This window comes from Sminthopsis crassicaudata, chromosome 3 (genome assembly GCF_048593235.1).
Source record: "Sminthopsis crassicaudata isolate SCR6 chromosome 3, ASM4859323v1, whole genome shotgun sequence".
NCBI classification, from domain to species: domain Eukaryota; kingdom Metazoa; phylum Chordata; class Mammalia; order Dasyuromorphia; family Dasyuridae; genus Sminthopsis; species Sminthopsis crassicaudata.
This window is the reverse complement of record NC_133619.1, coordinates 366,699,103-366,843,281: the sequence shown is the minus strand read 5'-3', so window position 1 is coordinate 366,843,281 and position 144,179 is coordinate 366,699,103. Positions and strand designations below refer to the sequence as shown.

At 35.4% G+C, this 144,179-nt stretch overlaps 1 long non-coding RNA gene, 1 other non-coding gene and 1 pseudogene across 2 annotated transcripts; 1 reads left to right on the top strand and 2 right to left on the bottom strand.

Moving 5' to 3' along the window:
- Positions 1–58,891: 58,891 nt before the first annotated feature.
- LOC141561798 (uncharacterized) lies at positions 58,892–114,422 on the top strand. The gene is made up of 3 exons (XR_012488163.1): positions 58,892–59,020; positions 85,893–85,924; positions 113,949–114,422. It is a non-coding gene; the product is annotated as an uncharacterized LOC141561798 (long non-coding RNA).
- On the bottom strand, positions 65,752–67,179 carry LOC141559669 (arf-GAP domain and FG repeat-containing protein 2 pseudogene; annotated as a pseudogene).
- Positions 114,423–116,731: 2,309 nt separating the features above from the next.
- Positions 116,732–116,836, bottom strand: LOC141565215 (U6 spliceosomal RNA). Its single transcript, XR_012488897.1, has one exon. It is a non-coding gene; the product is annotated as a U6 spliceosomal RNA (small nuclear RNA).
- Positions 116,837–144,179: the final 27,343 nt, after the last annotated feature.

Below are 144,179 nucleotides of genomic sequence, written 5' to 3'. Positions count from 1 at the left end.
TTTCCTGGTCACATCAATAAAATGTGGGAGTTTAGACTAGCCAATCTTCTGAGTTGATTTCATCTATTAATCCAATGAATTAAACAGATCATCTAGCAAATTTGTTAGTAAAACAATTTCCCCATCATGATATCAGAATTTTAAACAAAGTGTCAAAGGGGCTTATATAAATAATGACCTCTTTTCAAGATAGCCCCCAGGACCTTTTTCTATAATCCTTCATGAAATGTTTTATACAAGTATAATTATTTCCATTTTATAGATTTCAAAATAGAAGCTAAGAGGAGAGAAATGACTTGTGTAAGGTCACATGAGGAGGCTTAAACTCAACTTCCTATAATGCTTGAGCATAAGGACCTAGCATAGGCTACAAAACCATTTTTTCCCCCTCTCTCACTGAATATAAGGTCCTATTGGGATGATATTAGTATTGTGCTTGGGATTAATGAAAAAATATCAGTAACCTTCTGAGAAGCTTATATCTTGGTCACTAAATTTGAGATGCTCATCTCTTGGAAGCCATAGCAAATCTACTCTTCCTTCGTGCTGACAAGCATTTCTGAGAGAAAAAAAAAAAAAAAAAGTAGAAATCTCATAGAATTCTTAATGGGGCTAACTAGCTTTGCACCCCGAAATCCACATTGCAGGCAGGATTGAAATCTATAGGAAGCTCCATCCTTTCTCCTAGCCAGGTCCTAGCAAAAACCCTGAATACAGCATGTCATTATGATTAATTGTGGGTAATGAGGTTTTTATGAACCCAAGAAAGAGAAGCGTTTGTTTCTCTGATAGTCCAGTCAGTCTCCTATTTGTTTTAAAGCGCTCTACTGAGGAAAGCCAAAATATAATAAGGAATGACTATTCTAGAGGTTCTTTTCTTCTACCAGAGACTTAGCAGCAAATTAATATGCAGCTCCCAGTTAGGAATTTTGTGTGCTGTTCAGAGGACACGATAAAGAAAAGGTTTCCAGGTTCAAAATAGCCAAGAAAAATCAGGCTCAGAAAGATGTCCTACAAGTGCCGGGTAAAGCAAGGTGGTGTTTGGATACAATTGAGCAAACGGCCAAAGAAGGGGGTGGGGCGGAGTGGTATTGGTAGAAAGGGGTGGGGTGAATTGGGGTGCCTTAGAATAATACATCTTTTATCGAAAAGCATTGGGTGTTTTCGTTATTCTTGGACCTGCCAGAAGGTGGCGCAAATTCACTACTGATTCTGCCAACCGAAACTCGGCTTTCTTTTCTCCTTTGCTACCCTGTTGAAGTACAGTTCAAACAGAAAAGGGAAAAAAAAAAAAATAAATAAACAAGGAGATTTAATCTTAATCGTTTTTCTCTTAAATGACACCCTTCATAAATTATAGCATCTGTCTACTTATTTCCTTCCTGAAGCAATTGATGAGGAGGCTAAGTAATGAGGGAGAAACAGTATAAGGATTTGAAAAGCAGAGTTTTGAATATCTTAATGCAAGAAAATGAATAGGATGAGGTTTCTAATGGCTTTAGACATCTACTGCGTTTAGCAAATGACCTCGGTTACACATTCTGACAAATAGTAAAGAAAGGAGCTAACCGAAAAACATTCCTTGCCATTTTAGTAGTTCCTTTAATTTATCTGTATTGCTACTTTTTGTTTATGAAATATAAGGGAAGCATTTTTATTTTTACCTAGACACATAAACATATATACACAAACGTTTGTGTACATGTACACATATCAAGTTGCCATTTTTATAATGAAAATTTAATTTTTACATGCAAGACACTTCCAAGAACCAGGAAAATTACCAGGAGTAATGGGAAGGGAAAGACGTGGGGGTGGGAATAACCGAGCTGGTGTGTGTATGTGTGGTGTGGTATCATGTACTGGCACAGAGCCATTCATCAAACGTTTTCACTTGGTTGCTGACTTTTTCAAATTTGCAAAAGCATTATTAGAGCATGGGAAATTTGACTTGAAGGGAGAAACTTTTTTGTAATATCAGTAGAGGCAAGCATTCGTGGTTTGCTCTTTCCTAAACCTTTAGAACTTCCTAGAAGACTTAGATGAAAGAGAAAAGTGTTCTTGAAAGATAGCTATTTATACAAAAACAAAATAAGCAAAGGCACACATCCAATTACATTCTCAACAAACTGAAAATATGGGTTTGCATTTGAAGCTTCATCAGACAATGGCTATTGAGTTCTGATTGTTACTGATTTTTAGTCAGGAATTTAACAAGATGTTTTAAAATTTATACTTAAACAACAATTATTTTCTAACTAAAATTTACCCTTTGGTAAATGTTTGTTCTATGTATTATTAGTGTATTTATTACATTTTCACTTACATTTCTACTGTTTATTATAATTTGTTTTCCTTGACATTTCTTTTAAAAAATGACAAAATAACTTGTAAATTTAACTTAAAATATTTTTATCTTATTGTGCTTTATGGAAAAAGAAATGAAAACATTTATTACAGGATGGCAAAAAACTGTCCATTTCCCACACCTAAAATCTTTCTTTGTAACGTTTTGGGGCTTTTTGTAAAGCTGGGGATATTTAGCTTTTTAAATATCTACTTGCATTTATTTTAGGGAAAGCAATGGTTCTTTTGGAGGGAAACCAAAGAACTTGCAATTAAGTACAGGTGGTTTCATTCAACAACTTATTCTAAGAGTTTTTTTTTTTTTCTTGGATTGACTGATAGTTTATATCTTTTCTAAATTTAATTTGAGAAATTTTCCTCCCTTGAAGAATCATCATTGTTTTGTTTTCCTCTAAAAGAGCCGTGTTGAAGTGTTGTCTCACAGTGAAGCAATTTTCATTTTAATGACATATTTTCCCCCTTATAGAATTCTGAATTTTGGGGGGGATAGGAACATAGTATGTATAAAGATTTTTAAAAAATGTTTTATTTTAAATCAAATACATGTCAGCATGATCAGCTTTTCTTTTTAGAGTACAGAGCATGTCTATATTTTCTATTTCAGTGATTTTTTTAGAAAGAAAACTTCTTTCCTTCCCTCTCTCTCTCCCTCCCTCTTTCTCTTCCTCCCTCTTTCCCTTCCTCCCTCTCTTCCTCCCTACCTCCTTTTCCTTCCTTCCTTCCTTCCTTCCTTCCTTCCTTCCTTCCTTCCTTCCTTCCTTCCTTCCTTCCTTCCTTCCTTCCTTCCTTCCTTCCTTCCTTCCTTCCTTCCTTCCTTCCTTCCTTCCTTCTTTCCTTCCTTCTTTCCTTCCTTCCTTCCTTCCTTCCTTCCTTCCTTCCTTCCTTCCTTCTTTCCTTCCTTCTTTCCTTCCTTCCTTCCTTCCTTCCTTCCTTCCTTCCTTCCTTCCTTCCTTCCTTCCTTCCTTCCTTCCTTCCTTCCTTCCTTCCTTCTTTCTTTTCTTCCTTCCTTCCTTCCTTCCTTCCTTCCTTCCTTCCTTCCTTCCTTCCTTCCTTCCTTCCTTCCTTCCTTCCTTCCTTCCTTCCTTCCTTCCTTCCTTCCTTCCTTCCTTCCTTCCTTCCTTCCTTCCTTCCTTCCTTCCTTCCCTCTCTCTTCCTCTTCTTCTCCCTCCCCCCTCTTCCTTTTTCCTTCTTCAGAACAAACTCTTCTATTTCCTTGGAAATAATCTTAAAACATTTACCATTTTAAATATTTGACAACTTGGAGTTTGAGGGAGATTTCTGTTATTTCTTTTGGGTAAAGTTGTTAACTAGGATTGATTGGGATTGGCTTGTTTAGCAGATGGAGAGCAAATTTTAAACCAAATTGTATTAATTTCCTCTTGGAAGATCTTCTGGGCAAAGTATTTTTAAATCAATTGGTTTTATGACTATGAGACAACAGATGCCAAATGTAATGCCTAGTGCAGACACAGGACTCAGTATGGGTTACCTTAATTGTAATTAAGAAAGGGAATATGGCCCTCCTTCCTATCTCTGTAAAAAAGAGATGATTTCTAATTTGTTTCTTTTCTTTTCTTTTGTAAATACCAACTAATGTGCCTGCAGTTCAAGCTGCAGCCTAGTCTGGCCAATGGCAATTACTTCTTTTGGAGTCTCTGTTCATGGGACATGTGGAAGACAGGAGAGTTATCCTTTTTAACCTCATTTTAATCTGACAGATAAAATCATTGCCATTTAAGGTGCTAAGGCTAATTGTACACATTTAAAAAACTCAATTGCAGAATCTTTGCAGTTAACTAAAGTTTTGTATTTTGGGAGAATCTCCTTGTCCCCTGCCTGTCCCCTTTCCTTCTCTGTTCCCTGTCCTCCTGGTTTCTTTTTTTTTTTTTTCCTTTTCGAAGAGAGTGAAGAAAGAGAATGAAAACATACTACATTTTGCACTTTTCACAACAGTCTCTGGAAATCAGTTCCAGCCACTTTAGCAGAAATCGAACAAATGGGAAGAGAAAGCCCCCAAAAGGAGGCCATTATTTATAGCCAGGGAGTTATAGTCTGGCACCATATGGTAGGATTTATCAAGATTCTTGCCTTTATTTTTTTCTCCTTCCACATCGGGCAAACAGTGGCTTCCCATACAATACACAGTCAGCTTCAGACTCATGCCTTTTCTGGGAACTCCTTTTATCTGGGCCCCCTCCTCCTTTCCCCCCACCACTGCCTCTATTTTCTCTCCAGATGAAGTTGATCAAAGAAGCTGTTGTAGCCTTCTGATCAATTTAAACAAAAATAATTAATGATAATGGAGGAAAGAAGATAATTTTGCTGTTCATATGTAGTGGCCAAAATTTTAGTTCTTTCCCTTGCTTTGGAAGCTTTGAGGGTGAAGGGCGACATTGACCAGGTGGAAGGTGGTGTAGGGTTAAGAAGCATCAAACCTATAAGAAGAGTCTGACTTCCTCTTCATTTTGTCTCCCTTTGTGTTACATACTGGGGCAAGCAAAGTCTGCCAATCACTATCATTTCTCTTTCTTGTTCTATAAAGACAGGGTCGTCACAGCAACAGGGACATGACAGGCTGGTATCTATCTAGAACTCCAGGGGGGCCCTAATAGGATTGAACCAAAAGATCAAGTGAATGGTTTCCTATTTTAGGCCTGTAATAACTCTGAACTGCTTGCATATACATGGACCTTACAGTATTATGAGGCGACTTTTAATCCGAGAAAAGATCTGTCTGTTTCCTAGAGGGCTTGACTTTAGAAAACCCTTCCAGGATCTCCCTCCCCCTACTTTCCTGCTCTGCCTTGAAAAACAAAACAAAACAAAACAAAACTCTCCCACCTCCCTCCTCCACTTACCCCCAGTGAAATTGAAGGTGTCATTTCCTTTCATTAATTCATTTTACCAGATCAAAGTAAATACTCTGTTTACAGGGAACAAAGACAACCCTTTTTGGTATTCAATGGATGTCTCTAGCAGTCAGAAGTTTGCTCATCTCTGAGATAAACTGGCCTTGGATATAACTGAGTCTGGAGTGTCTCCCCTCCCCAAAATAAACATGGAGTTTTCCCTCTCGAAGTTCTTCAATGACTGAAATAGAGTGAGAAGGAATGTGGGAACTAGGAGGTGTATGTGAGAGGATATAGACAGAGTTAGGAAAAAAAAAACTGGAGGGGGGGTGGGAATGAGGACACAGTGGGATGGGGGTGGGAATTGCTGCTCATGTTCACCACCAAGTCCAGGAAAAATCATGCATCAAACAAGATTGACGAGAGAGAGAGAGAGAGAGAGAGAGAGAGAGAGAGAGAGAGAGAGAGAGAGAGAGAGAGAGAGAGAGAGAGAGAGAGAGCTGAATGCAAACAAGAATGGAATAATCACTGTCGCCAACATCTGTCACCACAGCTGTTGAATTCCCTCCTTTCTTTCTGGTTGGTGAGGGAACCTTTCAGTCTCACGTGATCCAGAAATTTACTCAGCACTTGCCTGTATACTAAACCTGTTAGGAAAAAGAAATCCGTATAGAATTCCAGTTCTAACCTTTTGGGAGGAAATAGCTATTCAAGACTTAACAACTGCCTGATGAGTACATTCTAAATAGGTATCTGACAATAACAGAACGGGATTGAAAAAGAAATTTACCTATTTGCACACAGAGGGATTCACTTTCTCTCATCCAAGTGGGGTTCTTCTGCTGATGTCCATTTAAAAAAGGTGATTTTTTGGGTTTTGTTGTTGTTTTTATTTTTTTAATTACTACACATTCATGAGATGTAGTATGAAGTAGTTATTAGAAAGCCAGTCTTGGAATGCTGGGTACAAGTCTTACTTCTGCAATATACTGGCTACATAAGCCTGGGCAATGTCCAGGATAACTATGACAGGGTTTATTAACCTTTTTTTGTTCCTTAGACCCCTCTGGAAGTCTGGTGAAGTCTTTGGACCCCTTCTTAGGAGAATATTTTTAAGTGAACAAAATAAAATAAGCAATATTATAAAAGAAATTAATTACTTTGAAATTAAGATGTAATTATTTTTCATATTCAAGTTTCCAGACTCTTTGAAATCTATACAAGGGATTTTGGAAGACTCCAGGGTCCCCAGGTTCAGAACCCTACACTAAGACTATGTTGAATAGAGTGGTTCTACTATATTAATGGAGAAACTTTCCTTGATGGAAGTTCCTTCTAATGAAATATTAAGTCCAACATCCCTTCTTCTCTCCTACCTCCCAAATAGATTCATTCATGAGATTTTAAAGTTGAAAGATTATCTACTCCAACCTTAAATATTTTACAGAGCAAGAAAAGGTAGCCCATAGAGGGATAGCTTGCTCAAGTTGACCTAAGTATCAAGAGATATTATTTAGACTTAGGTCTTCCTGATGCAGTACTTTCCCTAATACTTCACAGTCTCTACTCAGTCAAGTGACATTAATGAGTTCTTACTCTGTATAAGGCAGTTGGTTGAAAGAGAGACAGAAACTTCCTCACAAAATATACAGTCCAGCAGGAGATGGAAAAACAAAACCAGATAATTACACTCTCAGGAATTTTGTGATAAGAGGCATAGAAGATGTCTAAAGTTATTCAGTGGGAAAAAAAAAAAAAGTTTAGTCCTGTCTGAGGAATCCTGGGAAGACTTTATGCAGGAGATGGATTTGATCTTGATCTAGAAGAACAGGTCATATTTTCTTGAACTGAAAATATGGGAGAGGTGGATAAGGAAGGACATTCTAGGTAGAGGGAATGATATGAAAGAAGGATAGAGAATATATGGACACTTTGAGGATCAACAAGTAGCATTTTGGATTTTATTCATTAGGATAAAGAATTCCCATGAGGAAATTTTCTCCATCAATATAATAGAAACGCTCTGCTCAACTTAAACTTACTGCAGGGCATCTGAACCTGGGTACCTTAGAGTCCTATCAAGTTTCTTGTATAGATTTCAAGGGGTTTGTGAAGTTGAATATGAAAAATAATTACATCTTAATTTCAAACTAATTGTTTCCTTTATAATATTTTTTTACTTTATTCACTTAAAAACATTCTTTTGAGAAGGGGTTCAAAGGCTTCATCAAACTTCCAGAGGGGTCTATGGAACAAAAACTGGTTAAGAGCTCCTGTTGTAGTTGTCTGGAACATTGGATATATGAAAAGAAGGGGATAAGAATTTGTGATTTAACGGTTATGGAAAATTCACAGCATCTTAGATAATTAGAGATTACCTAGAAAGGTGGTATCAAACTCAAATAAAAATGGAGTGGTAAACTATACATAAGTATCCCCTTGGCTATATATTGAATTAGTTTTAAAATTTAGTATTATCTATGTCTTATCGTATTTTTGTTTATTTTGTTACATTTCAAATTTGTTTAAGCCACACTCAGAAGAGTTGTGCTGACCCTTGGCCATGTGTTTGACATCTCTGTTAGGATACTGGAGGGTGGGAGATGGTAGAGGTAAAGGGATTTGCTCAGACTCACACTTCCTCTAATATGTCAGAGGCAGGCTTTGAACTCAAGTCTTTCTGGCTGGCTATCTGTCATATTTCCCTGCCAGGAATTAGTATGAAAGAAGGCTAGAAAAATAAACTTGGGCAGAAGACTTTGAATTTGAAGTCTAACTAGGACTTTTGTAAGTTATGGAAAACATAGATGGTTTTGAATAGGGTAGTGGCACCATGAAAAAAAATTAGGGTAATGAATGTATCTGGATTGGAAAAGTAAGGGGAGATAGGGAAATGAACCAATAGGAAACTTCATCTTTTTAAAGAAATGAGCTAATAAAGGCTTTAATTAGGATAGTTGGAGGGAAATGCAAAAAAAAAAGTGTGTGAAAGAGGAGATTGTGAATAAAATATTTACTAAACATTATGACAATATGTGCAATGGTAGAAGGAAAAAATTAAATGTAGCTGAAATGTTTGTCTTTAAATATTTAAAAATATAATGATTATATTTATGGGTCTATGTCTTATCTCCTCAAATAGATTTTAGGCTCTTGAGGTCAAGGACTATGTATAACATACATTTTTTTTTTTTTTTGTTTCAGCACCAAGGATAGTGCGCTGTACATAGTATGCACTTAATGTTTGTTAAATTCTGTTGAATGATAGTGATGGAGATGATTCTTTGAGATTGGAAGGGAAGGAAGAGATGCAACATGAGGAATTGTGTTAGGAGCTCTGGGCAGCCAAGGATATTATGAGGCCTCTAGGCTTCTGGGAGGAGAGGAAGATAAGAGTAGAAAGGGGAATTGGAAAGTGATCAAAAATAAATTTCACTTGGTTTTGTTAAAGGACAGTACTATTTGTAGCTATCTTTCCAAGTAATAATCCCACTTAGGGGAACTAGGGAGTTCCACCCAGCACATCTGAGGAGGAAGCATGTCTCAGAAGCTCTCCTGAAAGATTAATCAGAAAGTGAGCTTCTTTTTTGTTGTCTTTCCTGGGCTCTAGCCAAATACACATACAGCCCAGAGGACCATGGCTGGAATGGTAGAATGTTGGAAGAGATATGGAGACATCTGTAAACTCTGTGCTTTAGATATCTAATTCTTATTTCTCCTACTTTTTAACCTTATCTAGCTCAATGTATTAAGACTGGAGGGATGGGTTTGGAGAAGATATATGTAAAGAATCTCTTACTGGCCTTTTGTAACAGTTAGAGAATTGATCTTCCTGTTTCTAATCTTTCCTTTTTAAAAATCTCTATTCTTTGTTTTGGTATTTTGAGGAAATGTAATCTTACTTATACTTTCAAACTGATACAAATGATGATCTCTCTGTGTCTTCATTACATGACTTTTTGGATTGGTCAAAGGATATGAACAGATAATTTTCAGATGAAGAAATTAAAATGATTTCTAATGATTAAAGAAATGCTCTAAATCACTTATTTATTAGAGAAATGTAAATTAAGACAATCCAGAGCACCACCTAAAATCTCTTAGATTGGCTAAGATTACAGAAAAAGATAATAATAAATATAGGAAGGGATGTGGAAAAGCTGGAATATTAATACATTGTTGATGGAGTTGTGAAATGATCCAACAGTTCTGGAAAGAAATAAGAAATGATGAGCACTGATTTCAGAAAAGCCTGGAAAGACCTACATGAGCTAATGCTGAGGAAAGTGAGCAGGACCAGGAGAAAATTGTACACAGTAACAACAAGATTATGTGATTATCAACTATGATATACTTGACTCTTCTCAACAATGCAGTGATTCAAGGCAATTCCAATAGATTTGGGATGGAAAATGTCATTCACATCCAGAGAGAGAACTATGGAGTCTGAAAGTGGATCAAATCATAATATTTTCACCTTTTTGCTTGTTTGTTTGTTTGCTTTCTTTCTCATGATTTCCCCCTTTTGGTCCAAATTTGTTTTTGCACAGCATGACAAATATGAAAATATGTTTAAAAGGATCATACATATTTAATTTGTATGAGATTGTTTACTCTCTTGGGGACTGAGGGAGCTGAAGGAGGAGGGGAAAATCTAAAATAAAAATTTTATAAAAAATGAATGTTTAAAACTATTTTACATATATTTGGAAAAATAAAATACTATTGGAAAAAGAAAAGACTATTTAGATAAGAAAAATTCATTATTTTGTGTCCCTCCTCTCCCTCTCCCTCTCTTTCTTGCTGTAAATCTCCATCAGTTTAGATAGGCTGGTCTTTGAGTCCAATTTTAGTCATATTTCCAGGTTGATAAACCAGCCATTTGTTGCATTCTGTCAGCATTGCTTTTGATAACCTAGAGTCAATTCTGTTATTATTGTGCATCAGAGTAAGATTTTAGAAGAAGCTACTCTTCTTACACCAAAATAAATATTTCTAAAACAAGGGGTTGATTATGGTACTCTTTAGTCCAAATTAAAAATGGTTTCTCATTGTCTATAAGATAAAATACAAGATTCCTTACACTGAGGATGTCCCCATCTTATCCTTCATTCTTTTAAACAAAAGATGTCAATAAAAGTTATTTCAAACACATCTTCTTTATTTATAAATAAAGAAAGTTGAGCTCTGAGAGGTGTAATAATTTTACTAAAATCACTTTGGAAGTCAGGAATTTAATATTAGAAGAAGGACAAAGTATTGGAGTATCTTCATTGTGATCCAGCAAAAGTGAGAGGCCAGAAGAGAACTAAGAGAGAGGAATATTTTGAAAATCTTGAGAAAAGAGAATATGCAGGAGGAAGGACTGCTCAATAGTGTAAATGTAGAAATTAAATAAACAAACAAAAAAGATGAAAATTGAGAAAAGATTGTTGCATCTGGCAATGATAAGATCTTGGTAACTTTGGAGAAAGCATAGTACAGTGTAATGGATAGAGCATTGAATTTGAGAGACAAGTAGACTGGAATTTGAATCCTTCCTCAAGCACCTACTAGACATGTGACCCTGGACAACTTAATTAAAAATGGAGATGATAATATTTATAATATCTACTGTACCTCAAAGTGTTGTAATAAGGAAAACATTTTGTATATCTTAAAGTGACACGGAAATATGTTGATATTTCACACTATACAACTGTGGTACAGTGAAAATAATATTTTATTTGGAGTCAGAGGACTTGGGTTCAAAGCTCATCTTGATTACTCACTACCTATATGAACTTAGGTAAACCTTTCTTTGATAAGCCCTTTTTATCATCTATAAAATAAGAAGTTTGGATTAATTGGCCTCTAGTGTATCTTGTAGCCCTAAAATTATGATTCTGATAGCTATAGTATTCCCTTGCTTTATCTCAGAAAATTTAGCTGTTATCCCAAAAGCAGTGAGAACTTCAACATGCAACCAGAACCTCAGAAATCTAGGTTCCAGTAACTTTGTTCAGAGTGATCATGAAACCTTTTTATCTTCAGGAGAATGGAATTTCTTCTACCAGTCTTTTTTTTTGGGGGGGGGAGCTTAATCAATAGACCAAGCCTCCCAATTTGATTCAGACCCCCTTAGCTGCCAGCCTTTGAAATGTTAATAATGTTAAGATTCCTTCTGCTTCTCTTTCTTCAGTGCCCCTGAGCTCTTTAGGGATTCCAAATCATTTTGAGTCTACCTTGTAGATTAGAAATAAAAAAAGAAAACAAATAAATAAATGTCATTTAAAAACTATCACCTCTTTAAGCTCAAGAAAGTGCTATGTATAACCGCACAAAATATTTCCCTTTTAGGGATAAAAGATTTGCCTTTCCTTAACTGAGAAGGCTATCTAATGTTCCATGTAAGAAGGACCTCCTATTAACTGACACAGTGTGGAAATGGTGATCCAGGTTTCAATGCTTTGAGGATCAAATGTCTAATGAATTTTATTGGGAAGAGGGAAATAAAGGAGAAAAGGAATGAAACTTCATCTACTCAAATCCTCTTGAAAGGATATATTAGGAATTCCTGTATCTCCCCAGATAAGGTGGCTCTGGTAGTTACAAATCTTATTGCAAAATTATATTTTTTTCCTAAGAAGGCTGATCAAGTCAACTGTTGCTTATCCAGGATCCTGAGGGCGGGGGTGAGGAAGAGGCCAGCAGAAGAGGGATAATGTAAAAGGCTTCTGAGTGGAATCCAGATAATCCTCAAACCTCATTTCCCCCAGTAGTTACAAACTCCTCCCCTTTATTAGTTTTTTTTTTTTTTTAACCAAGGTTTTTCTGAAGAAGCTACAGGGCCAGCTTTGAGTTTAAGCTTCTTTTATCTTCCAGGCCCAAGAGGGTTATGGGTTAATGAGCAGTGAAGTAAAAGAAAAAGCCAAAAGGCTGATAAAATCCACAAATTGGATCATCAGCCCTTGAGTAATCAAGAACTGCTGGCCTTAAAATTTGGCTTGATTCTTTGATGTCATTACATTCAGAAGGTGCATACATAGGCCTCTTGTATTAGATCTTTTTAGAATGAAAGGTTCTTTCCATCCAACCAAGTAAAAGCTCATGGTGAATCCCTCAAATACACTAGTCTAATGTCCTCCCAGGATAACTGTTTTATTAACATATAAGTAATTGGTTTGGAATTTAGAATCTGAAGAAGGAACCTGAAAGGTATATATATTTTCAAGATCAGGATTAGAGCTAGAAAGGACCTTAAAGATTATCTAGTTCTAATGCAAATAAGAAAATAGACTCAGTGATGTGAAATGACTTACATGCCTATGTTGTATAGGCAGAGGCATAGTCATAATTTGAACAAAAATCTTTTTAACTGAAAACTTGCATATTCTGGCTTTATTAAAAAAAAAAAAAAAAAAAAAAAAGCATCTTCGAGGTGATATGGTCCAACAAATCATCCAGTTCAGAAGTTTTCTTAATGTCCTTTACAGATGGTCATACAACCTCTCTTCAAATACTTTTAGTATCAGGATACCTGTCATCTCTTAAGAGAGTCAATTTTATTTTCATACAATTTTAGATTATTCTTCCTTATGTTGGTCCAAAATCTACTTTCCTAAAACTTTCATCCATTGGTCTGACATTTGACCTGAAGTGATATAAAGAATAAAGTTAACCTTTTTTCTATCTGATAGCTCAGAAATTTGAGGATAATTATAAAGTTTGTCTTTTTTTTCCTTGGCTAATCATCCCTTACTATTGCTCATCTAACTTTGTAGCTGTCTACCTTCTATACACACTCCAGTTTCTTAATATCTCTCTTAAAAAGTGGCAGAATTGGAATTTAATACTAGAGGTGCAGAATGGTCAGTTAAGCATATAAGGGACTTTGTGCTTCTATGAACTTTTAGGAAATATCTAATTAAGAGGTGATTGTAGGGTAATGTATGTGTTTGTAAGGTGGGGTTAGAAGTGGATGGTATTAGGATATTTATAGTTAATATTTTGTTTTTCTTCATTGTGTGTAATAAAAACAATAGCTAGCATTATTGAAGAACTTTTATAAGGTTTGCAAAATGCTTTACCTATATTATCTCATTTGATCTTCACAACAACTCTGGGAGGTTTATGGCCTTTTTAGTAAGAGACTAAGGAACCAAATTTATTTTCAATGCCCCTTCATTTTCTCTCTTCCCATTTTTTGATATTGTCATATTGCCTAAAAAAAAGTTTCTTAAACTGTTGATCATGACCCCATGTGGGGTCATGAAAATGAATGTGGGGATTGTGAAATTATGATTTATCATCAGTAAATGTTTGATTTGTATGCCTATTTTATAATTCTTTATACCCAGGATTGCATAATAATTTCCTGGGCAAAAAGAGATCACAAGTTGAAAAAGTTGAAAAAATTCTGGCCTAGAACACCAATTAAAATGGTGTCATTTGGTTCTGCTCTTTCCAGATAGGTCATACCCCATTTTTGATGCTTCCTTCACTTCCTAAGCTGTTCTTTTTGTCCTGTTTTTGCATGGACTTTTCTACTCGAGAAAGAGCTAATCTGAAAATGAACTTAATGTGAGGTCATAGGCAAGCAACTTTGATTTCTATTATCTTTATATTAAAAAAAACAAGGCTAAGATCATGAGAAATATGACACAGTATACAAATCAGTATCTAGTGTTATATTACCTATGTTCAATTCTTATCTCTGTCACTTACTTTTTTGTGTGACTTTGGTCAAGACATTTAATCTTTTTTTAAAACTTTTTTCCCCTTCATTTATAAAACGAGAGGGATATACTAAATGATCTCTCAACTTCTTAGGAGTCTTATGAGTATTAATTGAAGCCTACATTAAAACCTTTCTAATCCCCTAGCCTAATGAGCTTTACTCTGGATTTTTTGGTTTGTGCCACTCATATTTATATTTATTTACATTTATATCTTATCTCCCACTCCATTCCCCATCCCCCACTATACACATTCAGTTGTAAACTTCCTTATAGGAGGGACAATCTTATTCCTTGTCACATCCTTTAGAGAGACCGTTTACCTCTTTTCCTCTTGAAATTTTCCTTAGAGTAGGAGCCCCTGAACTTTTCTATAATAGGAGATAAACTAGTTTGCTAATGAGTTTTATATCTTAGGATACCAAATAATTAGTATAAATGATTCATGAGAAATTTTCAGTGATGTTTAAAAAAATCAGAGAGAATTACTAGAGAACTAGAGATAGGCAAATATTCAGTTTTCCTCTTCTTGCTTCCTCAAAAAAAAAGTGTAAGGGGAAGCTATAGATTGGTGAACTTGGCAAAATTCTAGAACATGTTTTTAAAAGGATTGTTGAGTAGTATTTTAAAAGGGAGAAATGATCAATAGAAGGCCATATATCTTCATTAGAAAAATATCATGCCAGATTAACCTCATTTTCTTTTGTGAGAAGGAAATGTCATAAATGTACTATACCAAGATTTTAGCAAACCTTTTGACAAAGTTATGCTATCCTTGTGGGCCAAATGGAGATTTATATGCTAGATAATGAAACAGTTAGGAGTATTTGAAACTAGTTGAATGACTGGATGCAGAATAATCAGTAATGGATCCATATTTGCATGGAGGAATCTCTTAACTGAGCTGTCCTATGTCCAATACAACAAATATATAATATTAAAATAGGCCCTCCATGTTGACATCAATCCAATAATGATCATTCTTTGAGACATGTTGCTCAATCTGTTACCAAACCCACCTAACTATACCATAGTCAAATTTATATTCCTCCATTTTGTTCATAAGGATACTGTAAGAGATTTCATCAGTGGTTTGATGAAATCCAGGTATACTATGTCTATGAAACACCCTTGTCAAAAAAAAGGAAATGACATTAGTGTGACAAGAACTGTTTTTGATGAAGTCAGGTTGGTTCATGATGACAACTGCATCTCTTCTAAATGCTTAGCAAACATCCCTTCAATAATGTTTTGGAATTTTTCCAGGAGTCAAAGTCAAGTCCAGATGCCAATGATTTAAAGATTCCAACATCTCTTCCTTTTATGCAAATTTAGAAACCATCTGCACATCTTCAGTCTTGTGTTATCTGTCCTTTTCTCTGTGATTTTTCAAAGATCCAGCACTCAGCAACCACATTTGGCAATTCCTGGGGTTTATTTGGAATGGTAAGGGTTGTGGAGAGTGTGATGGTGTAGATTTTTTAGACCTGGAAATGAATCCATTAATGTACTCTCTTAGCATCTTTTGATTTATCTTCAATATTATTTCCCTATTAACTATTTTTATTTTATCTTTCCCACTTTGATGATTATTTACTTTGCTGGAAAGATCTGCAATAAAATAATAATATGTTTAATTGTTCAGACTTCTTTCTTTTGTTTTCATCATTTCATCTACTTCTACATATCAATCTATAACCAATTTTTAAAATTTTTAATTTTAATAGTTTTTACTTACCAGATATATGCATGGGTAATTTTACATCTATAACCATTTTTAAATTTTTTCATATTCTTCAATATACTTTTAAAAAGCCTTTTGTGTTAATCCTAACATCAGTCTCAGTTCATTCTGGCCTTTAGCACTCCAGACCCTTTTGTAGGATTGTACCATGATTTTTGTATTTGTCCTTAATTGTCTGCTTTTATTTCCATCCTCTTTACTTGTATTTTAAAAGCATACTTTCAGCAAATAGGTACTTCATTACACTACATCTTCACTCACCCTGATCTATATCTTACTACTGGACCCAAATGGCTGTGAAGAAAAGAGTGAAGCTGATGTTTCTGCACAGCCCTCCCTCTCTTAAATCTAATCATTTTCATGTCATGGCATTGCCTTCCATATATCCACAGTCCTCTTTAAGAAGGAAGGACAAACAACTTTATTGGTAAGGTACTTGTTCTCTTTAGATGGCTCACTTTTTTTTCTCCAATCACTGTTTTTGTCTTCAGAATTTCATTCTTGAGAGCTTATTTTACTTTTGGACTGATTTCCTGTGTAGAAATTAAGATAATTGAATCTTATTTTTTTCTGAACTTATTGAAATTTGCTTTCCTTAAATTTAGGCTGTGTGCCTGATTATGTTTGGCATCCATTGCTTTCACTATCTTGAGTTTCTAGATGAAGTGTTTACTTCTATATAGGTATCCTACTGCTTATTTTGTCCATCAATAAACAATTATTAGAAACTTACTATGTGCAAAACACTGTGTTGGAGATATAAAGAAAGCAAAAGACCATACCTAGGAGTAGGAGAGAAAAAAATACCCAGAGCTAAATGAGGATCTGGGAGAAGCTCTTCACGCTCATCTTCTCCAATCAAAGGGAGGGAGGACCTTAGGGGCTGAAGGTAAAAAAGTTTTTGCTCTTATATTTAATTTTCCACAATTTTATTGTATTTTCTGGCTGTGGAGCCCTCTGGTAGGTAGAGACTGAAAAAAATGTTTGTTAAATAACTGGGTGAATTAAAGATTATGGATTCAAGGTCTTTTACCACCATTCAGACAGAATGATTTACCACCAAAACCAGGCTAGGTAAATCTCTATAATACTAGGCTTAAGACTACATCATCTTTCTTCTCATGTCCCTACCTATCCTCTCTCCACTCAGAATGCCAAAAAGTGCAGGTTTACCTTTAGGTAAGTATGGAGACAATGCCTGGTTTTGGATTGTGATTATCTAAGACTGGAAGCACCAAATGCTATGGGCTCCCTCACTATGGCTTGTCCATCCTGATGTTGTTTCCTTCTCTAACAGGAGGCACATTATAAGATCCTGGAAGTTTATCTTAAAACCACTGTCTACTAGATGCTTCTTACCTTCTCTGTCTGCCTTTATCTGTCCTTAACCTTTGGGTCTCCCATTTCTTGACTTTTTGTCTTGCCTTTTGCTCACCCCTTTTGCTACCATTTAGCATTTCTACCCTCATGATTCTCTTCTGCTACCTATCCAGCTCCCACCATACCTTTGGTTATCACATGCACCGTGATTTTGGCTTCTCTATCTTGTTTTTGTCTCCTTACCTCATTCATCAAAGTGTGTGCTTATGGACTTCAGACCACTGGCTTTATTGCTGACTCAGTGCCTAGTCCCAGGCATGAATAATCAGACTCTGAGCCTGAATTTGTACAAAATGTCAATTATGCTCATATTTATCCTTTACCTCACAATATGAAACCTCAAGGGACAATACAGCCAAGCCACATGAGCTTTTGATTGACCACCTTTCCATCTGTACTACATATAAGACCATACACAATAGCAGCAAGTAAGAAAGTAACTTGAAAAATCCAAGACCATTTTAGCTAAAGTCAGAGCCTTACATGACATTTCTTAATCAAAATCCTGTCCTTACTTATTTACAATTTTCAATGTATAATTCTCAAATACCTACATAGATTTAATTAATCTGAGCTAGATGTACCAAGCATAGAAAGCTATGCAAAACTGGTGGTTACTTAAACCACTGGATCTGCTTATTGGTCTCATTTTTATTTTGATATTCATTCTTTTATGTACTTTTGTGGAAATATAAAATAAAAAACTTGATAAATATTGAATCTTGATAATTTCTATACAAAGTATCACATGTCAAATATTTGTCCTAAGTAATTTTTCAACAGTGTTGAACTCTTTGTGACTCTGTTTGGATTTTTTCTTGGCAGAGATATTGGACTGGTTTGTCATTTCCTTTTCCAGCTCATTTTATAGATGAGGAAACTGAGGCAAATAGGATTAACTGATTTGTCCAAGGTGAGACAGCCAGTAAATGTCTGAAGTAGGATTTTAACTCATGAAGATTATTATTCTTGACTCTAGGCCTAGCACTCTATCCACTGAGGCACCTAGCTATGAGAGAATTTAGGTCTGAATAGGAAGCATATGATACATGGCTAGGAACTTGAAAAAGAACACAAAGCCAAAGCTATTTACACTTTTGAAGATGCATTTTGAGAGTTATAGCTTTACATTGATGCCTCAAAGCAGGACTCTTGTAAGTCTGAGAAGCCCTGAGGTAAGATAGAGTCTGTGAGTTCACAGACTCAAAGAAGACTTTTCTACTTTGCCCTTCTTCTCCCATTTTCCAACCTACTAATTTGATGCTAAGCCTACCCCTTCTCTGAGTACTATAGTCTTTTCTGTGTTCATCTTGGTATAATCCTAGATAAAATTCCACATTGATCAATCCTATCTTATATTTCAACAAGCAATTATTCAGCATCTGTTATTTGTAGCACACTGTCCCAGACTCTTGGAAGGCATAAAGATTAAATAAGATATTATGTTTGCCTTTGTGGACTTAATTGCCTTAAATAGGATCCTAGGATTTATGACAGAGAGGAAATGGTAAAGATTCAATTCAGCAAACATTTAGCAAATGCTTGTGATATTAAAGGCATAGTGCCAGACACTGGAAAAATAAAGACAAAAATTAAATGGTCTCTGGATTCAAGGAGCTTACATTCTACTGGAAGGAGGATGGAGTAGGTGGGCAATAACATATGAATAAAGTTAAAGCAATTTGAAGATGGAAAGATCAATGACATCTGAAGATTCTTCTCTTCTTCTCTTCTTTCTTCTTCACATTAAATGATTGAACAAATCAGAAGCTTTATTGATGATTTCTCTAATGATTAACAACCTACTTTTCTTTTTTAAGGTCTTTAAATTTTTTGACTTATGAAATAGAACAAGCAATTCCACCACAAAATATGATAAAAAGATGATTGCACATGATACTGAAAATTGTTCCTTTAACAAGCGTAGTAAAGTTATCATGTAAATGTCTTTTTTTCCTTTTTTCTTCCCTGTTCTTTCCCCCATCCTATATATAAATTCATTTTTTTGTTTCTCTTTATCCATTTATTTTCTATTTCTCTATTTGTCAATTCTTTCTCTGGATGCAGATAGCATCTTTCTTTTAATATGTCCTTTATCATTAGTTTGAGTATTTAAAATGGTCAAAATGACTTTTTTGCTCATGACTTCTTCTTTATTAAAGTGGGACCTCACCTGAAGTTCCCAATTCCTAGGGCCCATTACAGGGTCCAATTGTAGTATAAAGTACACAAGATTTGAAGATATGGCTTCTTGTCCCAGATGAATCATTTATTGACTCTGAGCCAGGCAAATTGTTTTCCCTTCTCTGGGCTTTATTTTACTCATATATAAAATTAAGATAATTATGTATAATGTATGATAAATGAGGAAAATAGATGTGTATGTATATGAATGTATATATATATGTGATGATATATCTAACTGATGAGAAAATATGTTTAAATTTCTACATAAATATGAGATATTATTATTTAGAAAAAATATTAATCTAAGAGATGATATGTGTATTATTGATTCTCCAGGGAGAAGCAAGAAGAATTAATTATTTGGCTTGACCAGAAGGTATAAGAAAGAGATCACTAAGGTTTGCAAAGAAAGGAACAAAACATAAAAGGACTAATTCTTTTCTTTTGTTTTGTAATCATTTTAACCATACTTGGTACAAAGTAGTTACTTAGTAAATATTAAATGAATGAAAAATTTATTATATTGAATTAAATTTCTTCCTTCTTCCTAGTGTCTTTCCTTCCTCCAACATACACAGTGTTTAGTTATCAATGTATTATTACTGAATTGAACCAACTGGTCAATTTTGCTTTGGCAAAATTTCAGAGTCCATCTTTTGCTAGTTACATGAATCAACACTTCTCAGGGGACTTTGAACTCAGCTCCAAACTGATTTCTCCTTTGCTAAAATCTATTCCCATTAGTTCAGAACTCACCCAATTCTCATAGGACAGGAAGTTGTATTCTTGGCTATCCTGCCTGACATTTCTCCAAATCCAAATACTGATGTCAACATTCTTAAAAAAATTTTTGTTGTTGTTTTTAAAACAAATAAGCTACAGAGTATTTTGGTGCCCTGCTCTTTCCTTCTCTGTAGATGCTCTAACTATCTTCCTTCCCTCACAAGAGACTAACTAAGAGTGCTCAGGGAATAGCCCCTTGACTTAAAGTTCCCAGGGCAGGTGCATTTTTACCTTTACCAACAGCTCATTCATAGACAAGGTGGGTAAAATACATGACCTATTATCAGGTTGAACATTCATTTCATTTTGTCAGCAACTCCACCATGTCCAATTTGTTTCAGCAACATCATTAGTTGTGCTGGCCTTCGGGGCACATCAGTGCTTACATGGCAAACCCTTTGGGGACTCGTTGGTCTGAATAATTCACCCCCAAATCCCAAATGCAACTTGCCCTGATAGAAGCCAATGTTCCCAAGTATGAATAATAGTCAGACATTTAGTCAGCAAGAATTTAGGGAACATGTACCAGCTGCTACTCTGAGAGGGTGAGTGTGAGAAGCATGCAAAAGAAAAAACAAACTTCCAATTCAGTAAACATTTCTTAAGAGCCTACTATGGTCAAGGTATTGAGCAGACTGGGCATACAAAGTCAAAATGAAAAGCAGTGCCTGCCCTCAACTAGAATAAAAGCTACTGTGAGAGGAAGGAGGGAGATAAAATATAAGCAGAAGAATATATCTGTAGTAATTTGAGGAAGATGAAGAAAGCAATAATGACTAAAGTGATCAGGAAAGCCTTCCCTAAATGACACTCACTGAAGAGGACCTTGAAGGAAGCTAAAGGATTTTAAAGAGGAAGAAGTGAGAAGAGAACACTTTCATGACATGGGAAACAGCTTTGCAAATACACATGACATGACTCTGGCTTATAAAGTTTGCAATCTAGTTTAAGAAATGACACACTCACATGATAACAAAAAGGCCTTACAAAGCAATATGCATATGCAAAACAGAATATAACTTGGGTGACCTTGAAGAACTGTTTTGTCACCTCTAAAATGAAGATAATACTTGCCCTTACTGTTTCACAGGATTTTTGTGAGGATAAATAAGAGCATAAATGTGAAAGTATATAAAGAAAATAAAAGATACTATTAAGTAACATTAATTGAGCATCACCACCACTGTGATCACTATCACTACCCCTACCATCATTGACTGATTGACTATCACTATCACCATCATCACTCTATGGATTATATATGTATATGTATGTGTGTCTATATATATGCGTATTTACTATTTGTGACCAAACAATGCTAGATTCTTCCAAGCTCATACTTGTCTGATTATCCACAGTTGGACATGGTGTACCTTGACCCCACAGAATGATATCATTTTTCTCCTCCTTAAGAATGCTAACAAACCATCATCATCACCACTACTGCTATCACACTGGTACCACTAAATGATTACCACCGTCATCGTCATCATCAATCTTATCTCATATTTCACAAATTCCCCTTTACTAACTACAACTCAGTCAGAACAAGTATTTGCCATTTTATATGCCTACATTTTCTTGCTTCTATGCTTATTTTCACATGATTTGTTCTTTGTGCTTTAAGTGAGTGCCCTACATTCTTTTCTTATTAATATTCCCATCTTCTTCATATCCCAACTCAGGAGTTCCTTCTTATGTCATTGTTACCTGCCTTATTTCCTTCATTCCCAGGTGTATTTTCTCCCCATCTCTCATGTTATTTTATTTGCTTGGACCTTTGTTGTGCAGATATCATATTACAACTTGTATTGCATTTATTTATAACTAAAAATAAATGCTTGTGGAATTAAGTTGTATTGAAACTTGATCTTCAGTAATACCATTCTATGAAACTGACAGACTTTGTTGATAAGGTATCCCACGGTTGTTAATATGAGGAATTAAATGAAAGCCTGTGCCAAAATTTTGTACATATCATATATATCCTAAATTTTCCCTTGAATTCCTCTCTTTTCCCCACCCCAAAAACAATCTAATGTAAAAAAAGAAATTAAGAAAAGAGAAAGAAGAAAAAAATAATTAGCAAGATAGATCAATATTCCTTAAGGATTTTTAAAAATCTTACAATATAAGTGATGTTCCACTGATTCTTCCTCTCCCACTCTACTCTGCAAAGAATATTTCATTTTGCCACTGTTTGAGCAGTCTTCCTTCTGTAAGAGTCACCCAAGCCACTATGTTAACAAATTCAGTTTCTTATTATAGTTATCCATATTACTCCAGGTTATTTCTTTTCCTTTCTTAAGAAGTTCGGTCTTCTCCTTTAAAAAAAGATTAGCATTATTTATTTTTAACATTTACTTAAATTTTTTTTGAGTATTGAATTCTCTCCTTCCCTTTAGTTCCATCCCCACCTATTTAGAAGATAAATAATATGATATCAATTATACACGTGAAATCATGCAAAACACATTTCTATTAGCCATGTTGCAAAAAAGCAAGAAAAATAAAGTGAAAGAAATTGTGTTTTAATCTGTCCTGAGTTCATCAATTCTCTCTCTAGAGATGCATTTTTCTTCATGAGTCCTTTGGAACTGTCTTAGATCATTATATTGATCAGAGCAGTGAAGTCATTCAAAGTTGATCATCATTAAAATATTGCTGTTACTACACACTGTTCTTCCGGTTCTTATCACTTCACTTTCCATAAGTTTATGTAACTCTTACCAGGTTTTTCTGAAGCCATCCTGATTATCATTTCTTGCAGCCCAATACTATTTCATCACAATCATATAACAAAACTTGTTCACCTATTCTTCAATTGATGAACGTCCCTCAATTTCTAATTCTCTACCACCACAAAAAGAGCTGCTATAAATATTTTTGAATATATAGTTCAGCTTTCTCATAGAGGTCCTTAAGTCAAGAAGAGCTGAGTTCAAATCTATTCTCAGGCACATAATAAATACATGACTGGCTAAATCACTTAACCTCTGTGTGCCTCAGTTTCTCATTTATAAAATTAATAGTACCTTTGTCCAGGGAGACATAGAGATTTTATGGAGGGAGATAAAGATCTCTTAATTGCCAAATCCACTGGCTTTCCACCAAGTTCTCAGTCTTCTTGAAATTTGAAGTCTGCACTTTTCTTCCTTTGTGTCTTCTACATCAACACTTATATCCCACTTCTTAGTCAAGAAGCTTACTCCCTAATTTACTGAGAAACTTGAGACCATTATTTGGGAGCTCCTTTTTTCCTACTATTCCACATGTCAAATATCCTTTATGGTCCCTCATTCTTTCTTCCTTTATTCCCATCTCCAAAAAAGATATGATTCTTTCCTTTTCTAAGACTAATCTCATTGTTCGTTTATTTGACCTCATGTTCTTCTATTTTTTCTGCAAGCTTGCCACTTTTTTCATTCTCTCTTTGTCTTTCATTAATGTCTATAAACATGACTGGATCTTAAAACCAAAAGAAATGCAAGAAAAACTATTTAAACTTCTTATCCCCTCCAACTGTCATCCTATATATTTTCTCTCATTCACAGCCAAATTTGTGGGAAAAGTTATTTTAATTTATTACTCTTATTTTTGTGACAACTGGAGCATCTTCCTTAAACACTAATTGAACCAAACTGTCAAAAAGATAATCAATCTATAATTACAGGCAAAAAACAATAGAATAGAGCTCAAACTGAGAGCAGTAGAGAAAGCTACCTCATTGCCCTTCAGGTGTATCTCTAGAATCCCAAGAAGAGATGTGGCCAGCTTTGTTCTGTAGGAGTAAGTCAACAATATCTATAACTATATCTATATCTATCTATACATACACATACATATACATATAAAAATAAAGTACAACGTATATAGTATTTTGTAATATATATTATATACACAAAAAGCATACATATATATATAAAACATCAAATGCACATGCATATATATGCATGCATATACATATGGGCAGTGTATATATCTGTATTGGTGTACATGTGATTATACATATCTATGTATAATATTACATATCTTGTCATGTGTATGCTTCCCCCTTATAGAAAGCAAGTTTATAAAGAACAATTTCATTTCTTTCATTTGTATGTCCAAAGTCTAGAACAGTTTCTAGCATAAAGCAGAAAATTAAGAAATATTTATTGATATATTATGATTTTTTGATTCTTCTATTTCATTTTTATCTTTTTATTTATCCCTGGTTCCTAGCACAGGGCTTTACATAAAGTACTTAAGAAATGTTTGTTGAATAGAATCAAATTGTAAATAATAAAAAACTAAAGGTATTAAAGCTAAATTAGTGGAAACAAGGGATTTCACTATTTTTGAGGTAAGCCAAAGAAGTGGAAGCATGTAGAATAGGAAGTTTTGGAGACAAAATTATACAGCTGTCTGAAGCATTTTTCTTTTTTTCCTGTAACAAATACTCAAATAATTCTCTATTCACAGAGATTTCTAGAACATCTCCCTTGTGGATTTTGGTATGATTGAAACAGTCAACTCTTTAGATTGTTGGCAGTGATTGCTATAAGCAGTTTAGATGTGCATTGAATCTTGTCCTTGGTATGTTTGCTTGATAAAGTCCAAACTCCTCATCCTGGCATTTAAGGACCTCTATGACCTAACTTATCATATCTATATTTGCTGTAGCTCAATTGTTTCCCAAACATGCTTCACACTTTATTTTTGTCTCTGTTCTTCTTAGAATTCATTCATTTCCTCTGTGTGGAACTAAAAAAGACACGTTCAACTTTTGCCCTCCTTCCTTTCCCTGCCTGTCAAAGCCCTACACATTCTTCATGGTCCAACTCACATGCCACCTTCTCCATGAAGTCTTCCTTAATCCACTCATCTGGAAGTAATCTCCCCATTGCCTGAGTTCCCCTGGTGATGTGTAGTTATGCATCTTATGACATTTATCATATTTTACTTTGGTAAATATTTGTATACATATCTTCTCTCTGCTTATAGACCAGGTATACCCAAATTTCTTATTGGTGAATCATATGATCAGAAACCCATTTGTATATTAAACATATGAATGTCAATTTCCTGAATGAGTTTACATGTATAGAGCCATGTGTACTCAATCTTTCATTATTGATTTCCTTTCCCTAAAAGCATTTTATTCTTTGCCAAAGTGCAACCCTAGTTGGCTCTCATCAAGTATGTACCATTTCCCCTCCTTTCTGCTCTCAGCTGTACTAGTTGACTGAATCAATTACAAATTTGCTGTGTAATACCAATTGAGGGGCAGCTGGATGATACAGGGGATAAAGTGCTATGCCTGGAGTAAGGAGGACTCATCTTCCTGATTTCTGTTAAGAAATAATTGAGCAACAACAAACTCTTTAAGTCTCTACAAAAGCTCTGGAGTGAACATTTTCTTCATATATACTTACTTTCTTTATGAGATAATTATCTCCTATTGGAGGCAATACCATCTCTATACAGATAAGTTCCAAATTCATTTCCTTTTTCTCTCTTGAAATACAGTCCTGAATTCCCAACAAATGTTAGACATCCCTGGATTTCTCATCAATAGCTCAAATTCAGCAGGTATAAAATGGAACTCATTATTCTCTACATTAAACTCAACTATTTTCTAGATTTCTCCCTATTACCTATGTTCACAACTTCAAAGAATTACAGCTACATTCCTTTGGATTGTTCCTCCAGGAATCTTATCATTAGGAAATGCAACATCTTGCAAGGTTGCATAAATTTTGGTATTCACAGCTCATTAGTATCATCAGTATTCCCTATTTTTCTTATTGAAGGACTTGAGGTAAGACCAAAGACTTCTACTAAAAGCTTTTATTTAAAAAGATCTTCCAGGACAATTCTCTCTTAATTTCTTCATGACTGTACTCTTTTGGCTTGGGCTCTATCATATTTTTCCTCCTTGTCTTCCCTTCCTTTCTCACTTTCAAATTCATTTTGTGTTTTTCCCCCATTATATTATAAACTCCTTAAGGGAAGGTATCATCTTTCTTTTTCATATTTGTATCTCCAGTGCTTAGCAAAATACTTGGCACATAATAGGTATTTAATAAATATTTATTGACTGACTGATTCATTGAATATTTCTTTGTCCTAATCCAATCTACACCATTTTTTAGTATTCTATCTTTACCATCTCTTGTATCTATTCCCATCCCTCTATTCCTATGGTAACTAGGAATCCATAAAATATCTTACCAAAACTAGGTAAACCTAATTGACCTCTCTGCTTTTTATCTTCCTTTCTAAGCCAGGTCTAGTCTGGCCACTGTCTTGCTCAAAAAATTTCAGTTTTTACTTTTTGCTTCTGAAATAATATAAAAAGGCTTTATTCTTTATTTAAATTTTTTTATTTACAAGATTATATGCATGGGTAATCTTCGGCATTGACAGTTATAAAACCTTTTGTTCCAATTTTTCCCCTCCTTTCTCCCACCTCCTCCCCCAGATGGCAGGTAGATTAATACATGTTAAATAAATTAAAGAATATGTTAAATATAATATATGTATATATATCCATATAGTTATTTTGGTGCACAAGAAGAATTGGACTTTGAAATAGTATACAATTAACCTATGAAGGAAATCAAAAATAGAGGGATAGGGAATTCTATGTAGTGGTTCATAGTCATCTCCCAGAGTTCTTTTGCTGCGTATAGTTGGTTCAATTCATTACTGCTCTATTGGAACTGATTTGTTTCATCTCATTGTTGAAGAGGGCCACATCCATCAAAATTGATCACCATACAGTATTGTTGTTGAAATATATAGTGATTTCCTGGTCCTGTTCATTTCACTCAGCATCAGATCATGTAAGTCTCTCCAGGCCTTTCTGAAATCATCCTGCTGGTCATACCTTACAGAACAATAATATTCCATAATATTCATATAACACAATTTATTCAGCCATTCTCCAACATGGGCATCCACTCAGTTTCCAGTTTCTGGCCACTACACAGATGGCTGCCACAAACATTCTTGCACATACAGGTCCCTTTCCCTTCTTTAATATCTTTTGGGGATATAAGCCCAGTAGTAACACTGCTGGATCAAAGAGTGTTATGCCACAGTCTCCTTGAGCTGTTCTACTTCAGTTTCCCTGCACTAATTTCCCTTATTGTCCTGACTGAGTTTTCCTGAATTGTTTTATCTCAGTTTCCTTAACTGTTCTGCCTCAATCCCCTTAGTTGTAAAACCCCTCTGGTTCATTAAGACTGAGGACCATTTGTTCTAAGGTTATAAATTGTCAATGGGAGATGAGGAGCAGATCAGACACCCTGGCTCCTAGCTCCCTCTGCCTTCAAAGAATTTTTGACACTGTCCCTCTAAGAGATAAGATTATCCAGGATACTTCAATTGACATCCTTACTTCTGTTTATTCAAACATCCTGACTCTGGTTTTCAGTATGATTTTATTGCTTTCTCCATCCTGACAGAACCAAAAAGTTCTGTTAAGAACTTTTCCTGCTCTTGTTCTTTGTTTGAAAGGTACAAAATGGTTTGTCATTCCCCCATTCATCACTGGATACTTTGAGACAAGAGTCCTGTCCAGTCAATTAAACTCTCCAATTAATAAAATATTAAAGACTCTCTAATCTCTATCTTGCCTCAGTTTCTCCAGCATTACAAGAGTATTCACAGTTTGATAATTTTTGAGCATAGTTCCAAATAGCTCTCCAGAATAGCTGGATGTATTCACAATTCCATCAACAATGTATCAGTGTCCCAATTTTCCCACATCTCTTCCAACATTATGCATTATCTTTCCCTCTCATTCTAGCCAATCTGACAAGTGTGTAGTGGTATCTCAGAGTTGTCTTAATTTGCATTTCTCTGACTAATAATGACTTGGAGCATCTTTTCATATGGTTAGAAATAGTTTCAATTTCTTTGTCTGAGAATTGTCTGTTCATATCAAAAGGCTTTATTCTGTTATTTAAATTATACACAGCCCAACTTTCAACTGCCTTTCTAGACATGTCAAATTACTCTTATTCAAATTTGCTATGTTAAGGCCAAATTGAACTACTATCTGCTCCCTGAACTTGTCATTCCATCTCCCTCTTGTGTCTTTGCATATATACTTCTTAGGATCTTAACTTCCTTCATGCCTCTATTAAAATGACATGTCTATATGAATCCGACAGCCCTGTTCTTCATTAGACTACTTTTTATTCAATTATGTGGATGTTGTTTTTCTCCCACTCTTCCTCTCCCCCCTCACACCCAAGAACATAAGCTTCTAGAGGGCAGGAGCTTTTAAAATATATTTTGTATTCCCAACATGAAGCAGAGAGTCTTGAATGAGAGTAGATCTTCAATAATTGTTTGTTTAATTAATAAATGCTTTTGTTTAACTTTGAAAATGGATCAAATACACATTGTGAAAAGCTTTCCTCCAGGTGCTATGTTAAGCAATTTCAGGCAATTATATAATTTTTGTTTATTGACCTCTATAACTTTTTTCTTCAAAGAAACTAACAAATCAAACCAGAATTTAGGCCCCAAACCTCCCATGGTTTTTCTACTTTATTATATTTCTTTCTTTGAAGAAAAAAGTTATAATTGAATAAAATAGATGAAGATGAATAGGAATAAATGATATCATTATAGAAAGATAGAAAGTGCCTCCTTATTAGGGATACAAATACAATTCTATAAGAAAGTCTTATTTTCATGAAGCTTATATTAAATGGTGGTGGTGGGGGAACGGAGAAAGGAAAGAACACATTAAGGTGCTGAAAGGTTGTGGGAGTGAAACAAAATGACCTAAAGGTCTGGGCCCTGGCAAAATGAGGCAAATGCTCAGTTATCAGGGTTGTCGAGGTACTCAGGAATAGAGATCTAGGCTCTAATGAGAGGGAGATGAAAAGGATAGATCAAGAGCAAATATCTTAGTTGTTATTTACTCTATTAATAGAGGAATTGACAACGAAATATCATGAAGAAAAAATATATCCTCGTGAGAGAAAATGGTCCATTGATGTGATAAGGAAGAAGAATATAAGGTGAACGGCCTCTGTATTCCAGTAATATCTTCATAATAGAAGAAAATTTGGAAAGCAGACCTATTGGAGGTGGACTTTTAGAAAATAATGTATGAGAATCACCTAGGATGAGCAAGCACAGATGGGTTTCTATCTTTATCTTTAGGAACATGGAAATCTACGATAACACATTTGGAGCAACCTAGTTGCCTCTCTGCACTTTTTAACCATTGCCCCTGGTTCTGCTTTCTAACAAAACAACTCCAATAGAACCTCTTCCATATGACTGACCTTCAAATACTTGAAGCATTTATGATATCTTCTTTGAGTCTTTTCTTCTTCAGGCAACTTCCCAATGATTCATATATGCCATGAACTTAGAATCTTTCATCTTTCTAATTTTCCTAGGCTCTGCCTTATCAATGTCCTTTTTAAACTATTGAGCCTAAAATTAAACATATTATAGTTATGGTCTCACAAGGATAGTCAATGGGCCATCACTTCCTGATTCTTGGAAATCTGTAGTTTTCTTAGTGCAACTGAAGATCTCATTAGCTATTTTGTCTTCTTCATCTTGTACTGACTTAAAGTGACCTTAGCCCGTTAAAACTGCCAGATCTTTTGCAAATGAATTGCTACATAAATGTTTTCCATCTTGGATTTGTGAAGCTGAGTATTTTGACCCAAAGTATAACATTTTACCACTTATCCTTGATGCATTTTGTCTATGCTTTAGCTTGCTAGGATATTTCTGGATCCTGCTTCTGTCATCCAATCAATAAATCAATAAACATGTATTAAGTACTTAACTATATGCCAGACACCATGTTAAGCTTTGGAGTTACAAAAAGAGGCAAAATAAAGTCTCTCAAAAGACACACCTCAAGAAATTCACAATCTATTAGGAGATACAACAAACAAACATCTACAAATAAATTCTATACAGAATAAATAGAGAAGAAAGGCACGAGAATTAAGAAGGGGTGGGAAAGGCTTCCTGAAGAATTTGGGATTTTAGTTGGGACTTGAAGAAAGCTACAGAAGCTAGGGAAGCATCCAGTGTGTTTGCTATTCTTTCCAGCTTTGTATGACCTGAAAATCTGAAAAACATATCTTCTTAGTTAACTCAAATTTGAATCATTGGAACCAGTTCACATTTTCATAGTCTCTTTTTATTAATCAATGGGAAAGCAGATAGGAAATAGGACCTATCGTTGTAACTTTATAATGTTTATCTCTGAAAAGCTTTTGTCCCTTTATATGACTTTTTAAGGACATAATTCCCATCTTCTGTGTTTTCTTTTATTTATCTTTTGGTTAGATTAGTCTAACCCTCAAGCAAGATTATTATTTCCCTTAATTTTTATATTATCATTATATTTTTTCAGTCAATTAAACTTTTTCTTATGAATTTAGATATTATGCCATTTGTTATATATTTGATGATATTAATTCATTGTCTATGGTTCTTTTAAAAATGAGCTAATTGTCCTTTTTTGCCTCTACTGAGAATATGAGATAATTTTTACTTTGTGTGATAGAATGATTGCAATTCCTGCTTTTCTGGATTCTCCTGAGTCTGGAACAAAACAAAACTTTTCTTATTTTAAATGTACTTTATTATTCTGGAGAAGGAGCCCAAAGCCAAGATTGTTCTGTAAGAACATCATTTAGCTTCTTGTCTTGTAGTGACTTGACAGTAATGATAGAACAACTTCTTAAATTTGGAGTACCAAGAGACAACCTTTTCTTTTCAAAAAGTCAGAGAATACAACTCCCTTTCCTGATTTTGCTGTTATTCCTGGAATTTCCTCTCCTTTTCCTAGTAGTCATGGATTATAGTATGGAGGGGCTTTAAAAAAACCCACTTATAAACATTGTGGAATTTCTTTCCAGCAAATTCTTCTCCCTTCTCTAAGACTGATTTAAAGGCACACTTGTTAAATGAAACTTTCCCTTTCCTCTTGGAGGAAAGAATGTGGCAGCTTCCAAACTTTTAATGATACACAAATCTCTCCCCCCACCTCCTACTGAACAAGATGAATGACTGTTCACAGGTCAATTCAATGTGTTAATCCAATAAGGAATATACAGACATGTGGGAATAATTCGGTTTTAAATCTATTTCTCTCTGTGACTTTCAGCAAACCTATTCTCATTGTACATCAGTTTTCCTCAAATAGAGATAATGTCTACCTGCCTTCATGGCAATGCAGCAGAAAGGATAGTGACTGGTTTCAGAAGGTCATATCTTAGTTCTGAAATTTACTATATGGATGACACTAAGTAAGTTTCTCAATCTGTAAATGAAGAATTTTGCTCAGATGTCCCCTAAAAACCCTTGCAAAGACATTTTCTTTTTAGATGGAAGTCAAGTACCCATCATTTATGGTTTCTTTTTTTTAATCACCAAAGGTAGCTCCATATTGATGTTATTGGGCTGATTGCCCGATACTTTGCCAGATTTGTTGATGCAATATAACTTCACTACTTGAACATTGTGAAGTTGCCATCAAAATGTAAATTTCAGAGAAGATGAATAGAGAACATACAGATTTTGAAATTTGTCCTTCTAAAATCTCTTTTAGCTTTATATCAATGTTCCTCTGATTGCTAAGGAAACAGTCTGGGTTAATGAAAATAGTTCTAGATTAGAATTAAGAGTATATGGGTTTGAACTGTGGATATACTACTTATTCTGTCTGATTTTGTGTGTTACTTACCAACTCTGGGCCTCAAGGAGAAGGGAGACATAGAAGTTAGGACTAGGTGATTTCTAAGGTTTCTTTTAACTTCAAAATTATTTGATAAGTAATATAATAAATGTAAAATTACTTCACAAAGTAAAAATATAAATATTAAATTTCATCACAGAATTATTAAATGATTAAAGTGTTACCTTCTCTCTATATGCATATAGAAACACACAGAGAGTGCAAAGATATAGCACAGAAGCTTCTTAACCTGTTATATTTGGGAAAAAAAAAAACATTTCTGGTATAGAAGTATTCCCTTTGAACATTTTAAATTTTTTTTGTTTTACTTCTATAGATATAAGTATGAAGTTCAAAGCCAACCTCAAGCCAATTAGAATGAGGTTTGCATCCATGCTAACTGAGCATGGCGAATTGGATCTTTGGCTGATTAACTCAATGGGTTAGATGCCAATGCTAATGAGACCAAAGTCATGGGTTCATTCCCTCTGTGAGTCAGTTATCTTTTTTCTGTTCCATTTTCACAGACCCTCTAATTCTAGTCAGTTTATACAAACATGTGCTCTTCATCCATGGAGCCTGGGTTGAAAAACTGATTGATTTGATGCAGCATATTTTAACAGAAAAGGTTCTGGAACTCATCAAGTCTGAAGACTTGAGTTCAAATCTTCATATTGCCATGTATTAATTGTATAGCAATTATTAAATCAAATCCCTTCTCTAAACTCCAACTCTGAAAAATGAAGGACTTCAATTTAAGATTTCTTAAAACTCTAATATTAATGATCTATGAGCTCCATTCTCAACTGCTGAATATAGGATTAAAAGCATGCTTTTTCTTCAATAGTAGGTCAATAGCCTATGTTGACATGGTGGGTCAATAGTCTACATTGTCACATCTGAAGGACAACATATGTATGTGTCAGACCAGTCTGACAATGAAACAAAAAGACACTTTCCTCCATTCTTTAGATGCCTTATCTTGCATCTTCCTTTGTTCTCTGACCTAAACAGAAGTTTTCTTCCCTGTTGATTGCTGGAAATTGTATTCTTCTTGTCTGTTGCTGGCTGAACATCAATATAGAATGCTACATTTTACAGCTCCAGTGACTTAACTGAAAGTTTGCCCCTGCTCTGCTGGTCATTTCACTTCTGAGAACAGGCTTTGAAAGAATTTCTTCTTTGTAATAACATCAACACATCCCAAATGTTTCTGCAACTTTAAAGAGAATAAGTTTGTAAACACAGAATTATATGAATTTCAAAGTGTTGGAGGAGGTTCTGAAATTATCATTAACAAGCATTGTTCATTTCTTCTCTTTAATAAAACCTGAAGCAGTGACATCAAGAAAAAAATAACGACCCAATCTTTGTGTTTTGTAATGAATAATAAAGTATTTTAGCCTCTTTAGGGACTTAACACCACGTTAATCCTTTAATCCCTAGAAAAACCAATTTTGTTGACATGAAAAGGGGATATTTAACTTCATCCAATTAATTTTCTACCTTGGAGATACCATGATTATGAAGATTAGATTCAATAGATTCATTAGACTACCTTATTGTGTACAAAGTGATAGCTTTGCTATTAGATAATAGTTTCAGAAAATAAATTTTAATATCACAATTCTTCCAAATTTTATCCATTTTAAAATGCCAAGACTTTGAAGTCTGCCCATCCCTGAAACTGTTGCTTCCACTTAAATTTCCACATCTGTAACCATTCAGCTACCATACGGCCATTAACTGAGTAACTTCTCTAGCATTCCAACAATACCAAATCTCTTTCTACTTGAACTCCAAATTAGAACTGGTCTTGAACAAAGTCAGAACCTTTGACTAAAGCAACATTCCTAACAGTTAAAAGTTAGTAAAGTGTGAACTCAATTTTAATTTACAAAGGGGAAAAACATTGAAATCCTCTTCAGTATAATGGATGAGAATAAGTGATGGAAGATAAATGACAGATATTTAGGGGTTTTTTTCTTTACAAGCTTTAAAAATGAAATGCAGAAGTACACAGATTTTCTTAAAAATTTGTTTTAGTACTGAATTTACAAGGACAGTAGACAGAGAGAAATATGAATAATAGTAGTACCCCAAATGCTCAAATATTACATTTTAGCCTGAGGTCCCATTTTCTAGGAGTACATAGGAAATATTATAAATCAGGGTATTTTAGAACTGGAAGGAAACATAGAAATAATCTTGTTCATTCTCTTATTTTTTAAATGAAAAAAACGGAGGCACTAAGAAATGAAATCACATATCCAAACAAGGCCCCACTGATTGCAAGTAACAAAATATGGATTCTGACTTCAAATCCAAATGCTCTTTTTATTATATAATATGTCCCCCATCTACAATGTCCTCTCCCTTATCCCATGGGCCATTTTAATTGTCATTGTGATACATGAATTTATTATACTAGTGAAATTTTTGGTGGGAATACCAGAGAAATAGATGTGGTGCCTCTCCTGGGGTAATCAACAACTTGGTTGAAAAATAGAATATATATTTGTAATGTAAAAGGAGACAAGACTTTATATAGATCATTTTATCTGTCAAGGGAAGGGGATTAGCCACTTCCTGCTGAAAGTATCATAACTAGGGATTTTGGTTCCTGAGGCAATTTGAGTGGGAGTAGAGTAATCCTGAGATCCCAAAGTGGATCCACAGAGACTTGGAAAACCAATCCAGAAACTGCTATCATGTAGCTTCCAATTTTAGCTACTGAAATTTTAGTTTGATAGATAGGTGCAAAGCACAGTTTTTCTCTATGTTTCACAGGTTCTAGTGTGTTCAGTGTTCCCTAGATTTCAATGCTAAGCAAAATTCCAGTCCCCTCTCCCTAGTTTTAACTCTTCCTGTTGAGCTTCAGTGACTTCATTAATTAGTCAGAATGCAAGCTTCAGAATGATGCAACCCTACTGTTCAGCAAAAGGGACAAGCAGGTTCAAGTTACTACTCTGAAATTAGAATGAGGTGTTTAAAAAGGAAGTAGACACAGAAAACAAGTGCAATAGGGAATACCAACAAACAAAATAAAGTGGGGCAGCAGAAACCTCCTAGTGGAGACTCACTCTTAGAATAGATCAAGACTAGTCAGAGTGCTCACCATTGGAGAAAATAGAAATGGATGCAATAGGAGAAGAAAAGCAAACAAACATTAAGCACCTACTATGTGCCAGGCACTATGTTAAATGCTTTACAAATATCTCAATTGATCCTCACAGCTTTTTGGGAGGGAGGTATTATTATTATTATTATTCCTATTTTACAGCTGAGGAAACTGAGGTAAACAGAGAGTTAAGTGACTTGTCCAGAGTACACAGCTAGTCTGTGGTCTGAGGTCACATTTAAACTCAAGTGTATTTGATGGGAGAACAGACTTCAGTGCACTATCTACTTAACTCACAGAGATATAGAAGGGTAATTATTTCAGAACTAGAAAGCCACTTAGAACACTACTTGTCCAAGTCCTTTATTTTATAAATGTGGATACTAAGATTCAGAAAGATATGGTCAAGTGATCAGAACCCCATATGTCTGAGCTCTCAATTCTGCTATCTTTTACTGGGGGCCTTCAATTCATGGTTGCACTCTCAAGTATCTCCATCTCCTTCTTCCCCTAATCCTGTTTCACAGCTTCACTGCTTGCTGCTGAGCCAGGGTCTCCAAAGGGAACTGAAGATATTATCAAAATGCAAATTTATCCTAGGCAAAATGAGAGATAATAAAGAAACAGAGCAGGATGGAGTTAGTCAATGAGGAAAATTTTCTTGAAAGAAGGGAATCCAGCTAAGTCTGACAAGAAGCAAAAGATAAGAATTAAAGGAAAGAAAAAAAATATGTCATATAGCTTAGCAGAAAGTGCCAGATCTGAAGTCAAGAGATCTTGGTTCAAAATTCTTACATGCTAGCAGTATGACTTTGGACAGCTGTTCATTTCACTTATTTGAGTTCATTTTCCTCATCTGTAAGATTCAGACAATCCTACTCATATCACCTACCTCACAGGATCATTGTGGAAGAAATGGTTGATAAACTGTGAAGTACTGTATAAATGGGAGCTTTTGTTTTTGTGTGCATACACCTGGAGATGGGAATGAGCAGGTTGCATGTGAAAGAAGAGCAGGCTGATTAGTTTGGCTGGAGTAGAGGCCTCCAACCTAGGGTCAGGCTAGTTGATAGAGCATCTCAGATGTCTAGCCAAAAAGTTTAGGTTTGATATGACAGGCAATAGAAGAATGCCATGATAAAAATGGTGTTGGGAGAAAATTGTTCTGGCTGCTGAGTGCAGAATGGATTGGAATGGAAGATATAGACGGCTTAGAGCCAGCAGGGAGGCCTGCAGATTGCTCAGCAATGTATTAGCTTGATGAGGCATATTTTTCACTAAAAAGTGACCCTATTTTAAAGTTTTGCAGTGTATATGATTTTGATATAGAAATGCAGTTGCTTGGGTTTCTTCAGAACAAAAAAAAGGGGGCAGCTAGGTGGTGCAGTGGCTTTGTAAACCAGAAAGACCTGTGTTCAAATCTGGTCTCAGACACTTAACACTTCCTAGCAGTGTGACCCTGGGCAAGTCACTTAACCCCACTTGCCTTGTCAAAAAAATCAGACACAAAAACCAACAAAAAATAAGTTAATTGAGAAAGGGAAGCCATTCCAATCCATTCTGCACTCAGCAGCCAGAACAATTTTCTCCCAAAACCATTTTTATCATGGCATTCTTCTATTGCCTGTCATATCAAACCTAAACTTTTTGGCTAGACATCTGAGATGCTCCATCTAGGTTGGAGGCCTCTACTCCAGCCAAACTAATCAGCCTGCTCTTCTTTATAAAGTGCCTATTATATGCTGAGCACTTTTTACAAATGTTATTTTATTTTATCCTCAAAACAACCCTGGGAAGTAGGTGCCATTATTATTCCCATTTTATAGTTGAGGAAATAGAGGCAGAGAGATTAGATAGCTTCTCCAGGATCATGTCTGGGGATGGGTATGAGCTACCAGCTACTTCTAAACTGAGGAATTAGAAATCTTTCAGAAATGTTATGGTAGCCTATGGTCTGGCTGAAATACTGGTAGGAACATTCTAGCAGTTTCCTCTAAGTCCTATCCATTTTTTTTTCTTACCTGAAGTTGTGGGAATGGGTTAGACTTGATAATGTAGGGGCAATGGTGGGAGAGAGGATGAAGTGAGGGACTATTTTACCTTAGATTTCTGTGAAATCTACTACACCAATAACTTTAATTGCTAGGCAATTCTAGGTAACTCTTTTTCCTAGAAGGCAATCCAACTCAATCCAAAGAGTACTCTTAAGGAAGAAAGCAGATAAATGTTTCAGTGGACTTGCATTCAAGAGCTCAAATTTTGCTTCAGATACTGGTTGTATGACTCTAGGAAAGTCATTTCTGTTTGTCCTAATCTATTAAAGAAGGAAAAAGCAAACCATTCCAATGCCTTTGCCAAAAAAATCCCATGATGCATGGGGTCATGCAGAGTCAGACATGACTGAAAAACTATTTTTTAAAATCTCATATAAACAAGATGCAATTCTAGGCAGATACAAAAAATAGCTATGGGGATTGAACTTGAAATTTCATTAATATAGGAAACTTTCCAGGTTTGGATATATTTTCTACCATTGCAAGTCAGCATATTCTCTGCCAGTTAGAGATCCTCTAAGATTGGAATCTATTGCAAAGAGAAATGAATTTTTTTTTTTTTTTGGTGAGAAATCAGTCATTGGAAATCTTCAAATAGAATGCAGATAATAACTTGTCTGCATAAGACATCAGGTTGAACTAAATGATCTTATAGATTTCTTCTAGTTAAACGTTTCTATGATTCTATGTCAAAGATATAATGCAAGAACAATTTGAGGGGTACCTAGGATAATGGGTTTAGAACTGGGAGATATCTTAGAAGTTATAGAGTTCTAACCTTCTTACTTCACATATAAGGAAACTGGGGCATAAATGGGTTAATTGGTCTGGGGCCATGCAGCTAGATGTTTGAAACAGTAATTGAATCCAGGATTTTCTTAGTTTAAGTCTAATACCCTATCTATTATGTTATCTTGCCATCCCACCCATAATTTGCTACTACCATCAATTGCTTATAAGATTGAATTTGATCTATTTCCATTCTACTTTCATTGTAGTAGGTGTTTTTGTTTTTGTTTTTTGTTGTTTTGTCTCTCTCCTCTCACGAATCACTCTTAGCATTGCAGAACAGAGGTTGGCAACTGTGAGGTTGCCAATTTCTGAACAAGAGCCTGGTCTCAAATCAACTGTGCTCACAGCCTGCAGCTCTTTGCCAGCATCCACATCAAACCAAAAGTATTTATTCCTTATGTATTATTGAGTTCAGCATTTTGCTAGGTGGACAGATAAAAAGAGGAACTGGACCTGTGATTTCACTGGCATAGGAAACTCCTGAGTAAGGAAACTCCTTCTACCATTACAAGGAGAACTTTCACTGTGGTTTAGTTTAACTCAACAAGGGTCACAGAGTCAGTATATATCAGAGGCTGGGTCTTTTTGGATCTCAAGTCAGAGCTCTATCCATCATGCTAAGAACAGATGATATATACATTCTCTGCCTTTGGGTACTTAGAGAATAGCTCAAAACACAAGATTTATACACTTAAGTGAACTAGAAAATGCTGCTGGGAAGGATAGAGTTAAATGTTCAGTTGTGTGTTATTGGGCACAGGCAGTATAGGAGCTCAGAAAAAGGAGAGATCAGCATTGACTGAGATACTTGGATATGGCTTCATGAAAAAAAAAAGTGGAACATTGAAGAATGAATAGAATTTGAATGAGAAATGAGGTTAGACATAGGGAATACTTTCTGACGGTGCTCTCCTGGCCAGAGCACAATGCCAGATAATGACTTTGAAGGAACCTTTGCATACTATAGCCTCAATAATTTACAGAAGAAATCTCCTTAAATAGGCACCCATAGCACAGACTGTAGCCACTTTAAAGGAATCCTTCTTGTCAATAATCCATCAATTAAGGGACTCTAATAGTGCACATTGACACAGCAGATTATCTAGCCTCTCAAGGGCCAGTTGGACCTTGTCTTCAAGTCAATGACTGGCGGATTATAAATCCAGCCATTGACATGGTTTCATTCTTTCTTTTGCTGTCCCCTATGAGATAGCAGAGATAATTCTCTTCAAATCCATTTAGAAAAAAAAAACCTGCCCACAAAACAAAACACTACCAAACACTGCAATCAAAAGAAAAACAGCTGGAAAGGTTGAAAAGCACTTCACATCAAGAGAATTCAATGCAACCTTTTGCCTCCCCCTTTCTCCCTTGCCTTTCCCCTTTCATTGTGCTAAAACATGATCATTTGTGGCTAGATTGGCACAAAATACATGGATGTCAGAACCCTCTAATCCCCATAAACATAACTGACAAAGGGAAGAAGGGAAATCTCCTAGAAAATGTCCTTGTTTTCCAAGCATAAGTCAAACCCCTGATAGTTTAACATCATATTTCCCCCCTCTTGGTTAAGTAAACAAATGGTTGCAGATGTGGAGTAAAGGCAGATTATAAATCAGGACTTTGGACAGTAAGGGTTGGATCCTTAGCAGTCTGTGAGGATTGTAGGGAGAAGAGGAGTAGTTCTCCCTTTTGCTCTGTGCTTCTATCTGCCTTGAATATTTCTTGGGGGCAGGGAGATGGAGTGTTTTAAAGACTGCATCTGGTAACTATTTAAGCGTAACGGCCCACGGGGAAGGAATATGTGGTTCGATGGGCTGCAATGGCTGGGTTGGTGATGCAGATACCAGGTGATGGACCACAGGGCAACTGGATGCTGGAACAAAGACCCATATGAATCTGCTGGCTCAGCAAGCTAGTCTGAGTACTGGCCCATGCTTCAAAACAACAATGCACCAGGTTGTGAGCAGCTGTGTTGCCTTATTCAGTTCTAGCTAGGCACAGCAATCATACCAACTGTCCTCTTCTGGTCAGGGGCTGAGGGTACCCTGACTTGGAAACTGGAGTCATTAAGAAAGGTGAGGAGGGAATGAAGAAGGCCTGGCACCTGCCATGAGATGCTAAAAAAATCCTGAACCTCCCTTAAAATCATTTCTCTGAGGCTACCTGATTGGCTATTCCCTTTTCTTCACCTCAATTTTTATGCTTTCCTAATATTATTATATTCCCTTCCTTCCTTCCTCCCTCTCTCCCTCACTTCCTCCTTCCCTTCTTCCCTCCTTCTCTTCCTTCTTTCCTTCCTTCTTTCCTTCCTTCCATCCTTTCTTTGAAATTGTTGTCACATCCCAATGACTCCGACAATACCACTCGACCCCCAAATCAAAGCCTCTCACTTGACTAATACAAAATCCTTCTAATTAGACTCCTGGCTTCCAGTTTCCCTTCTCTCTAATCCTCCACAGAACAGCTCAAACAATCTTCCTAACAGAATAAGCCTGGCCATGAAACCACTTCAATGTCTCCCAATTGCAGTAGGAATAAAATATAAACTCCTTAGCTTGGTATTGAAAGCCTTTCACAGATTAGGTTTAGCTTACCTTTCCAGATTTACTGGTAATCACCCTGTTCATTGTTTTCCATATGTGACATTCTGTCTCCTGCTTCTGTGACTTTGCACAGCCTTTCCCCCCTATTGGAACACATTCCATCCTCACTTTTACTCATAGAATCTCTAACTTCTTTCTAGGCTCAATTTGTGTTTTACCTCCCATAGAAATCTTTTCTGATTTCCTTAATCAGTGGTTCTATCTGTCTTTTTCTCTTTTATCCAACTATCATGGATATAATTTATATGTGTTTATTTATATGCATATATATTTAGTATATATTTATATATTTTTTTCCCTAAGAAAATATCCTTGAGGGCTCCTTTTTTGCTTTTTTCTTTGTCTTTGATCCATAACAAAATTGGTATTTAGACATAATTTTTTTGATTAGATTGGATTGGAAGGAATCTTAGAGATCATCTAGATTAACACCATAATGAGGAAACTGAGATTAAGAGAAAGTTACTTGCTCAGTCAGAATGCAGGTGAAAAAAAAAGAGCTATGATAAAATTACTCATCATTTAGCAAGCTTGGGTTGCAAAGCACACCATGTGGAAGCATTATATATACATTTGTGATAATTGGCATTAGATGAATGGTGTGGACTATTAGGATACATAGCCCCAGTAGATTATTAGGGAATTTAGAGATTATCTAATTGAGCCCCCTCCTTTGACAAATATGGATACTGAGATAAAAATCTATATATAATATACATAATCTCTCTATATGTAAATCTATATAGATAGTCTATTATATTATATAATGTATAATCTATAAAAGTTCATGAAATCATTTATCTATAGTCACACATTAGCAAATCTAAGATTGGAACTCAGATTCTCTGACTCAAAATTGATCTTTCCCCCCCTCCATTCTGCAGCCAATATGAATTATTAGTCAAATTTCAAAGACATGTTTTAGATTGCTAATATTACTAAGAGATATTGAGGATGTTTGGAGGCATGTTTCTTACCTTTGAAATTGATGCTAAAGAAAACAGCTATGGCCTCCCCTCTCCAAAAGTCCCTTGGATTTTTATCTATGGCAGGGAGTCTAGTATGTCTTATGTAGGAAAGATTCCTTGGGAAAAATCTTTATGGGATGGACCAGAGAATGATCTAGTGTGACATATCTGATTCCTCATAGCTGAGAAATTCTATGGTACTGGTGTGAGAAAATGACCCTTATTTCTCAGTGTGGGTGTTCTGTCTGTTATCATATGTTTAAGGCATAAGGCATGGTAAAAGTTTTGCAAGAAGATTAAGAAAAACCATTTCTCTTTGAAGATAGGTTGGGTAGCACTGAAAGATGACTTATTAAAAATAATCTAGAGAAGGGATTAGATTTAATAACCTAAATAAAGAAATTCTTCATCATTCACTCAATTTAGAAGTAGGATAACAAATCATCTAAGAACTTGAAGTATTCTATAGAGAGTAAATAGGAATCTAGAAGAAAGGTACTTTTTTTTTTTGAAAATGGAAAAAAAGGAAATAGTTTCTTCTTTTGAAGGGACTTGCATAATGCATAATGCACAAAGATCTTGGGGAAATTTTGTGCCATTATCAAGGTGATATGGTCTCCTAGGGAGACTAAGCCCAGATATTCTCTTAGAATAGGAGAAGATCCTCTAAATAGTAGAACTAGCTTTAAAAATCTGCTTAGTGAATCAGCTTATGGCAAGTCAACTAGGATAGGGAGGAAATGTGTCATAAACGAGTGTCAGCATTGCAACTTGTAGCCTGGTCCAGTTCAAAATGGCTATGACATAATCAAATAGAACAATTTTATGGTTATGGGGTTTGTATTCAGAGAAATGGGGGATTTAGTCAATTATCAGGAACTTTAGTTTATGAAAGGGAAGAAGATTTAGATAATGAAACTGTTGAAAAATCTGAAGGTGTTTTTAGAAAATGGGTGAGGAGACAAGACAGAGAAAAGATAAGCAATAGCTATTAGGGAGAATATTGAGCTTGCAAAAAACCTGACAGAAATATAGGTAGGGAAAAGAATTATAACTGAAGTGCATTTGCATTTCTTCTACACTGTAAGTTTCATGAGGACAAGAATTTTTTTAAAAAATCTCATACATCATCAAATACTATTTGAATTGAATTCATAGGATCTCAAACTTAGGAAAGGGATCTTAGAGATCACTGAATCCAACCTCCCATTTTTCAGATGAGGAAATTGGGATCTAGAGAAGGCACAAAGACAGAGATGGAAGAACTAGAATTTCAACCCAGACCCTCTGACTACAAGAACTTCATGTTCTTTCTTTTATACCATGATGCTTCCCACATTCAGTGAAATCTGTGTAGTTCCTGGGCCTTTATTTCAGCAATCAAAGCAGCATCTTTAAATACAACTCTAACACCAATATTATTTTAGTTTAGATTTGGTGTTGCACTGAAATAAGACATTCACATATTCTTGAACAGTTAACCCAAGAAAATTTATTTTGCCTTAGCACAGTAAAGATATTCAATAAGTATACCTCTTCTTTTCAATATGAAAACATTTCTGGAAAGCAAGGCAAAGTAAGTTACAGGCTTTAGAAAACCACCAAATTTCAGGGACCTAGATTACATGTTTGCTGTTGTGTCTGACTCCTTGTGACACCTTTTAGGGTTTTCTCAGCAAAGATATGGGAGTGGTTTTCCATTTTCTTCTCCAGCTCATTTTATAGACAAGGAAACTGAGGCAAAAAAGGTTGAGCAACTTGCTCAGTAAGTGTCTGAAGACAAGTTTGAATTAAAGTCTCCTTGACTCCAGGCTGGTGCTCCTACCAGTGGATTTTTGTTTATTATTAATGCATGTACTCACTCCAAAAGAATAAACTCAGGCTCATGCATGTTCTATGTTCTATGTCCTATGTCCTATGCTGTCCAATACATGCTAGAAACCATGCACTAGGTCTGTTTATATCATGTGGGCACAAAAGTGAAATATAGGTTGCCCATTTGGTATCCCTCACTTAACTGAATTACCTGTTCACCTCTTTTCCTACCACATCTTTTTTATGATATCTCCATTGCTTTTTGGTATACATGAAATCGTGTTTCCTCAAAAACTGTTATATTAGAAGATTTGTAGTCATATAATATCATTAGAAAATATGATTGTTAATATGCTAGTTTTTGCTTTATGCAGGAGCTTGAGACCAATGGGAGTACTATATAATTTTTCAAATGCAATCAATCTTCAATTTTGGGCCTAGCTCCTTTTCCATATACAATGTGTAAACAAGCTACAATAACTTATAGACCAGCTCTTTGGCCCATCCATCTAACTACATTGTATGGTTTTCTCATGAACAATCATCATCCACTTATTTTTTTTTCCAATGTGAATCAACCTGTTAAGAATACATCAAGTATTTGGCATTGTGTAAAGCAAAAAGGGAGTGCATTCCGGGCTTGGGGCATGGCCAGTAAAAAAAAAGCAGAACTGGGAAATGGAGTGTCACATGTGAAGAATAGAGAGATTAGTTGGCTGAATTTTGGAGTGTAAGATGGAGAGTCACACACAGAGAAGGTGAAAAGATAGGTTGGGACCAGATTATGAAGCTAAACATTTTCGAAAGCTAAACAGGGGCATTTTTATTTTATCCTAGAGGCAATAGGGATCTTTATTGATGTGTGAGTAATAGGGGAGTGACATGATCAGATCTAGTCTTAAGGAGAATCGCTTTGGTAGAAGTGTGTACAGAATGTAGCAGTGGTGAGAGACCTCAATCAGAAAGACCAATTAGGAAACACTTGCAATTCAACAAATAATAAGTATTCTCCATATCTTTTATTTAATTGGGTAAATACCATGGAATATCATTTGCAAGATTGTTCTATAGTTTTATCTAATAAATACTTGAAATGGGGATAAGTTACTCTCATAAACATTTTGAAGAAGTCAGAAAATAGATTAGTAGGTTGATAGTTAAACTTCTGGAAAGTTTCTTCCTAGTAGTAATAACTTCCATGATCTTTTCCATTCATTAATTATTCCCCCCCTTTATAAATATTTTTAAAAATATGTTATTCAAAATTTCATTTCTTAAAGTTAGATGCTTTTCCGGTGACCCAGTTGAATAGTAGAAACTTAAATACTTGTTGGTTGAATAATTGATTAAAAAGGTGATAAAGTAGAAGAAAAACTGAATCATTAACATTAGCATCCTTGTTACAAAGGAAACTGGAAGATAAAAGAAAATTCAGTTAAGTGGCAAAATAACTCATGGGTTTTCCTTGTAAAGGATTTGGTGGAATTGTTTTTTTTTTTCATATCTAAAGGCAGTGACAACAACAACAAAAATATCATTTCATGATAAACATAATAAGCAGAAAGTCTACTGTAAGGGTAATTACAGTGTATATATCAGCTTCAGGAACTTATGTTAAATCACTGTATACTTAGTGATTTCATTGTATATATATGAGTGTAGGAAAGGATAGAGTATGTAACATGTAGCATATCTTTGTATCAGTTATTTATATACTTAACTAACTCTTTTACTAATAGGAAAAAAGAAGCAAAGAAGGAAGGAAGGGAGAGAGGAATGGAGGAAGGGGAGAGGAAGGAAAGAATGAAGGGAGGGAGGGAGGAAAGAAGGAAGGGAGGGAGGAAGAAAGGAAGGAAAGGGGATTGAGGGAAGGAAGAAGAGGGAGGTTGAGAGGAAGTAAAGAATAGTAGAGAGAATTAAGAGGGGAAGGGTGAAAATAAGGAAGGGAGGAAGGAAAGAAAGAAGGAAGGAAGGAAGGAAGAAGGGGAGGGAAGAGGGAAAATGTATTATTTTCTTATATTTTATAATTTTCCTCAGATTTAATCATAAATAGCAAAGGCAGCAAATTGGAGAAGGATTTAAGAAGGAATAATGAATTCCTTGTGGATCAGGATTAACTGACCTTTTTTGTTTCTTTGTTTTGTTTTGTACCCTCTGCACTTAATACTGGGGCTGACACATAGTAGGAACTCAATAAATATTCTTAACTGAGAAGTGAAAGTATCTATCTTCCATGATTCTATTTGGGGAGAGACGTTTTGACATTTGGCCTCAGTTTTCTTCTGTGTTTTTCTCCTCCAATTCTCAGGAACAAAACCCATATCATAGCTACGATCTTCATTATGAACCTTCTTAGGAGTATTGGAGCAAAGCCAGTGATTGCCTTCTATGAATTAGGTTGGGGGTTGGTATATCCAGTGAGAATTCTTAACTTGAAGATGTGTGTGAAATCCATACCCAGTGGGCTCAGTTATACCTGTTATCAGTCCAAACACCTTGACCTCAATTTCTCAAGAATTTCTAACAGTAGCTTCTTGGGAAAACAATGGCTGATTTTTTTCTGGATGGATTATTTTATAGGGAGCAAAAACTATTGTTAAATAATTGGGGCCTCAGGGAACCCTATGAAAAACATTTCTGGCCTAGATTTGGCCTAGGTGTAACCCAGATAGTTGTATATACATTTTTTTGGGGGTAGGGATAATGGTGGTATGATAAGACTATTTTAAACATAATTTGATGGAAAAGTAAGATAAATAGCTATCTCAGCTAATCATACCTTTGGCTAAATCCCAAGGTGCCCGGCATGTTATTTCCCTTCACACATTCTATATACTATCTAAACAGAGTTACTTGCTGTTCTTTATATACTCATTTCCTATTTCTTAGCTTTTGTATAGCCTGTTTCAATATTTGGAATATATTCCCTCATCACCTCCCTTATAAACCCTACCTCCCCTCAAGGCTTGATTCCCCCTTTCTATATGAGACATTTCCTCTTAGTGTTGAATGATCAGTAAATAAGCCACCATCTGCTAATTGGTAGTAGCTACCTTAATTGCAAAGTATTTTAGTGAAAATTTTGACTTTATCAATCTAAAATTTTAAACTGATGACAATAATGTCTTAGCCAGAAATAAACATTTCCAGAAAAATCTTGCTAATGGTCATGGCCATAGTGTCATATGCATGTAATTCAAGCTACCAAAAAGGCAGGAGCTGGTGTTTCTTTTGAATTGTTTCAATTGAATGTGTGCACTAAATTTGACATTGTCTAGTTTGGAAGTGGAGCAAGGCAAAAGCCCTGTGCTGATAAGAAGAAAGTTGGACATGTAAGTAATTTTTCACTTCCAGATATGACAAGACAGAGCAATTCAGTATTTTGTTAAAAAAAAAAGATAAAGAAAGGAAGGAGGAAAAGAAGGAAAAAAAGATTAAAAAGGAAAAAAGAAAGAAAGGAAAGAAAAGGAAAAGAACAAAAGAAAAAGATCTTGACAAATCCACAAAGTTAAGTTGCAGTAACTTAATGAAAACAATGATTAATTTTCATAACATATTTTCAAGTTAATTTTAAGACAAACATTTCTGCTTTACTATTTTCCAAAAATAAATCTTTCAATGATGGAATCATGGTACAGTGGAAAGAACTCAATTCTGGAAGTCAAAGGTCTTTGATTTCTATCTCAGACAGATATTTAAGTATCAAATTTTTGCACTTGAAGTAAGTTTCAGGAAAAGAATCTGAAACATGAAAGATATCTCCAAATTAATGTTTATAAAACTAAGTCTATTTCATCAAGGAGAGTCTTTAGGACAGAGCTCCTCTGAGCAGAGACTCATAGACAGTATTGCTACTGCTGGGGAGGTTGTTTGTTTGTTTTTTGTTTTTTGTCTTTTTTTTTTTTTTTTTTTTTTTTTTTTACTTTTTTTGGGGATGTCTTAAACATTTTTTCCAATTATTTTTCCCAATTTCATGTAAAAACTACTTTAAACATTTACTTCTTTAAAAATTTCCTTTCCTTCTCTTCCCAATTAGATATTGGTCATATATGTGCAATCATGCTAAACATTTCTATGTTTGGTTGTGAAAGAAAACATAGACTCCTGAAAAAAAAAAACCATGAAAAAATAAAGGAAGTGAGAAATAGGATGTTTTGATAGGCATGCAAACTCCATCAATTCTTTCTCTGGAGGTAGATTATGTTTTTCATTATGATTCCTTTGGAATTGTCTTGGATTACTGTATTGTTGAGAATGGCTAAGTCATTCACAGTTGATCATTGTATAATATTGTTGTTAACTGTGCACAATGTTCTAGTTCCTCTCACTTCACTTTGCATCAGTTTATGTCAATCTTTCCAAGTTTTTCTGAAATCATCCTGCTTATCATTTCTTAAACACAAAGTATCCCATTGTAATAATGTATTACAAGTTGTTCATTCATTTAGCAAGGCTTTTGGGTAGTAAGATAAGACAAGGCAAATTAGGAACATCTGGTAGCTTCTCATTTTAATTCATGGTTCTTGCTATGAATATTAAGCTCATCTGTTTGTATACTATTAAAGGTATATAAGTACTACTAAAATCTTTCATATATCAGAGCCCTGATTCAAAGATCCAATTTCTTAACTTAAAGATACTTTCTGTTATACTTAAATGAGTATAACAATATCTTTCCTGCCTTCATTGTAGAAATATTATATTGCATGTGAAAATTCTTTGAAAAGCATAAAGCGATACAAAGGTATAAAATAATACATAATCTATATTGGAAGGGAATAGCCTTTAGGATGTAAACAAAAAGAGATCAAGAGGGATTTTTTCTTTCTTTTAAAGAAAACAGGCTATGGGAAAAGAAAGGTGAGTTCTCTTCAATCTGAGTATGAAATTGTGAGATGTCCATAAATGTATTATTGAAACGGGAGAAGATAGAGAGATCTAGGATGGGAAATAATGAGCTACTAAATAATGGTCTACTGAAGGAGTGAATCTAATTCTTTTTACTGACATTTAGCTTCCTAAAGGTGCATTAAATTGGATAGAACATTTGATATTTCTTGGCCAGATTCCATTGTAACTACAGCACAGAACCAAGGAACACAAATTTGGGGATATGTGCAGGAAACCTGTTATTTTTTAAACAGTGATATGCTGGATTCTCACTGTAATGCAGTCCTTATTTCTGTGCTTTCAGATCATTTTATCTGATGAGTCAGCATTATCATAGGACTCCTTTGATAATTAGTTTAAAAAAAAAAAAAAAAACCTTCCAGGAATGGGGATGGGAAGTATTTAACATACACTTGCTTTTACTAGGTTTTGTTTGTTTTTTGCTAAAAAGAAGTTATTATGATATTCCAACAACAGGATTATAGGATTCTGTCAGAATTTTCACTTATAAAAGTGATGGAATAATTAAGATCATAGTTTATAGATCTGATTATCCTAGAGTATGGTCATATGTAGCTCTTCTTTAAAATCTATAGGTATTCCTGAGGATTTGAGGTATCTGTTCACTAATAATCTTATCAGCTCTATTCTCAATTCTAATATATACTCCTTCCTCACCCCACCCCCATTAGTCACTAGTTACTAGCTAATTAACATTAAATAACTTTTAGAAAGAGATTTTTTAAAAAAGAAACAGTACAATTCTTTCCACTCACTACATCTTCAGACACATTCTCTCGTATATTATATTGATTGTTGGGAAGACTGGAGTCAGTTTTTTTTTAAATTTAATTTTTATTTTATTTTATAATTATAACTTTTTTTTTGACAGTACATATGCATGGGTAATTTTTTATAACATTATCCCTTGCACTTACTTCTGTTCAGATTTTTTCCCTTCCTCCCCCAACCCCCTCCCCCAGATGGCAGGCAGTCTTATACATGTTAAATATATTACAATATATTCTAGATACAATATATGTGTGTAGAACCAAATTTCTTGTTGCACAGGATGAATTGGATTCAGAAGGTAAAAATAACAGTTTACACTCATTTCCCAGTGTTCTTTTTCTGGATGTAGCTGATTCTGTCCATCATTAATCCATTGGAATTGGATTAGCTCTTCTCTATGTTGAAGATATCCACTTCCATCAGAATACATCCTCATACAGTATCATTGTTAAAGTGTATAATGATCTTCTGGTTCTGCTCGTTTCACTCAGCATCAGTTGATGTAAGTCTCTCCAAGCCTCTCTGTATTCCTCCTGTTGGTCATTTCTTACAGAACAATAATATTCCATAACATTCATATACCATAATTTACCCAACCATTCTCCAATTGATGGACATCCATTCATCTTCCAGCTTCTAGCCACTATGAAAAGGGCTGCCACAAACATTTTGGCACATACAGGTCCCTTTCCCTTCTTTAGTATTTCCTTGGGATATAAGCCCAGTAGTAGTATGGCTGGGTCAAATGGTATGCACATTTTGATAACTTTTTGGGCATAATTCCAGATTGCTCCTGGAGTCAGTTTTAAATAAACTTTCACATAGCATTGATCCCACTAAGTTCAATACCATCCCAATGTGGTATTGATGCTGAGTAAGTCCTTGTCTTAGCCTCAGCTGGGTTTGATACTGGAAGTCACTTTTTGTTCCTCTGGGCCTCAAAGATGGACCAGTTGCCTGTAAACCTTGTCATGAACTTCCTTCCCTGATCTGCTGGTAGCTCACTCTCCTGACTCTTCTAAACTCATAAGGTCATAATCATCTTCAATCTACTTCATCTAAAACAAAACAACAAACATCAAGTTCTAATTCCCTTTATGGCGATGTCTTTTGCTAGAATGCCATCAGCCAAGAAAATGTCACACAGAAAAGAGAGGATAAGATCAACTTTTGAATTCCCCCCAGCACTGGCTAGACATTCATAGACAGTTAAAGAAGTTCATTTCACCATGTGGTTAGCAGCCAGAACCAGTCACAGAATGTCTGTGCTTGCTTCAGATCTCTCTAAGGCACTTCAATTGCATTTTATGATAACTCTCTCTAAAATGGACTTCTTAGATTCTTCCAACATGGTAGATTACCTCATTAAGAATCTGAGCATGTTCAAAAAGTACTGAGCTCCTTGTAATCTCTTGTTACATCCTCCAGATAGTGATTACTATCTGTTGGTTTTAGGTAGAGATTATCATTTTAAGAAAGGCTCCATTTGTTCCTTTTTCCAGTGTTTTTAATAGGATGGGTGTTATATGTTGGCAAAACCTTTTTAATAGAAATATTGATATAATCACGTGATTTTTATTGCTTTTATGAACAATTATGGCGATAGTTTTTCTAATCTTGAACCAAACATGGATTTCTGGTATAAATCTCCCCTGGTCATAATATATGATCTTTGTGATATATTGCAGTTTTTTGCTAGCATTTTATGTAAAATGTTTGCATTGATATTTACTAGGGAAATAGCTCTATAATTTTCTTTCTGTTTTTGTTATTCCTGGCTTAGGTATAAAAGCTGTATTTGTGTGATAATTACTTTTTGTAGAATTACTTTTTTACCTATTTTTCAAAAGGCTTAATATTGGGATTAATTCTTTTTAATTCATTAATTATTTATTAATATATTAATAAATACTATGAACAAATATATTATATGACAATCTATTGTTATTAATCTATTAGAAATATGATAATATATAATTTTGGTAATATATTAATAATTAATATCCAAAACAAGACAATAATACAATAAATATAATAAATAAACACAATTTATTGATTATATTTATTTATGTATTAGGATTAAATTTTCCTTAAATATTTGATAAAATTCACTTGTAAATCTTGGCCTGGGTTTTTTTCTTTAGGTAGATTATTGATGACTTGTTCAATGATTTTCTAAAATAAAATTATTTAAGTATTCTAGTTTAATTCCCATTGATCTGAGCAGTTTATAGTTTTGTAAATAATCATCCATTTCACATTGATTAGTAGTTTTACTGCTGCATAATTAAGCAAAATAATGTTTAGTAATTGCTTTAATTTCATCTTCATTGGTGCTGCATTCATTCTTTTCACTTTCGATACTAGTAATTTTATTTTCTTTCTTTTTTAATCAAATCAATCAATAGTTTATTCATTTTCCCATGTAACAAATTTCTACTTTCATTTATTCAATTTTTAAACTTTCTGTTTTGTTCATTTGTTTTTTGATTTTCAGGATTTACAATTTGGTGTTTGGGGATTTTTAATTTATTCTTTTTCCAGTTACTTTTAGTTGTATGTCCTATTCACTAATGTTTTCTTTTTCTCTTTTAATGATGTTCATGTTTAGAGATATAACTTTTCTCTTCAGTACTATTTTGGCTATATCCAATAAATTTTAGAATGTCTTATTGTTGTTATTCTTTTATATGAAATTATTGTTTCTATGATTATTCTTTGGCTTTCATTCTTTAACATTAGATTATTTAGTTTTTAATCTATGCTTTCATGGCTCTTTGTTGGATATAATTTTACACCATTATGGTATGAAAACATTGCATTTAATATTTCTGCTTTTCTGCATTTGGTTGTGATGTTTACACCCTAGTACATTATCAACTTTTGTGAATATGCTATGTATAGCTGAGAAAAAAGTATAATATTTCTATTTCCATTCAGTTTTTCCATACTTCTATGAGATTTAACTTTTCTAAAATTTTATTTATCTCTTTCATTTCCTTCTCACTTATCAAAATCTGTGAGCAAAAAATTGAAGTCCCCCACTATTTTCTCTTGTAATTCTTTCAACTTTACCTTTAGGACTTTCAATTCTATGGTGTTCAGTGCATATATCTGTAGTATTGGCATTTTTTAATTAGTGTTCCTTTTAGCAAGGTATAATTTCCTTGCTTATTGCTTTTAATTAGGTCTATTTTATTTTCTTTTGCTTTGTCCGAAATCATGATTGGTACCCCATCTTCTTTTACTTCAGCTGAAAAATATTAGCTTCTGCTCTAGCCCCCTTATTTTAACTCTGTATGTGTCTCTCTGTTTCAAGTATGTTTTTTGTAAACAACATATTGTTGTATTCTGGTTTCTAATGCATTCTGTAATCTGCTTCCATTTTATGAGTGAGTTCATTTTATTTCCATTTGCAGTTATAGTTAACTGTTCATTCCCCTTCATCTTATTTTCTATTGCTTATTCTTCTTTCTCTTTTTATTCTGTCCATCTAAAATCTCTTTTGCTTCTGACAACTGTCTTCTTTTATCCTTCCTTTTTTATGCCCCTCATCTTCTTTTCCTTTTTTCCTCTTCCCTTCCTACTTCCCATTTAGGTAAGACAGATTTAGATTCCCAATTGAATATGTTTTTGTGTATTTTTTCCTCTCTTTGAACTAATTTAAATGTGAGTGAGGCTCATGAATTGCCTACCCCCCCATTTCCCTCTTCACTGTTAAGCTTTTCCTTGTATACCCTTTTTATATGAGATAATTTTCCTCATTCTTTCTCTTCCCTCCCCATTCTTCCATGGTACCCTCTCTCTCATGTATCCATTTTTTTACATCATTACAAAACATTCAACTCATTCCCACCATCTTGCTATATAGATTCCTTTTAATTAATCTATTAATGTTAAAATTCATAAATGTTTATACATACATACATTATATATATGTATATATATGTATATATACATACATTATATATATGCATATATACATATGTATATATATATATCTATATATACCTTCTCATATGAAAAAAGTAAATAGTTTAACCTTATTGAATCCATGATAATTTCTCTTTCATGTTTCCTTTTTACGTTATACTTGAGTCTTTGGTCTGTCAATTTTTTTATTATCCTCAGGTATTTTTTATCAGGAATGCTTCAAAGTCCCCTATTTCATTAATATCCATTTATTCCTTTGAAGGATTATATTCAGTTTTTCTGAGTAGGTTATTCTTTGTTATAAACTTAGCCTTTTGTTTTCTGGAATATCATATTCCAAGGTCTTTACTCATTTGATGTGTCAACTGTTAATTTTTTTTATAATCCTGATGGTGATTCCATGGTATTTATTTGAATGGTTTCTTTTTGGCTAAAGTGTTGTTTCTCCTCCTCCTCCTGCTCCTCCTCCTGTTCCTCCTCCTCCTTCTCCTCCTCCTTCTTCTTCTTTCTTTGACGTGGAAGCTTTGGAATTTGGCTATAATATTCCTGGGAATTTTCATTTTGGAATCTCTTTCAAGTGATTGGTAGAATCTTTCAGTTTCTATTTTACCTGTTCTTCTACACCATCAGGGTAGTTTTCCTTCACAATTTCTTGAAATATGATGTTTAGGCTCTTTCTTTGATCATAAGTTTCAGGTAGTTTAATGATTCTTGATTTATCCCCCCTTATGAGAAGATTCTGGGAATATTTCAGAGTAGGTCAGAAAATTTTTGCTCTCCAAATTTTCTTCACAGAAAAAGAACATTGCCTCAGAGGGAATATAGAACATTGGGCAAAAAGTCAGAATAAAAGAGTTGTTCTACTAAGATAGCCTAAGAAAAACCCAGGAAAGACCTGATTTTCCAAGGCAGAGATTCCAAGGCAATCTGAAAAAAAAGTGAAAACAATTTCCAATCAACTCTATGGAATCATTAAACAATAAGCCCTGGAGGCAACTGGGGTTGGGAGGCAGCCTCAGCTTTAGACTGTTACATGTACAATATAGGGGTCTAATAGTTGAATAAGTTAGGATAGAAGGACCTTCCACTGCTGAGGACCAAGCACAGGTGTGCTTTCCAGACATATCCCAGGCTGTGACTAAAGAGAGAAGGAGCTAGTACATACCTGGTAAGTGCAGTAGTAGAGGGGTAGGGACCTTGATGGCTGTGAGCACTTGAAGGAGAGGGAAACCCTGTTTTCAGTTCTGGAGCTGACAGGACAGCTATAGTTTGTAGCTATTAGAGGAACTGCAAAGAACAAGATCATTTGCAGGACAGAATGACCAGGGGTTTTAGCCATGACTTAGGAATGGAGAGAAGAACCCAGCCCAAGATAGGTCCTCAGGATATATCTCAGAAAATATAGTAACAAGGACCTAAGACTTGTTGTATCATTCCTCATACTTTCAGACTAGAACTTTATACAAACATCTGCAAAAAACAAAGTAAGAATAAATAAAAATGAGTAAGCAAAGGAGAAAGAACACAACCATAAATAGTTACTATGGGGATAGAGAGAATCTGAGTTCATATTCAGAGGAAGACAACAGAGCTTTAAAAAGCTAATCCTTTTTCAATGAAAAATCCCAAATGGTCCCAAGTATAAAAAAGAGTTCTTGGAAGAACTCTAAAAAGAAATTATAAGGAAGTAGTCAGTAAGACAGGAACTTGCCCAATCTCTCTCTCAAACTGCTCCAAATTCCTTTAAATAATGACTCTAAGTTTAGAGCATTAGAACACCCCCCAAGATGGAGAACATTTTCCAAACAAAAGCAACTTAGAAGCCTACCAGAAAAGGTTTGTGACACTAGTGTGGGAGCTCAGTATGCAGCCCCAGCCCCAGACCCAGTACCAGCTCCTGACAGAACCACAGCATCAGCAAGCCAGGACCTTTGAATCAGCAGCAGTGCTGGAAGCTTTTGGACCTCTTAATCCAGGGACACCAGGGAGGACTTGGAAGGTCAGTGGAGAGGGTATATGGCAATAAGGTAGAAGTCTGGTGTGCCATCCCAGCACAGCTTTGGGCAGTGAAACCCCAGCCCAGTCAACACACTAGATCTTATAGCTACAGTAGTGACAATTCTAACAACTCCAGGGCAGAAAAGAGTGCTTGTGGTCAGATTACTAAAAAGATTTCCAAAAATACCTATATAAAATCTCTGAAGTTTGGAACAATGCATCCTCCATCCTAGAAACAAAGTCCTACTTTAGCAAAGAGTTAAAAGCAAAGTAATAGGCTAGGAAAGTGAGCAGAAAATAAAAAGTTTCTGACCATTGAAAGTTATTACAGTGACTAAGAGAATCAAAACACACATTTAAAAGATGATAACAATGTCGAAGCTCCTAAATCCAAAGCCTCCCAGAAAAATAAAAATTGGACTTAGGCCATGGAAGACCTCAAAAGGGGCTTTGAAAATAAAATAAGAAAGATGGAGGAAAAATTAAGGAAAGATTGAGAGAGGCACAAAAGGAAATACAAAAAGCTAGTGAGAAGAATGCCTTAAAAAGCAAAATTGGCCAATTGGGAAAGGAAGTATAAAAGCTCACTGAGGAAAATAATTCCTTAAAAAATAGAATTGAGGAAATGGAAGCTAATGATTTTATGAGAAATCAAGATACAATAAAGCAAAATTTAAAAAATGAAAAAATATGAAATATATCATTGGAAAAACAACTGACCTTGAAAATAGATCCAGGAGAGATAATTTAAAAATTATTGGTCTGCCTGAAAGTAATGATCAGAAAAAGAGCCTAGACATCATCTTTCTAGAAATTACCAAGGAAAACTACCCTGATCTTCTAAAACCAGAAGGCAAAATAGAAATTAAAAGAATTCATCAAATCTTCTAAAAGAGATTTCAAAATAAAAGCTCCCAGGAATATTATAGCCAAATCCCAGAACCTCCAGATCAAGTATTTTCCTCTTCATTGTAAAGCTCTTCCTTGTGTACCACTTTTATATGAGATATTTTTCCTCATTCTTTCTCTTGCCTCCTCATTCTTCCATGGTACCTTCTTTCTCATAGGACATAAGAGCTGGGATTACAACCAAGGAGAAATTGCTCAGCAAAGTTAAGTATAATCCTGACTGGGAAAAAAGATATTTACTGAATTAAAGGACATTTAGATATTTATGATAAAAGCAGTGGAAATTAAGGGAAAATGCAACATATAACACCCAGGAGAAATATAATGTAAATAAAATATCAGTTTTTTATGGCTATCATTTTTATTTGGGTTGCTTGAAAAAAGGCTTTGGCTGAGCTTAATATGATGGGGGTAGTTCTAAAAAATAAAACTATGTAGGGAGAGATAAAAAGGAATAATTTTCTCATTCAAATGATACATGAAATGAAAAACTGATGTAGGTCAATTATAGATTGATATAGTGGGGAAGTGGGTAATGCTGAAAACTTATTCTCATTGGGAATGGATTAAAAAGGAAACAAGTATCTATATCTATCTATCTATCTATCTATCTATCTATCTATCTATCTATCTATCTATCTATCATCTCTCTACCTGTCTACCTACCTATATATCTAAAAGGGTATGAAAATCTTTTAAACTCAGAAAGAAATAAGAGGACAAGGGGATAGGGTGAGAAGAGAGGATAAGGGAAAGACTTTTGGAGGTGTGGTGGGTAGGTTAAGATATAGGAGGGCAAGATAGCAACTAGAAATAAAGCAGAGGAGTGAGAGGGGAAAGGGATAGGGTGAAGAGGATAGTGTGTTAAATGGGAAAGAGGACAATATGATACAGGTAATTATACCTTAGAATGTGAATGAGATGAATATAAATTTACCCATAAAATGGAAACTGATAGCCAGAAGTTGTTTCTCCTTTTCTAAGGCAACTTAAGAGTGTAAAAGAAATTGACAAAAACCCTTGCGGTTCATTTCTCCTCCTTGCTTGATTGTGGTGACATTAGGCTGCTTAAACTATTTATTTAAGTCCAATTACTCAATTTACTTCAAAATACTTTATGAACTTTATGTGTGAATCATTGGAATAGATATTTGGGATTCAAATTGTACAAATAATTGGGTACAGAATTAAACAGACCAGGTTAAAGATAGGAGATTCAGACATCATAATTTCAAAGTGAGGAAAACATTTGTAAGCAGAAGCCTGATGTCCTGAGAAGAAGATCCCAATTTATTTGGGATCCAAAGATAGTACACAGGCTCTTAATCTCAAGGAATTTATAACCTAATGGAAGAAAGGACAAATAAAGAAATAACCATGACACAAATATGTAAACAAAAAGGGCACTATGAGAAAATTGAAGGGGATAGCTCTATATCAAAGCAAAAAGAACTTTTATACTATCATAATAATCTATATTAGTTTAACTTTATGTTCATTAGAGAGACCTATGAACACCTGGCTGTCTATGAACTTACGATGATACTGGTTTATCCTGGCTCTTTTGTAGGAAAATATAAGACATTCTACAATTTAGATACATTACTGCAAAGATACATTGTCTTAGCAAGGCAGCATAGCATGTCTTCTTATATAAATCAACAATTAGCTTGAAGGATGAAGATTATATATCAAAATGTAAACAGAAATAATTGTGAATTGTTTGCTTACTCTCTTTTGGTGGCTTATAGATATATAAGGTAGTCCTCAGCTGTACTATATTGGATATATGCATAAACTTATATTATAAGCCCTCTACCCAAAAGTTTAAACACTTCTACATTATTGATCAAAAGTATCATCTAGCAAGATTAGCCATTAAAAGTTTTTCACATCCCTTCTCCCAAACAGGTTTTTGAACATTTTCCTGAAAAAGAAATTGCAGAAGCAATGGTGTAGATATGTTATTGTTTGTTGGACTTTAAATAATATTGCCTCATGAAACCACTTTTCATCCTGTTCTCAGAGGGATTAAATTCAGAGCAGTGGGGATTAACTAATGTTAGGTTATAAAAATAGTCAAAACCAAGGCAGACCTGCCTGACAAGATTATCCCTCAAATAATGAATTTATAATCTGTTTTCAAAATATGTAACAATAACTTCCACTGAAATCTTTCAGTACCTAGAGAAGGAAAGCAAGGCTCTAAGACAAAGAGAACTATCTGGTTTACAAAAATGATAGTTGGAATGATACTTCCATTTTACGTCTTGATATAAGTTGTAGAAAAGATTATTGAAGAATAGAATATTATTATATAGAAAAATAAAATAGAATATAAAATAGTCTTTAATAGAAGACTATTGAGCTTAGAGTAGGACTTGAGATCTTTAAGAACTTCTTCTAGTTCTAAAATTATAAAAATTCATAATTCTGATAGGATATTTCTGAATAACTTTCCTTAGAAAGCAGGATATTATTTACAATTTACTTTGAAGGAATAAGGAGTATGGTTCATTTATTCATAAACATAAATTTGTCAGAGGAAATGCTCTCATATATGACCTAAAATTTTGTCTCCATATTTTTCTTAGCCATCCTTTCATTGATTCCAAAAAAAGGGCCTTCACCTGAATTGGTAGACAAGAATTTTCCTCAGGCTTGAAATTTTGGATTTCAGCATCACCTTAAGACTTTTGTGTAAAGACATCTCCCTTCAGTAAGGGCACATATTGAGCTCTACCCTTAATAACTTTCTTATCTCTTAATAGAACAAGAAGACTGGCTTTTCATATCACTGTGAAGCAGAATTCACCAAACGTTGGTGAAGTCTCTTTACATTATGTCCAATTCATCTAGTGCTATCTTATCCTACATCTATCACTAGCCTGGAAGTTGTCAGTTGGATTGCAACTGGCCTCTAAACTGTGGCTGGACAGAATTAAACAGAGCAGGTTAAAGACAGGAGATTCAAGGATCATAATTTCAAAGTGAGGAAAACAATTGCAAATAGAAGCCTCCCTTACTAAGAGCTTAACATGCTAAGGCAAAAACAGTTCTTATTTACATGAAAAATCACAAATGAGCTGACCATGACACAATCATTTTTAGTTCTTGATTAGCAGTTCTCATGGCAGGTTCATGCGTGGACAACGCAGACATTCCTGGAACCTGTAGGAGCAGTCTCCTAATTGTTGTCTCACAGTGGGATACAGAACCAGAATTATTGTGATTCATAGAACATGATTGGGTTCACTCAGCTGTTACAAGAAACAGGATTTTGAAAATGTCAAGAGGTATGAAGAATCACCTTTTCTGGCTCTCCAGTCCCTGAAAATAGGGAAAGCTTCCTCAATGAACATCTGGCACTGGTCAAAGCAATGTATTTGCCAGAGGGTAAGATCATCTAAAGTGCAAAGGATTATTGTTATACCAAACTCAGTGCACAGACTACTTTCTAGGCCTTAGCTCTAGAAAACTTGGTGCCTCCAAAATATTTTGATAAAGCCAACAGGAGTATTTCATTTGAAAGTATGGAAGTTGCCAGAAGTTTGGGGATTAATGCTCTACCTCCAGTCATCGAAATTATAGATAAAGGAAAGTCAGGGATTATGGGAAAGCTCTGACTAATTTAAATCTCTACATTTTCAAATCCTTCCTATCTTTTAGGTTTATTTTAATTCCCATCTCTTCTGATGAAAATGAACTTTCTGTGAAAGTTTCCTCCATCTAGAGAAAACAGTTTATAATCCATATACCCAAAGCAGGTTGTCCCTACTCTGGTTCTTTTGCTTAGTGACAAATGACCTCCTTTTCCTGATGTACATTTGCTCTATTGTTTTCAAATACTGTGTACATAGAATAATCGATTTAAGTGAACAATTTTATTTATGTACTTACTTAATCAGCATTTTGTTTCTAAAAATATTGTTTTTTTCCAATTATATGTAAAAAATTTTTGACATTCATTTTTTTTTAAATTGAGTTCTAAATTCTCTTCTTCCCTTTCTTCCCTTTCTCAATACTGAGAAGGTAAGCAATTTGCTTCTCCCCATCCCAAGCTATTGGAATGTCAGATATGTCTTATCAAGATGCCTCTCCCCATCTCCAGGGTGTCTCCCCCTATTATGTCATCCCCCTCTCCGGGTGGCTCACCCACCCTGTCAGAGTCCTGTTCCCCCTCTCAGCACCCTGAGTCCACCCCTGCCTCAGTCTACCCCTTGAGTCTGAGCCATGAGTAAATAAAGCATTGAGAACTCACATTGTTTGCTGAATTCTTAGAGACAATATTCTCATTCAGCCCTGGGATCAAACCATGGATCCATTTGGTCCCAGTAAATCTCTCCCTTTTAAATAAATTATGAAATACTCTCTAATCTCTATCTTGCCTCAATTTCTCAGGCATTATACTTCCTTCCTTCCTTCCTTCTTCCCTCCCTCCCTTTCTTTTTTTCTTAAAAAGATCTCTTTGAGATACAGTAAAATTGCCATGTAAAATTGTATACATAGTTTTATATGACCCTTTTAGCAGAGTTACAAAGTGCTCTTCAGAATGATTGGATCAGTTGTAGATGGGTAATTTTAAAAATTAATCCTATACTTTTGCAACTTAGATATATTATAGTATCTTTGATATTATCAGAAACTTCCTCATACATTAATATTCCTCATATAATACTTTGTAGTTATATTAAGCAAAGATACTATTTAGCAAATCATGGGACCTGATGATCTTGAAAGAATCAGATTCAAACTCTAGCTCTATTCCTTTTTGCCTAGTGAACTTATCAGGTATCTTTAGGACTCAGTTTCCTTATCTGTAAAACAAAGGGTTTGAACTAGTTGATCTCCAGGGTCTCTTGCAGTTCTAAATTTATGATCCTATTATTCAAATTAGAACAATGCATAATAGATGTAAATAAGCTGCAGACTATTTCCAAAAATGATTTGTATGGAAGAAATGACATAAAATACATTATCAGAGATATAAATGACTAGTAAAATAATTTGGTTAGACACAAGCAGGGAGTACTAGAAAAAAATTGGAATTTGAAGTGAAGGGGCCTCCTTTCAAATCCAAGCTCTGCCATTTACTGTCTGTATGATTTTGGGCAAGTTGCTTATTTACTTTTTTTTTTTTGTCTTAGTTTTTGCATCTAAAGGATTTTGAATAACCTCACTAGTTCTAAATCCAAAATTATGTTTATGACATTATAATGAAGAAGTCAAAAGAGATAGCCCCAGACACAAATGATTAACAGGGAAATTCCTTTCTTAGAAGAGGTTAAAGGAGATAACCTGAGACACAAATGATTTACAGAATTTTACATCATTAAGAGAAATTCCTCTCTTATTTACAAGTCTCTCAGGAACCTTTTTGATATACAAACATCTCTATATCAGAAGGAAGCAGAAAAGTCCTTTTCAAATACAAACTTTGTTTTATGATCCTGATTGTGTATAAAATGAATCTCCAAAATTCTATTCCTTTCAGTAGGCTTTTCTCTGCCTTGTGTGGCTGATTCAGCTGCAGTGTCCCTTTTCAGGCAGTCTGGTCTTTATTCCTGGAGTCCAATTGCCTGCCTATCATTTTCCTAACTAATAAAGATTTTGTTTTAACACAGTATTGAGTAGCAAATTCATTCGCTAAACGAACCCGGCCTTTGGTACTTTGGGAAGGAGAGAGAGAGAGATAATCAGACATTCAGAAAAGACTGACCCATCTTAGTTTAGAGCCTGTTTCGTCTTCATCAATAAAAAGATAAATTCACTAGTGCAAAATCACATACATAATTCATGGCAGAAGTGAATGTCTCAGTCAAACTTAGATCACATGATCCCTAAACCCCAGGATTTTCCATTCTATCTCTCTACTTCTCTCTTTATACCTTGTTGTCTTTCATATTATTTTTGCTCACTGAAATTATTTTAGTTCAGATTTTTATCTTTCTTCTCTGTTTCTTGTTCAAACCTTCCATTCTGCCAATTTGCCCCTCCTGCATTTGTTTACAATCCATTTAATGCTCTTTTCTTTGACTTCTTCCCTAAGGAAAAGGATTTGTAGATTTTCTGTTTCTACCAAAATTCAACTGGAAACTTCTTCCCTTCATGCCATAGCTAGAGAACACAGAGAGAAATTCATTTCAAATTTGTTTTTTATTCTGAACAGAAGTTTGTTATTCAGTGGAGGGGCCACAGAGGTAGAAAAATCTCCAGGGTGAAAATCAAGAGTGAAGAAAAGAGAAACGTACATAGTGGGGAGATCACTGTGAGGAGTACATTTGACTTTTACTTTAGATACTGAACAGCTGAGCTAGTCACTTACCCTTTGTGGGCCTCAGATCCTTCCATTCTTAAATGAGAGAATTGGACTTGCTGATTTACAAGAACCCTTCTAACTCTATACCTATGGTTTCCCTGACTGATTTCTGTAGCATACTCAAACAAAAGTTCACAGAACAAGGTGGCTTATAGTCTAGATCAGATAATGCTTTCTAAATGTGAAAACTGAGGCAGTTTTCCATAGGAACTAGGTGAAGATGATATCAAAGACTTTTGTAATAAGGAAAGGTGTCTTCCTTGAAGATGAAATCAAAGGAAAGAACAGGTAAAAATTTAAAGAGATATAGAACTGTGTGAACTGGGTAGATGAAGGACCTCATGAGAGGTGAACTTGATCTTTTTGCACAGTAGGAGTTAATAACAATGAGATTGGGGAGGTGGTATAAAGTAGGGAAGGCATGGATGGCTTGAAGAAAGAGGAAAAATTTTAGAGAAACTATTTCATGAAAGAATAAAAGAATTGCTATGCATTAGTGGGGGCTCAAATGAAATTACATAATTTGAATTTTCAGTAGTTGCAGTTGGAGTGACTCCTATAATAGCTTGCAACATGGACATAGAAGTACAAAAGGCAATTGGTAGAAATGATTTAGAGTTAAATTTGACAGGGCAGAAATGTCAAGGATTCAAAGATATTGAATAGTGTATTTTTGACTTATTTAACTTCAAATTGTAAAGTGAGTTGCCAAGACTCAAATAAATGGATAAAATTTCCCTCCCAAATAAAGGAGTATTTCCATATCTCATAAGCCCCTACACTTTTTTTCAATAGTATTTTATTTTTCCAAATGCATGTAAAGATAGTTTTCAACATTCTGATATTGGTTAAATATGTGTATTTTTTAAAAATATATTTCCATATTTGTCATGTTGTACAAGAAAAATCAGATCGAAAGAAACCCCTACTCTTGTTAGACAACTTATAAATTAATTCATGCCAACTGGCATACCATCTCAAAAATGTTTTCTTTTTGATAGAAACAATATGAAGATAATGTTTTCTTTAATTATTCAAAAATCCAAAATGTCATTGGTGTAGGTACTGCCTTCTCTGGTGCTGATTATAACCTCTCTTAACTATGGTAAACAGTCTTTGAAATTTGTTTAGGCCAAACAATGAATTCAATAGCCTATAATCAACCTGATGATGAGTTACTTCCAACTTAGCTGAGATTGGCTCTCAGATGACAAATATACAGTTTATGAAACCCAACATTGAAACTTTTCTACTTTAGTGGGTATGTCCAGAACTTACCTTTCTCTGGCATAGCTTAAAAGAATCCAGGTTGTCCTCCACAAGATAAAGTACAGGTAGAAGACTTTAGGAGGCCTAAAGATAAAATTGCTATATATAAGAGTGGTCTCATGGTAGGGAAAGTATTTCCTAGCAGATCAGAACTTTTTTCATCCCTCAAAAACACATATGAGGACAACCATCTACCCAATATACTTCTAAGTACTATTTGCCCTACATTTATATTTTGGTGGGCTATTTTCCTAACTTATTTTTTCTTAGCCATCCTTTGCTTCTTTGTGATCAATCACTCAAGAAAACCAGGTCAGCACCAAGGATGGCATCCTAGCTTTTTACATGTTCATGGTGCAAATTTGTGAAATGTGCATTTCAATCATTTCTGTCAATGTTTCTGAAAGCTAACTATTACACTGGTCAATGTAGATCTCTATGATTAAGTTCCCCACTTCATCATATCCACAGATGGGTTTAATGTATTTCTGCGACTCCTTTTCTGTGCATGTATTTTTCCCAAGCACAAATAACAATCTAGTTGCCCCATAATTAGATTGGATTACAGAATAATTACAACCTTGTTTGCTCTCGGCAGATTACATGGTAATTATACTTGGCGTTACCATGAAGAACCACGAAATTCCAGCGATGTCATTACATGGTTATTTGTACAATACAATACAGCAGTATAATTATACATGCAATGTTTGTGCTCCAATAGGAGAATGATTAAAACAATGCTAATGTGTCCCCTTGTTGATAAAGCTCCAGAGTGATATGACATTTATAACATGAGGATGGTGTCTGGGCTTTTTAATTTTATTTCCCTTCTTACAGCTCCACTAGGACTCACCTGAGACTTTCCATTGACTTATGTGAGGGTTAATCAATTGTTTGATAGTCAAGAACGTGTGCATATTGCACTGACTGGAACCAGTTTCAAGATTCACAAAGATTTAGAAAATAGAGTTAAACAGACATTTATTAAATAGGCATAATAGGCAAGGTATAGTGTTAAGCACTATGATATAAAGATCAGAACACAGGACCTACTCTCAAGCGAAAATTAATTGATCAATTAAAAAAAGAACTGTGCTCCAAAGGAGGGTGAGATAAGTGCAAAGAAGAGGTTCAAATAAAGTGTAATGAGACATTTTGGGAGGAAGAAAACACATTTATCATAGGAGATCAGAAAATGCTTCATGGAGAATGTGGCACCTGACTTCAAAGTTTTTAATAGATGGATATGGAGTGGTTCAGGATTCTATGCCAGATACAACAGATAGGAGGAACAAAGCCATGGAGACAAGTGAGAGCAAAATGATAATAGAGGACAGAGAACAGTCCAGTTTGGCTACAATATATAATTGATAATAATAATAATTAATAACAATAATATGTGAATGGGAGAGAGATGAGATAAGGTTACATAGTTAAATTGGAGTCATAGGACTGCGAATGTGACCTTGGATATATCACATAACCCAGTTTCCTCCCCATCACTAATTCTTAAACTCTTTTCATTTCTTCAAGCCTTTGAATGAAATGTAGCTCTTCAACAGATTTTCCTTCATCCTTCCACTTGATAGTAAACAAAACCTCACTTTTAACTTCCATAATACTTAGTTCATTTCTCTCAAGTCATTTAATACAACCTACTTTTTATGATATTTCTGTATCTGATGGGATTAGAAGATGATAGATGGAGAACTGAAAGAGATTTTATAGATTATCTAGTTCATGCTCTCATTTTATAGATAAGAAATCTCTTCTACTCCACTGTAATCTCCTTGAAGGTAGGGAACATGTCTATTCAGTTTGTTTGACTTTAACAATCTCTAAAAGAATCGTATATATATTTGTTATTTAATATCTACCTATTGAGCAAATAAATCTGTAAAAAGGGAGGGCTAAACAGATCTTTTTAGCATTATGATTAGAATCACTATTATGAGATAGTATTTGACAAATCTCTGGCAATTCATTATGATGCTTAGTATTTGTTGGCAAAGCTATCCAAGATTACATAGGAATCAGCTAGTCAACAAGCATTTTCTTCTTAAGGAATGAAAGAGCATATTGTCAATATACAATGTAAAAAGTCTAAATTGTCAGAATGTGTGAGAATATCAAGTTGTCATTCAGTTATATTCTGCTCCTTGATTCAACCTCTCATCTATTGGTTCATTCCTTATTATATTCTGCTCCTTGATTCAACCTCTCATCTATTGGTTCATTCCTTATTATCCCTATCTTGGGCTGATACCATGGTAATGCCAAAAAACTATATATAGCCACCAGGGGTTTAGGAAACAGAAGGGTACTTGAGGGCAGAGAAAGCAGGAAGGGTGTAGTCCTTCTGGGCACAGTGCTACAAGAAGGGATTAGTTGGAAGAAGTTTGGAGGCAAATGGACTTGTTGAGGATCCAGTCATGAAGGGATTGGTAGAAATCCATACTGGATAGTTCATAGGCCTTTGCACCAGCTTAGCTTCTCCTAATCCTACAAAGCCTCAGCCAGAGGCCATGCCATTAGACTAGAATGGGTTGATGGAAGGCAACTGTGAGTAAGGAGCTGGTGTGATAAAAGAGTTGGTGAAAGCCCTTAATCCAAGTCCAGCACTGCTGCTATTACTGCCAGAAATAGCAGTGTGGAGTCCAGAGACATGGACAATGGTCCCAAAGGCTCTGCTAAGAACATCACCAGCTGACATCCCAGTTCCCATGACATTGTTCATATCTTGAAGGACACTTGTCTGGGTAGCAGGAGCAAGAGAAGTAACAAATGGAGTCATTTACCTGCTGTCTATGGGAGTTGGCTGGATCTGGAATACAGCGTGAACAGCCGAAGGGATTGTGGAGGAGAAAGGGCTGCTCCCAAAGGCATCAAAGTTGGCAAAGTCTCCATGGGAAGTTCCCTGGCCCCCAAAGACAGCCAAATTCAATGCCAGTTGGGGAGCAGCAAAAAGGTCTCCACAATGTCAACCAGAAGGTCAGTGCTAGTTTTCTTGACTGAAGGGAGGGAAGGTGGTTGGTAGCATGGATGTTGGGAGATCTGAGTCTTTAGGGCAGACTAGTTAGACTAGAGATGGCAACAGAGGGCATAGGATCCCCAAAAAGTGTCCTCAGAGCTTTACATCTAGAGTAGAATCCAGGTGGGAGTAGAGGTGTTGCTTTTGGTTTGGGATGGCCCCTTGACTTGGTCTAGGGGATCATACCATCACTTTTCATATTTCTCCTTTTGAAACTCCTTCACCTTTTGAGGGTTCCTGGAGTCTGCCACTAAGGAGGTTTGTGAATCAAAAAGACCCAGCCAGATCTTCCTGCAAACCTCATTTCCATGACACTGGAGGAATATTACTTCAGGCTCAGTAAAGATTGTCGTGGAAATGGATTTGACTCAGTGAGGAAGATTCAGGCCTCTCAGGAGACCAGAGCAGGAGGTGCAGACAAAACTGCCCATGGTGTAGAGGGCTGGAACTCTGGAGAAGTATACTTGGAACAAGGATACTTAACAAGGTGTTAACTCAGTGTGATTCATGAGATGATGGTTCTTTAGTACTTAATATGGTGATATAATGATCCTCTGGTTCATACATACAAAGTGTGCTGTAATGTTGTAATCACACCAAGGTATTTAAGGGCTGAGAGAACTGGGGACAGGGTCAGTCAGGGAAGACACTGTGTAGGAGATAGACTCGAGACTCAAGAATAAAGACTTTGGACTCTATTCCTGACCATCCTCATGGTGACTGTTCTGCTGAGACCAAGGCCAGTCCAAAGGACCTCCAAAAAAGCAAGCCCGGATGTTACACACAATGATATCCACATATGTGACCCTGCGTTGGGCACACTGGTGGTTTCCAGCCTGGCTGCTGCACCTGGCAACACCAGACTTCCAAAGCTGCCTCTGCTGCCGCTTTCCCATCACCATCACCAGGGCCCTAGCCCTTTTTCATAGCCATTATCGTTGCTTTTTTGCGCCTTCTGCCCCTCTTCAGCTGACTCTCCTCAGACACCAGCATTGCCACCTTCTCACCTACTAGGCACTCTCCTCCTGCCTGTGATCTCTTAACTACCAACTGACTTTTTCCCCCCTCAGTTCTCATTCTTTTTGAGTTCTGCACCATTTGACATTGTTGACGCTCAGTTCCTCAGATACTTCTCTTTTCTAAGTTTTTGTTACATTGATCTCTCTACTTTTATCTCTTACCCATTTTATTCCTCCTCAAACTCCCTTTTTGGTTCATCATCCATATCATGATACCAACTGTATGGACTTTTCCTAAGGTTTTGTCCTTGGCCCTCTTCTTTTTACTCTCCATACTTGCTCTCTTCATGACCTCATCAGTTCCTAAGGGATTAATCATCAACTTTATACAGACTCACACACATTTATATGACCAACTTCAATCTATCCCTAAGCTTAAATCCTAAATCATTTAATTTCCTTTTGGATATTTCCAAAGGGATGTCTTACAGACATCTTAAATTCAATGTAACTCAAACTGAATGTGTTAATTGCCCCTAAATCCTTTTCCAAATTTCCTATATCTGTAAAGGGCACCAGCATTTTTTGTCTCTTAGGCTTGAAATTTCTTTGACTACCTATTTTGCCCCACTCTACATATATAATCAATTGCTAAATCTTGCTATCTTTACTTTTGCAGCATCTCATTTTATTCCTTTTCTCTTCTCACACCTTAATCACCACAATTCAAGTCTTTATCAACTCTCACTTGAACTATTCATATTTCAATGCCCTTCTAGTTGGATTCCCGGTTTTGAGAATGGGGATTATTTTTACTCTTTTTATTTGTATTCATAGTTCTGGAACATAGCAAGTGATTAATGAATATCTATTGGTTGATTGCTTATCTAGTTGTTTTTGGCCTCCTTGATTTATTTAATCATGATATGGGGGCGGAGCCAAGATGGCGGAGAAGAAACACACGACTCTGTGAACGTCCTCACTCCCTCACAACCAATTAGATAGATTAAGTCTCAGAATTAGCCCAGGACTGATAGATACCACAAGGACTGGAAGCACGTCTTACCAGCTGAAGAGAATCTGGAGTTTCAACAGACAAGGTCAGTCCCCAGGGGAGGAAGAAGAGAGGCCAGCACAGACGGCTGGGTGCGCGCATACTGCGCCCATTGTGCTGGGAAGGGCTCTGGGATCAGAGAAGCCACTGAGGTAAAGGAATCTGGCACAGGCGGTTAGCTCTTCTCTGCTAATTATTTAGCAGTTCAGAAGAGAAAGCCAAAATATTTTAAAACCCAGATTAGATTTTCCCCGGACCCGGGGAGGTGACTAAGCAGATCTCAGCACCAGGGGGTGTGGCCTCAGCTACCACCTGAGAATAGTTAAGAGATTGACAAGTGGGTGGATACGGCCCAAGGCAACACACACTGCCTAGTTTAGCTGGAGGGAGTGGAACTCAGCTCCAGGAAGTCCCAGAGAAGCGGAACCTTTGAACTAGGGACCGCGGTTTCTGGCAGACACTTCCAGTTTGAGCACAGGGGCTTTTCACGTCACCTGCTGCAGACATCCACTCCCCACCTGGACACATAGGCTGGGCTTTGTGCTGTCTTTACTATTCAACGCCCTCGAAGCACAGCAGTGCTAATCACCTCTGAGGGACCTCCAGGGAGGGGGTGGGGAACTCTCTCCGAGAGCTCTATCTTAGCTCAGGTGCAGGAGCCGCTGCATCCATCCTGTCTGGGAGGAAGCTGGTAAAGAAGTAAATAAATAATTTCCTACCCCAGGGACAGACCCCAAAAGATTTTTTAAGTATGAGCAAAAAGCCCCAAAAAACTATAGATTCCTTCTATACAGAGAAAGAGCGGGTATCCAACCCCGAGGAAGTTAACAGCAGAGAGACAGCAGATAACAACCTAAAGGGGAACGATTCCTGCCCCCCATCACATAACTCTCTCCTAGAAGAAACTCTTAAAAAATTAAGGGAGATTGAAGAAAAATGGGGAAAGGAAAGGGAAGCTATGATAGAGAATAACAACGTCCTGAAATTGGAGTTGGAAAAAATAAAGAATTCACAGGAGATGCAGGGAAACAAAATTTATGAATTAGAAAAGGTTAAAAAAACACAGGAAAGTAGGATTTCTGAATTGGAAAAGATAAAAAAGTCTCAAGAAAATAGAATTTCTGAATTGGAAAAAGAAAATAATTCTCAAAAAAAAATTAGGGAAATGGAAAAAAATTCAATAGAGCAAAATAATTCATTTAAAAATGAAATTGGGCATTTACAAAAAGAACTAAAAACTGTGAAAGAAGAAAATAACTCCCTAAAAGTCAGGATGGAACAAATAGAAATGAATGATTCACAGAGAACCCAAGAATCAGTCAAACAAAACAAAAAAAATGAGAAGCTTGAGAACAACGTCAAATACTTACTGGGAAAATCTACAGACCTGGAAAATAGATCTAGGAGAGATAATCTGCGGATTATTGGACTTCCAGAAAACTATGACCAAAAAAAGAGCCTAGATTCTATTTTACAGGAAATTATCAAAGAGAATTGTCCAGAGATAATAGAAACAGAAGGGAAAGTAGATGTGGAAAGAATTCATCGAACTCCTTCTGAAATAGACCCTAAAAAAAGAACACCACGGAATATAGTGGCAAAGCTGCAGAATTACCACACAAAGGAGAAAATCCTGCAAGCAGCTAGAAAAAAACAATTTAAATACCAAGGTGCCACAATAAGGGTCACCCAAGATCTGGCTGCCTCCACATTAAAAGATAGAAGGGCCTGGAACCTGATATTCCGTAAGGCAAAAGATCAAGGACTGCAACCAAGAATGAACTACCCAGCTAAGTTTAGCATCTTTTTCCATGGAAGAAGATGGTCATTCAATGAAACAGAGGAATTCTATATGTTTCTAAGAAAAAAACCAGACTTAAACAAAAAATTTGATCTACATCCACAAGACTGAAGAGAAACAGAAAAAGGTACACAGAACCCTTGAGAACTGTAACTTTGTTGTGGGTATATAAAAAATACTCAAGGATAATTTGATTTTACTGATATAAAAGAAAAAAAAAGGGGGGTGTAGTAAAGGGAAGGAGGTCGGTTCAGAAAAAGGGGAAGGAATGATAAAAAGAGGGAAACTACATCCCAGGAAGAGGCATAGAAAATACACCATATCTGAGGGAACTTAGTGAGGGGGAGAGTCATTGTGTGAATCTTACTCTCATCAGGAGAGGCTCAAAGAGTAAATAATTAACATATTTGTTTTTCAGAGAATTTTCTCTCACCTCATTAAAAGGGGGGAGAGGAAAAGGGAAAAGGAAAAGGAGAATAAGTGAAGGGACTTGGAGGGAGGGGGGAGGGATCCTAAAAAAAAAAAAAAAAAAAGAGGGAGGGTTGCGCATCACAAGGGGGGTCTGTAAATTAAATATCGGGGAGGGGGATCAGGGGGGTCAAGGGAAAAAAGCATAATCTGGGGATAATACGATGGCAGGAAATACAGAATTAGTAATTTTAACTGTAAATGTAAATGGGATGAACGATCCCATCAAACGGAGACGGATAGCAGATTGGATCAAAAAGCAGAACCCTACAATATGTTGTCTACAGGAAACACACTTAAAGCAGGGAGATACATACAGAGTAAAGGTAAAAGGTTGGAACAGAGCCTATTATGCTTCAGGTAAAGCCAAAAAAGCAGGGGTAGCTATCCTTATCTCAGATCAAGCAAAAGCAGAAGTAGATCTCGTTAAAAAAGATAAGGAAGGAAACTATATCCTGCTGAAAGGTAGCATAAATAATGAAGCCATATCAATACTAAACATATATGCACCAAGTGGTATAGCATCTAACTTTCTAAAGGAAAAGTTAAGAGAACTGCAAGAAGAAATAGACAGTAAAACTATAATAGTGGGAGATCTCAACCTTGCACTCTCAGATTTAGACAAATCAAACCACAAAACAAACAAGAAAGAAATTAAAAAAGTAAATAGAACATTAGAAAAACTAGGTATGATAGACCTTTGGAGAAAACTGAATGGCAATAGAAAGGAATATACTTTCTTCTCAGCAGTTCATGGATCCTATACAAAAATTGACCATATATTAGGACATAAAGATCTCAAAATTAAATGTAGGAAGGCAGAAATAATAAATGCCTTCTTCTCAGATCATAATGCAATAAAAGCTACATTCAGTAAAAAGTTAGGGGTAAATAGACCAAAAAGTAATTGGAAACTGAATAATCTCATCTTAAAGAATGACTGGGTGAAAGAGCAAATTATAGAAACAATTAACAATTTCACCCAAGATAATGACAATGATGAGACATCATATCAAAATCTTTGGGATGCAGCTAAAGCAGTAATAAGGGGAAATTTTATATCTTTACAGGCTTATTTGAAGAAAATAGAGAAAGAGAAGATTAATGAATTGGGCTTACAACTTAAAAGGCTAGAAAAAGACCAAATTATAAACCCCCAACCAAAAATTAAACTTGAAATACAAAAATTAAAAGGAGAAATCAATAAAATTGAAAGTAAAAAAACTATTGAATTAATAAATAAAACCAAGAGTTGGTTTTATGAAAAAGCCAATAAAATAGATAAACCTTTGGTAAATTTGATCAAAAAAAAAGAAAGAGGAAAATCAAATTGATAGTCTTACAAATGAAAAGGGGGATCTTTCCACCAATGAAGAGGAATTAGAGAAATAATAAGGAGTTACTTTGCCCAACTTTATGCCAATAAATTTGATAACTTAAGTGAAATGGATGACTTCCTCCAAAAATATAGGCTCCCTAGATTAACAAAGGAGGACATAAATTGCTTAAATAGTCCCATTTCAGAAAAAGAAATAGAACAAGCTATTAATCAACTCCCCAGGAAAAAATCCCCAGGGCCAGATGGATTCACATGTGAATTCTACCAAACATTTAAAGAACAATTAGCCCCATTGCTATATAAATTATTTGAAAAAATAGGGGATGAAGGAGTCCTACCAAACTCCTTTTATGACACAGACATGGTACTGATACCTAAACCAGGTAGATCGAAAACTGAGAAAGAAAATTATAGACCAATCTCCTTAATGAATATTGATGCTAAAATCTTAAATAAGATATTAGCAAAAAGACTTCAGAAAATCATCTCCAAGATAATACACTATGATCAAGTAGGATTTATTCCAGGAATGCAGGGCTGGTTTAATATTAGGAAAACTATTAATATAATTGACCATATTAATAATCAAATTAATAAGAACCATATGATCATCTCAATAGATGCAGAAAAAGCATTTGACAAAATCCAACATCCATTCCTACTAAAAACTCTTGAGAGTATAGGAATAAATGGACTATTCCTTAGAATAATCAGGAGCATATACTTAAGACCTTCAGTAAGCATAATATGCAATAGAAATAAACTGCAACCTTTCCCAGTAAGATCAGGAATGAAACAAGGTTGCCCACTATTTAATCATGATATGCAATGTAACTGTTCTTTGTGTTAGACATTGACACATTCTAATATTTTTCTTCTTCATCACTATATGTCCTATTGATTATTCTTGAAAACCCTTTAGTTTGTGGATCTATAACTTCACCTTCTGACCATTGTGCTACCTTTTCTAGTAATTAATCCAAATTTCTTGACATTTCTATGCCTAAACAATGTCCAGTTGTCGCAGGATCATTATTAATAACTCTTGTCTACTCAGAATATATACTGAATATAATTTACTGCTCAACTTGAAACTATCAAGTTGCAGACTTGTCTTTTTGAGATACTAAGAGTGCCAAATGTCCTTGTATCCTGAGAATTCCACCAGTGGACAATGTATTTCTGTTTTGATGCTTAATTGTTAACTTACATTACCCAATTGCTACAAATGAGAAATTCCTGCATAGGTTAGAGTCTGTGCTGCAGTGAAAAATATGAAGATTATGAATGATAAGGCAGATGAACTCTGAAGGTAAAAAGTTAGTGCTGTCTGAAGTAAAAGCAGGGTCAAAATCAAGAACATAAGACATAGAAAGGATGTAATGATGGATGAAGGGCAGGGTTCAGTCTGTAATAATTTGACAGTGGGCAAATCATTAGACCAGAACAATTTTTCATCATCAAATAGTCTGGGAGCAGGACTGTGATTGGGTTAGATCCACCCTCCAAATTTTTTCTTAAGTCTTTTCAGTTGAAGAGCTTAGAATTCAATAGCTTTCATTATTTTCCAAGGCCTATGATAAATTCATACACAAAGGATAAATGTCAAATTCTATGTGGATTTTAAAAATGTGTTTCATAAATATTGTATAAGGAAGGTATACCTAATTAAAAGTTCCTATTTAAAAGAGTTGATTGATTTATTTATTGGTCTTTACACATAACATCAGTCAATGTAGCATTAAAATGATTATATCTAGAATGATGCCTCTGACTTCTGTCCCAATAAAATCATATATGGAATATGTGTTTCATTCTGGACATCATATTTGGGACATTGACAAACTGGAGGACACAAAGAGGAGAGTGGTTAGAAGATGGAATGCTTAAAAATCATGTTATGTGAGGACTGCTTTAAAGAACTGAGAACAAATTCAACAGAACAAAAGCCAGCAGAAAAAAACTCCCAGTCATGAAGTATATGAAAGGATGTCATGTAGAAGAGGAAATGTGTAAGTCCTCTTTGGTTCCAAAGTGCAGAAGTAAACACTATGGATAGATGTTACAGAGCCAGATTGAGGCTCTCATGCCTCTCCAGGGGCATGGGCTTGGTTTCTTGAAGGATATACTATAAAAGGGCAGGGTCTGTCATGTTCCCTAGTGCTGGAAAGTCTTCAAATGTTGTTTTAGCAACAGATTCAATCTGTTTTTTTAAGGATCAACCTGGTCTAGTAGGGGAAAATCAATCACTTATGGAATAGACTATTGGTGATTAATTTCTTTGTCCACAGCAAGCCATGCATAAAAAAATTGAAATGACCCTTAGTCTTAACTTACTTACCTCCTACTTCTGTAGTGATGGTGCCAAAATGTTATAAAAGAGAAAAAAGGGTTTTCAAAGATTCATAGTTTTTAAACCATCTATAAATATTAGAGAGAAAATAAATGTGCTATGATATCTTCAGAAAAAGGAAGAGCTCAAGCTCACTCCCACCTTGTCTGTGAGAAGCCTACTGAGGCTGTAGGAAAGACCTAGACCATAGGACACAGACAGGTATTAATAGAGGCAGGTATTTCATCTAAGCAACAAAATTCTGGCAACAAAATCACCAATCTAAACCCTACTCTTTTAAATTGTTAATCAGGGTGGTGATATTATAGAACATGGAATCCTTGATCAAATTTCCTTTCTTTTAATTGGATCTTTAGATTATTATTGCTCCATTTTGTTTATTTGTATATAGAAATATGAGGCTATGCTTCTTTTATTGGGTTTTCTATCATATGAATTCCAGCTTCTATTCTTCCTATATTGTCGCTATTCTATATTGCAAGGATATTTAACTTGGGTTTCTTGATCCATTGATAGTCTTCAGGGAGTCTGACATGGGAAAAAAAAAAACCTACACCTTTATTTTCACTAACTTCTATCTGAAATTTAACATTTTCTTCTATTGTGATATAGATATAGATATGTATGTATATATGTATATATGTATGTATATGCATACATATATACATATATATCTATATCTATATCTATCTATCTATCTAGAGAAAGAAAGATAGATTTATACATTTCAGCAGACTGTCAAAGGAATCTATGAACAAAAAAGATTAAGAATTTTTGGTTTCTGTTCTCTAATTCTGTGCAATTTCCTCCTTCTGATTTCCTCTTAGATTTAAAGTTATTTTAATGAAATTTGCAAAACATCAGGTATGTACACTGTACTCCTTGTTAAATCTACTTTATCTTTAATCAGCATTATATAGTTTTCAAATTTTAAGCTCTGGTTCAGAAATCCAAGTTCCATTTCCAGACATTTTATTAGCCAGTTGTTCAAATCCCAAATCTGTTTTTTGTTATTGTTTTAATTCTGTACCCTTTGCATTTGAAAAATAGTAGTGATTAAAACACCTTATGTGTTCCTATGATCTTCAGTTTATTGTCTAAAAACTTTGTAATTTCTGGTATTGTTGTCTAGACTCCTTCTGGAAGTATCATTTTATGTCCATTCAAGTCATGGGTAGCAGTCATCTGTTTTTATAAATTTTAGAGTATTCTGAGTCACATCTCAGATATATGCTCAAAGAAGATAGCACGTGTCAGGAATATTGTACAAGTGCTTTTGCTCAGGTAAATTTAAACTATATGGTTTCTCAAGAGCCTTCCAACACTGGGATTCTGTGATTTTCCTATTTTAATTCTATGATCCTTAAATGTTGAGGATGAGGCAATGGAGAACAACTCCTTTACTTTTTTGCCAACAACTCCTTATTAATATCCATATTAATGACTGAATATGGAACTTGGTGGCCAAAAGGTTAACCTCAAGGGGCTATTTCTTAAGTTCTAAGGCAGCCACTTATAAATGGAGGTTTTTGTTTTTCACTTTTTGGTACTAAAAGAAGGAATTCCTCTTTTAGTATTTTCATAGTGTTAGAAAACTGGAATTTATATCTTGGCTTTGTTACTGCCTTTGTTACTACTAAACTTGGACATTTCCCTTCCTATTTTCTTTATCTGTAAAGTGATGGACTTGGGCTACATAATTCTTTCCAACTATGCTTCTGATTTTTAATACTATACTGTCAGACAGTCCAATATCTTTTCTCAAATCTTCTTCTGCCCCAATTCTAGTGATTCATTGCTGATTACTTACTATTCGCTACTTTTGAGGTAGGACTGCCTTATGGATAGTATTTTATCTATATGTATAATTATGTTCTTCAAATATATTAAAATGCTAGAATAAAGTTGAAACTGATCCTGAAAGGCCTCTAATTTCTCTCATCATGTCCCAATTCTTTCTTACTTTCAATTTCTACCTTTTTCCTATGAACAGGCTCTTTCCATCTACAATGATTGCTAATCTTATTCCTATGAGAGTTAGTGTCTAGGGCACACTTTTTTTAAAAACCATTTTTGTCTTTTATGAGTTGACTTGTTTCCTCCACATTAATCCACCAATAAGTAGTTTCTGGATGCTTATTATATATTATATATTTGTTAGATAGATGAAGTAAAAAGGCTGGCTTTGTTTAATGTTTGTCCTAAATTTTACCAGTACAAAATTTAATTATGATCTACAGCCAAAACTTCTAGATAAAAAATTGACAAGAAAAGTGACAAAGTCAAAGAAAGCAATGATGATCAAAATTAGTAATCTAGCTTTACCCAATTAGAAATATTTTCTCTCAGAATAAATATGTTTTATTTGGCTTTTTTGGGATGATTACTTTTCCCATTTTTTCCCATTAGAAAATCATTTAGACAAGTGTGAGCTAAATTTAATTAGTAACCTATATTTTTACTAATTCTTGTGGTAGATTATCATACATACTCAGAAAGTCAAATCTATATCCATTCTTGGTACTGATCTTTCACTTATGCTTTAGTCTTGTCCCTAGAGAAACTTTGTGCTTAGGTCATCATTCACTAGATGACCTTGGGTAGCCTATTCTTCATCTCATGTCTAAAACTGAATTCTTCATTTTACCTGATCTTCCCAGCTTTTCTAGTTTTGCCAGGGATACTAACATTCTAGGTCCTCAAGCTAGAAACCTTGAAGTTGCCTTTGTCTTTTCTCTTTTATTCACTCAATCCTATCTGTAATTTTTCCTTCTGTTTCTTTAGAAATATCTTCTGGATTTGATTTTCCTCTTATATTCAGTATCTTGTTATTTCTTGTCAGGATTGATATAAAACCTAGTAGCTGGCCTCTAGACTTCCAGTTTCTTTTCCCTTCAACTTCTTCTAAACTCTCCTTCTAGGTTAATCTTCCTAAAACACTGCTTTCATTCTGTTACTCTTCTGTTTAAAATCCAAAAATTCTTCCTTACTAGATCAATTCCAACCTTCTTTGACTGACTTCAAGGCCTTTTGACAATATAATCTTAATAATGATAATAACAATATTTTTCATGCTTATGTGCTAGGTATTATGCTAAGTGCTTTACAATTAATATCTCATTTGAACCTCACAACAACTCCATGAAGTACTGTTATCATTTCCTTTTAACAGATGAAGAAACTGAGGCAAATAAAGATGAACTGATTTGCCCAGGGTAATACAGTAAGGGCCTGAAGTTGGATTTGAACTCAGGTCTTCCTGTCTTCAAGGCCAGAGCTCTGCAATAAAAATAATTTTGGCCTTAAGAGTCAGAGGATCTGGATTCAAATGCAGCTAGCAGTACTTACTATTGATGTAACAATTTTATTTTTTTCATATGGACTGTTTCTATTTTTTATTAAAGCTTTTTATTTACAAAACATATGCATGGGTAATTTTTCAACATTGATCCTTGCAAAACCCTCTGTTCCAAATTTTCCCCTCCTTCCCCTCACCCCATCCCCTAGATGGCAAGTAGTCCAATACATGTTAAATATGCTAAAATATATGTTAAATCCAATATATGTATACAGTTATCTTGCTGCACAAGAAAAATTGGATCAAAAAAGGAAAAAAAAAACTAAAAAAAAATGCAAGCACACAACAACAGAAAGAGTGAAAATGCTACGTTGAGGTCCACACTCAGTTCCCACAGTTCTCTCTCTGAGTGTAGATGGCTATCTTCATCACTGAAAAGTTGAAACTGGTTTGAATCATCTCATTATTGAAGAGAGCCACATTCATCAGAATTGATCATTGTATAGTCTTGTTGTTGCCGTGTATAATGATCTCCTGGTTCTGCTCATTTCACTTAGCATCAGTTCATGTAAGTCTCTCTAGGCCTCTCTGAAGTCATCTTCCTGATTATGTCTTACAGAACAATAATATTCCATAACATTCATATACCCTAATCTATTCAGCCATTCTCCAATTGATGGGCATCCACTCAGTTTCTTATCCCTACAAAAAGGGGTGCTACAAAAATTTTTGCACATGTGGGTCCCTTTCCCTCCTTTAAGATCTCTTTGGTATATAAGCCCGGTAGAAACACTGCTGGATCAAAGGATATGCACAGTTTGATAACTTTTTGAGCATAGTTCCAAATCTCTCTCCAGAATGGTTGGATCTGTTCACAGTTCCACCAACAATGTAACAGTGTCCTAGTTTTCCCACGTCCCCTCTAACATTTGTCATTTTCTTTTCCTGTCTTCTTAGCCAATCTGACAAGTGTGTACTGATATCTCAGAGTTGTCTTAATTTGCATTTCTCTGATCAATAGTGATTTGGAGCACCTTTTCATATGATTAGAAATACTTACAATTTCTTCATCAGATAATTATCTGTTCATGTCCTTTGACCATTTATCAATTGGAGAATTTCTTATTCTTAATTTTTTAAATTAATTTAATAATTAATTTCTTATTTAATTTCTTATAAATTTGAGTCCATTCTCTATATAGTTTAGAAATGAGGCCTTTATCAGAATCTTTGAGTGTAAAAATGTTTTCCCAGTTTATTGCTTCCCTTCTAATCTTATCTGCATTAGTTTTGTTTGTACAAAACCTTTTTAACTTAATATAATCAAAGTTATCTAGGTTTTGATCAATAATGATCTCTAGTTCTTCTTTGGTCACAAATTCCTTCCTCCTCCACAATTTTGAGAGGTAAACTATCCTATGCTCTTTGAATTTGTTTATAATATCATTCTTTATGTCTAGATCATGAACCCATTTCAATCTTATCTTGGTATATGATGTTAGGTGTGGATCAATGTCTAATTTCTGCCATACTAGTTTCTAATTTTTCCAGTAGGTTTTGCCAAATAGTGAATTCTTATCCCCAAAGCTGGCGTCTTTGGGTTTGTCAAACACTAGATTATGAAAGTTATTGACTATTTTGTCCTGTGAACCTAACCTATTCCACTGATCAACTAATCTACTTCTTAGCCAGTACCAAATGGTTTTGATGACCATTGTTTAATAATATACATTTAGATCTGGTACAGCTAGGCCACCTTCATTTGCTTTTTTTTTTTCATTAATTCCCTTGAAATTTTTGACCTTTTGTTCTTCCAGATGAATTTTGTTGCTATTTTTTTCTAGGTCAGTAAAATTGTTTCTTGGGAGTCTGATTGGTATAGCACTAAATAAATAGATTAGTTTAGGGAGTATTGTCATCTTTATTTTATTTGCTCTACCTATATAAGAACACTTGATATTTTCCCAATTATTTAGATCTAACTTTGTGTGAAAAGTGTTTTGTAGTTTTGCTCATATAATTCTTGACACCCCCTTGGCAGATAGATTCCCAAATATTTTATTCTATTGACAGTTGTTTTAAATGCAATTTCTCTTTATATCTCTTGCTGTTGGTTTTTTTTTTTAGTGATATATAAAAATGCTGATGATTTATAACAACGTTATTCTTTATAATTAGAGATTTAAAACTGAAAAGTACATTCTGTCCAAAAGCCTGTTTTTGCAGATGAGGAAATTTAGTCCCAAAATAACTTGCCCAAGGTCACACAGAGTAATAAATAGCACATGTGTAATTTGAATTCAGAACATCTGATTCTAGATACAGAAATCATTTCTCTGAACCATTTTGTTCTTGAAACCCTTGTAATCCAAATTTATTTCTCAATATTCGACTGATGGTAGAGGCTGGAGTGACAGAGATGTCAGTTAATAAAGCACATATCTGATCTAGGTTGTGTTCAGCCATATATGAAATTAGGCAACATTTTGATGCTAACCTAATGAACAAATAGAGCAGACTGCCACTTTGGGCAGTAACTGAGGAAATACAGTCATTAAACTTTAATTAGGAAAAAAAGAGAATAATTATTAGCTGTCATTTCCCTTTGCTTCCTAATTATGCTCATCTTATGATAAAAGGAATAATTAAATTTAGCTTTCATTGTTCCTTTCCAAGCCCTACACAAATCAGGAGAAGGAAAGAATCCCTGAATTTCCCATCTTTTTTTCTGTAGCTTTTTCCTTGTCTTAAGTAGGCTAAGCAGGGCTGCAGTTAGAGCTCACGTGGCTATTGGTGTAGATGAACTCTCAAGGTTCTTTTCCTTAGCTTGGTTTCTACAAACTATTTTGTCCATATAAAAGAGGTCATATATGTTTCAGATCTCGTGCAACTTCTTTTGTAGAAAATGTACTTTGTCAAGTATGACTGTCGAGAGCTATTCATTGATATGCAATTGGTACAGATTGGGAGTTAGGTATGAATCAAGCCATTATACTTTTTTTTTTTTTTAATGTAATTGAATTCAACAAAAATTTGTTAAGTGCCTACTATGTTCAAGGCACATTTTATCTGAGGATAGGATGACAAAACAAAACAAGTTATTTATGTCTAAAAGGAGCTTATAATATGCTTGTCACTCCTAGACACTGTAACGGAGACCTTAATCTTAGTTTGTGGTACAAAACATGAGCACATGCACACACACACACATACACACCTAACTAGTAGAATAGATAAGAATGAAGAATATGTGCTCGAGGTTGGAGTGGGAGAAGGCACTGGTGAAGAGAAGTAGACTAATGAACTTAAAGAAAACTCCATGAAAGAGAGAGGGTAGACTTTGGCCTGAAAGTATGGCTAAGGTTTGGAAACATGATAAGAAGAGGAAGAAGTATTCCAGGCAAGGAAAGAAGAGTAGGGAGGTAGAAGATTGAAAGATGAAACCAAAGGACAGAGAATGATTTGGATTGAGTGGGGGACTTTATATTGGAGAATGCTGGTAGCTAAAGATGGAAAGATATCACCATCATCACTGAAGAATCTGAGAGAGAGTGTGAAGAAATTTGAACTTTGTCCTGAAAATAAATTAGTTCCTGAGGGTTTCAAAGCAGAGGTTGATTGGATGGAAGTGTCATTATAAAAAGGCTAATCTGGAGGTGATGCACATGATGGACTAGAGGTGAAGGAAGAGATGGAGACTTCAATGGAAAGGCTTCTGCAGTAATCAAGGGGGTGTTTATGGCTATCTTTTTCACGTGGCACTGACTAATCCTTTGTCATTAGAAAACACACTTTGAGATATTTCTCTGGTAGTGCAGATGGACTTGGATTGCTTCAAATATTCTTTTCTGTCTAAATCTAGTTCTGGGAAACAGTGTTAGACATAGGAATACATTTTATAGCAATGGACAAACATAGAACAAAATGATTCTTCTGGGGCACTGGGTGTGTGATATTGCCCTCCTACTGCCACATTGTGCTACTCTTAACTCAGAGAAGTAATTGGCCCCAGAAATAGAATGGAATTTGCAACTGGAATATCCTTGGTGAGGACACTTGCTCTAAAATCCCAATTTTTAATGATCTGAGAAAGATGTAGAACATCCTTTAGGCAGTGTGTAGAAGATTGCTTTCAAGGTTAAATATATACAATTTGTAGTATGTTCAGAGTTTAATATTGAACTGAAAGCATGTGTGTTCAGGTGTATGCTGTGTGTTTTAAAATCAATATGCTCCTAACTGCACCTCCCCTTCAAAAACAAGCTTATAAGTAATTTTAGTTTTCATTTGAGCTTGAGTCAGATATATTTATTTAAGTTAAAATGTGTAACTCCCAGAATTGATAGAAAATTCACAAAGCTTAGCAAACTTCATGCATAACTTGCTATAGAAACTTCATTTCTAAAAGAAAACTGTAATCTTGGCTAGCTCTCCTTAGAAGAGCATTTACTGTTATATAAAATAAGTTGATCATCTAAAAGGGTTTTTTCATCAGGTAGTCCTAAATGTTTCCTTCCTTTTACAAGATTCATGGCAAAATAGGTTTGATATGGGATCATAGTTTTAAAGCTGAAGGGACCTTAATGCTTACTATCTTTGTGATCTTGATAAAAGACTTAAATTCTATTGGCCTCAATTTTCTCATCTGTAACACGAAGGAATTAATTTAGGTCTCTTCCAGCTCTATCTTATGACCTTTAGTTTAAGAAATGGAGGTCTACAGAGGGTGATTTGTCTGAATTCATATAGATAATAAATTGTAGACTTGGAATTTGCCTCAAGTCAGTGAAGTCATTCTGGATAAATAAATGAAATTTTAAAGTTTGTGACTGTGATCAAGTTAGAGTCCTATAGTTTCCCAGACTCCTTAAATTTGGTCCTTGGGATACAACTAAAAAATTCCAGCTTTAATAGAGGCCTTCAAAATACAAAGCTATTTACCTTCAGTTTATAGTATTTATAAATTGAGTACTCATAGCTTTTGGATGCTTTCTTCAACTGTTTGAATGTCAAATTCTTAGAAGGCAATGACAATGTTTTGCCTTTTTTTATCCCCAATGCTTAGCCCAAAGCCTAGAGTATAGTAATCGTTTTTTTTTTTTTAATGACTTGTCTGACCACTAATCTCATAACTTGACTGAAATTGCCCTCTTCAAAGTTAGCAATAACTTCTCGATTGCCAAATCTAATGATTTTTTTTTTTTATTGAGAAAACCTTTTTGAGAAAACCTCTGAGGATCACTTTTTTCTTCCTAATAAAATCTAATTTAAAAAATCAGAACTCTTCTTTTTGATACTTAAAGTCTTTTACAACATGGCCTTTTCCCACCTTGTCAGTCTTCTGATACTTTAGCTTCCCTCTACAGAACAGCACAGGACATTCCATCTCCAAACTATGTATTGTTTCACTGGCTGTCTTCCTATCTGGAATGTTCTCACCTTTACCTTCTCAATTCCCTGACTTCCTTCCAAACTCAACTAAAAGCCACAAATGAAAAACACATTGTCTCTGTCCTTGAAGGACAGGATCTGGTTTTGCATAGTTTTGTGTCCCTAGCACTTAACAAAGCATTTTACACAAGGTAAGTGCTTGATAAATAATTAGCATCATCAATCAGTAAATCAACAAGCATTCATGAAGTGCTAGCTATATACTAGGGATCGTGTAATATCATGGGCATACAAACAAAGGCAAAATATCTTCTCAAATGTCTGGGTTGGGGTACAGTGGAGAGCCAGATGAAGGGAAAGTGAAGGGAATAAACATTTATGTAGGTCTACTTATGTACCAAGCATTGGGCTAAATTCTTTACAAATAATTATCTCATTTGTTCCTCACAGTGACCCTGGGAGTAGGTTTTATCCTCTCTTTAAAGTTGAGAAAACTTAGGCAAACAGGTTAATGATTTGACCAAAGTCATACAACTAATAAATGCCTGAGGCAGGACTTCAGTACTTTAGTTCTTTTTGTCTCTCACTGAATTACCTAGCTACTTTGGCATAAACATGACTATAAAAAATATATTTAAAATAGTTCAGAGCTTATTTTATAGGGAAGAGGATAAGATTAAAGCTGGCTAGAATAGGATTTTTGTAGTAGGCCAGGAAAACCAGAAATTAGAGAAGGAGAGGGAAAGAAATACAGGGAAAGAAAACAGTCAGTGAAAATTCTCATAGTTGGGAGATGGGATATTGTATGCTAGAAGCAGCAAGAAGGTCAGTGTTACTTGGTTGAAGAATAGGTGAGGAGTGGTGGAGTAAGAAAATAGTTTACAAGAAACCTGGAAAGGTAATGAAGGGCTTTAAAAACCAAAAAGAGGATTTCATATTTGATCCTGGAGATAACACGGCGCCACTGGAAGGAAGCATGATACTCAGGCTTATGCTTAAGGAACATCAGTTTGAGCATTGAGTGACTGAGTAAATGTAGTAATAAGCGAAATAGATGTTAGGCTGTATTTAATTGTGCTACATCCTGGTTTTAACTTTAGTATATTAGGAAACTGAAGCACAGAGAGATAAAGTCATACAGCTGCAAAGTGTTAGAGTTGAGGTTTGAGCCCAGATCTCCTGACTTCCACTTTAGCATTTTATTACTTAGGTCCTCATAGGAGTGAGAAAAGTTGGAAAGGTCCTTTAGAGATCATAAAATCCCTGCCTCCCTCTAGAATCTATCAGACCAGATCTTTTTTGTTTGTTTAACCATAGAGACAGTTTTCATGCCTTCCATGAAAATTCTGTATTCCAACATAAAGAAGAATGGGATGGACTTGATTAGACTGAAGAGGGGGAGGGCAGAGAAGGAGTTATCTAAAAAAATTAATGAGACTGAGTTACACTTCAGTAGGAAATCAGCAACATAAATTAATGGGAATTTCTGGAGTAGAAGAGAAAATGGTTCATTGATCTTTTGCATGATATGAAGCTTTCCTAAGCAAGAATCTCTGCGACTTATTTCAATTATGTAAGAGACTTATAGACCAGAGTGAGGTCCATGGTATCCAACAATGTCTCTTTTTATCTCTGTCCTTTGAGAATTATTTAGCTGGAAGGAGGATCAGTGTTCTATTTAAAAAAAATAAACAATTTTCCCCATTTTTTAAAACAATAGTATTTATATGGTACTTTGTTTTACCAAAATGATATATGTTTCCATCTATCTTTGTTTATTCATTTTCAGTCATACCCAACTCTTCATGACGCTATCTGGGGTTTTCTGGGCAAAGATAATAGAATGGTTTACCATTTTCTTTTCCAACTAAGTTTTTTACAGATGAGGAAACTTGAGTTAGACAGTATTAAATGACTTGCCCAGAGTCACATAACTACTAAGTGTCTGAAACCAAATTTAAACTCACAAAGATGACTTCCTGGCTCCAGATCCTACCTAGTTGTGCTATCTAGCTGATACACCCCACATACATACACGCACACACACATTCATACACACACACACACACACAATGCTGTATACAACAATACTATGAGGTAGGTGCTATTATCCCCATTTTATACAGGGAAGAGCTGAAGCAGACAGAAAATCAAAAGAATCGTAATTTGAACTCATCTATTTCTGACTCTGAATCCAGAATTCTATACCCTAGAAAGAGAAATTATCTACCTTTTTCTTATTCCCTTTTACTATCCTTCTATCAAATAGCCAGGTAATTGGGTACAAGGGAACCTCAGTTTACACAATAGTCAAACACTGTGCTAGGGGACTGAGTAGATAAAAAAGAAATATTAATGATCACAGGATAACAGAATTTAGATCTAGGAGAGTTCTCAGAAGTACCTTAGTAAAACACAACCATTTTACAGATCAGGTTAGGTTGATCTTGATCAGATTGATCAAAATGACATACAGAGTAAATGATGAAACCAAGGTCAAGCAGATCTTTGGACCCCAAATCCAGTGCTCTTTTTCACTATACAATCTAGTGTAAGGAATTTATAGTCTTTATATTATAAAATAACATTATTTTTATTATCTTAATTAACTTATTAATTTATTAATTATAATATTATATATTATAAATTAATCAGAATGCTAAATTAAGTACTATATAATAAAATACTTATAAAATAAGTAAAATTTGTGAAGCACTTTATAAAACTTAAAGAGCTATAAAGATGCTTCTCCTTCTTCTTCTTCTTCTTTCTTCTCCTCCTCCTCCTCCTCCTCCTCCTCCTCCTCCTCCTCCTCCTTCTCCTTCTCCTTCCTCCTTCTGAATAAAGGAGTAACAGTAGTAATAAGCATTTCTGATCCATGGGACATTTCCCCTTTTTGATCCATAGAAATTAGAACATAGATCCATGGTCTAAAGTTGTCCTATTGAGCTAGTCTTGACTTCCTGCTTTTCTTTCTTTCTAGATTGATCAGAGACCAGGAGCAAAGATAGAGAGGTATGTGATATATTCGTTTCCAAAAGAATTCCCAGCACATTGTGCTTCTGCACACCATGTGCTTAAGGAATGTATTTGGCATCAAACTCACTTCCTCCATCTGGGACTTTGGCTCTGAAAACCATATATGATCACATCATTTGCAAAGTGAAAATTATTTATGGAAGGTGCTAGCTAACCTCAGTCTCATTTGCATGGGGCACCAACGCCCATCAAAGGCTAGGTCTAGGGGATGAATTTCCTGGATCCTGGATCCATTTCTTTACAAAGCAAAGGCAAGAAGCTGTGTTACTGAAAATACATACCCTGTTGATCTTTTTGCAACTATGGTGTAACATACCTAATGAGAAACAGACTAGCTCAGTTCACTCTGTCAGAAAAGCAAACATCATATGTGTGGTTGGGGCTTTCTGATGACAAGGTGTGAAGTGGGTGACAATAAACACTCTTGTATTTAGTGGAAGTTATGAACACATCCTTGCCTTTAACAGAATGGCAAGGACTGGCCTCTTAAGGGTCCAGTGTTATACAGAAATGTGTCATAGGATTCTAGATCTAGAGCTGAAAGGAGCCTTAGAGATCCTCTGGTTTAGGGATTCTTAACTTTTTGTGTTTGTGTCATGGATCCCTTTAGCACCCTGGTGGAATTAAGCAGTATTTTTGTTATCCAAATTCATATATCACCAAAATCTTTCCATGGACTTTTTTGTTTATTGGGGGTGGAGAGAACTTCTGCATCCCTACAGATAAGGAAACTGAATCCTATCAAAGTTAAGTGGCTTGCCTAAGATCACAAGAGTAGTACTATCCAAGGAGGTATTTGAAGCTAGACACTTTGATTTCAGAGATTTTCCACCAGACCATACTAAAGTAGGAGACTTCCTATGTAGTACAGTTGGAGGGAATCTAGGCTATTACTGATACTATTGTTGTTGTTTCTTTACTAAGATTGTCTTCTAGCTCTTGGTTGTTATATGAATATTACTGCTGGTCCTTAAAGCAGATCTCATGCTCTGGAAAACCTTGCAAAGCTGGATGAACTTCCAAGTACTGTCCAGGTGATGGACTGAAGGTCTAATATTCAAATATCAAGACCTAATATCAAGCATTGAAGATACTTGTCACCAAAATGACTGTAAGCTGATGGACTTTTTTTTTCAGATCATAAGAACTCTCGAAGGCCTTCAAATCAATTAATACAGCAAGCATTTATGAAGCTCCCCTCATCTCTGCCTCCTGGCTTCCCCAGCTTCAATAACATCTTAGCTAAAGTTCCACTTTTTACTGAAAGTCTTTCCCTATCTCAATTCTAGTGCTTTCCCTCTGAGATTCTACAATATGCTGTAAGCATCTTATTTCTATATAGTTGTTTGATTATTGTCTCTTTGAGTTCTTTGAGGGTAAGGACTGTTTTTTTTCTTTTTTCATTTCTTTCTTTCTTCTGTTTTTGAATATCCAACATTTTAAGTATGGTACCTGACAGATAGAAGGTCAATAAAAACTTATTTTTTTTCATAAAAGCTAAAAAATGCTTATTTACTTAATTATGTGTGAGACATTGTACTAGTATTGTGAAAATAAGAACAAACTATAAATAGTACCTGCTCTCAAGGAGTTAAAATTCTATCCTGGACTAGAATTTATACATAGATAAATTAAAAACAAATTAAGGAGAGAAAAGAGTGCTTACAGCTAGAAGAATTTGACATCTAGGAAAAAGAATCTGAGTTTATCTTTAAAATGAACGGACAATTCTAAGTAGTTGAAGTGAGGGGGCATATCTGTGTACTGTAAGGTATTCCAGGCAGAGATGTCAGGAAACAAAATGCTGAGTTCAGGGAATAACAAGTGGGCTACAATGTGTCATAATAATGCCTTTTATGTCATTTATCTATGCCAAGGAATTATTTGTTATATTTTACAAAACAACTTGTTTATTGTCTTTCTGCTGTGCATGTGTGCTTTTTTTGTTGCTGTTGTTGTTGTTTGTTTTTTTGTATGTTGAGACCATCGAATGTCCTGAAAAACTTGGAATAAAAATATTGCAGATGATCTAAAATATGCAGTCAAAATCAAACAATAGAAATCTGCTTCTGGAATAAAGACTGTTAAGGGTCTTAAATGCCAAGCTGAAAAATTTCTATTTTATTCTAAGGCAATTTTGTGCCACTGATGATTTTTGAGTGTCTCTAAAGTTGTATAAGAGTGAGAAGTCAGCAGTGATGCAGGACTATTCACCATGACAAAATTATAAATCCTTGAAGATGAATATTTATGGTTATTATCATCATCATCATCATCATTATTATTGCTGAATTTATTGGTAGGGAATGACATGTTGATGACTGGATGAGAACATCTAGTCTTATCTTCTTTTTAAAGTTCAGGAGGGAATCAAATCTCTTATTTATAACTTGGATAAGAAAGGAAGGTAGAATATAAAGTTTATTGAATTGAATGAGACAGAGCTATGTTGAGTCTTGCTTCTGCCACTTTCCCAGCAGGAAAAAAAGGAGTTTGTTCTAGATTATTTTTAATAGTTCTAAGATTTCTTTTAGGTCTGTTATTTGATGCCTTTTGTAATTTTTGTCATGGCAGCTACTAAAAATAGCAATAGCTGACATTTACTTAACTTTTATGGTTTGTAAAGTTCTTTAGATATACTACCATTTGTCAAACAAAGGAAATATGCCATGTATGTTGTATGTACATAGATGAATCCTAGGGAAGCAGGGAAAGGTGGGATTGATTTTGCTCAGAAGTGATCACCTAAATATTAGAGGTCCCCAAAACATGTCCCCCACCTTTCAATACTGCTCCAAAATATCTCAACAGTCTTTCCTCTTTGGTGCCTGAAATCCCAGTATCCTTTTGACCAAACATTGTCCTTGAACAACATGCATACAACATACATGGTAGCATATTGTCATTCACTCTTTGATGTTAATTAGTAAATTAGATGACCTTCTTTCCTGACAGTAGGCACCTTTTGCCTATATCAAAACTATGAGTATTTTAGAAAGGTTTGAATAAGCAAGCAAGGTGTATAGAGTGGGGAAGATTGACAATTAGCATTCTACTGGACACCAAAGATAAACCTCTTTTGTAAGTTTGTTGTGAGGAAATACAGGAGTCTAATAATGATTTGGTAGCCAAAGGTGAATCAAATATCATTTGATGTTGTATGTTCACATGCAGCTGGAAAATGATGTTGCAACTTATTTCTAAATTTCTTATTTCTATTTGACATCTAAAGGTAGAAGATTATTTTTTTAGAGAGAGGCAATAAAATGTCTATTTTCTACTTTCTAATATTTTAGTGAGCTATGGTAAAAGAGATTTGGGCACTAATCTTAACTTTGTTCTGTCACACATTAATTGTGGGACTTCACTAAGTCACTTCCTTCTCTAGAGAGGTCTATATTTCTACATCTATATACAACTTTGAATTTGAGGATCACTAAGGTCTTTATCTGCTTTAGAATTCCATGATTCTATTATATAAATGGCATTTGATTTGTCACATGGTCAAAATGTTTCCAATTAATTATCTTCTAATGGACTTGTGTTTCAAACTTTGCAGAAAAGTTAATAATACATTGGGACTATAGTGACATTCCAAGTTGATACTACCTTGAAAGCTTTTGTCTTATAAAGTTATTTTTTGAGGGCTTGATATTATCTATAATCTATCTACATAACATTAAATTTAAAAAGCATTTACAGAGCCAAAACTAGAGTGGGACTACAGGATCTTTGTTTTAAGGTAGACAGTATAGAAGGTTGCAATAGTATACTTCCTCTTCTGAGTGGTTCTACATCTGTCCTTGTTTTAGAGCAATCCCTCTCCCTTTCCCATTCATTTACTTTATAGTTCATTCACCCTAGCAATGCAGAAACTTTGTGATGGCTTTTCTTTCCTCTTACAAAGAGAAAATGATAAAAATTAGTGCTCGTCCTCAATGGTCTTGCATTCTATCAAGGGATACCATATGTGCACAAATAAGAAAAAGCTATATAATTTGAGGTAGAGAGAACACTAACAACTTGATGCATCAGGGAATTCTTCCCATAAGAAATACATTCCTAAAGTAAATCTTATAGGAAGCCAAGGAGTCTAAGAGGAAAGAAGGAGAGCTATACAAAGACCATAGAACATCTATACAAATACATGGAGATGAGAGATGGAAGGCTGAGATTAAAATAGAACAAATAAATCAGTTTGACAGGCAGTTATAATAAATAAAAGCAAGTAATATACAATTAAACAGGAAAGGTAAATGGAGACAGGATGAAGCTGGCTTATAACTCAGAAGGCATGAGTTTTAATCCTAGCTCTGCCATTGACTTGTTATATATTGTTATATAAAAATACAATTGTCTTCTTTTAAATTCTTAGCTTCAGTTTCTTCATCTAATAAATGGGAATAATAGTATCTACCCTACTCACACCCATAGTTGTGCTTTGACAGTTGTGTACATGAAAATGCTTCGAAATATTTTTTAAAAGCTACATAAATATAAGGAATGAGAATATCCTGCCTATGTTCAAATGTTCTGTCCTTTTGTAACTTCAACAGAAAAGGAGGGAACTAAACTTTTCAAGCAAAATTTCCTATGAATAAATTTTTGATTATTCATCATTCTACCCCATAAGGTGGGCAGTTTGGAAGACATTCTTTTCTAAATGAAGGATATTGTTTCTTCTCAGTGATTGTTTCCCTTCACATATTATGGGAAATAATGATAAATTAATAACATCTGTTATCATGACTAACATTAGGTAGCACTTTACAAATTGTAAAACACTTCATATAGATAATCTCACTTGAAGTTGTAAACCTCTGCTCTCACTTCTTATCTGGGCTAATTCATTAGCCTCCTAATTGTTGCTTATAGATCCAGCCTTGCCCCTTTTCAAATCATATTCTACACAACTGCCAAACTGATATTCATAGAACTCATATATTGCCATGACTCTTCCCTGTTCAAAAAGCTTCAGTGACTTTCTACTGACTCGCAGATGAAATATAGATTGTTCTGATTTGTATTTCAACCTCTTCTTCTAGACCATGTGACTTCCCCTCCTTCACTCTGGTCAATTTTTGTTCCCCCCATATGACATCCCATCTCTCAATATGCTTGAAATGCACATTTTTCCTTCTTATTCTTTGGAATCTCTAGTTCCCTCTGAGATTCAATTCAAGTTCCACTTTTTATACAAGACTTTTCCTCCTAGTTATTGTTCTCCTCTCTTTAAAGTATTTTATACTTTATTTTCTATGTGTTTTTATATTTGCTTACCTGTGTTCATGTTGCCACTAATCTTCCAAGTAGATTGTAGTCTCTTTGAGGATGGGATTGTTTCATTGTTTTTGTATCCCAAATGCTTGGTACCATGCTTAGTATCCAGTAGTCATTTAATAAGTGCTTGTTGATTTGAATTAAATTGGATTGAGGTAGTCCCCATAGTTGCAATTATCCTCATTTTGTCTCCTCTTCTAAGAGAAAAGTATGAGAAATGGTGAGTCTATTTATAGTCCTGTGATTCTTATTTAAGGACTCCATTGAAGTTTGTACAGAGCACTTTACCAGACTCCTCAAGGGCTGTTGACAGCTATCATTAGTAGAGTATTAGTGAGAGAGCTGCTGTAAACACCACTGAGTGGCTGAAAACACGGCATGGCCCCAAGAGTACTGAGAGTATCAGGCAACTTGTTAGATGTAGAAAGTTGAGGGAAGGATGGTGGAAAAAAGGGAAATTCTCTCAAGTAACATATTTGCCATAATAAGAATACAGAATCAATCATATGGTTCTAATTTAATTTTAATTCATGTTTTTATACACAATTTGTTCAAAGGGCTAGTGTTTTGCTATGAAAATCTATAAGTGCCAAATTGTCCACAAATTAGAAGACTTTTAAAAGTAGTTCTCTGCCACTGGGTTGCAATTTGTTAAAACAAACACCAGCATAACTGCAGTACAATCGAATGCCAAGATATTACTGGACTCAGCGAAAATCAAGTAATCTTTTCAGGTTCTATTCTCTCCCAACTAAACTCCCCAGCAGTGTCACCAAATGACAAATTGCAGGATGAACGTAAAAGCAGTGCCTTCTAAAATACAATAGTTATACAAGCCATCTATTGTTAATGAAGAATATAATGCAATTTGGCTGTCTGTGATACAATTATGCAAATCAAAGTGGGAATTATCCTGAAATCTCTTTACATTCCGATTAAAATGAGATAATTTATCAAACAGAATATTACTGATCATGTTTATGTGTTGCACATTAATCCTATTACAATAATGTAGCTTTCTCCTAATGTAATGGATTTGTGCAATCTAACAGAAAATGACTTTTATACTACCCACAATTATAAAAATATTCAAAGCATAGCCATCCTAGTGTGATTGCATATGTCTGCAACTGTACAATAAACCTATTAAAACAAACAAAGCTTATGAATGTAACCTTCATACCAATAAAGATGACAGTAAATTCAATTTTATTGCATTCTCTATTTCAACAACTCCATATGTGATAAGCACTGGGTGTTACCTTCTTTACTTTTTATTTATATGCATGCATATATAATATATATACATAAATAGATTATATTCTTTATGTTTCACTATATATGCATCTATTTTCTTTTTAATGAAAGTAAAATTTTAATCATTGGCATGAAGCAGTTAGTTATGCAATCCAAGACTGTGACAATCCCTTGATAAAATCCTTTTCTGAGGCAAACATATGAATGTATAAAGTTACCAGCATTTTAGGAGGAAGATTCTGAAAAGTTTTCTGAGAGATCTAGGGTAAATTGCTAAGATTTTAATCTTGGGGCTTTGTAAAATTGCAAAGTTCTGTCACAAGGCAGAATGCGCATAATGCATCATTTCCCCTTTCCTGCATCTCTGCACATGTGGAAAGATGTAGACATGGTGCACCCATATGTAAGAGACATGTGCATGACTATTCTTGTATGAGTTTGACAACCAAAAGACTAACAGGGGCAATGTTAGGAAGAGCAATTAGCAATTGATTTAGGTCCCGTTTATACTTCTGTTGTCAAGAGTAATCATTTTTGTGTTTGAACTAACCTCTCAAGTTTTTGGAATTATTAGTGTCTACCAGGGAATGTTTACATTTCACAAGTATGCTTATTTTTTACCTCTTTCATTTCCACTAAATCTTTGCTCACTTAGCATTTCCACAGGGTCACACTTAGAAACAAGACATGAGGTCTTATTTTAGCTAACAATGTTCAGCCTCTGCAGCAGAATTGTAAACAGGAGTTTAGCTAGTTAATTTTCCAATCATCTTTCCCTGATGCAGACATTAGCCACGAACTGTAATAAGTGCTATAATAAGTAAATTTCAGAGTATGGCTACATCTGATATTCCCCACACTTTTTAGGGCTCTCTGGGTTTGAAATAGGTGGGCAAAGCCTTCAACAAAAAGAACTTTGCAGAAAGCTTCTTTTCTCAGTAGACTAAGTGCCTACTTGTGGCCAGTCATCCTGATTTTTGACCTGACATTGGTCTGGAAGAGAAAGTGAGATCTACTACTTGGTGCAACTCTGCCTCACAAATCCAATTCATATACAAGTCAGGATATCCCTTGTAATATCATTGATTGTCTTTGAAAATGAAAACGGAGCAATTGCCCCCAGAGATAAGCTGTTTTAAATAGTTTTAAGGATTGTACTCCACTGACCAGGACTTTTACTTTTCAGTTAGAATGCCCACCAGCAATTGAATAGGAAACAAATGATTAGATAAACAAGTACACAAAATAGGTTTATACCTGGAAACTCTGTGACAAATTAGATACATTTACTAGTGTTTTGAATTCTACTTTTGACAACAAAAAAAAATGAAGCATAAAGCAAGAAAGAGTACATCATTCTCAATAAGTTCTGATATTTTTCTCCATCCTGTGACAACATTATAGAATGTTTCTCTTGATTGGCCCTACTATCCAGCTATTCAAGTGTGCAAATCAGTACCTATATTGAATACAGTGATGTAATGTTATATTGTGTGTTGCATGTCAGGTGGAAATATATTTATTAAGCTTGTACTATGTGCCAAATTATGTGCTAAGAGGAGCAAAAGTAAACAAAAGAAAATGAAATAAAATAAAATAATCCCTGATCTCATGTAGTTCACCAGAAAGACAGCATGCAAAGAGTGATGTGCTATCAAGATACTGACAGGATAATTTGGAAATAATCTTAGAGAGAAGATCCTCATTTAAGATTACAAAAGATCTAGAAAAGATTACTAAGGGATAAGGAAAAACTTATTGCTAAAAGTGACATTTAACTGGGATCTACAGGAAATCAAGGAAGTCAACAAATGGAGTTTAAGATGGAGAAAATGCCAACTATTGGGAATAGTCAATAAAAACATAAGGAAATAGGAGGGAGGAGCAGCAAGGGAGGCCAGTATTATTTACTGAGTCACTGACTATGTAAAGGGGAGTAAAATGCTTGAAGACTGGAAAGGTAGGAGGTAGTAAATTAAGAGGGGCCTTTAAAGTTGGGAGCCACTGGGGTTTTTTGAAAGATGTTGGGGGGTGAGGAGGCATAGTTAGACTATGCTTTAGGAGCATCATTTTGATAGCTAAGTGGAGGATAGACTGGAGATAAGGAAAACAAGACAGAAGACCAAAAAGCTGGCTGTTATATTAGTCCAGTGTGAGGAAATTAGAACCTACATTTTGATGATAGCATTGTTAAAAGGAAGAAGAGAATATATATATGAGAGGTTTTTATGAACAATTGGCAGCTTAACAACTGTGTATGTGTACATATGAAGTTTAGTTTAACTTTGAGTTTCACCTTGTGTGGAAAGGTGAAGAACTTAGAAATTAAGCACATATTGATCAGAGACTGTTAGCTAAAGTCTAATAAGCCTATAGGATCCAGTCATGTGATTTTAGATAAGGCCTGGACTACACATTCCATTGTCCAAAGAAGGAATTAAAAACATATGTGGCTGAAGAAGCTGAAATCACCTTGTCTACTACATTCCACTGACCAAGTAGGGGAATACAGACTTCTGTGACCAATCATAACACATAGAGGGCGGGATTTTGGAGGTTCTTTGTATAAAAGCTGTGAACATTTTCAGGGGAGTGACCCTCTCTTGCTGTGAATTTGCCTCACAGATCAGGATGGGGTCTTCTCGAGATTCTAATAAATAATTCTGCTTTCTATGAGTGATCTCTATAGTAGTCAATTTGAGTAGGTCTTTTTGTCCCAAACAACCTGATGGTGTATAAATAACTATAATGTATCATAAAAATAGTTTTCCTCAGCTCCTAAGGTAATTTAAAATAAGTTACTTTAAAATTAAAAATTTCATTCCCTAATTTTATTTTGTAATACTGTACTGGATTTTTTTAAACACTGGGAATTAATATCGAAGCCAATATTTGCTGCCACTTTAAAGTATTTTTTCCCAAAGACCTACAAGGGTTAAGAACAAAAAGAATTGTTTTTTGCCTTAATTGAAACAGATGCACCAAGTTTTAACTCTTTTGAATCTAACTATCTATAAACTTTGCATACCTTTTGATCCAGTGACACAATTACAAGGCCTATATCCCAACAAGTTTAAAAGAAAAAGAAAAAGAACTGCATGTATAAAAACATTTATAGTTGTTCTTTTCATAGTAGCAAAAAAGCCTAGAAACTAAAAAAATACCCACCTGCCCACTGGCACTAAGCCCATTGACTAAGACAATTGTGTTACATATGAATATAATAGAATTTTGTTGAATCTTAAGAAATAAAATAATGGCTAGTCTTAAAGGAAACTGGGAAGCTCTCTATAAAGACCTCACCTGGAAGAAGGAAGTAAACAGAATCTGCTGAACATTATATGACAATATTATAAACAAAACAAAAAACCCCACAATTTTGAAAGACTTTAGAGCTCTAATCAATGTTCAAGATTGACAGAGAAGTAGGTGTTGGGCTTAACATTTAGAATGAGCCATACATTTTTGGAACGTGATCACTGAGGGAATTTGCTATTTTTTTTTTTTTTTTTACCATTAATATTTATTTATTATAAAAGTTTTCTTTTCCTTTTTTTTTTTTTTTTAATTTTTTTTTATTATATATATATATATATATTTTATAATATTATCCCTTGTATTCATTTTTCCAAATTACCCCCCCTCCCTTATTCCCTCCCCCCGACGACAGGCAATACCATACATTTTACATGTGTTACAATATAGTCTAAGTACAATACATGTGTGTGAATATCATTTTCTTGTTGCACAATAAACATTAGAATCCGAAGATACATGCAACCTGGGCAGACAGATATTAGTGCTAACAATTTACATTCCCCTCCCAGTGTTTCTTCTCTGGGTGTATCTACCTCTGTCCATCATTGATCAACTGGAAGTGAGTTGGATCTTCTTTATGTTGAAGATTTCCACTTCCATCAGAATACATCCTCATACAGTATTGTTGTTGAAGTGTACAGTGATCTTCTGGTTCTGCTCATTTCACTCAGCATCAGTTGATTTAAGTCTCTCCAGGCCTCTCTGTATTCCTCCTGCTGGTCATTTCTTACCGAGCAATAATATTCCATAACTTTCATATACCACAATTTACCCAACCATTCTCCAACTGATGGACATCCATTCATCTTCCAGTTTCTAGCTACAACAAAAAGAGCTGCCACAAACATTTTGGCACATATATGTCTCTTTCCGCTCTTTAGTATTTCTTTGGGATATAATCCCAGTAGTAGCGCTGCTGGGTCAAAGGGTATGCACAGTTTGATAACTTTTTGGGCATAATTCCAGATTGCTCTCCAGAATGGCTGGATTCTTTCACAACTCCACCAGCAATGTATTAGTGTCCCAATTTCCCCACATCCCCTCCAACATTTGTCATTATTTGTTCCTGTCATCTTAGCCAATCTGACAGGTGTGTAGTGGTATCTCAGAGTGGTCTTAATTTGCAATTCTCTGATCAGTAGTGATTTGGAACACTCTTTCATGTGAGTGGATATAGTTTCAATTTCTTCCTCTGAGAATTGTCTGTTCATATCCTTTGACCATTTATCAATTGGAGAATGGTTTGGTTTCTTATAAATTATGGTCAGTTCTCTATATATTTTGGAAATGAGACCTTTGTCAGAACCTTTGTTTTTAAAAATATTTTCCCAATTTGTTACTTCCCTTCTAATCTTGTTTGCATTAGTATTATTTGTACAGAAACTTTTTAGTTTGATGTAATCAAAATCTTCTATTTTGTGATCAATAATGATCTCTAGTTCTCCTCTGGTCATAAATTCCTTCCTCCTCCACAAGTCTGAGAGGTAGATTATCCTCTGTTCCTCTAATCTATTTATTATCTCCCTCTTTATGCCTAAATCATGGACCCATTTTGATCTTATCTTGGTATATGGTGTTAAGTGTGGATCCATATCTAATTTCTGCCATACTAATTTCCAGTTTTCCCAACAGTTTTTTCCGAATAATGAATTTTTATCCCTAATGTTGGTATCTTTGGGTTTGTCAAAGATTAGATTGCTATAGATGTACCCTTTTTTGTCCTTTGTATCTAATCTGTCTTTTCCTTTTTTTGGGGGGAGGAGAGGGTGTTGTTTACTTGAGAAAGAGGAAAAGATAAAGAAATTAAAAGCTTTTTTAATTGGAAAAATAATAAAAGTATTAAAAGAAGAATATATAAAGTTATTAAGTAGAAGGGAGCATAGTGTTGCCAGTCATTAAGTTCTACTCAAAATGGAGAGCTCTGATCACTTAAGCCAGGAGTAGATTTAGACCATTATCTGGAAAAAACAGCCAATGGCAATGTTTTTCTTAGAAGCACATCTTTTATCCTCCATTTGAATTCAGTCATATCCTTCCTTTCTCTTGCTCATTACTCAACTATGGGAATTTGCTAAGTGCTTTATTCCCTCAACTTAATCAAACAGATAGTTTGAGTTAGAGATCCTAGGTTTAAGTTTCTGGCTCTATTTATTAGTAGCTAAGTTATCGTGGGCAGTCACTTCATCTGTAAAATTACAGGTGTATGGGACTGGTGCTAGACTTCCTTACCCCAAATTAACTAATCAAAGACATCTCCAGATATAAGGGGAAAGCATTTATTCTGTCCTTGCAAGGAGAGGTCCAAGCACACCTAGGCAGAGATAGAGCCTCTCAACTCCCATCTTCCCACATGTATCTGGCCTAGTGAGTGGGGAAGTAGTAAACCTGGTTAAATAGCAAAAGACCCAAGTCTTCATTGGATGGACTAAAAAAGAAGTAACCATTATTGGCCAATGGTCAGCAATGTTGTCTGATTCCTATGGGCCACATCACTTCCTATCACTTCCTGAAGCTTAGACCTAGGTTCTGACCTTTCATGTCTTAAACAACTCTAGGCCTAGAGATCATGTGACTTCCTGCAACTTAAGCCTAAGGAGTGAGCCATTCCATCTCATAGACTGTTTGAGAAAACTTCACCTGGTTTCACTCACAGTTTAAATGGCTTTCTTCCTTTCTTTTTTTTTCTTCCTTCCTTCCTCCCTTCCTTCCTCCCTTCCTTCCTTCCTTCCTTCCTTCCTTCCTTCCTTCCTTCCTTCCTTCCTTCCTTCCTTCCTTCCTTCCTTCCTTCCTTCCTTCCTTCCTTCCTTCCTTCCTTCCTTCCTTCCTTCCTTCCTTCCTTCCTTCCTTCCTTCCTTCTTTCCTTCCTTCCTTCCTTCCTTCCTTCCTTCCTTCCTTCCTTCCTTCCTTCCTTCCTTCCTTCCTTCCTTCCTTCCTTCCTTCCTTCCTTCCTTCCTTCCTTCCTTCCTTCCTTCCTTCCTTCCTTCCTTCTCTTGTGAGGTATTTGAAGTTAAGTAAGTTATTCAGAATCACAAAGCTTGTTAAATGTTAAGTGTGTAGGGCCATATTTGAACTCTGGTCTTTTTGACTTCAAGACCAGAGCTCTAACTGCTCCTAAATTATCTCAGGTTCTTTTTAGATCTAGATCTTCAAAATCACAAAGCTTGTGAAGTGTTAAGTCTGTGAGGCCATATTTGAACTCTGGTTTTCTTGACTTCAAGGCTAGAATTCTAGCTGCTCCTAGATGATCTCAGGTTCTTTCTAGATCTAAAACCTATTATCCCACGGTACATTTTAAAACATTCTACTATGTGCAATTAGTTCAATGCTAAGCACTAACAGAGACCTTACCATAGAGTTTTAGCTAACCCTGTGCTTCTGAGATGGAGATATTTGACAGGAAGCTATGAATTGTCACCAGACCTTCCAATAAAAGTTTTGAACCATAGCACAAAGAAAATCAAAGAAATGTCTATTGACCAATAGGATTTCCTTCATCAGAGCAGGGAAACCTAGTGGCTTTTAGTGACCAAGAATAGGAACAGCAGAAATGGAGTCATAATAGTGGATAGTATAAAATCTGTGGGGACAACATATGTGGAAGATATCAATTTTCTCAGTTTGGGACTCTTGAACTGATCATACCTCTCTTTCATATCCCAACATAGCTATTCTTGCTCTACCATTGGACATACTCTAAGGTTGGTGCCTTTATGTAATTACTTAGGTAGCTAATAAATAGATACTTTTGAAACTGGAAGGGCATAAAGCTTCAAATTATACCCCTCCTCCCAAAATCATATTGTCTAATATTTTTCTCCCTCTCCTATTTTACAGTTGAGTACCCTTAGGCTGAAAAAGTCTAAAATATATATCCAGGATCACAAAGGTATTTTAAGCAAATGGCAGAGGCAAGATTAAAAAATAAAAACAAAAAACAAACAAGCATTTATTAAGCACTTAGTATGTAATAAGGAGTTTAAGAATATTATTTCATTTGAGTCTTACAACAATCCTGGGAAATAGGTACTATTATTGTGTCCATCTTACAGTTGAGGAAGCTGAGACTGACAGAATTTAAGTGATTTGTCTAGAGTCACACAGTTAATAAGTAATTAAGGCAGGATTTGAACTCTAGTCTTTCTGACCCCAGATCCAGCTGTATCACTTAGCTAACTTTCTGTTTTTATGGGATAGATAATTCAGGAGTGAGTCTGCTATAATCTTTATCATGAAGATTATCTGTAGCAAATCAAATAAAAGCAAATCTTTCAGGACCAGTGAGATTTGTGTGGTACACCTAAAAAGAATGGCTAATGCCTGCAGCAATGAGCAAGTCTATGACTGAAGTTTCATTTAAACTTTTGTTAATAAGGCTAATCACTTATTTGTCTTATGTTCTTGTTGACTAAGATTATGAGCATATGAAAATGTCTTGGCATTTTCATAAACATATTTAAATGTCTACATATATTACCACTTCAGAAACCTGTACTTGACTGTTATATTCTAATGTAAACACCTATGATATATCTTAGAGACTTGTTAATGATTAACCTCAATAACAGAAGTTTAGATAGAATGTTGATTTGTGAATCCTCCCTAATAATAATCTTCATTATGCTCTACTTATTAACTGATGTTCTATTTTGTTCCAGAATTTAGACATGTTAGTCTTTTCAGTTTATTCTTAAATTTCATAGGGGGATTTTATAAAGCCCACTTTTTGGGGGGAGGAAAGAGTTTTGGATGTCCCAAAGTTAGTATTAGTAATGCCTCATCTCAAAAATCATTTCACACAACATAGTCCCTATTGGGATATTTGGATTTCCAGTAGAACTTCTGGTATGGACCCTGAATTGGTTTTGTGTTGTTAGAAACAGAACCAATTCATAGAATGAGAAGCATCTTGATCAGATACTTGGCTTACAAAAGGGGTCAGATAAAGGTGTAAAAATAGTTTGATTTTAACCTCTTCTGCATCTTTTCCCATTTTATAGTAAAAAAGAAGGAAATTATAGTTATTTTCTGAAATGTGGCCAAGACATCTATGGTTTCTTGTGGTTTTTGAGAATCAAGTTAGAGAACTTTCAACCTCAATTCTTAAAGAGTAATAATATTTCAAGTGTTATAACTATCTGGGGGAAAAAAGTGTGTGTGTGTGTGTGTGTGTGTGTGTGTGTGTGTGTGTGTGTGTGTGTGTGTGTAAAAATAGGTAAAGGAATTAGAGAGGAAGTTCCGAAGGCCTGAGAGGCAAAGTAGCAAAGACCAAAATTTCCTCATCTGAAAAAAAATTGAGTAGGTTGGATTAAATGATTTCTCTGGGCAGGTCACATTATATGTGACCATATAATGTTGTAATCTTAGGTAGTAAGAGTACCTAGCATTATAGATAATCAATAATATTTGTTTATTGACTTGATTGACAGAATTCTGGTCAGTGACTAGAATTCAGATTGCTATTTCACAAGTTAATACAGTATATGACTTAATTGGAATGCAGATAGTTATATCCATAGGTTTGTGGGTAAATGACCCATATTGGGAGGAGAAAGATCAGGTATGGGGAAAATTCAGGTGCAGGGTTGTTGTCAGGAAAGAATTTTATAAATATGAAAATGATGTATGAATGTGAGTAATTATTTATTTAAATTATACTTTAAAAACTTCCTCCCCAGCATTTCCTATATAGTATTTCACATAATAGATGTTCAGTAATCATTTTTCCGTGGTCATATCATAGAACTTTATGATGCAGAATTAACTTCAATAACTTTTAGGCTAATTCCTATATTTTAAGAAATGGGGAGATGGAGACTTAAAGAAGGGTACAGTGTGGTTTGCCAAAGTTCACATAGCTACACAATTGACAGAGCTGTACTTAGAGCAGTAATTATTTTAAAATTTTCATTGTAGTGTTCTTTGACTGAAATATAATTACTTCTTCCTATTATTAGTCAAGTAATAATAATAATCGGCAACTAAGTGGCACAGTGGACAGAGGATTGGGCATGGTATCAAGATGATTCATCTTCCTAAATTCAAATCTGGACTCAGAAACTAACTGTGTGACCCTGGGCAAATCACCTCACCCCATTTGCCTCAGTTACTTCATCTGTAAAAATGAGCTGGAGAAGGAAAAGACAAACCACTTCAGTACCCTTGCCAAGAAAGCCCCCAATGGTGTTTATTTATTTTATTCACCTACCTTTAGTTTTTTTCTCCTTTAAAGTGAGCTGTGTTCATTAAGTTGCTTATAAATTAATGAAGGGAAGAAAGGGAATAAGCCTTTCTATAGTACCTATTATGTGCCAGACATTTTGCTAAGTACTTTTACAAATATTATGTCATTTGATTATTACCTTTTAATTCTAAATACTAGAATCTTCTAATCCCATTAGAAAAAGTACAAAAGTCATGAGTTTAATGAAAAGATCACTTCATTGGTATGGATGGCATTTGTAACAATTACAAATACATCTTGTTCTGTAGAGCTCATGCTTTGGGTGTATCACCATTGTATTCTTTATTATTTCCTCTTCTAATTCCAATTTGCTTTAATGAATCTCCCCATCTCTGTGCAACATTATCACGGGATCTTGAAGACAGGATTTTCTTGCTATGTTATTTATTACAAGTACAACACTCACTCTCTCTTTGTAGACTTTCTATGCCCCCTTAATATCACTGGAATTTTTCAAGTGCCTGTCTAAAATTATCCCTGGCTCCTGCCAGGGGGTGGGCAGCATTAGTTCTTCTTAGGAGTTATAAATCCAGGATTCCCGCTGGGCCCATTGTTTCAGGTCCAAAAGTATATGAATTTCAGCTTGAAGATTTTCCTTTCTTCTTTGTTATGAAATGGGTAATCTGATCTTGCTGAATGGAAATCCTCATTTTGAAGACTTTCTGGCATTGGACACTATTTCCAACTCCTGTGAACCCTGGTTATTTTTTTTTTTTTGAGGGGGAAGGGGAAAGTCATTTATAATATCAACATTTCTAGATCATGTTTTAAAGGAGGTTACAGGCATTCAGAGTAACCACATGCCAAAGCTGTCTACTTCTAATCTAACAACCCCCTAGGTTGAAGCCATAGTGAGACTGAGAAACAGGCGGCCAAGAGCTATAAAACTCTTTGGGAATATTTACAATTCCCAAATTCAACCAAAATTGTTTCCACTCAAAATCAATACTTGAAAACAGATTTTGAAGCCCAAATTTAGACTAGGCCCTCTGTTCCTTGGGTCCACATAGAGACATGGACTTTAGAGTCAATATGTTTGGTCTGAGATTATGGCTGTTTAAACAATAAAAACATTATTGTCTTCTATGTATTTGGTGTCCTCTGGAGAAAAAAAAGAGAGAGAGAGAGGAAAGGACAATGAATAAATGTTCCATTTTGGTTTTATCTCAGGTTAATATAGTTTTGTTATAGTTAAGGACAAAATTCTGTACAATGTCCAGAGTCAGGAAAGATAACCAGAAAATATATGAACTGTATTTATATTTATATATTTATTCTTGCCTTTGTTTAAGAGGGCCTACTTCAATTTCCAGGCTAATAGCAACAGAAAATGTGATGGTATTTCCTATATATCTTTTCATCTGCACTTCAATTTCATCTAACACATTCATATGTTAACATGTCTAACCAAAGCACAAATTTTTACTTTAACTTGCAATTAGCTATAGGAATAAAAGAATAAATCGAAATTTAATTCATTATTCTGTAAATTGCTCTTCCCTACTATGGTCATTAGCCAGTAGTTAGTCTGTTGCTGAAATATCTACATAACACCTTCCAATGAAGGGTTTTATGGGTATTTCCTGGTCAGTTCTCACTTATAGAACAAGGGATCTAAATTATCATGTCCATTTTACAGACTGGGTAATTGGAGACACAAAGAGGTAAAAAGGGTTTTCCCTAAAGTCACACAAATCAAATCCACAGTTTCCAATTCACTTTGTAAATGGGCCATCTGCATTGCCTGAGTGAACATGGACGTTGGCACAGCTGCTCTTGCTTATACTGAGTAATTTTCCTATCGTCTCACACAGTATCTCGTCTGCACAAGAAGTGTCCTTTGAAGCCAGTGAAAGAGCTGCTGAAGGAGAGATTTGTTATTGAGAAAGCTGATGAGAATTGAGTGGATGTGGAATGCATTCATATTTATAGGAATGCTAAGTAATACTTTACATAATACATTCAGCCCATCCCAAGCCCACTCTTCTGACTTTTTTTGCCCACCACTCTTCTTTGCAAACACTTTAATATAGCTAAAATAGGCTTTTTACTTTCCCAAATGGGCCTTTTGTTTTCATACCTCTTCAGTGTTATCCCCCCTACCTGGATTGCCCCTTTTCCTCTCTCTGTCTATTAAAGCCTATCCATCCTAAATACTTGGCTCAAATTCTACTTCCTCCCTGAAAGTTTTTCCTGAGCTCTTCAGTTAAAAGTGATGCTTTTTTATGTAAATTCCTCTTCAACAAGGAATGATGGACTCAAGATGCAGAATGAGACATATATTTTTGGACATGGCCAATGTGGGAATTTGTTTTTCTTTACTTTGTATATTTGAAAGATTTATTTTTCTTTCTTTTTTTTTTTGACCAATAGGGATTGAGGGAAAGGTGAGAGAGAAAATGAATGTTGTTATTTGAAAAAAAATTAAAATAATCTTTGCTGTGTGATTGTGAATTAGATGTTTTCTCTTGGCTTCACTTTACTCATCTACAAAATCAGAAGGCTGAGTCAGATGATTTCTAAGGCCCCCTCTTCAATATTTTCATGGATCTATAGATAGGTATACTCTCTACAATAAAGTATGTTACCACCCACTCATGTATACTCAAGCTGTGCAATTTCTAAGCTCATGAGTTCTAATAAACTCTTTCTTAGAGTATATATCCAACACACTAGAGGACTTTTTTTCCTAGACTTTTCAGCTTTTTCTCAGCAATACTCTGAATGTCTATCTATTATTCCCCTCTTGCTACATAAATAGCTCACTTCCTTTTCTGATTGAACATTTCCTGGATGATACTTTTTATATGACTTCTTATACACAAGTCCTTATTATTAATGCAATTCAACTTATTTATACCTACCATGAATTTCATCATTACCCTTTAGGTTAACTACATTTTTTTTGATTCTTTAGTACTTAAAGCATTCCATGATTCCTAGCCATATAACACTACTAGGATAATAATAAATATATTTACTCATGTTCATTGTTGTAAAATAAATTACTATAAAATAGCTAAATATTTTGTAACATATTTTTATGGCAAAGAATATATGTTTATACCAGTCAATGAAAAGTATGCACTACACGATATATACTAATGTCTAAATAAAATATCACAATAACTTTATTGTAGTTGATATGAAAATAAGGTCCCAGTGGGGACGTTGAATCTTACTGAGCTTTTCCTATAGCTTCCTGTACTTCAGAAGACTAGAGACCTCAGGCTTTTGAAAGTTGAAGAGTTTATATCTTCATGCACCAAGGTCACTTACGTGACCAGTCTTCTCTAGGATGCAGGTAACTAGAGATATCCTTCTACAGAGACTCAGGGAAAATGAAATGCAATGAAAGCCATCCATCCAACTAATATAATTCTAGTATTTATGTGAAGGGGGTATGGAACATTTTTATTAAGCCCATAATAGGATCTGATGAGTTATCACATCAGTTTTTAAAGAGTTAACACCTTAGAGTTAGCTGCTTCAATAATCTCATTTTACAGTTAAAGAAACTGAGGCCCAAAGAGGAAAAGTTGACTTTGAATGTGTAGCTTGTCATCTGCTTTATATAGGAGAAAATAAAGCTTTTCAAACTGTTAGAATTGGGGATGAAATACATTCATATCCTTGATTTCACAGGGCCCATCAGACTCCTTTATTCTAAAGATTTGTATTATTGACAAGATGGAGGATGGGGGAAGGGAATGACAACTTTATATCTGCTTATGGAGAAGATGATATTTTAAAACATACCTTGTGTTTTTAAAGAGCTATCAGATGGTGCTGAGAGCTTTGCAGACAGCATCACACAACATCTGGACTATGAAAGTGACTCAGCTCTCCTGCCTTCTATACAGCTGCTATGAGAAAGATCTTTCTATCAGAAGATGGAGGAATGGTTAGCATGCTTCTGACATCTGGGGTTCTACTGAATTCCTTGTTCTTCCACCTTACACAGAACATAATTGTAGGTTTTTTCAATTAAAATTAAAGAAAAAAAATATAATTATATACTTGGGCAAAATTGCCACAGATATTTTTTTCCCTGCTACAGCTAGTGCATTCAGATGGTTTGGGCAATTCAGAGACACTTTTTTTCCCATTATTTTATTACAGCTTTTTATTTACAAGATATATGCATAGGTAATTTTTCAGCATTGACAACTGCCAAACCTTTTGTTCCAACTTTTCCTCTCCTTCCCCCCCCACCCCTTCCCCCAGATGGCAGGTTGATCAATACATGTTAAATATGTTAAAGTACAAGTTGAATATAATATATGTATACATGTCCAAATAATTATTTTGCTGTACAAAAAGAATCGGACTTTGAAATCGTGTACAATTCCTGTGAAGGAAATCAAAAATGTAGGCGGACAAAATTAGGGATTGGGAATTCTATGTAGTGGTTCATAGTCATCTCCCAGAGTTCTTTCGATGGGTGTAGCTGGTTCAGTTCATTACTGCAGAGACACTTTTGTAAGTCTAAGCTATACTCATTAGCAAAGAGGTCAAATTTGCCTTTGTTCTCCTCTCCTGACCTGTTTCCACAGTTGACATGCTACTCTAACTATTGTACGCAAGGTAGGCTTGGCCACTCATATTGTCCCCAGTGTTCCTGACCTTTCCCTATTTCTTCCTTCTGTGAAAAAAAACATCCTTGTCTCAAATTCTAGGGCCTTCATAGCCTGCTAAGGGATTTAAGATCACCTGAGCAATTCATCTGAGTTCAGGTGTTAATGGAAGATAATGCATTGATGTATCATCCCTCCTGGATAACATTGACATTTTAACAGAGGCCTCCCACACCTTGATCCAAAGCAGGGAGTAATATGGGCACTTCAGGCATGTAGCAGAAGGTGAGGACTGGTATTTAGGGACTGGGGTGAGCTCAAGGAGTATGTTTGCAGTGATCTTGAAATCACATTATGTAGGATGCTGCCTATTCTGGTTCTGTCCTGATCAATTACCCAATCAAGTAATCCTCTATCTGAAGTCTGCAAAATTTAAGGATTCCAGTCACAAAATACTTGGGTAAATAAAGAAAACTCAGGGTTATTTCGAATACTAATATGCATAAACATTTAGGAATAAGTTGTAAATCTTGGTCAGGAACAAACTTGGGGTGTGTTAAGGGGGCAGAAGAGGAAGCCTCCAGTATTTTTGGAAGTCGGAGGTGATAAGAAGCAAGCAATACTCAGGATTTCAGGCAGGGCGGTCTGATTTCTGAACAGCATAAGCCTTTATGGCTGTTGGGAGCTTTTCTGCTCTGCTGGGGTTGTAATTACAGCATCTGAAAGCTTGCGTGACATTGCTAATTTTGGAGAAAATGGGACAGTGATATCTAGAACACTCAGGCTCAGGTTTCTGATTATAGCCTCTCTGTATCACCAAATCAAATGCAGCAATAGTATAGGCATTAGAAAATATTATTATTAGAGAAATGTTCCTAACGATGGGAATGAAAAATGTAAATGCCAACTCTTTAGAGACCTTAAAGAGATTAATTGGAATAATAAAACAACTAAAAGTCAAATTGGTTATGGAGCTGTAGCTTGAAATGATGAATTCTATTTGAAGTCTTTTCTCCTTTCCTTTGGCAGATTCTTTTTGTGCCCCCCCCCAAAAGGAGTAAAACTGAGCTCTGTATGTATCTTCAAATCTGTGAAGAACAATTTAATATGAAGGATGCTGACCAAATATTTTTCATTTATACTAAAGCTAAATGTCAAAAGAAAAAGCATGTTTTAGACAAGGAAACTCTTCTGACAGGAACATAGGGAGTTAACAATTGAAATGTGTACTCAAGGAAAATTTAAATAAATCTTCAGATAATTTTAGGAATTAATCCTATGTGAAGGAAAAGGAGATGGGCTAGAAACATTGTTTAGAAATGACATAAAAATACCGTAGATGAAAAATTCAACTAGTGGAGTTATATGATGCCCCCAAACACAGAAACTATCAAATCCAAGGTGTTTTTATGTATTTAATTGTAAATATATGTCATTCCTCTAAAAGCAAAATGTTTGTGTATATGTGTGTGTGACTGCAGAAAGTTATTCACCCCCAAATCATAATTTTTTAGTGAAAACACTGGAGTCAGTAGACTCACATAGATGCAGAGCCAAAGTCATTGCCAGTCCTCAAATATTATAATGAAACTATTGAAATATTATAGCTTCATATTATAGTTTTTACTTCCAAGAAATTTTAGTGGTGTTGATAGGGGAGACAGAAGGGCTATTGTAGTATGTGAAGAAAAACTCACTTATTTATTCATTCAACAAGATTTATTAAGACTTAATTTCACCAACATAGCACTAAGGATTTCCCCCAATTTCCCAGTTAATCCCTAACTCTAACCTACTAGTGTTCTTTTTCTTCACTTCATAGCACTAAGGATTTCCCCCAATTTCCCCAGTGTAATCCCTAACTCTAACCTACTAGTGTTCTTTATTATCTCCTAAAGCCCAAGATGAATAATGTCCCTCCTGCATCTTAGATACAAAAGGTATGGGTGGCCCTGAAGGATAAATCAGATTTCAGAAGCCTCTAGAAAATTTTAAGAACCCACTCATGGTGATGGAGTAAAGATCTAACTACTTAACCTTAGATACTCCAATTTTTTATTCTCCAGGATATTTTCTTTCTTTCTTTCTTTCTTTCTTTCTTTCTTTCTTTCTTTCTTTCTTTCTTTCTTTCTTTCTTTCTTTCTTTCTTTCTTTCTTTCTTTCTTTCTTTCTTTCTTTCTTTCTTTCTTTCTTTCTTTCTTTCTTTCTTTCTTTCTCTCTCTCTCTCTCTCTCTCTCTCTCTCTCTCTCTCTCTCTCTCTCTCTCTCTCTCTCTCTCTCTCTCTCTCTCTCTCTCCCCCCCCCCCCAACCTCTCTCTCTCAAATAAAGATATTGGAGCTCATCTATCCAGATCCCATTGGTGACACTAGATAACTCAACTTTTCATTCGGTGAAGTCATCTTCAATGGCAAGATGGGAGGATGAGAACTGGGGAAGGGGAAGGAAGATGTTTAAAAAAAAAGTCACCACCTTGTGTTATCAGATACGTTTTTGAAATCTAACAGATTCACCTTTTTCTCATTTGGGTTTTGAGTCATTCTTAATATCCGCCCCTTAACGCTAAATATTTAGAAACCAACAAAAAGACAGGGATGCTTGTGAGGAGATTGGGGAGGGGGATGTTTGAGGATGAGAGGAGAACGTGGCTCCGAAAGAGAGTGTGTTCCTTCTACAATCTAAGAGATACAAATAGAAAGGAGCAGGCACAACATAAATATTTCCTATTATGGAGAAACTAAAGTCACAATGGAATCTGTCATGCTTGTGATATGAGAGATGGACAATATTTCTGCGCTGCTGCCATGCTGGCACCTGAATGGAGTTTATATTTTGTTTATGGAGCTGAATCCGAAGCCTTTATTTTTTGGGCCCAGCCTGTGTAATTCTTCTTCATGGGAGCTCGAAATGACTGTGGAGCAGCTCAATATTCCATTTATTTTATTTATAAAAGAAATTCAAAGCCTGAAAAGATGAAGTAATTGACTTACTGGGATGACAGTTAAACCCACTAAATTTAATCTTATCCTCTCAAGTACAACATATCGCGCTTACAAATTATCGCGCCGCACCAGACAGACCTGCTCTCTTCACCTAATGCAAATGGAAATGGAGGCCTCTGTTATTGTATTATCTGACTTTACTATCAGCATTAATCCGGCTTAGCTCACTTAATGATGCCACTTGTGGCACTCTGAAGGCAGCAGAGAAGTCTATAAACTACTTCCATTAAAATGCAAATCGGGGCCCACAGAGAAAATAAGTGACACAAAAGTAGGAGAATTCGGCCATACACCGCATTAGCCTCTCGCCGCACCGAACTGATACAAGTATAATAACTGATGCTGTGATTATTATGCTGGCTGTGGATTCCTGATGAAAGGGAGCCAGCCTAGCACAGAACGTCACAAAAAGTGCTCCAACAAGCCAGGGTATTTAATTTCTGAAGAGATTTATATTTTTTGTTGTCAGGAAATGAACAAATACTTATCAATGTAAAAACTGCTATCTGAAATCTCCCTGCCAGGTTTTTCATACTGATATTATTTGCACCCCGTAACACAGGAAATGAAAATCTTCTATGCCTTTCACATCTCTGCTGTATCTTAAAATCCTTTGGTAACAGGCTTGCCTTAAAAAAAAAAAAAAAAAAAAAAATGATCTCCCCAACCTCTTCCCACCCCCGTAAACACAAAAGAAAACTTCTGTGAGTTAAAGCTCAAGAATCACTAATGTTGGAGTTTGCCAACCAGATTTGGGCTTTTCTTGCAGGGCTCTCCTTTCTTTGGGGGTGGGAAGCCCCCATCACACAAAACTGTAACATCTGTTTTACTTAAGAAGCCTTATTCAGTTTATGCCTGGAGGAAAAAAAAAAAAAAGAGTATTCCCTTTCAGGGTGAGGAATCATCATCGAGGGGTCTTGTATTGATTCAAAACGGAGCATAATAAAACATGAGCAGGTGATTCAGTTTCATATTTTGATTCCTTTGTTTAAAAAAAAATGCTCTCAAGTTCTCCTGTGTCTGCTTAGGGATCATCGAATCTTCCCTTTGATGTTGGAGTACAAGTGCTGGACCAGCCTCAGAGTCTGTGTCTTGTGGGGATGAGGCCGAAGGTAAACCATTTCTCACAGTCCCTAGGCAGTAAGCCCATCAATTGTGGTGAAGCTCTCAAATCCTCATCAGGATTTATTGTGGTGGCAGGGAGATCAATAAGACATTTTAAATATTACAATACCTTTTATCGAAACAATATTAAAACAAAAACATTTTATCCTGTCATGAGGGCACAATTAAAATTGATTTTGGCAATCTTATCAGAGGTCCCCACCAGCCCCATTTGTCCAACACCTCAGGACAATTTGGTGTGAGCTTATGTGATTGGCTTGTTCTCTGCAATGGAGAGGCTCTGATGGAGCAAAGAAGGGATACTGATATAATTTTTTCAGTTCAGTTGTTTGAGTTACTAATTGAGGGCCACAAGAAATCATCTCCTATTGAACCCGCTTAGACCTAGTTCAACCACTCCTGAACTATTACCTTTCTGAAGACAAATGCAACATGTAGAGAAGGAACAGTTTTTTTTTTCCTTTAGATTTGACTACTAAAGATAGTCATTTAACCTTTTTTATGTCTCAATTTCCTGTTCTGTAGAATTGAGGATGAGAAGAGATCATCCTTACACCTACCTCATAGCTATGTTATGAATCTTAGATATGAAATGTAAAAGAAAATTGACAGGTACATTGCCCCATCACTATATAATTATTACAAAAAAGAGGGAGGGGATTGACGTGTGATATGGTGACAAAAGCATTAGAGTATGGGTGAGGAAACCAAGGGCTGATTTATTTCAATTAAAAAAAAATTGCTTTCCTCTATAAAATGAATTGATTGGAATAAGTGACCTCTCAGGTCTCTTCCAATTCCAATACTATCTGACTGTGTAATTAGTCTTAGTATAAAGTTTTAATTAATTGATAATATTTATTCTCCTATCTTATGAAGAAACTGAGGCATATGAAGGTAAAGTATATGTTCCTAAAGCTATATAACTAGTAAGCAGTTGAACCAGGTTTAAAACCTAGGACCACTTATTCTAAAATGTACCATTTATGCCATTATGCCATGCTGGCTTCTGTACAGTACTAATTAAGAAGTATGAAGAAAATTGAAGGGTTTTATGCATTATAGGATTACAATCAGGAAAGCTTCTTGCCTGAAAAAGCTCTATAGGCTTGTGGGGTATTGAGATGGGACATGGATCCTTCCTGCTGAATGTATTTTGGAGATATTTTTTGATTCAGTAGTTGTAATTATTAACTTCTCTCCTTGCTCTATTGCTGACCGTAGGATGATTGAAGAGAAAGTCCAGCACCTACCTCTGAATATACTTCTTTAAGATAGAATTATCTCAAAACTCAACACCTACTTCCTAGAGAAAATGCCTTGTTTTGTTTATTTGTTTTGTTTTGATTTCTCTCAAAAATGTCTTTGGACAGTGGAAACAGTTCTGTATTTGGAGTCAAAAAATTTGGATTTGTATGTCATGACTGCACTCACTCAACAACTCTAGATCTTAGTTTCCTTATCCGTAAAAAAGGGACATTAAACTAGATAACCTCTTAGGTCTTTTCCATTTCTAAATCCTATTTTTCCTTATTAAGCAGGTATCAAGGAGGAAGCAAGCAGAGCTTTCTTACATGTAAGGCAATTGAGGTTGGCAATGTATATGTAGAGCTGGGACAAGGCATTTGTCCCCTGTGGGCCATGTTTAAAAATTACACTTCCTCTACACTATTCTCTACCTTAGGCATGGAGCCTTCATTGGATTTGTGAGAAAGTCCATGTGCTGAAGAAAGCAAAATTTTCTTGTATTAAAAATAGACACACTTATAAAAAGTAATATTGAAAAGTATCCCTTTTTTCTTCCCTGTTGGTGTTGTGCTTTAGGCTACCTTGCTCACCTCTTTGCCAGGGTCTGTGTGAGAATATTAAATATGATAAAGCTGGGAATTTGGATGGTCTCCCCTGTGGCCATGGTTCTGTAAAGTAAGTCTAGACCTATCTTGAGGACTGAGTACAGAAAGAGATTTTTTTTCTGGGGGGAAATAAATTACTTCTTTTTCCTACAAACACATTGTCTCAGAATCTGTTCTCCTGAGGCCATGGGATTGGATCAATTCCAGGCCTTTAAATCCTGATGGCAACAGTAGGGTTAATTTAAATCAGGAATAGGTCACTAGGCTAAGGTTATGATGGGGAGACTGAAATACGGGGAGGAAGCAAGAAGGAAATGAAGTGAGGAGCACAGGAGAACTGCTTGACATTAGGCTGTCAAAGCCAAAGTGGGGAAAACACAAGATCAGTCAGGAAGAGCAGGGGAAGCCTCCTGGTTCAAGCTAAGGGACAGGAGGAATAGATAGACCAAAGCTAAAGCTCTCCAGCTGAGAAAGAGAAAAGAGCCCAAAGACCTTAAATACTTAATTTCAGAATTGTCTCCAGATCTGACCCCAGTTCTGATTAACACTTCCTCTCCTTCCTTCCCAAATCCCAGCATGGTTGCTCTAAGGTCCTGACAGTGTGTGAAGAAATGTTTCTTGGCTAAAAGCATATAAATTTCATTTCAAGTAACACATTCTCATTCGATCCTCTCTTTCATTGGAAGCAAACATTTATTTATCCCTATAGAGCATAAAAATTTGGTTCCACCCCATATCTTAGGGAACCAACCTCATTTCAAGGAAATAGGAGATTATAATAGCTTCATTAATTTCTTCTTAGCTATTTAACTCTTTCTATGTCATCATCATCATCATAAAAAAAACCAAACTTTTATTAAGTGCTTATTATGTGCCAGGTATTGTGCTATGTATAGAACATACAAAGAAAGGACAAATATAATCCCTGCTTTGAAAGAACTCACATTCTAATATGGGAAGGGGAAACAATATGCCAATAATGATGCACATAAAAGATCTATGCAGAGTAAGTGGGTGATAATCTTAGAAGCAAGGCACAAGCTGTGGCAAGATTGGAGAGAAAAAGTTTCTTGAAGAAGTTAAATTCTTGGTCAAGAGAACACAATTAGTAAGCAGGTTCAGAGGATTTAAAGTCCAAAGTCCTATTCATTACAATGTTCTGTCTTACCCTTTATCAAATTAAATACGCTTTAGTTTCTGGCAAGAATTAAGAATTGATGTTGAATTGATTCATTCAGTAAATATTTGTTAATTCAAAGGAGAGTATTAACATCATCCTAATATAAATTCATGTTTATTGAGAAAAAAATTAGTTTGTATAACATATGTTGTTTCTATATTCCCAAATAGGATCAGAAGTCTGGGGTTCAAGTTCCAGCCTGCTACTTGTCATTTGTGCTAAGAAACAAAGAAAATGCTATCGTATAATCCTTGTGTTTGAAGATGCAACACTTTATTTGGAGAGAGAACATACACATGCTTATGGATAGATGGATGTATACACAATTTAATAATACAAAACAACAAGAGAAGACATTTCAGGTCACAACTCCTTTCCTTCTCAACCCAACCCTCAATCCCTTCTTTTATAGGCTAATCTAATCCTTGGTTTCTTCAAGGAGTCCCCATATGATATGAATTTTGAAGTTTTTTTAATCATCCTGGCTTTGCTTCTTGTGATTTACACCAGCTTATTAATGCCCTACTGATATTTGACATCCAAAAATGAACACAGTCCTCAAGATATGATCTAACCAGTGCAGAGCACAGTGGATCTGTTATCTTTTTGCCTTGAAATTAAGCTTTTCCTATTGTAACCCAAAACTGCATTAGTTGTTTTGATTGCTACATCATAGTGTTGATTGGTATGGAGTTTGTAGTCCACTAAAATCTCCTGGTCTTTTATGAACTGCGGTTGTCCATACCTTGCCTGTATGCTATATCTTGTGATTTTTTAATTCAATTATAATATTTTTCCCTATTAAATTTCATTTTTGGGTGAGGAACATGACAATGCTCTCCAACCTGGTAGCAGTTCATTTTAGTTTGATATCATCTGAGAATTTGACAAAGATGACATTTTTGCCACTTCCCAAACATCAACAAAATAAAAAAAAGTTTAAATAACACAGATTCATTAGACACCCTACTGGAAACTCCCTTCTAAGTTGGTATTGAACCTTCAAATAACTACTTTTGGGACTAGAGTGTTAGCCTACTACTTTGGGTGCTAGATTAAAACCCCCCAGCTATTTTGGGGTCATTTGGGGGGTTATTAGGGGTTATAATTTCCTTAGAGGATAATGAAACACATTCAAAAACATTGTAGGCCTAAAAACAGCCACCAGTTAAGAAAGTGTTAAAGCTCAAACTAACCTATTATTTAATCCCAAAAAGCCATCAAAATCCCTACACCCAATATTGGACAATTGTTGTTGTTAATTTTTATACACATAGAAAACCAAATATAATTCTTTTGTTTTTCAATGGGCAGGCAACATAGCATAATAAAAAGATTATTGATTATCAGGGGATCTGGATTCTAATCATTTATTGGCTGTGTGAATTTAGGCAAACCTTCCACTTTATCTTCTTTAATTTTCTCATCTATAAAATCACAGGATTGGCAAGATGATTTCTAAGGTTCCTCCAAACTTTCAATAACCATATTGGAAGAGAAAGAGAGATGAGAAGAAGTCAGAGGTGTGATAGCATGATGGAAATGGGGCATGAGACGAAGAAGAAAGGAGACAGGAGAAGTCTTTGAAATAAAGGAGTGGCTAGGCAGCTGCTAATGGGAATAGAAGAGAAAATGAGATCTGAAAAGTTTCTTTGTCTGAAGTGAAGGGCATAAAGTCAAAGAGGTAAGGAAGAGAAGAGAAAAAGAGATTGGTAATGGCCCTTCAAACTAAGATGAAACAATTTGATACGAAATATAATATGAGTCATGGAAACTATGAAATTTTAGACCTGGAAAGGATTTGCAAACTCATCTTGTCTAAGCCCTAGATTTTTTAGTTCTTGTTTTACTACTTCCTAGCTATGTGATCATAGGTAAGTTAAATACTTTGCAAGTATCAAATTAGATGAACATGTGCGAAAATTCTTTGGAAGCTGTAATACAGATGTAAGGGACTATGCTTATATAGATGAAAAAAAGAAGAAGAAGAAGAAGAAGAAGAAGAAGAATCTAGGTGAATTGTCCAAGATCATACATCTAATTTAATGACAGAGATAGGATTCAAATTCTGGTTTCCTTATTTTTTTCTGGCTGGTGTTCTTTCTGACATACTATGATGCTTTTCTTTTACCACCATTATGATCTTGTTTTAGTTATATTTTAAAATCTTATATAGAAGGATCAAACCATACTAAATAAAATCATACCCATTCATTCAATCACAATAGCCCAGAGGAATTGTAAAGAGGTGGATGGAGCAGCCTCACAGAAAGACCTCATTCTGCCTCAGACATATATGTTCTGCCCAGAACATTGAACTTTTATGAATCTCAATTTCCTCACCTATAAAATGGGTTTAACAACAAAACCTATCTATCCCAGGATTATGAGGATCAAATGACACAACATATGAAAAGTACTTCACAAATTTCTAAAACCTTGATAAAATAGAGAAAGAGCCTCAAATCACCATGACTCCTGATTCAGGCTCTCATGATCAAAATATCAACAATTTCTTTGACATAGAGGCTCTAAACATTTTAGTTAACTAAGTTGCTATTACCTAATAGTAATAGTACAGCAGTACATGGAGAAGGAAAATGAGAAGAAAGAGGAGAAGGAGAAAGAAGAGGAAAAGGAAAAGAAGTTTTTAAGCTCTTTAAGGGAACAGACTATCTTTTGCTGGTTTTTGTATCCCCAGCACTTAGTATAGTGCCTGGTGCATAATAAACAATTAATAAATGTTTGTTGAATTGAATTAAATAATAGTAATACATTATCAGTACTATATCATCTTTGATTTTAGTCTCTAAGTCAGCCTTAGACTTAAGACCTAAGCTTTGTTAAAGCCTTTCCATCTTTTTCAGAACTTGTGAGCTGATGCCATAGTCTTGAAGAAATCCAGATCACCTCCTCCTTATTATGAAACATTGAAGTAATACTTTGATGAAGGAGAGATGTGAAGAAATGCTTCTTGAATTTGTATGTCTTTCTTGAAAAAGGGACATGCTTATCTTTTTATTATCCTTCCAACTTGACCATAGTCCAATTCATTGGAATGCTTGGTCAACTGATCATTCTAAAAGAATTATTTTCCCCTTCTCACTGAAAGGACTTCTAGATTGGGGAATTGTTTAATAAAGTATATTTTTGATGGAATCAGAAAGATCTATGGGCAAGCCCTTTACCCTTGCTGAGTCTCATCTATAAAAGATGGGTAAACTATACTAACATTATCCTATAGAACTATTAAGATGACTGAATAAGAAAACACATATGCCAGAGGACTTTTTATAGCATAACTACAAAGCATAATTTATTGTTATTAAGATCATCACAGAAGATCATGGGATTTGGAACTTAAAGACATCTATTTTAATACTCTCATTTTACAGATGAGGAAATTGAAGCTCAAGGAAATGAAATGATCCATCAGAGGCCAAAAAGGGATATAGGATTACAAATTTAGAGCTTGTAAGGATATTGAGGATCATCTAATCCAAGCTATCTAATATGAAAAATCCTTATTTTTCATATGAGAGAAAATTGAGGCCCAGAAAGGAGACCTAATCTATACAAAGTCACACAGAAGTAAGGAGCAAAATCTGAACCCAAGTTTTCTTAACCAAAAGCTAGAGTTCCTTCCAGAATAACACACAAGTAGTAAAGCAAATGAATAATATCTTTCAGAATAAAGGGTAATCATTGGGACTGTAATTTGAATTAAAATGATGATGAAAAGATGAAAAAATGGAAATGGAAAAGGAAATGTAACTTAATTTTCCTTCCCCTCACAACTTTATATTGAATCCCCAATGAATTATTTTATCATATTGGAAGCCATCTTCCAAATTCATGGAAGATTTTTGAAATCAAAGTTTTTAATGATTCATGTGGATGTTTATATAAGACATAAAAATATTTCACTTAGGAAAGGCCTGACCAAATTAGAGATAAAATTATTTCATAAATATGAATTCTTAGTCTCACAATGCCTCTGCAGTATATTGTTCTGCTTATGCAGGGACTTAAGAAACTGAGGCAGAAGTAAGAGAAACAATTTTCCCCAACTCACATGAAAAGTTTTTCATAGGAACTGGGAAGGAAATTACACAAATTCTTAAGGCATTTGGATGGTAGTGCCAGTTCACTCTGTGTACAGCAAAATGATTTTAAAAACTATAAGCAAGGTGTATTCTTTCATAGTAAGCATTCTGTTTCATGTTTGTCCTCTTTCATCTCCCTCCATGAGAACTGGGCACCACCAGTCAGTGCATTTTCTGCTCTCAAAGTTAAAAATATTGTGTACTGATTTTAGAAAGTAGCCTTTTGCTTCCCAATATATAATTAATGTTTGAGGTTAGTTAATAAAAGCTAAAGTTAATAAAATACAAAGTTCATTGTGCCCTTAAAACTAAAGAAGTTTTTAATCTAGAAAATGTTTTTTAATCAAAATTATGAATAATTTCCAAATTCAGTTTCTTAGTAGCTCTCCTGCATGCTAAATTTTCAAGTAGAATAGCTATTATTTCCCACTGATGAACCACAAATGGGTTGAAGATATTTGCATACCTTTTTACACAGAGTATACACCAGTAATCTAACCTCTGATTCTTCTTGCTGAATTCCATTTAATTTGTCATTAATTAGTAAATTGTTATGTGAAATACTGCAAAGCATCTTGGGTGAAATGGCTAGCACAAAGATTATTCTTCTGGAAGCTATCTAAAATTGTTACCACTGAGCAATTTCCATAAAAATAGACCGGCATTTGGAGCTTTTCTTTTAAAATAAGAATAAAATGAACCAAACGGGAGGAACAAATAAAGGCAATAATAAATCAAAGACAAAAGACAGGAAACTAGCAAAAAAAAAAAAAAAAAAGTCTCTTGGAAGATACAATGTTAAGTTTCATTTCGCCCTCCCCAACTTATTTGTGAACTATAAAAGATGGATTGGAAAAGAAAAAAAAAAAGAAAAAAAAAAGTAACCCAACCCAAGTACAACCCTCGAATCTTTTCCTAAAAACATAGTTCTTACTTTTTGAATCTTTGCATTTGACTTACTTCACATGCACTCTGTAATGACAACTCATCATATCTATTTGCATTTGTTCTGTTAAATAGGAGGGGGTGGTGGGGTAGGGGGAAGAGTCATTGCTTTGAATGATTCTTTCTTTCATGGAAACAAAATGTACGCCTGATCGGCAGGGCTTTCTCGGCTTTTAAAGTTGTTTCCAGTGTTTCACTTCTCCCTACTGCCATCCCTGTGACCAAGTCCAAATGAAAGGCAAGTCTTTCCAGCCCCCCTCCCTCTCTGGCTTTCTCTCCTCCTCGGTTTCAATGGTTGATTGAACGCTGTTAGGTTCAGTGAACTTGGTCTTGGCTTCTGCTCCACCCAGAAACAGCGTCTGCTCCTTGGTCGATTTCCATATGAAAGCGGCTGGTGTCCCTTCTCCGAGTTTGGAATTCCGAGCAGTCCAGGGGGCTCCCACTTTCTCTTTGCAAGAAGTTGATGCTTAGGGCTCACAATCCACCACCCCCGCGGCCCCACCGGGCCGTGGCCCCTTCCTCAACTTCTCAATCTACTCGTTTCCCCCGTCTGGCCCTTGGCAAACAACCGTGATGCTGGCTTGCAGACACGTAGCCTCAGTTTCCACTAACCCGACTGGGTGCTAGTGAAGATAGGATTTCTTTCTTTCTTTCTTTCTTCCCCCCCCCCTTTTTGTGGGGAAGGATGGGGGAGGAGCAGGACAGGGGTGAATGCCAGAGGACAGAGAGGCAAATGTCAACGTTCTGTAGTCTAACCAATCCACCCCCTCGCCGCTCCTTCTCCTACCCCCCTTTCCATACTCCCTTCCCCCAGCCTCATCCCGCCATCCTCAGCCTCAATATCCTCAGTCCTTCCTCAAGGGTAACATTTGCTAGGATGGCAAATATGTTCTACCAACTAGTGCCACTTAGAGGAGTTTGGGTTTGCCAGAACCGACACCCTGCATTTTAATCATTCCTACTTTCAGAAGAGCCTATTATATCTCAAGTTGCCTCGAAAAGATCCCTGCAAATTGCAAACCTCTAATGTTTTAGTGACCTCACTTTGTGTCCTCTCTTTGGCAGGGGGACAACTGCGAAGGAGCAGAAAGATTATTCTATTTGCCCGTCGCGTCTCGCCGGCGCGCCAAAGGCCGATTTGCAGCTGTCTTTTTATGCCACCAGTAAATACAGTATCCTTCTTTTCCAGAGAGACAAGACAAGACCTTCTGAATTTTCCTTCTGAAAGCCTAGCAAATCTGAGGCACTACTAGACCCCGGCGTCGTCCACTAGCTCTCCGGGGGATGGTAGGGAGAGGAACTGGCCGGGGCCCCAGCACAGCCCCTATTAGTTTATTGGCTTGCTATGAAAGGATGTCATGGTGTCTTAATATTTCCACCTTGAGGCCTTTCCAGGCTATCCCCGCATGATGATGTCGGAGTGAAGTTTCGAACAATGCCTGGCTTCTTCCTTTCAGGGAGGGGTGAGGAAGGAGGCGACGGTGGTGGGGAGTTTATGGACTTCTCGTGTCGGGAGAAATACTGCATGTCGCTGTTGTTGTTTTTATTATATCCTCCTTACCGATGTCATTCCGACAGCGGGGACCCAACTGTCTGGGAAATTATAAATATGGTTGTAATTTGGCACTGTGAGGTGGTTGCAGAATCGTTTGTGTGGATATGGGGGTGGGGGGTGGGGAACGATGGAGGGAACCTAGCCAATGGGCACCCTGAGCACCGTACCCAGCAGCCAAATGGCTTTCAGCGCTCTTTTGTTGCCTCTGTATTCCCTGCGGACTCCAACCTTTCAGGCTCCACTTCTAGGTACAATATGCTTTTCTGAAAGGAGAAATTATTAAAATGCAGAGTGTCTGCTTTTGCAAACCCAAACTCCGCTAAGTTGCACTGGCCGGGTCCCCAAGAAACAGCCTCGACATCATTGCAAATGTGGGCTCTAAGCAAAAACACATGTGAAATCCTCTGCTTTTGAATCCAGCGGCCTTTGAGGAGAGGGAGCTCAGCTGAGGAATGAGGGAGGAAAAATAAAACTAGCCCCGCTGTTTGGCAGTCAAGGCGCTTGGTGCCATCTATTACAGGGACAAGGCATCTACTCTATTGCTTATTTATAATAAGATAATCCTCTCTGGTTTTTTCTTATGGACTTCAAAAAAGATTGCCTGACTTGTTCGGTTATTAGGCAGAATGTATCTGTCCTTTATAATGAATTCATATCTAGAGCAGTGACAACAACGAGGAGAGTTTGATGCTTTTGACAGTGTTAATATTGATTACTGAATAGATTAAGAGACAGCCAGGAGGAGTTTTTTCAGAGATCAGATTTTCCTCAGGTGACATTGTTAACAGCATTAGACACAAACATTTATCAACTCAACAATTTTAGCTCTTGAGCAAAATGTCTGGCATCCCAGAAATGTTTTGTCACCTCTCCCCTAGCATCAAACAAATCATCAGGTTTTGTCCTCACATTTGCCAGTGGCAACATTTTGTCAAGCTGGTTGGGGGGGGGGGGAGGGAATGAGTGGATGTAGAATTTTCAAGGAAGTATTCCCCACCCCCTGCCCTGAGGTATGGTGATGTATTGTCCATGGAAAGGTGGTGATGATTAATGACGTCCAGCTTCCTAGAACCCACACTCTCCTCCCTCCTCCCCAACCCCCTTTCATTCCCTCTCCCTTCTTGTACTTCTAAAAGAACAGTGACTAACCAAGGGTACTCGATGTCAGATTCATTCAGCTCTAGTCGGTGTTCTGTGACTCACTGAGGGAACACGGGCCCTGGAATCAGCCTGGGAAATGTAGTCATATATGATTTATATTTTCAGTTTGGAATATTGTTCACTGTCTCCTCCTATCTCCACCCCATTCCAAGCTAGCACACAGGTTATTCCCCTTCTCCCCATTCTTTTTCCATTAAAAGAAAGCCTGTTCCTCTTTCAAGAGATTTTTTTTTTTTTTGATTGGCACACCTAGTTTAAAGACCTCACTTGGAGATCTGGGGTCAGCTACAGAAAGGAAGAAAAATGAGCAAATTCAGAAAAAAAATTTTACAAGATTTTTCTCAGTATGAGTTGTCTATCTGCTTAAGTGAAGGCCTCTATCCTATTCAACCCTGAGACTAAGGTTTTAGAGTCAAAGTTCTTAGATTCAAATCTTTGCTCTTATAGTTCCTATCTCTGTAGCTGTAGGCAAGTCATTGTGGCCTTGGTTTCCTCATCTGTAAAATGAGCATGTTGAACTAGAGGACAACAGGATGGATCCTTCCCAGTGCTAAATTTAGGATGCTTTGTAATAATTTTCTCCCTTTCAAGTTCAGAGGGAACAAATGAATGAACTGATAAAAGCATGGATTATGAACTTATATCACATAAGAGGGCAATTTGAAAGAAAATAGTTTACCTATGGGCAGGTAAGTAGCTCAGTGATAAGCCTAGGGGCAGGAAGACCTGAGTTCAAATTTGACTTCAGATGCTTATTGCTAACTTTATGACCCTGGCTAAGTCATTTAGTCCTGTTTGCCTCAGTTTTCTCATCTGTAAAATGAACTGAAAAAGGAAATAGCACTCTGGTATCTTTGTTGAGAGAGCCCCAAAATGGGCTCATGAAGAGTGTGATTGAAAAGGACTAAACAAAGATAGATAGATGGCTATAGAGATAAACAGTCTCACACATACATACATATAACTGAAACAACTGAAAAATAATCTTAATTGTAATAAAAGTAATTCTATATGTTATCTATATATCTTTATATCTATCCATATAACCTCTCTCTCTCTCTCTTTCTTCATATATATATATGTCTTATCAAGAAGCCTGGATTGAGCACTTGATATATGCAGCATACTCTAAAGAGATACAAGACAAGTACTGTCCTCAAGGGGCTTATAATATATATTTAAAAATAATTAGCATCACAGGATAAAATAAGCTTGTGCTAAATGAGTAATAAAGACAATGAATAGTAGAGGAATTCAGAAGTGAGTGATCACTGTAAATTGAAGTAGTTTTTATTTGAGTCGAGCCTTGAAGGAAGGGTGATAATTAGTGTACAGATGAGAAAGAAGAATGCCATTCTAGGGAATGGAAAATAGCAGAGATTTTTGGAGCCTCATAGTGGAAAATAAATCTGGAGAAATACATATGGAAGAAGATCTTGAATGCCAGGTTAAAGAGTTTGAACTTTGGCAGTGGGAAACACATCTATGTGTGTGACCTATGCACAAATACTGAAGCTGAAGCTTAAATATTTGGCTACATAATGAGAGGAAAGTATTCACTGGAAAAGACTCTGATGTTGGAATAAATTGAAGACAAAAGGAAAAGGAATGGCAAGAGATGAGAGGGATAGATAGTATCATGGAAACAATGAACATGAAGGTGATTGCACATGAAACTCAAATTCTTTATGCACAACTTGTTATTCCTTTTAAATATATAATAAAGTTATCAAGTAACTTTGTATTTCCTTTTCCCATTCTTCATTCCTCCCCCCCTAGAAATAACTACCATTAGACACAGACATGCACATATATGTAAAGTCATTATATACATACTTCTCTTTATTATTTTTTCCTCTGGATTCAGATAGCAGCTTCCTTCATAGGTCTTTTTGTAGTTAATGTGAGTATTTATAATAATCAAAATGACTTAATTGCTTGAAGTTGTACTTAAATATTGCTGTACTGTATACAACATTCTTTTGGATCTGCTCATTTTGCTCTTATTTCATGAAGTCTATCAATGTTAATCTAAAATCATCAGAATCATCATTTCTTAGAATATAGTAGTATTCCATCACAGTCATATACAACCACAACTTATTCAGCCATTCCCCAATTGATGGGCATCTCCATAATTTCTAGTTCTTTGCCATCACAAATGATCTTAATCATTTTGAGAAACAGATCTGATAGTGGAATTGCTGGGTTAAAGGTATAAGTAGTTTAAAAACTCAATGGGCAAAATTCCAGATTGCTTTCCAAAATGATTGAATTAATTCACAGTTTCACTAAATGTGAATTAGTTTGCCAATTTTTCCACATCTCCTTCAACATTTGTCATTTTCCCCTTCAATCATGTTAGCCAATCAGATTTTCAGTGAGAACCAAAGGTTTTTAAAATAAGGATGTGACTTATGCAAAGCAGTACTTTAGGATGATTAACCTAGATTATAGTTTGTAAAATAGACTGATGGAGTGGCAGACAGGTGAAAGAAAGCAAAATTATTACTAGTTAGTCTAATGTCCAGGGTTAGACCAACAAAAATGCACCGAGGCTAGCAGGTTGGGGTAGGGGAAGGAAAATATCTTAGAGAGGAATCTCTGTCCCTTGAGTAGTGATATGGGGATGTTACTGCTGAGAAATCCATCACAAGGTAGACCTGAACAGAGAGCCACTTTCGTGGGTTATAACTTTCTATTTTAACTAATTATTCTTGTTCATTAGGTGCTAAGATAATTTGCTTCTTCCTACTGAAAGGATGTATAAGTGGTATCAGATCCCTTAAAATTTCCCTTAAAATTTTGACATCTTGGGTTAAAACCCAGCTCTCCTTAATTTATTAATGACTCTGGAAGAATGACCAGATTATCTCTGTAGTCTCTCAATTAAACCTCTAGAAGCTTAGCCAGGCACTTTTAGGCTGCAACTGCTTGAGTGTCAAAATTATTAGGGTCTTTTCTCTTGAACTAACTTATGCTCCATTTTGTGCCATCATGTATGATGCTATATTTTTTTTCTTTAGAAAATCCAGACAGGAAAGAAAGTACCAGTTTATTTCTCCAGAATAGGAAACAGAATATATACTTAACCAGGTATACCAAGTGAATAGTTGAAATAAAGGGGAGGGTACCAAGAGCATTAGTGGAGGAAATTCTCTGTTTCTCTTCCAGTTGTGAAATATGGAAGCTATCCAAGAAACTACTGAGGAAGGGGAGGTGTAATAGACTGATCCTAACTGGGAAAGGTATAAGAAAGAAGTGCCAAGAAAATCCCTTGAAGCATAATTTCAAGAGAATGCTCTCTAGTTATGGACATCAGTAAAATGTTACTCTAAATCAGCCTAGCCCAAATACTAGGTTTAAAGATATAGAAGAAAGATTTGAGGAAAGATCTGGAGTTCATAAAAAATCTATAAAACATCATATCTTGAGATTATAACAAGAAAGAAAAAGGAAAAGGAAAGATAACAAGCATTTATTAAGTACCTTCTACTTGCCAGGGAACTTACCAAGCACTTAACAAATATGATCTCATTTGATTCTTGCCACTACCCTGAGAGGTTAGTTACTAGTTAGTAACTAGTAACAATAATACTATTGTTATCTTCACTTTACAGTTGAAACTGAGGTAGACAGAGGTTTAAATGATTTGCCCAAATTATACAGCTAGTAAAAGTCAGAGATCATATTTGAACTTAGGTCTCGGATTTGACTTCATGTCCCTTGCTCTAGCCACTGCACTATCTAGCTACCTTTGGCACATATACGTCATAGAATCATGGATTTAGAGCTATGAATGTTTTTTTTTTTAAACTAACTGCAGCAGAAAGTACATCTTTGAAAGTGAAATTTGATTCAGTTATAGGAAGAAAAGGGAGGTAAGGAGGTTTATCTATCTCTCTTCTAACAATTTAAAATGCTTCTCAAATAAGTGATAATTTTTCTAGTTTCCAAATTATTCTCACAAGAAAATGGTATAACTAGAAGGAATTTTTCTGAATAAATTCAACTTAACTATGAGCTTGAATTTTTTTCTTTTTCTAATAAACAAAGTAGCAAATACTATTTATTATTCCAATAGGGTGATTTTGTGGCAATAAATTAATCTTTCAGAACCAAATCTGTCCTTTTATTTTACAGCTTCTCATGTATCCATATCCATGTATCCTGGCCTTTCCAATCACAAGATTTATTGCTGGGGAGTAGGGGAAGGGAGGGAAGAAAGAAGAGAGAGAGAGAAAGAATGAGACAGAGAGAGAGACAGAAGCAAAGATAATCAGAGCTGGAAAGAGAGCCAGAAAGAGCCAGAAATGAAGACAGAGATCAAGAGAGACAGAAGGACAGATAGACCCAGGCACACATACAAACATGTAGAGAGAGACAAAAGCAGAGACACTTGCACACAGAGGAGACAGACTTACACAGAATCTTACATGCTTATATTATCAGAAATAACAGATATTAAAAATTCGTATTAATTGGAAATTTGTAGAGCCGCTGAGATTAGAAGATCATTCTTTCCCTGGTCAGTCCCTGATAATGGTGGAAGTGATAGTGGCAGCAGGATCCAACTCCAATTTAAATTTGCACATTTTTTCTTAATTCTGGCACCAATGCTGACATTCCAACCATTTAGTACAAGGGCATCACTTGAGAAACATGAGGTTGGTTGCATTAGGCACAGAAATTTCATCCATATGTTTCTGATTCATTTACACTCATAAAAATGTGATTTTTCAGAGTAAGCTGACATGCAATAAGTTTTCTGGATCTCTCTCCTTCTCTCTCTCTCCTACTCTCTCTCTCTCTCTCTCTCTCTCTCTCTCTCTCTCTCTCTCTCTCTCTCTCTCTCTCTCACACACACACACACACACACACACACACATACACACACACACACACACACACACACACACACACACACCACATACATTCCTTTTTTTCTCCTCTCTCCCACTCTGGCTTTCTCTTTCCTTACAGAAACACAGATGGGTTTTGCCAAAAGCAAATGAATTTAAATTGCAGGGTCTTCAACATTAGAGGCAGAAAAGCCAGGATGGCTCACAGAGTCTGTCTTCTTGCCAGCATTAGGATGGTTCCTAACAATACTCTCTCAATCAGGTTGAAATTGTCCCAAGGATCTGGCTTCTATTCTTCCTCAGGGATCATGGAGTCCAATAACTAGTGGGAAAATGATGCTTTTTGCCTTTAAAAAACTCATATTTCCCTTGATTTCATTTAAAATCTTCTGGATCCTTTGTTTCATTGCTAACAAGTGACTTTTCTTTCCCGTCTCTCTAATAAATAGTTTCAATTTTCTATTGTGTGTTTCTTTTAATATCATCAACAGGAGATTTGACTTTTTGACTTTGTCTTCAACCATAAATCTCTGTGTCTTTTTTTAAATTAAAATTTATTTTCTGCATCTTCTTTATTATTATAAGCATGTACTGTGGCACTTTATTCCACTGTCACTTCTCTTGTTGTCTTCCCAACTATTTGGTCCCAGAATTAGACTTTGGAAGCCATATTGCATTTGTTTTAGCTTTGCCATCTTCTACACTTATTTATAATTCTTGGCCCTAATTCTCTTGGTTTGGCCTATTTGCTGGACTGTTGGACACTGTCTGTAATGACAGATAGGACTCTCTTTTGATATAATCTTCAAAGATTAGATATTCATATGCTAATTACTCTATTAAATGAATAATTTGTATTTCCTAGATGATTTTTTGAAGGCACATTATGCCATCAAATGTGCCTTTAGGGGAATAATTTTAAGGGACAGAAACATATGGAGAATATGCCTCTACAGTTTCCCAAGATTGTCAGTGGTTATAATCAAATGAAACATGAGGTAGCATTGATCACATTTTGTTGTCCAGCTTTCTGTCAGGATTTCATGTATTGGAAGACAGATTGTTGCATTGGTGGTAATGTTTGCCCTCACAAAATCCCTTTTACTCTTTGATTTAAAACTTTAGCGAATTTTTCTTTTTTGAAAGAAAAAAAAAGAATACAATTTGAAAGATTTACCTTCTGGAAAAGGAGTCAAGTTCTTTTTGGGAAAGATAAGTTTTGAAAGATAAAGGTAAGGGAGATATGGCTCCATTTCTAAGGGGACTTTGGAATAGATATTTAAAGTAAAATCTCTAGTTAACCAGTCATCTACATGACTCATTGGCTAGAGTACTGGATCTGGAGTCAGAAAGACCCAAATTCATACACAGCCTTAGATATGTAGCTAGTAAGTATCTCATGAAGAGAGAGACATGATTGAAATGACTGAACCACTCAAATTAGTTAGAAGCTACAAATACCAGGTGGAAGGGAGAAAGCCTTCCTTGCTCTTCTTTCAGAAGAAAGTGGAAGGCTACAGTCTTTTGAATGAGAAGGATTGGTCATAAGATCATTTGAGAAATTTGATCATCATCTTCTTTAATGCTGTACAGCATTGTTTTCCTATATGGTGTGTCATCTCTTTTCATTTTGTTGTGGGAATAGAATGAAGGTGAGTCAGATGGAGATAGTATTGTTGGCATAATAGAAAGAATGTGAATTTTAAATCTTGATTTTTATTCTTACTGTGGCATTTACTAGCTGTTTCACCTTGAGCAAGTAACTCTGTTTCTATAATCCTTATTCTCCTCATTTATAAAATTATCTTCATCTTTAAGATTCTTTCAATTCAAATATTTTGTGTTATGTGGAACCAGTAGACATCTTTATTCCTACAGAAGCCATCTCTTTAGTTATCTTGAACACTTTAAGCAGGGGAATAGATAGTTCACATTGGTTTAGGAGATAATACCAGAAATTGAGGCCAAAATACTGGAAGGGTATCAAAATCAAACTGACATGAAATTCTGACTCATTCCCATTTTACAGTTGAGTCAATCAAGGCAAACAGAAGTTAAATGACTTGCTGAACTGGAAAGTGTCAGGACTCAAATTTGAATTCTGGTCATCTGACTTCATCAGAAATGTTTTTCCTCTCTGCCTCAACAGTTGCTACAAGGGAAATTATTGCTTAGTTTAGATTGGGATAGAAGACATCTGAATTCCTTCCCAACTGATCTGTCATCAGGAAAGTTATTCAGCAATTGGTTGCTTCCAGTGGCCCTCAGTTATGTCCAGGATTGTGGAAATTGAGAACTTTCAACACACAGGGTAGCCAAGGCTAGTATAAGAAATTGTCCTGCTTTCTGCCTCTATGTACTTTCCTTTGACTAGATGTGCTTCCTATTCTTATCCTGGAAGGAATTATGTGGGGAATTCGTGGGTCTGATTGCTTTTGTTTCATAATCAATTGAAATGTTCCTGGGTTCCTTAAAGGCACAGTTGAGATACCATTCAATATTGTAGCCCTTTCCTAAACACCCCCACCCCCAGTTAGTGACACTGTCTCCTTAAAATTACATTGTATTGGGGCAGCTAGGTGGCACAGTGGATAGAGCACTAGTTTTGCATTCAGGAGGACCTGAGTTCAAATCTGTTCTCAGACACTTAACACTTCCTAGCTGTGTGATCCTGGGCAAGTCACTTAACCCCAGCCTCAAAAAAATAAAAAAATAAAAAAAAATTACATTGTATTGATCTGCAAATACTTTGTGTTGATTTACTTGTCTATATGTTGTTTCCACTAGCAGAATATAAACTGCTTAAAGGTAAGGAATGCTTTTCTTAGTCTTAGCACAGTGAAAATAGTAGGCATTTAATACATATCTTTTGAATTATATTAAATTAAGTTCTATCCAGCTGTGTGCTCTATCTGTGTCCTAGATATTTTATATGATTGAGTTGCCCAGGATCCTTACCTGGACTACTGACTTCTACTGCCTGGCTTCCTAGATTCTGATTATTGCCTATCATTTGTAATTTTTAATGGAAGCATCACTTAAAACATTTTACTTTCATTTATGTCTTTATTTTAAATAATTTTTATTTCTGAATATCTTTCCCTGTTCTACTATCCAATTAATTTCTTATCATAAAGACTTAAAAAGAAAGAAAGCACTTCAACAAAATCAACCCATGTCCCAGGTATATACAATATTCCATATTTATAATCTCTCATATCTATAAAGTTAGGAGGAAAATACTGTTTCTTAAAGTACTTAGGGCTACAGTTGATCATCTGGATGGGTTAATGAAAATTTATCCTGAGGTATGAGCTAGAATGTCTTTTGGTCTGGCTATCTGGTTTTTGTGAGTTGGGTGCTTCCTGGCTCTGACTGAGGATACCATTACTGAGTTAGGCATATCTAGAATTGTGTCTATAAAGATTTCCCAACCAGTTATTTGGGGGAAAATGATGGAAGATTTATATTTAAACTTAATCTGCTTTATTAACAGCATTGTTTTTTTTTTCTTTCCATTTACATTGTTGTAATTCTGCATATTATTTTTCTGGTTTTTCATTCTGCTTTAGTTCATATAAGTCTTCCCCTACTTCTCAGAATTCTTCATATTTGTTGCTTTTTATGGCTCTGCAACATTTCATTACATTTATATCCACAATTTATTTAGCCATTGCCCTACTGATGGGCACCTACTTTATTTCTAGTTCTTTGTTACCACAAAACTTGGCAGCTATTGTTACTAGTAATCCCTAATGAGGAATTCAAACTCTTTCCTACTCTGAAACTGCCTGCAGAGAGCAGATAAAACCAGTAAGAGCCAAGACCTCTGGGGCTGATGTTCTGTTGTAGACTGTCTCCTTTTATTACTGTGGCAGAGTTGATCATCTGAGAATGAAGGAAAATAAGAGATAACTTTTCATAGCAGAGCAGTAGGGTTGTGTATGTGGGTGTGAATCTCATTTTTGTGGTTATTAAAGAGGATGGTCTACCATTCCTGGGTGGTCTTTCCTCTATTTCTATATTTTCCTATGCTGTGTGTATTCTTTTCTAAGTCTTGTGTGCTCTCTTATATGCTGTCCAAAGTTTGTGATACACAAAACAACAAAGGTTTGGATGATGATTCTGTATTACAAGGTTGAGAGTAGATATATACATACATATCTATCTATCTATCTATCTATCTATCTATATCTATCTATCTATCTATCTATCTATATATGTATACACACACACACACACATATATATATGTATATATATATATATATATATACATATATATATATATATATATATATTTCCATCACACCTTTTGAGTAGTTTCTCATTCTCTAAGGGTGTCTGAGGGTAGGTTGCATGGTTTCCTGATATTATTAATTCTTTGATTTTTCAAGTCCAGCCTACCTAGTCATACTCATAATTTTTGGTATTGCTAGGCACCCCCACCGCAAACTGTGTCCTGGTTCTAGAAATGCTGTGTTGTTGAGCCTTCCAACTTCCAGTCTTGACACTTTGTCCAGAGGAAATCTCATGCTTATCTCAAGACACTTCTTCCAATCCTGACTTTTTAAACTTTTAAATCCCAGAAAACTAATGGTGGATGGAAGAAATGAAGTCAGCCTGCTGAATAGAAGAAAATATTATTGATGTGCTGACCATTCACAATCATATTCCATGCTCTGTAAATTTAAGCCCTGGTGTTGTATAATAACCTTGAGATTTGAGAGCAACATGCAGGTATCCCAGTAACAGTGCCACAACATTGATATGTGTTGATAAACATTGGGGCAGCTAGGTGGCGCAGTGGACAGAGCACCAGACTTGAATTCAGGAGAACCGGAGTTCAAATCTGGTTTCAGACACTTAACACTTCCTAGCTGTGTGACCCTGGGCAAGTCACTTAACCCCAGCTTCAGAAAAAAAAAAAAGATAAACATTTCCAAGCAGTGAGGAAATCTCATCTATTGCTGGTTATAATGGCAGGAACCTTCTGCCCCATCCCCTCTCCCCAAACCTCAGAATGCCAATCATTTCTTTAGGCTATATAGCTCTGGGTAGGTTGATGAAAAGTTATTCTAAAATATGAACTCACAAAGTACCCAAAGTGTTTTTTGTTCTGAGTCTTATTTCTGATGTTTGTGAGTTTGGTGCTTCCTGGCCATGACTGGGAGTATCTTTTATAATTCTCAGACAGGCACATCACGGAATATATCCATAAATGTTTAACAACCAACTCTCTGAGGAAAAATGTATGCAAAATACATTTATGTTCAATCTATTTATTTACATGTTCTATACCATTTTCTTAAGTCTAAAAAATATCATCAAATCAATAAACCATGGTTTATAGCATTTGCTAATTTTCTGAGATGTGAATGTTCACCCTAAAAATTTTCATCAAGCTAGTTCCAGCTGGCTCTTGGGTATTTTGGAAAGAAGGATTCACCTGTGTTGTCTCATTGGTTTCCTTTTATTCTGGAGGACTGGAAGCTCTGGGGGATTGAATCTGAGAATTGACCTAGGAGGATGAGCACTATCAATCAATATCAAGTTAGAGATGCAATGTTTTGAGATCCTACTTTAAAAAAATAGTATTTTATTTTTCCAAATATGTAGAAAGATAGTTTTCATCATTCATCTTTTCAAAACATTGTGTTCCAAAATTTTATCCCTCTCCTCCTTCCTACCCCCTTCCCAAGACAGCAAGCAATCTGAGATAAAGACACATGAAGAGAAAAACTATCAAAATACCCTCAGTGAGGGCAGGGATTGATTTTTTTCCATTCTTTGTATCCCTAGTCTGACACTCAGTAATTACTTCATAAAAGCTTGTTGATTGACTGAAACATTGCCTGTTTGCAAAGAGCTTATGCTATGCCAAGTATATAAATAAATATGAATAGAGTCAAGTGTACTTTTGCATTTATTTGAATATATATGAAAATAATAAGCATAAAATAGTTAAGTATGAGGGAGTTGGGAAGCCACCAGCAGCAAGGATAAAAGCTTAATGTAAAATGTGATGCTTAAATTGCTTCTTGAGGAAAAGAAGGATTATCTGAGGTAGAGAGGAGGAAGGAGTGCATTCCAGTCAAGAAAAACAGGTCATGCAAAGGCATAGAGACATACACTTAGGAACTCTCCAGAGTTCTTATTTTAGTTAACTAATGATTTACCATCTGTGATGAGGGCAATATTATCTGTTTTCTACTCTGCTATATGTGAAGTAAATCAGTTCATTTAATATGATACATTTTGTTTTAATACAATGGATACTTCCCAACACCATTACTTCCAGAAAATGCATTCCCAACTTGGGAGTGCAATTCCCAAGTTAAGCAAAACCAAGTAATAGCATGATTGTAACTGATAATAAATTTCTTTTATTTTCACTTTGGTGGTTTAGGGATTGTTCACAAAAAGAAAGTCCTACACCTGTAGTTAAATACTATATAGAAGCCTCTGTTTGTTTTGGGTTCCGAAGAGCCCTGGCTTCTTTTTGTCTTCAAATCTACCAGCCATTCCCAAAACTTTTTTGGTTTGAGTTTCTAGTCACTAGCACAGGATTCTGGTTTAGCAACAGCTGCAGTGAGCCAATCAGTCATTCATTTTTTCACATATAACTCTGTTATCTTGGGGTAATACTGATCAATTGATATGGTCTTATTTACTAGTTAATTAATGAAAAACTTTATGATCAGAACACAGAATCTTAGGATAGAAAGGGACTTGAAAAATCATTCAGTTCTATCTTCTCAGTTTTTAGATGAGAAATATGTGTCTTTGAGAAGTAAAACAATTCAGTAAGTGATAAGTGCTGGTCATTTTCTGGTGCTTGCAAATTCTCTATTATATTAAACTTCATCTAATTTTTTTTGATGAGGCAATTAGGGTTAAGTGGTTTGCCCAGGGTCACACAACTAGGAATTGTTAAGTGTCTGAGGTCAGATTTGAACTCAGGAACTCCTGAGATCTGGTGGTAGTTGCCAAGATTCTGATTCTAAGTAACAAAATCCAGGAATATTCTAGACTGCAGCAGTTACATATGGCCATCCTATGCTCACTATCTATATAAATGGCATACCATTAGAAGGATTAGTAGACACAGGTGCAGATCTTACAGTCATTAGAGTTGCAACTGGCCCAGTCACTGGCCAAAGATTAAGCAGACACCTACATGTCTGGTGTAGGAGGATTAATAGCAGCTGAAGTTAGTTCTACCCCTTTGAGATGGACTTTTGAAGGCGAAATAGGAGTTTTTACTCCTTATATAGTTAAAAAAATTTCCATCAATCTGTGGTTAAGAGACATTTTGCAACAATTAGGATTACAAATGAGTACTTTGGTTTTTTAGGCAGGGCTGCTGTTGAAGGCCTGCCAATACTTTCACCTGTTTCTATTCAGTGGAAAACTGACACACTAGTGTGGATAGGACAGTGGCCCTTAGCTAGCTATAAAATTCATGCCTTATTAGATATAGTACAGGAACAACTTGACTAAGGACACTTACATTCTTCTCTAAGTCCTTGGAATTCCCCTGTATTTGTTGTAAGAAAGAAATCTGGAAATTGGAGGATGTTGACTGATTTAAGAAAAGTAAATGAACAGATGGAAACTATGGGAACTCTTCAGCCTGGATTTCCATCTCCTACTCAATTGCCTAGAGAATGGCCTCTTGGGTTATAGACATTAAGTATTGTTTCTATTCTATTCCTTTAGATAAGGAGGATATGAAAAGATTTGCCTTTTCAGTGCCCAGCATTAACTTAGCTGAGCTTTATAAAAGATATGAATGGACAATTTTGCCACAAGGAATGAAAAGCAGCCCTACTATGTGCCAAATGTATGTTGCTGCTGCTCTTACTCCAGTAAGAAAAGCATTTCCAAAAGTAATGTTATTATATTACATGGATGATATATTGGGATGTGTACCTGAGGAACAAATGTTAGAAGCATATCTACAAAAGACCACAGAAACACTAATGAACTACAAATTGCACATAGCTCCAGAAAAAATTCAAAGACATGCTCCTTTTCAATATTTAGGATATGAAGTATACCCTAAGGTGCTTATAGTACAAAAACTTTCCTTAAGAACAGAGAAGCTAAACACCTTAAATGACTTTCAGAAATTGATAGGAGATATCCAATGGATGTGTTCAGTGTTAGACTTGACTACCTATCAATTGCAACCATTATATGACATTTTAAGGGGAGACACTGCTTTAAACTCACCACACCAGCTTACAAAAAAAGCTCAAGAGGCTTTGAGAGAAGTTGAATTGGCTTTATCCAATGTGGTTGAAAGAGTCACTCAAAAACCCTTGGAAATATCAGTTTTTGCTACAAAAGAGGTACCCACCAGTCCTTCATCAAGGAGAAAGTGTGATAGAGTGGGTGAACCTACCAGCACAACCAGAATAAAGCCTTACTTTTTACCCAGTGCTTAAAGCATTAAGCAAGCAGTACAGTTATCTGGGATAAGACCTGACAAGATATATATTTTTATACTAATGTACAAATTAATGTATTCTGTGAATCCATCCCAGAGTGGCATATTTTATTAACCACGGCTTCAAATTTTACACACATGTCTCCATTAAAGATAACTAGACTATTACATAATTGGCGATGGATTCTTAAAGAAAAGGTTTCTAAAGTTCCTCTTAAAGGATCAATTATCTTTACAGATGTATCCAAACATAATATTTGTGCTGCATACTCTCATGACTTAACTATCAAGAGAGTAGTAAGAACTCCTTTTCAGTCCACTCAGCAGAATGAATTATAAGCAATCATTCTAGCTCTTATTATCCAGGAGATATAAATATAATATCTGATTCAGCCTATTCAGTAGAATTTCCACAGCCGAAATAAAATTTGTAGCTTCCAATATATATCAGCTCTTTAAGGAACTTCAAGAGCAAGTGAGAAAGCATCCAGGTAAGATTTATATCTTGCATGTCCATTCTCATAATGGACTTCCAAGTCCTATTTTTGATGGTAATTCAAAGGTAGATAGTCTTTTAACCATGTTGGCCAATACTCTTTTGTTTCAGGAAGCCCAAGAATCCCATTCTAAATATCATCAGGCTGCTCAAGCTTTATGTTTACAATTTGGAATAACAAGAGAGGAAGGTAGGAGCATAGTAAAAGCCTATACAGTTTGCCTTCCTTTCCACACTCCTATGCTCCCTTCAGGGAAGAATCCTCGTGGCTTGAGACTCAATGAAATTTGGCAAATGGATGTGAACCATTATAAATCTTTTGGTCATCTGTCTTTTACCCTCAGGAATCATTGGATTCTCTGACATGATAAGACTGTTGCAGACCTCAAAACCCTCAGGAATCATTGGAATCCCTGAGACATGATAAGACTGTTGCAGGACTTCAAAATATTGCAGGGATCATTAAATTCCCTGCCATGTGAAGCAATGGACAATAGATTGGTTTTGGACTATCTCTTGGCTGCTGAAGGAAGTATACGTGTAATTGTTGTTTATATACCCTCCTTCTAGGACTTCTGGAAATCTTTTACAATACCATGTTGATTTATATTGTTTGTTATATCACTACTTGCATGTACAATTCATGTTTGTACCACATTGAGCCTGCACTGGCTGTGGGGAGAGTCATCACTAATAGCCTGTGCTTTATTGCTATGTGCTTGTATAATATCTCCCATGCTGATGGGTTTGTGCATATCTGTTTCTAGTAAGACTCTTCAGCCCAGAAACCCACTAATAATATCTAACTTGACTCCCCACTTCCCTTTGGTGTTTTTCATCTCTCTTCCTTAGAAGTCAGGAAGGGCATGATCACCTCCTTTTTGGTGTTTTCACCTCCTTTCCTGAGAAGTTAGGGAGGGCATGATCATCTCCTTTTTGGTGTTTTCACCTCCTTTCCTGAGAAGTTAGGGAGGGCGTGATCACTTCCTTTTTGGGGTTCTCCCCTCCCTGAGAAGTCAGAGATGGCATGACCACCTGTGTTCTAAAACAAAAGAAAGCGGGAGATGTAAAGGGCTGAAACACTTAAGAGGTGTGCTTGAATCAGACAGTCAAGCATTTAAGGCTAATTATCCTATTGGAAAATAACTCTATTAGGATATGTTTGGAAAAATGGCCCTTCTCACTATTCCATGCTGGCTCTATCTGGTACTCTATCCACTGTGCCACCTAGCTGTCCCCACCTAATAATTCTTTATCCTGCCCTTTTCTAGAAACATTCATGTCCCAGCTTGTGAAGCCTGGGGCCAAACTAACCCAAAAAGTTTAAGCAAGAATCTTCCCCACCCTATAAAAATCATATATTTTTTTTTGCCTGCCTTAATGGAGATTACAGAAATCCATTCATTCCTTTTCTTGGGTAAGAAGAGGAATAGAAAATTGGAAAATTGGACATGCCAAATCCAAGGATGGTCTAAAGACAATCCTGCCAGAAGTCCTGTCAACTTTCCCAGTTATGTCTGTGCATTAGTTTCTCCAATTTTTGTATTCTTATCCCCAGAGTACCTTATTTTGTGTGAGAGCAAATAAAGTCCTGTTGCTTTAAGCATTTTTCAAAGCCCTCCAATACAACTAAATAGAATATATATATATTTTAAATTAATGCTATCTTTTGTTTGTACACAACCTTAGTTTCTATTGCTAAATATTCCTATTCTTTTATGGTCAGCTATCCCTTGTAAGGAAAAATAGTAAAGAGAGAAATAGCAATTCAACAACAATAACATATCAACTGAGTCTGATGGCAATGTCCTAAATATGTGGCTCACATCTTTGAAAAGAAAGAGTAGTGTATTTTCTTTTCTCTTTTTTAGGATGGCATAATATTTGAAACCATTAAAGTCAATATCTTATTGAACATTATAGCTCATAAGAGGAAGACTCCTGTATAAGGATCTAGTAGATTGCAACTGGCTCTAAGAGTAGCAAGTGGAGAGAGGAAATAGGATAGCATCAAAGAGAAAGTTTATCTTCATCATAATTTTGTCAGTTTGGTCCTAAAGCCATAACAATGTCTGTGCTTGTGGATACCTTTTCAGAAAATGACCTGTTTGCTTTTCAAAATTATTTTGATATCATATATATTTTCTAATTACAAGTAAAGGTGGTTTTTCATAGCCATTTTTCTAAATTTTGAGTTCCATTTTTTGTCCCTCTCTCTTTTACCTCCTCCCTCCCCAATCCAGCAAGCAAACTGATATAAGTGATACATGTATAATCAATTTTTAACATTTTCCATATGCATTATGTTGGGGAAGAAAGATCAGAACAAAAGGGAAAAATCACAAGAAAATAACAACACAAATACCAATAGAAAAAGATTAAAATAGTAAGGAGGAGTCATTTTCCAGTTAAACTCTACAGTCTTATTACTAATGCGTTGGACTCACAAAAGACAGGTTCAATCTTGGGTCTCACTCAAATATTTTGGTTGGGTTTCTGTGCATCAATTTCCCCCAGCTAAGGTCTTAGTTTATATAACAAAAAGAAAAAAGGCACCATGTAAGCTCTAAGGCTGTCAAAACATCAAATACAGAACAGATTATTAAAAAATAATTTAACCCCCCCAGAAAACCAAAGATTTATTAATTTGTTATGTTCCTCATTCCATGCTAATATGATCAATCTATCCTCTATATTTCATTCCTCCATACCCCTCCTTAATTTCAATAAAGGGCAAGAATTTGTGGTCATTAGAGAATCAAAAAAACAAATAGTGTGCTTAGCCCCACTTATCTCATGCTAGGGATTTATAAACTATAAGTTACTCCAGACTTTTTTTTTAAACCATTTTGGGATGGGAAATTAGCTAATTTAAGTCCAAATAAGGAACTTTGTGTATTCTTTCTTTCTTGTTTCCTTTGGTGTTTTGGAACCAAATCCATCTCAAACGCTCTCTTCACCATCAAAAGTGGTACCATAACAAAGTGTTTCTGCACAGGTCCCAATACCAGTCTCACCATCCCTTCTAATCAGGAATGATTTTCATTTATATGTTCTTATGGATTCTCAATAGAAGATGTGAGAGAGGCCTCCCTCTGAGTCTTTTTGCTTTATGAGTACTAGTATAGCATGTAGACTATTTCTCTATGTGGCCAGTTCATTTCCTTTTCCAATCATGTTTTGTGAAAAAGTTCCCCCCCCCATCTTCATAGAATCATAAATTTAGAGCTGGAAGTGATCTCAGAGGCCCATCCCATTCATTTTACAAATTAAGAAATTGAGACTCAAAGAGGCTAAGTAATTTACTTATAATGACTTAGTTAAAAAGTATCAGTGGTAGGATTTCACTCATGGTCTTTTACTGGTAAAATGGCACTCCATATAAATTTTTCTTCATTGTCTTTTACATCACTCACAGTTTCTGTTCTTCTTTGATGAAGTGGCATAGTGATTAGAGTGCTGAAATAGGTAGTAGAAACACATTGTTTCATGTCTCAGTTCTGACACTATATTTGGGATGTTGGATGATCTATTTAATCTTTCTGACCTCAGTTTACCCAATGAGTAAATTAAGGATGATAATAGTCAAATTACTCAAATGAGGTAATATGTATAAAATATCACAAAATTTAAGGGACTACAAATGACAGTTATTATTATTATTATTATGTGATTCAGAGCCATAATTTATTATCATGACAACACTGACATTAAAAATGAAATTTTTGTCTTGGGCACAAAAATTTGTCTTCTCATTTATAATCTACAGAACTCTCCTGCTCTCATAAAACAAAAGGTAATGGATGACTCAGAATAAAAGAGAGGTTGGGAAAACTTAGACTGAAGTAGAAAAAAATTAGACTTATTTTTATATATTCCTCAATTGGTTTTGATATATACATAATTCCCATTTTAACATATTAGAGGAGAAAATAGCAATAACATTTAAAATTTCCTGGGACACCAAGGTTCCATGAATACAATTTAAGAAATGCTGATTTAGTTGAATCCCCTAATTTTATAGGAAACCAAACCTCCAAAAGGAAAAATGGCCTACTTAAAATGACATTATTATTTAGTGGTAGAACCCCAAATAAATTCCAAGTACCCTCTCCAGATAAGTACAAATAACCACAAATAACCATAACTGGCCAGCCATGATTTTTTTTTCAACCAGTTTTATTTGCCACCAAACTATCTTGACACAGAACATGTCAAAAGGTTTCCTATAGCTTTTGGTTCAAATGCTCCTTCTACTGGTATACCCTGATGCAGGCTAGGGAAGCTAAAGAGAGGCTCTTTCCTTCCTATATCAAGCCTTGGAGTTAGGGGAGGGCAATACTTTATGATTCTTGAAGTCAAGTACTACCCCCACAATCTGCGCCCAGCATGTTTTGCATTGGTTTTTCTCCTAAAAGAGCATCTTTATTGGATCCATCAGTAAATCCAGCTGTGGAATAACCACTTCAAACAAGAACACATCACCACCCTCTATGGAGGGTGAATGCTGTGAAGTGAAAGGAAATAACCTAGAATTTTCTAGATGTGGGATGCTATGGGGATGGGGAGAGAAGGCTTTCACTTTTATTTAATTATTGTTTCAGCTGCTGTCTATATTGCTTATAAAATTCAACTCACATTCCTCTCTTCCCTGAGCTCTTCATTGACAAAAATCCCATCTCCATTAGCTGACTGAGAAACTGGTTTCTACTGCCAATGTTATTTGATGTCCAAAAGCAGAGTGAGGGGATGCCAAGATCTCTTACTCCACATTTATCTCTTCATTATTTCTGACATAGATATTCATAATGTCATTGCAGATTTAATAGATGATAATGGTAATACAATTCTAGTGTATTAGGTGCAATCTTGGTCGACGAGTCTAAACTTTTAATATAAAACAGATATATCATACATGGAGGGTAAATGAGCCCGAACGAGGCATCTCACAATGGGCATCACAATGGCTCTGCTGTCACAATGGTAAAATGGACTTTTCATTACCCTGTGTGATTGGCATCTTTTTGTGTCCATTCATGGCTGAAAAATCTAGTGTTGAAAAAAAAAAAAAAAGAACAACTGTGAGACAGAGAATGCTGAGAATTTCTTCCACTGAAGCAGGGAAGAATTTATAGGTTATAGATGTTGAGATGCTAAGTCTGTCATTTCAGAAGGTATAAAACAATGTACAAAAAACCACCACCACCCTACTGTTAGATTGTAAGTAGTATTTAATTTGCATCTCCCCAATATTTCTGAGGAAACTGAGGCAAACAAAGATCAAGGGAAGCGTTGAAATAAAATGACTCAATGGCAAGATTCAATGCCAGAACTAGAATTCAGGCCTCCTGACTTTTAAACTAAAGATCCATTTGTTTTATTCCTGTAATTCACTTATCTTTAATAATCTCAACTGATCACTGCCTGACCAAGAAACATTCTCAGTTTTTGTAATGGACTAGGTTGCTTTCCTTTTCTTCCACCTGCTGAGCTCCAGAAGAACTTGGCATGATGGTGCTCCCTGTTATTTTTTGGCTGCTACAAGCTCATTCATCTTTTGGAACTATATAAACCAATATCAAAGTATTTTTTTCTTCCCTCACCTAAATCTTCAGAAATAGCATATCAATCTTATTTTAGGCATTTTGAATAGTTTAATATTAAGTGCTAAAGAGAAATGTATTACAATATATTTACATTTGTGAAAATAGTCTGTATTTCTGAGAAAAACAAATGAATATCTGACTTATCAAGATTTTTCAGCCAATTTCACCTGTACTCATGTTATCTGAATACATAAAAATTCCTGAAAGATTTGTTGACAATCCAGTTCAATGCCGTTTTTTTCTCTTTACTATATAATGATGCATTTTAAGGTATTGTAGGAAATATAGGGGGCACATTTTATGTAGATCTCTTTAATCAGTTTGAACAGTTAAAAGAAATTACACCTAGCTCTTTTTGAATCCCCTTTTCTTCACTCTGGCTGAACTCTTATTATTTTTTTTTTCATCTTATTTCTAAGGTTCAGCTGTCTTACTGCTTGGATCAGTTCTCAGTAAGCAGTCCAGACAAAAATTTAGGTGTCTTCTTGGTCAGTAGTTAATGACAAAAGTTTAGGTCTACTTAAAATATATTCTCGGGGCAGCTAGATGACACAGAGGAATTGGGAATTGGGAGTACCACCTAGGGTGGAGAGGAGCATTGGGGATGAGTCACAAGGAATTAGGAGTTCTGGTTATAGCACCAAAGCAGGGAGGATTGTTAGAATGTACAACTGCACGTTAGGGAAAAGATCCTTCCTTGGTAAGGATCAAAACAAAAACCAGGAGACCAATGACCACACCTCTTCCAGGATCACATTACTTTGGAACCACCAAAAACTCATAGGTCCCCAAAACTCTCTCTGAAAACAGTGGTTTGAAAAAAGTCTAAAGCTTGGAACAATGTTTCCCTACCCTTAGGTGATCAGATTACAACTTTAAAACAAAGTTCAAAGTCAAGAAACATGGTGGAAAAAATGAATCAATAGCAACAACAAGAAAGAATTTGACCATGTAAAGCTACTACAGTACCAGGGAAGATAAAAAAATAAACTCAGAAGGGACAACACTGTGAAAACAGCTACAAAAATAATCTTAAAAAATGTTAATTGGACTTGAGCCCAACAAGAATTTCTGGAATAATTAACAAGAGTAATAGAAGAAAAAAAAGTGAAAAAAGAAATGTGATTGATGCAAGAAAAATTGTGAAAAGAGAATAAATGCTTAGAAAAGGAGGCACAAAATACTGAAGAAAATAACAACTTAAAAACAGAATTGGTCAAATGGTAAAAGAAGCATAAAAATCCACTGAAGACAAAAATTCCTTAAACAACTGAATTGGTCAAATAGGAAAAAAAAAAGTATTAAAAAATTCACTGAAGAAAAGAATTCCTTAAAAAGAAGAATATATCAAATAGGAAAAAAAAATCCTTAAAACAAATAATGGCTCCAAAGACTAAAAAATGAAATAAATCTCCTTTTAGGAGAATATCTGGCAGGACTCCAGAAGACAGAATTTTGCATTTATTTTCAGATATGGTTATCATATAAATTTCTTTATATAGTTTATGCTTTAATAGCTTTTCTATTACAATTGTGAATGTGTGTAAAGGATGGTGTGTTTTTGGCAAGGGGGAGGGTGAAAATTTCAGAAATGGAAGTAAAAAATGGAAACATATCATCTATTTAATTATTTTAAAGCTGACTCATCCCTCAACTTTAGTTTTTCACACAGAACATAAAAGTATGATTTCCTTGTCCTGCCCCTGAAAAATATTCCTTAAAAATTAGAATTGGAAAAGTGGAAGCTAATGACTTTATGACATATTAAGAAGCAGTAAACCAGAAATAAAATGAGAGAAAATGTGAAACATTTCATTGGAAAAACTACTGACCAAAAATAGATTGAGGAGAAATAATTTAAGAATTAATGTATAACTTAAAAACCATTATAGAAAAAAAAGAGAGTCTAGACATCATCTTTCAAGAAATTATCAAGGGAAATTGTCTTGATATTCTAGAACAAGAAGGTAAAATAGAAATTGAAAGAATCCATCAGTCACTTCCTTAAGAGAGACCTCAAAAAAAAATCTCCTAGTAATTTAAATTCCACAGCTTCCAGGTCAAATAGAAAATATTTCAAGCAACCAGATTTAAATAACATGGCTCCTGAGTATGGAGCACACAAAATTTAGTAGTTTCTACATTAAAGGAGCAGAGTACTTGGAATATGGTATTATAGAGGGCAAATGAGTTACAATTACCACCAAAAATTACTACTCAAAAGTAACATAAAAGATAAACATGTAAGAATAATCATAAGGAACTTGACAAAATATATATGCACTCAGTTGTTATAGACATGGTTTATCCAATAGAGAAATAGGAGGAGAAGGAAATGAGAGAAAGGGGAAGGGATAACAAAGCAAAGGACAGATTAAGGGAGGTAGTGGTTAGAAGTAAAATAGAATTTCAAAAAGGGAAAGAATGATAGAGGAGAGAGAGAGAGAGAGAGAGAGAGAGAGAGAGAGAGAGAGAGAGAGAGAGAGAGAGAGAGAAGATAATGGGATGCTGGGTATACACAATAATCATATTTGTCAATGTGAATGGAATAAATAATATGTTTTGTTGTTTTTATAAGAGACTTATATGAAACAGAATACACACAGAGTTAAAGAATTTAATATATTTCAGCCGAAGTAATAAACAAGCAGGGGTAGTAATTAGGATTTCAGATAAAGAAAAAGCAAAAATAGTCCTAATTAAAAGACTACATTTTGTGAAAAGGGACCACAAACAAGGTTGTAATATGAAAAATTTTTACAGCAATTTTCTCTGATAAAGACCTAATTTCTCAAATATATAATAAGTACAGAGCTCATTCAAATTTATAAAAAGAAGTATTTCTCAACTAATATATGGTCAAAGGATATGAACAGGCAGTTCTCAGAAGAAAATTTCAAAGCTATCTATAGTTTTATAAAATTGCTTTAAATCATTATTGATTACAAATTAAAACAATTCTGAAGTACCACCTTTTATTTACCTATTGGAACTGACAGTGCTAGTGAAGATGAGGGAAAAATAAATACACTAATGTATTCCTGGTGGAGTTGTAAAGTGGTCCAACCATTCTGGAAAATAATTTGGAACTAGTCCAGAGTCTATAAAACTGTGCACACTCTTGAATTCAGCAATAACATCATCAGGTCTATCTCTTAAAAAGATCAGTGAAAAAGAAAAAAGAACCTATATGTACAAAAATACTTATAGCACCTC